Consider the following 144,179-nt stretch of genomic DNA (forward strand, 5'->3'; position numbering starts at 1 on the left):
CCACACCTCACGATGAGGCCACGCCCCTCTTTACCAGGGCACAGCGGCGCTCTCTACGCCCCTGTGCACACAAACTCCACACGATTTGGTGTCCAATCTTCTTACGATCTCTCCTGCATCCAGACTGTCACAATGCATCGCCTCCTAGATTGTCAGATCTGCCCTACTGCACGGCCGATCTGACGATGCGACCAGCGGGAACGCGCATTGCATCATGAGTGGGGACTCACGATTTACACGATCTGTCGTTCCAATGTGTCGGAATCGGCCAGATCGGGTAAAATATTGCTATGTGTGTGGCCAGCATTAGATGTGGGAGGGACGTGTCCTAACTCCAGGGTTGGAGGAAAAAAAAAAAAAACTTATTTTAAAAACCCTGTTTTTTTTTTTTTTTTATTAAACCAATTTTTTTGGCATTAATGTTTAAATGAAAAAAAAAAAAAAAAGACTCTTGCTATGTATTAGAAACCTTGATCAATCACGTTTTAATGCTTTCTAACATTAACGAACCAAAGTTATTAGGGTTTGATATGATTTATTTGACATCTTTCCATAAAACCAATTTTAGACTGAACATAGGGCCTGATTCAGACCTACTCGCGAGCGGCTGTCCGCTCGCAAGTGGGTCGATGTTCTGCACTGAGCATGCGCACGATGGAGGGAGCTCCGTCGTGCGCATGCGCCAGACGCGACGAACGAAGGAAAGTCCTTCGCTCGTTGTGTCTGATCAAAGGGGGCGTGCTGTCGATGTTGATTGACAGCACGCCCCCTTTGGTGGGCATGCCGGGGGGCGTGCCTCCCTGACGGGGGTGTTCCTAAGGGAACGCCTCCCGTCAGAAGCCGGCCCACTGACATCACTAGTGATGTCAGTGGGAGTGATTTTGGCTCTGATAGAGCCAAAATCACTCTGGGCCTTGCGGTTGAAAACCTCAACCGCATGCTCCGGCTCGCAGTTTCGATGGTCGCGATGGTCAAGACCATCGCGGCCATCAAACTGCACGCTCGTATAGCTGTGGGTGGTGACCCACAGCTATACGAGCGTCCAGGAGGACGCTCCATAGTTATGGAGGACGGCCCTCATTCAGAGTGTGCGGCTCTGAATGAGGGCCATAATTAGCTCTATTCAGAGAAACACACAAACACAATAAAAGGAGATCAGCATTAGGACTGAAAAAGTCACTGGCATTAGACATTTGGAATAAAAACACTCGTTTAGAGGCCTCTTCAGTTCCCCGTCTGTTTTCGAAGCTTCAAATGAACTAAACCGAAAGAAGAAAACATTCTCTCTACAGCAGCTGAAGACACTGAGCAGTCAGACGTTGTTTAATTATGGGAATTACATTGGGGGTTAACTTTGTTTTGCTCGTCCACCATTTATAAGATGATACTTGTGACACCACAGAGACTAAAGGCCCGTATTCAATTAGTGGCGAAAATTCGGCATCTGCCAAAAAGTATCGCGGATGACGTCATTTCGCCAGGCGGAAACTTTTTGCCCTATTCAATTTCAAAGACGTTTCGCGTACGCGGAAAGTCAATGCAATGTAATAAGCGAAAAAGTATCGCCTATGAATTGCGGTTTTTGGGGGCAAAGGTGCGGAAACCACTCTGCACCCTTGGGATAGCCCCTCAAAGGATAACTGCATCAAAAAATCCCTAAAAAAAATGAGGAACACCCCAAAAATATACTTTGAAAATGGGGGCGAAAAAGTACAAAGTACACACAAAAAGTAGCGAAATAGACTTTTGCGGGGTCTGCAAGTATGGGGGAGCTGTTTTTTGATTGCAGGTGCTTGCTGAAGGTGAGTTTTTGCCGTCACTTAAACTTCACTTTAGCTATTTCGAACTACGTGTTTCTCCGTGTATTGCCTGTTTTATGTGTTGGTGTTTACTCTTTAAGATTGAGAATGTTAGCTGTGGTTTTTTTTCCTGCCCTATGGGATTGATGGGGGAGAAGTCTTAGCTTGATGCAAGGCAGATTTAGCACCATTCTCATCCGTTTCATACTCCCTATATCTTTGTAGTGTGCGTGATTTACTGTATTGGTTCAGCTTACTCAGATAAAGACCACAAGCAACAAGAATGTGTAATAATACCAGTCATAGCGTAATAAAAAAAAATATATAATAATTTGCTTCAAACCGAGGTGGTTTAAACCAGCCAACCCTGCCTAACTCAGATGTAAATTGCACTGTAAAGGTGTACACATTAGACAATATTTTGCACGATTTGCCCGATTTCGACGCATCAGAACGACAAATCGCAAGTGTCCACTCACAATGCGCGTCCCCACGGATCGTACATCGCATCTTCAGATCTGCCAATCTCGTTAACAAGATTCGTTTGTCAGATCAAACAGTTTATGCAAGATATTGTTTGGGAGTGCAGGGGGAGTTCAAAGGGAAATCGTTGATGACATCACATCTTTTGCAAGTCGTCTAGTGTGCACGCACATTTAAGAGTAAAGCTGTCCAGCATATGTGGGCTACATGCAGAAGCAGCCGGTATTTTCCCTGCATGCACAATACTAAATGTAAAACAAAAAAAAGCCACTGGCACTGCAAAAAGCACCAAGTATATAAATGTATAAGCGCTCACATGAATTGGATATTATAACTGGTGTACCACGCTGCTGTTATGGTTGCTAACCATGTAAAAACAAGAGATATGGTAAGAACTTACCTTTGTTATCTCTGTTTCTACGAAGTCCATAGGGTCCACAGGGTTGACCTTGGGGTATAGGTTGGGAACCAAATCCGGGCACCACGCAGTTAAAGCTTTTAGCTCCCAGGATGCACTTGGGTCCACTCTCCCTATAACCCCGCCCCCCAGCCAGAGGCACCTCAGATTGTAAGTAGCCAAAGGCCGGAGGAGGAGAGAAAAAGAGAGAGAAAACTGGAACACTCTAGAACCATACTCACAGAAAAGGAGACGGGAAGCCGGTGACCAGTAACACAGCCCATATGAAGCCAGGTGCGTCAGGGCGGGCGCCCTGTGGACCCTATGGACTTCGTAGAAACAGAGATAACAAAGGTAAGTTCTTACCATATCTCTTGTTTTCTACTTCAGGGTCCATAGGGGGTCCACAGGGTTGACCTTGGGGATGTCCCAAAGCAGTTCAACCAAGGGTGGGGACGCTCCTGTGCTGAGAGGAGAATCCGTCGCCAAAAAGGAAGCATCCTGAGAGGCAAAGGAAACCAATGCCTAGAACCTTAAAAAGGTATGGACAGAAGACCACGTGGACACCTAGTAAGGCAAAACAGCCGAGGCGCCACGACGAGCCGCCCACAAGGGTTACACGGCCCGAGAAAAAAACAAGCCTCAACGACAGAAATGCCCACCCATGGGTAGGCCCCTGAGGAAGACATACGAGGCCATCCAGTCAACATTTCATTATAGGCCGGCCATCGTTTCCTGTTAAAACCAGAAACCGCAGACCACCAATAAGGAGTCCGCTTACCATAAGGAACTTGAACGGATCACATAAAGCCAAAGAGGCCGGACCACAGTCCATGAGGCCACAACAGCCGAGAGGACTGGGAACTGAATGGCCATACCATAAGTTCCAGAATAATATGGAACCTAAAAACCACTTTAAGAAGAAACACAGGGCGAGAGCAACTCACACCCTGACATGATGCCCTCCAGAAGAGGGAGCCACATGAGAACGCTCCCCATTCAGACACTCTCCTGGTTGATTTAAACACCCTGAGAGAGAGAGAGAGAGAGCTTAAACAATAGACCATGTAATGGCTATCACAACCAGCGGTTCCATGGACTGTCCCCGGAGGGAACAAAGAACCACTACTAACTCCCCAGGAGTCCCTAGGGAGGATAAGTGGAGACATAATCCAGAAAACACTCCAAAGGATGAACTGGATACCAGAGCGGAGCAATTCCATATCTTAACCATACCGACAGTGTAGAGATCCGCACTGTCAGGAAGGCCAGGCCAAGGGTGAAACCCAAGCCAGCTGGAAGGAATGCCAGAATATCTGGAAATCCTGGACACCGGAGGATCGTATCGACAGGTACGATACCATAAGAATTATGTATGCCACAGTCCGTGGCAGATCCCAGCAAAGTCTGGCCTATCTGCTCTAAACATCTCAATGAAGACAGAGCCAGGGAAGCCCGAGGACCACAGTAGGGGCGCAGTTAAAGACAAGCGATCCAGATCCAGGGAAAAACAAGGACCCTGAGACAACAGGTCCAGATAGTGAAGCAGTAGGAACGGAGCATCGAGGAGGAGACTCCGAAAATCTTAGTACCAGTGATGTCTGGGACGACCTGGAGCCCCCAGAAGGAAAGCCCCTCCGTCTCGAATTAAACTTCCGAAGACCTCGAGGAAGAAGGGAGACCGGAGGACACAGGTACACAAAGTGGAAGGACCACTTCACTGACAAAGAGTCACTGAAGGTAGCTTCAGTACTCCTAGAGCTGGACTGTAACACCGGTAATGTGTGATCGAGTCAGAAGGCCATGGGGATCAATCCCCTCAGGGAGGCCCCCTCTGCTCACCAGGAGTTGAAACCTCTCTTGGAGAAGAGACTAGTCCCCGGGATGCACGCCGTGACGGCTGAGGAAGCCCGCTTCCCAATGGAGAGCTCCGGGAATAAACACCGCAGAGTTGGCCAGGAGAAGACCCTTGGACTATGTCAGAATGGGTGACATTCCTAACATTGCCACCCAACTACCAGTGTTGCCTAGATGGAAGCCACTGTTGTGACACTGTCGGACTGAACCTATTCAGGTTAACCGTGACAAATGGGTTAGGCCAGAGTGAAAGTCCAAGACAGCTTAAAGTATCAACAAGGTAAGTGGCAGGGCAGAAGCGACAGACGTCCAACTGCCCCGAAATGAATGCGGACCAGACACTGTCTTTAGCAAAGAACACCCTGGACGAGATGGCCATAGCCACCCGGACAGAGACCAACTCGCCTCCGTAGAAAGTATCATCGTTCGAACAGTGATCCGATGGAAAAAACTCGATCCATCTGGAGGGGAGTCAATTATGGCAAGGCCTGGAATGGAACTGAGCACATTCCACCCTACCAAAAGGTAGACACTCTGGTAGACCGCGCATCACAAAGAGTAATGACATATGTCGACTGCGTAGATATCCGCACCCTCGAAGTTGAAGAGTGGAGATCTTGTCTTACGCCAGAAAAATTCTCAGATTCTGAGAATCCAGCAGTGCTCCCAGATGAAGAAAACCCTGTGAGGGATGCAGGGAGGACTTTTCTGTGACGAGAAGAAGCCCCGGTTATCCTGACCTGGCGGTAAAGTACCTTGGTGATCCTGCTAAAAGTAGGAACCGTCCAGAGAAAGGAGCATTCGGATACACTGAACAGGTGAACTGTCAGAAAATCCATAAAGCTGGTAAACCCCGGTGGAGTTGAGGACAGCCCCAAAAGGCAGAGCCCGAAACTTACAAGTGTTGCTGTGGCACAGCAAACCTGAACCCATGCTGATGAGAGGGCTCTGTATGTACCCGTAGGTACGTATCCTGAATACTCGGATATACCATAAAATCCCCAGGTTCCAAACATCGGATGATGGAGCATGGACGATTCCACCTGAGTCAAGGCACCGTTGGAATCTGATTCAGGGATTTGAGACAGAGTATAGGCAAAGGAGGACCAGTCGGTCACCGCCCCAAAAAGAAAGTAGAACAACCAGTCCCTCACTGAGATAGTGAGGTTGGCCGAAATAGCTCTGCTTACCACAAAGACTGTATAGCTTTCTGGGATTGTAAGGCCCTGATCAGTTCTGAAGAAGGGCCCGTGTACCAATGCCTGTGAGGAGGCTGCATGAGCAATGAGAGGCCGTTGAGAATCAGTACCTCACTCTGGAAATTCCCCAGATGTAGACCTGTCCCGTCAGGCTGAGGGTATATCCTCAGGTGTAGAAACAGGGTCGTCCGGAAGTCCAGGACTGCTCGGTACTGGATATGGTGGCCCCCGTGGAGGCCGACAGCCTAGGAAAAAACAGGCCTTTAGGCTGACCCTGAGGACAAAAAGACTTAACAGAGTTAGTCCGAATGTAGTGGGAGTAGCTAAAGACGGTATCTCCCCATTAGTGATACTGCCAATGATGCAACGATCTTGTCAAGGTCAGGACCAAACAAGAACTTCCCCCTGGAAGGAGTGTGCACCTCTGCTTTCCCATAACGCAGCCATAGGGTACTGCGGCGGATACAGATGCCGCCGAAACCCTGAAAGTTAGAAGACCGGCATCCCATGAGGTAATCCCACATATGACCACTGCATATTTTGTGAGCGGCAAAAAGATATTTGAACCTCAGACGTGTTGGAGGGGAAAAACGTCACAAAAGCATCACCATGCGATGGCCATGGTAGGACGGGCAACAGGCCCTGAAAACGAGTACATTGATTTCAGGCAAAGTTACCACCTACGGATCCGTAAAATCCGTCCAGGCCGGGATGGGAGGCGTATTAATGCCTGTAACCCGATGATTAACATACAAATCCATCCCAGAAGGGGATTTCCATTACTTGTGAGGACCCTCAGGGAATGGGAAACAGGAGGCCTTTGTGACTCCTCGTATCTGGGGACAGCCAGACTCCCGCTATGAGATCCACCCGCTGGGCAGAAAACGGGAGATGTATGATACAGGTGCAGGATCGACATTCTCTATATCCAGAATGAGCCTGGCTACCAGCCCCAAAGCAGGGATAATAATACTTGAGATCGGCTCCCCCCCATGTGAGAGGGAAAGAGCCGAATATACCATCCAGTTCACGGCAGAGCCACTGGTCAGTAACCACAGGGCGTATATCACGCCAATTAGTATTTCGTATAAAACGACATCCACCAGGGTGGCCGTTGTGGTAATCCCTGCAAGGGGAATGACAGACCGATGTGGTATCGGAGGTAATTCATGTACTGTGAAAAACCCCGGCAGGGAGCGATAGTCTGTGACACAGGGGTAAATTGCAAGAAATTGCGAGATACCCCGAGTTCAAAAGGGCAGTATGGTGAAGTAACTCCAAGCGAGTGACGACAATGGGGCCCGCCCGGCGATCCTCAAAGGAGAGGATCCTGAGAAACAACGCCCTTTAAGGGGGTCGTGCAAGGGGCCCGGCACCAGATGGTGCCGCATACGTAAACCTTTCTGAGTTAAAATCCTCCGCACTAATTCCTGCAGGCTATGACTTGCAGGATAGCAATAATGGGTGCAGTATCGTGTGCAATCTCCTGGTCAGATATATCTGACTATCTTGACGGAAATATTAAGCAGCGCCATACCGGTCCTGACTGACGCTAAGATTAGCTGCAGGAACCCATTATCAGCGTACGCAACTCACAGTTCCATCTAAAATATGGCAACGTGCAGCACGCAACAGTATGTGACAAACCTCACAGATATTAACAAATATATATATGTGAGGTCTCAGAACCACCCCAGGTACACCTGTATTAGGGCAGATAAAGAAAAGGGATAGATATACACTGACAGGTGAGAGAAAAAGCAGACAGTCAGCACTAGCATAAGTCACATACAATGCAGAAAAATATATATACATACATAAGCATGACATATAATATACTGCACAATGTCGCTACATTCAACTGCCCAGATTCAGTGTCTGGGAAGGCTATAGCGCTGTGTACACTCACCCAAAATGGCCAGGTACGCAGGGGGACTGGGCTCACTGACATCCTAAGAGTTCTGCAGCACCACAGAGAGAAAATGGCCGCTGGAGACCTCAGAAGAAGCGTGGCCCGCGGAGGAAGCAGCTCAGCGACGCCAGACTGTATTATTGAAAGGCGCGCTGAGCTGAGGGGAGGAGCCGCTAGACAGGGAAGGCTTCCTCCCCTGGCTAGCAATTAACCCCCCGGGATGCCGGCTCCCGCTGCCGCTATAATCCCTGGTGGGCTGTGGACACGCGGGGTATGCCTCCATGGAGGGGGAGCCCGCCGCCACCGCTAGCGCCTCCGGTCTGTCCCCAGAGACCGGAGGCATAAGGCTGCATGTACACGCGGGTCACCGCAAGCGGTGACCACGCGACTTACCTGTCCCCGTCGATCCGGCAGCAGCCCAGGGATTCCTCCAGAGCCCGGCTAGTACAGACTCTGGGGTCCCGCTGCGATCCCCAGATCTGTACTGGCGTCGCAGCGCCGGCGGGGTGTAGGAGCGGCAGCTCAGACGTCCATTGGACAGTCTGATGCTGCCGCTCTGAAGAGTAGTAAAAAAATAATAAAACAAAACTCTTTTAAGCTTAGAGGCTGCTAAGCAGCCCCCCTGCAGTAACGGTGACCCGACTCCGGCCGGGCACCAACTTAAACTGAGGTGCCTCTGGCTGGGGGGCGGGGTTATAGGGAGAGTGGACCCAAGTGCATCCTGGGAGCTAAAAGCTTTAACTGCGTGGTGCCCGGATTTGGTTCCCAACCTATACCCCAAGGTCAACCCTGTGGACCCCCTATGGACCCTGAAGTAGAAAGAGAGAATAATAACAGCCCTGTGGGACACCTGCAACTTGATAAATGCTGTGTAAAAAGTATATAGACTAAGGGCCTGATTCAGAGCCGGACGCTATTTGCGCTCGCTTGTTTAGAAAAAGGGGCTGGCTATTTAAATTGACCGTTCGCTCTTTGCAGTCTGTTGACGCCTCTATGTCTGAACGAGCGAACAAAACATGCGGACGTTATTTTGAAAAAAACGCCTCCTGGCCGCTCGCATCATACGTCATCTCCGCTATTTATTTGATTAATCGAGTACATCGAAAGGCGTATGAACTGCTCACTATTCTTGTGATTGCATTTTCCTACCACAATCATGCGAGCAGTTCTGGCTAAAAGACAACCAACTGACGTGGTCGATGACGCTGCTTTGTTAATCATGCACACCCTTAAAACGCCCATTTTGACCGTTTGGCACGCCTGCGTTCGGATCTCCACTCCCCGTTTTCAAGCACCTTCCCCTGTTACCACCCACAAACGCCTCATCCTGTCACTCAAATTAGCAGGCATTCGCTATTTTGCGAGCACACGAATTTTGGGCACACTGACTGGTTCGCGCATGCGTATTACAACCCGTACGCATGCGCAGATGTGCGAACATCGCTCGGAACGAACGAGCGGCTGCTTACGAGCGGCTCTGAATGAGGTCCTAAATCAGCTATGTCAGAAAATAATAATATATTTCAATTACTAGAAATAATAATATACCTTCCATAGACGACACACATCACTGGCCAATGCAACACACACAAAAATGTACAATGTACTAAAAATAACAGTCAATAATAACACTGTAGCAAAAAAAATCAGGAGTTGTTTAAAGCACCACAGGAACAATGTATCAGCTAACAATGACATACTGTTTATTTAGGACACTGGTAGTTGGCATCCCAGAATGATTGTTAGTGTTCTCCTGTAATATATAATGGATTAATCCAGACACAGAGGATTCCATAAGTAATGACGCGTTTTGTGTATTTCTGGACAAACTTGATAGTGTAAAATGTTCCTCCTATTGATCCTGATTTGTGCAAATAGCAATAATTTCCAATGATAAATAATCCATGGTATGGCAGCGACTTGCTATAAATTGCAGACAATATAAGTCCTTAGAATGAAAGTGTCCCATATACTGTTGATTTAAATCTGGCACCAGTAACCTCCAGGTTCCCACTGCCTTGCGGCAGGGGTCTCTCACTTGTACTCATTCCCGCCTCGTGACTCCCTGCAATATGCGGCTTAGGGACATGATTCAGAACCGCTCGCATCCAGCGTATGCAAATTTGTCCAAGTGACGGCATGGGAAGCGAACGCTCGCCAAGGCATAAGCACGCCCACTTTGGCTGTGCGAGCGATCGCTCTGTTATGCAGACACCCATTAGCGTATGTGGAGACGCCCACTAGCGCACGTCATCTCCAGGAAGAGTATTAAAACATTGGTACATCGAGCACCATCGGTAGTGATCACAGCGCTTGCGGTTACCTTACCCTGCCGCAAGCACAGCGAGGACTTCAGTGTAAAAAACAGGCATGTGACGTGTACTGTGACACTGTCTGTTAATTATGCACGCCTTAAAAACGGCGTTGAAACACCCGGGCACGCCTGCGTTCGCACCTCCACTCCCCCGTTAATAGTGCCCTGCCCCAGTTACCACCCACAAACGGCCTCATCTGTCACTCATTTCACTGGGCTGTCTTTGCTGGGCGAGCGAATGGCCTGCGATCGCACAGAGTAGTTCGCGCACGCTCAGAATGAAGCATGCACATGCGCGTTCGCAAACCATCGGTCAGGTCCTAGGTGTAATGGTCTGGGTAGTACCTGTAGTAACCTATGGCAGTAGCCAGCAGATTCCGGTCTCCGCTCGCTCTGTTGCAGCGGTCACTCTCCACGCTGCGGCTCGGTTTCTGCTTCCCGGCAGTGCACAGCCCGCGGTGCCGGATTATGCTGGTGGTGACTGGCAGTCACAAAACGAGTCATTGCTTATGGAATCCTCTGTGCCTGGATTAATCCATTATATATTACAGGAGAACACTAACTATGAACCTGGGATGCCAACTACCAGTGTCCTAAATAAACAGTATGTCATTGTTAGCTGATACATTGTTCCTGTGGTGTTTTAAACAACTCCTGATTTTTTTGCTACAGTGTTATTATTGACTGTTATTTTTAGTACATTGTACATTTGTGTGTGTTGCATTGGCCAGTGATGTGTGTTGTCTATGGAACAGGGGCAGAACTTTGGGAGACAATGGAGGCGCCTGCCGCCGGGCTCCAGCACTGAAAGGGCACCTCCTCCATTGCCCACAATATATTCATCCCACTTAGGACTGTAACTATGTACCCGGAGTGTACCGTCACGGCCGCCCAATACATGGCACCTCTTCCCGGCACCTGAGAAGCCACCATAACCATGTATTATGAAATAGATGGAAATAGATATGAGATAGATGGATAGATAGATAGATAGATAGATAGATAGATAGATAGATAGATAGATAGATATGAATCAGTTAGATATATATAAGATAGATATGCACCATTTTTTTTTTTTTTAAAGGGGGGGGCAACAAATTATAACTTGCCTCCGGGCATCTGGGATGAACTTACACCACTGCTATGGAATGTATATTATTTCTAGTAATTAAAATATATTATTATGTTCTGACATAGCTGATTTAGGCCCTCATTCAGAGCCGTACGCTCTGAGCAGAGCGCACGCTCTGAATGAGGGCCGGCCTCCATGAAAATGGAGCGTCCTTCTGGACGCTCGTATAGCTGTGGGTCACCACCCACAGGCTATACGAGCGTGCATTTTGATGGCCGCGATGGTCGAGACCATCGCGACCACCGAAATTGCGAGCCGGAGCCTGCGGTTGAGGTTTTCAACCGCAAGCTCCAGAGTGATTTTGGCTCTATCAGAGCCAAAATCACTCCCACTGACATCACTAGTGATGTCAGTGGGCCGGCTTTTGACGGGAGGCGTTCCCGTGGGAACGCCCCCGTCAGGGAGGCACGCCCCCGGCACGCCTACCAAAGGGGGCGTGCTGTCAATCAACATTGACAGCACGCACCCTTTGATCGGACACAACGAGCGAAGGACTTTCCTTCGCTCGTCGCATCTGGCGCATGCGCACGACGGAGCTCCCTCCGTCGTGCGCATGCTCAGTCCAGAACATCGACCCACTTGCGAGCGGGTCTGAATCAGGCCCTTAGTCTATATACATTTTACACAGCATTTATCAAGTTGCTGGTGTCCCACAGGGCTGTTATTATTCTCTCTTTTTTGTCTACAATACTAAATGTATTTGTCTCTCTTGTATTGAAACATGCTCCCAATTTATAATCCGCTATATATTCAGTCCTCATAGGTTTTACCTTTTTTTGGGGGGCAGTGGTGGTAATCTTAGCCGCGTGGCTCGTACCCCCGGCCAGGAGGAGGGGAGAGGGGTAAGTGCTGATTAGGTGCAGAGAATGGTGGTCCTGGGTGCAATCTCCCCCTAGTGGCCTGTGGTTACCCCAGTGTTATGCCAATGGCCATCCAGCCTCACAGGCTCTTCAGCAGCTACAAGAACAAGCATTCTCCAAATATGGCTCCAGAACCCTCCTCTTTGTTTTGTAAATGGACGATAACAATAGAAATGTAAATGAAGGAAATATAGCGCAAATAAAGAGGGAGGTGCTGCGAGGTAAATCTCAGGAGTATACACCCGAATATAATACTCAATTAGCATACATGAAACAAAAAGTGGTACATTAAAACCAAAAAGCGCTCCCCACTCAACATGTATAACAAATAGGACACCACTGAGTTTTCACACACAAAAAAAGGGAACAATAGTCACCAATATGAATGGTATTTAGTAATTCCAAGTTCTGGATATCCACTATTAAGCTTCTCTATTGAGGTGCTGGTCAATTTTCCCTTAAGGTAATTCCATATGCATGGAGGAATAAAAAAAGTGGAATAATAGTGCAGTATGTCTCAAACAACATAAGCTTTTAATGACAAATTTGCACTTACAATCACGAGATGTATAAAAAGCATATAACAAATCTAAGACTGCATCCAGCCCCCGTCCACGTGTCGACATCCACACCCAGATGTGTCATGGAAACAGTGGAACCGCTACTCTGGGTATAGAGATCCACTAAGGATGAAGTCCACAAGAGGAGGCTGTAAACAATGCAATCAGTTCAGAGGGTGAGACCCGCTTAACGCATTTCGGACATAAATTGGTCCTTCGTCAGAAGCTTGGCATGCTCACCCAGTTTCTTCCTTAAATACCCTACCTACAATAAACTCACATGATTCCAATTAGACGATCGCCGGCGGCTGTGTGTGGATCCGGAAGCGGGAAGTCACCAACCCAAGTTTTCAAGGGTTATCTTTGAAAAAGCCATCCGTGTTTGCTACACATGGTCCGGACATCTGACGTCATCGGCGGGTGACGCGGCGACTCAATCCCTGCTGACGGCGATCTACGGTGGACTGCATTCCTTAGAGCCTACAAAATTAAAGGGGCCTATCCATTAGCAGATGTATTTCTGAGCGATGGAAGACTAAAGATAACCCTTGAAAACTTGGGTTGGTGACTTCCCGCTTCCGGATCCACACACAGCCGCCGGCGATCGTCTAATTGGAATCATGTGAGTTTATTGTAGGTAGGGTATTTAAGGAAGAAACTGGGTGAGCATGCCAAGCTTCTGACGAAGGACCAATTTATGTCCGAAATGCGTTAAGCGGGTCTCACCCTCTGAACTGATTGCATTGTTTACAGCCTCCTCTTGTGGACTTCATCCTTAGTGGATCTCTATACCCAGAGTAGCGGTTCCACTGTTTCCATGACACATCTGGGTGTGGATGTCGACACGTGGACGGGGGCTGGATGCAGTCTTAGATTTGTTATATGCTTTTTATACATCTCGTGATTGTAAGTGCAAATTTGTCATTAAAAGCTTATGTTGTTTGAGACATACTGCACTATTATTCCACTTTTTTTATTCCTCCATGCATATGGAATTACCTTAAGGGAAAATTGACCAGCACCTCAATAGAGAAGCTTAATAGTGGATATCCAGAACTTGGAATTACTAAATACCATTCATATTGGTGACTATTGTTCCCTTTTTTGTGTGTGAAAACTCAGTGGTGTCCTATTTGTTATACATGTTGAGTGGGGAGCGCTTTTTGGTTTTAGTGTACCACTTTTTGTTTCATGTATCGTAAATGGACGATGGCATAGCGGCTTGTCTGCGGAATATGTGTGCGCTGTATAAATAACTGGTAATAAACCACTGGCTGGCAGCATGGCCTCAGAGAGAAATATACACAATAGAGGTTTTAGCCACATTCTATATAGGAGTGGATGTGGAGGTGCTTCTGTCACACCGTTTGGTACGACGCACGTGACGGATCTGAAGACGCCATGGCTCACGCGCTCATGTTAGGGCAGCGGTACAAAATAATCACCAAATATGGCGCACAGCGAAACCACTATAAGGCAACTTCATGCTTCTCGCTACCAGCTGCACCCTTGGGCTCGGGAGCCTCTGCGGCCCTGACCGGAGCATTTGAGAGAGGTGATCGGACGCCTTTAGCACATTCTGACTAGGCACGGACGACTGATTTTTAAAAACACGATCACTTTATACTGCAGGATCTAGGCATGTCTAGTACTAAGCTGCTGTGGAACTACACATTCCAGCATGCCCTAACGGCGAAACCGTGGCAGGGCATGCTGGGAAGTGCAGTCGCACAGCAGCTGGAGTGCCGTACGTTGCCTATCCCTGGTCTAGTGTGTGAATATAGATCTGAAATATATGAGAAGTTGACTATTTTGTGTAAATTCTTTAACAAAACAAAAAGAATAAATAAGTGCATAGATCAGAGGGGAAGCGATAGCAGAGGTTCCTCGTCTGACTGAAGAATAAAATACTGACCAAAAACTTCTAATAGAACCGAGCGAACCATAGAAAAAAATTCTCCTCTCAGGCGCGGAAACACACACGACAAATAATGCTTTATAATCAGTCATGTTTAATTGCAATGTACAATATGCAAATCACTACGAGCGCAGTCTGCATTATTTGGCGGTTTATTCAGTCTCTACATTGTTAGTCGGCAAAACAATAGGAGACCGGTACATCTACAGCAGATATACAAGAGCACTGTACAGTGTACGTCCCACAGTGGCCCCATCCTGTAACTCTGACCAGATGTAATAGTGAGAGGAAGCGGAGGCTGACACTGAGCAGATAAGACAGACAGGTTTATCTGGGGAGGAACGAGGATTCCCCGGGGATAACAGAACAAGTGGTACCTAGAGAACAACGCGGACAGAACCTCCCCGCGCAGCATAAGCTCACTGCCGCCAGTCTGTGGTCTAAACCGCTACCTCGCAGCTCTCCCCCCCCCCCCCCCATGCCTTAGTCCCGCAGCCATGATTGACAGCAGATGTGAATTATTATCAGTCGGTATCATTGTCTTAGGAAGATTTATATAGGAATATCGGCAGGATACACAAAGTCATTGACAGAATGAGCGAGGACGAGACAGGCGACCGGAGCAGCGTTAGCCCGGCCTTACCGCGAGGGTAGACGACTATATCCCGAACCTAGCAGACTACTGGTGGTCTCAGCTGCCGGAGAATCATACGTTTCTTTCACCCCACCACATACAGCCTCTCTTAAAGGGGTCTCAATTGAGATATGGAGCTAGGCTCGGCAGACCCCCCGCTGGCATTTAAAGGATTAGCGCTTGTGTCGGTATAGGACGAAAGCTGAATATCTAGGATAAGACGCTGTATCAAACGCTTTCTCTCCCGTGTACACGGCGACAACGCATAGTCACAGACACAGGGACAAAAGAGACTTCACTCCCTCTCCGATGCTGCGGGCAGGGCTCAGTCGCGTGGAAGACCCTGTGTAGAGACCCGGATGCCAGACCCCCATTCCTTTGCTTCAGGTAGCAGTCAGCAGGTAGACACGTCCAACCAAAAAAATGAGGGGTGTTGCTTTAAGAATAAAAGAAGAAAAGCCGTAAGCTTGTAAACACATAATGCATGGTTATATAATAATTATATCATAAGACTTCACGGATAATAATTCAACTATTACAAATGCAAAGATCATATTTCAATTTAAAGGGCCTGAAAGACAGCAGGAGAGTTGTGGATTTGTGGTAAAATCACCAGACTTGGGCCTGGCATGTATCCATCCTCCCACCAACCAATCAGACGCGTGCTTCCATTTTCTAACTTGCACTCTACCTATAAAAGCTAACTGCTGATTGGTTGCTGTGGATCCATGCATACTTTCAAACGCCGGGCGTGGAAAGTTTATAGGCTGATCTAGTTAGAGCAGGAGGAATGATAATGAGGAGATCAGATGAACAAGATTATTCCACCCCCCACCCCAGACCCCGGTACTTACAGGGTCATTTCTCTGCAGGTTCTGCTTTCACAGGCCTGTGCTGCTTGCCGGAGTTCGGAGCGGATTTGTTCAGCTCCTCCCCGCTGAGGAGCGCTCGGATCTCGGACGGGATTTTACCTTGATCCATGGCGGTGCACCACTGTTTGTACTGCGTGGAGGTAGATGAGACACATTACTACCAGACCAGAAACACCATTTCATATATACAGCTAAATATAATATTAATAGCTTCCTCCTACAGTTGCATGAACCATACTCTGTGCCTAGGTGGCGCTACTGCTACTAGATAGAAGTGAATGGTTAAGAGGGCAGCAAGTAAAAGTCCCTGTACCCTATAGGATTATTCCTATACTGAGCTCTGCCTGTGTCCTATCGAGCGCACGGACGTCACATGACATAAGACCGGCTCTTCCCACCATAGGGCAGGAAGCTCCTACGTTGTCCCCTGAGGGTGGGGAAGATAGTAGCTCTCTACTCTTATTACAAGACACAGCAGGTAGAAAATGGGCAGTACCATTTCCATCTCCTCCCTCAGCGCACAGATGGCTCGCTCCTGGCTGGACACCAGCTCCTCCAGGTACTGGTAACGCAGTTTCTTCCTCGCACGACACTCTCGTGCACTCTGCCGACTCCTCTCCAGCTTGGCCTTCAGGTCGATCTTGGCTGGCCTCCTCCCTCGCTTCTTCACCTTCCCTCCCGACACCTGCACAGAGACCCAGGAGGATAGTACATCAGCAACAGATGCCACAAAAACAAAAAGGAAACACAATAAGAACAATAATTTAACAGTATCACAACTTCTTGCACAGATATACCGACTACAACGTGAGGAATCTGTAGGGCGGAGACCACGAGCTGAATGGCACAGAGAATAGCCCCCACCCGTACTCCATAGTCTCATTTACCAATACCATTAGTATTTAGCATTCTGTATATAGGGTGGCACAGTGGTTAGTAGTTCCCTGTAGGTTCTATTCTGACCAGGACTCAATCTGTGTGGTATTTGTATGCTGTCCCCATGTTTGCATGTGTTGCCTAGTGCATCCTCCCATAGTCCACAATCATACTGACAAGTAAATGTCGGGGGAGTAGAGGAGAACGCAGACTGTATATTAGTGATTACACATCCTCTGTGCAGTGACTTGTTACATGCTGGTAAATAATAAAATGCAGAAATGTGATGGCCAATCCGATTCCAAAGACATCATCAGATTGAGGCAAGTGAGATACAAGTCTATGCCAGCCCCCTCCTCTGCAGCGAGCCGAACATGCCAGCCTCCTCCTTTATGGTGGGCCTAACACTCCAGCCCCCTCCTCCGCCCTGGTCCCAACATGCCAGCCTCCTCCTTTACGGTGGGCCTAACACTCCAGCCCCCTCCTCCGCGCTGGTCCCAACATGCCAGCCTCCTCCTTTACGGTGGGCCTAACGCTCCAGCCCCCTCCTCCGCCCTGGTCCCAACATGCCAGCCTCCTCCTTTACGGTGGGCCTAACGCTCCAGCCCCCTCCTCCGCGCTGGTCCCAACATGCCAGCCTCCTCCTTTATGGTGGGCCTAACACTCCAGCCCCCTCCTCCGCCCTGGTCCCAACATGCCAGCCTCCTCCTTTACGGTGGGCCTAACGCTCCAGCCCCCTCCTCCGCCCTGGTCCCAACATGCCAGCCTCCTCCTTTACGGTGGGCCTAACGCTCCAGCCCCCTCCTCCGCCCTGGTCCCAACATGCCAGCCTCCTCCTTTACGGTGGGCCTAACACTCAAGCCCCCTCCTCCGCGCTGGGCCCAACACACCAGCCCCCTCCTCTGTGGCGGGCCCAGAAACACCATTTCATATCTCAAAACATGATATACAGCCTCGTCCTTTTCGGTGTGCCTAACACTCCAACGCCCTCCTCTGCCGCAAGACCAACGCACCAGCCCCCTCTTCCGCGGCGGGTCCAGCGCTCCAGCCCTTCCTCTGCGGCGGACCCATGGCTCCCACCCCTTCCTCTGCGGCGGACCCATGGCCCTCTCCTCTGCGGCGGACCCATCGCCCCCAGCCCCCTCCTATGCGGCAGACCCATGACCCCCAGCCCCCTCCTCTGCGGCGGACCCATGGCTCCCAGCCCCCTCTTCTGCGGCAGGCCCAGCGCTCCAACCCCCTCCACTGCGGCAGACTAAAATCTACATCCCCCTCCACATTCTAGTACAGTCTATAAATCATGTTAGATTGTTATGGACACAGACTGTATGTAACAAGCACTCAGAGTGATGATCATGATCTTACCTTGTTGTCCTCCATCTTGCTGAGCCTGGATGAGGCAATAAATGACCTATGGCAGAAGCTGCAGCTGTAGGTAGAGGATATACACTAAGACACCCCGTGCAGGGCTCCCCCGCTCCTCCCGGGCCCCTGGCTGCTGCTGCTGCTGCTGAGCTCCTGGGAGCCCTCCGAGGAAGAGTTTGTTTACACTCGCTCAGCTGACTCCTGTAAAGGCTGCTGCTCTGTAAGCAGGAAGTGGCGCTGCGCATGATGGGAAATGCAGTTCTCGCAGCCACAGTTCTGCCGCGTAACGGCGACTCACGGACTCCAGCTCCCAGCGGCCCCCGCGAGGGCCCCTCCGTGCGTCATCACAGGTTAGCGCGAGGGCTGTTGGGTAAAGTAGTCTGGAAAGGACCCAATGGGCGGAGCGGGGGTGGCTCCCGGAAACGTGATACTACAAATCCCAGCATGAGTCAAAGATGGGGAACATTTTCATTTTGTCAGATATTTGTGTCTTCAGGTTAGAGGACGGCGCCGGCCATTTTGTCGTAGACCGCAATTCGCTGAAGCTAATGAGTTGTCTTCAACAAAATGGCGCCGAAATCTGTGGAGACTGGGAAAGTGTCTCTGTGGTGGGGATGGGACATCGAAATAAAACATTGAAAGTACCGATGTTTAACATCGAATACAAAATATTACTTAGATATAAACATTGATTCTCCGGAACCGATTTTTTACAATGTTTCTGATTTCTTTTTTTTTCTTTTTCTTAAGCATACCATACTCAGGGCCATATTCAATTAGGTGCGAAAAGCCGTTTTCTGCGATAAAGTTTCTCAGGTGACATAATTTCGCCATGCGAAAGGTCTCCTCTATTCAATTCCGGAGACTTTTCGGCGGTGCGGAAACTCACTGCAATGGAACCGACTAAAAAGTTTTGCCTTTGAATAAACCCTGCACCCTTGGGACAGTCCCCCAAAGGTAAACTGCGTCAAATAAAAGACTATAGATCACCCCATAAAATCATTTGGGGGGTGGGGAGTCCAAAGTTGGGGGACAAATTTTAAAACTAGCTAAATAGACTCATGGGGGGGTCCCTAAGTATGCCCCAGGTGTTTTTAAGTTTGCAGGTGATTGCGGCAGGTGGATTTTTTACGTTTTTTAAAACTTAACCTTAGCAACTTTTAAATATGCTAGCACCCACTTTTCATGTACCCCAAATTTGCTGGGACTACTTATTTTCTGCAAAAAATCCTGCTAAATGCTATTCACCACTTCTGCAAAGACGCTAATCAGCAGCTATTGAGAGCATTTAAGTTCCCCAGGGCGATTCGGGGGTATCTATAGTGATCCCCAATATCAGAGCATCTTTTGGGGGGTGTCAGGCTGATTTCCCCAAATCTGACAGCACTTTTCGACTGTTTGCATTTCGCCGGGTCCCGTTTTCGCCGGTTTCTAATTGAATACGGGGAAAAGCAGGGACGAGCGCAATACTTTTTCGCATGGAAAACCAGCGATGTCGGCGCAAAGTCCGGGACTTTTCGCTCCTAATTGAATATGACCCTTAAACATATAATAGACTAAAGATTAAAATGGACGCTATAAATGATAACGATATCGATCATATCGTTATTGTTCATATCGTGCATTTTTCGGTGCCCGACGACCTGCAATGCGCGTGTGTGTATATATATATATATATATATACACATATACAAATGATGCAAACACTATAAGGATGTATGCAGTTCTAGAAGTACAGTAAAACATATTTTGTGGTAAATCACACTTGTTACAGTCTCACTCTCGTCTCTTTCTCAGTATAATTTCTCATGTTGTCCAATCTTCCAGTGATCACTGAGAGCAGCACCAGTGACAGTGAGCCAGGGGCGGGACTATCCTATGTGCTGCGGCTGATTGGCTGTCCGGAGTGTCTTTTCACTATAATTCACAGTATAATGGTGCATACACACGGTCAGATTTTTCTTCAGATCTGAACGATAACAAATTAAAAAATCGTTCAATCGTTCATATCTGAAGGAAAATCTGACATATCTGACATATCTGACACGCCTGAATGATGCGCGTTCCCGATGGTCAGATAACGTTATCTGACATCTGATGTGTTTGCAGTCAGACTTGGACGATTCCATTCATTTTAATGCAGTCAAATATCGTTCAAATCGTTCATCTGACAGATCTGACAAATCTGACCGTGTGTATGCACCATAATACACAGTATAATACACAGTGATATGTGCAGTACAATATAATACACAGTGGTTAGGACAGAACAGTACAGTTTAATACACAGTGGTAAGAGAAGTACAGTATAGTATAATACACAGTGGTTAGGGCAGCACAGTATAGTATAATACAGAGTGGTTAGGGCAGCACAGTCTAGTATAATACACAGTGGTTAGGGCAGCACAGTATAGTATAATACAGAGTGGTTAGGGCAGCACAGTCTAGTATAATACACAGTGGTTAGGGCAGCGCAGTACAGTATAATACAGAGTGGTTAGGACAGTATAGTACAGTATAATACAGAGTGGTTAGGACAGTATAGTACAGTATAATACAGAGTGGTTAGGGCAGCACAGTATAGTATAATACAGAGTGGTTAGGGCAGCACAGTATAGTATAATACAGAGTGGTTAGGGCAGCACAGTCTAGTATAATACAGAGTGGTTAGGGCAGCACAGTATAGTATAATACACAGTGGTTAGGGCAGTGCAGTACAGTATAATACAGAGTGGTTAGGGCAGCGCAGTACAGTATAATACAGAGTGGTTAGGACAGTATAGTACAATATAATACAGAGTGGTTAGGGCAGCACAGTATAGTATAATACAGATTGGTTAGGGCAGTATAGTACAATATAATACAGAGTGGTTAGGGCAGCACAGTATAGTATAATACAGAGTGGTTAGGGGGCAGTATAGTACAATATAATACTGAGTGGTTAGGGCAGTACAGTATAGTATAATACAGAGTGGTTAGGGCAGCACAATATAGTATAATACAGAGTGGTTAGGGCAGTATAGTACAATATAATACAGAGTGGTTAGGGCAGCACAGTATAGCATATTACAGAGTGGTTAGGGCAGTATAGTACAATATTATACAGAGTGGTTAGGGCAGTATAGTACAATATAATACAGAGTGGTTAGGGCAGCACAGTATAGTATATTACAGAGTGGTTAGGGCAGTATAGTACAATATAATACAGAGTGGTTAGGGCAGTATAGTACAATATAATACAGAGTGGTTAGGGCAGCACAGTATAGTATATTACAGAGTGGATAGGGCAGTATAGTACAATATAATACAGAGTGGTTAGGGCAGCACAGTATAGTGTATTACAGAGTGGTTAGGGCAGTATAGTACAATATAATACAGAGTGGTTAGGACAGTACAGAAGAGTATCATAGACAGTGGATAGAGCAGTACAGTACAGTATAATACAGAGTGGTTAGGACAGCACAGTATAGTATATTACAGAGTGGTTAGGGCAGCACAGTATAGTATAATACAGAGTGGTTAGGGCAGTATAGTACAATATAATACAGAGTGGTTAGGGCAGCACAGTATAGTATATTACAGAGTGGTTAGGGCAGTATAGTACAATATAATACAGAGTGGTTAGGGCAGCACAGTATAGTGTATTACAGAGTGGTTAGGGCAGTATAGTACAATATAATACAGAGTGGTTAGGACAGCACAGTACAGTATAATACACAGTGATATGTGCAGTACAGTATAATACACAGTGTTTAGGACAGCACAGTATAGTATAATACAGAGTGTTTAGGGCAGCACAGTATAGTATAATACAGAGTGGTTAGGGCAGCACAGTATAGTATAATACAGATTGGTTAGGGCAGTATAGTAAAATATAATACAGAGTGGTTAGGGCAGCACAGTATAGTATAATACAGAGTGGTTAGGGCAGTATAGTACAATATAATACAGAGTGGTTAGGGCAGCACAGTATAGCATAATACAGAGTGGTTAGGGCAGCACAGTATAGTATAATACAGAGTGGTTAGGGCAGCACAGTACTGTACCGTATAATACAGAGTGGTTAGGGCAGCACAGTATAGTATATTACAGAGTGCTTAGGGCAGTATAGTACAATATAATACAGAGTGGTTAGGGCAGTACAGAAGAGTATCACAGACAGTGGATAGAGCAGTACAGTACAGTATAATACAGAGTGGTTAGGACAGCACAGTACAGTATAATACACAGTGGTAAGAGAAGTACTATACAGTATTGTACATAGTAGTCAATACAGTTAAAGGGGAGTTAGGGCAGCATATCCCGGAATTCAATTAAACGTGATCCTGAATAGCCCCAGGAGGGAGCTCCCTGAGCTATTCAATTCAGCATGTTGTTAAGTTGGAGAATACCGTCATTCTCCGACTAAAGTGCCGGCCGCGCAGCTATTATCGCAGCGCCAAGCCGGCAAACAGCCGCACGGTCGGCGCTTTTGTCAGATTTCTCCCCGCATCCCCAGGGGGGTGCAAGAAGAAATCCTTTAGCCCGGCCAAACATTGCGTTAAATTGAAATCCCCCCAATGCAATATAATACAGAATGATTAGGGCAGTACATTACAGGGTAGTACATATATAATATATAATATATAATACAGAATGATCAAGGCAGTACATTACAGGGTAGTTAGGTCAGTAAAAATAAAAAGCAGTATAATACACAGTGGTTAGGGAAGCATAGTACAGTATAATACAGTGGCTCTGAAAGTACATTACAGTATAATATACAGTGGTTAGCGAAGCATAGTACAGTATAATACAGTGGCTAGGGAAGTACAGTACAATACACAGTGGTTACTGAAGCATAGTACAGTATAATACAGTGGTTAGCGAAGCATAGTACAGTAGAATACAGTGGCTAGGAAAGTACAGTACAGTATAATACACAGTGGTTAGGGAAGCAAAGTACAGTATTATACAGTGGCTAGGAAAGAAAAGTACAGCATAATACACAGTGGTTAGGGAAGCATAGTACAGTATAATACAGTGATTAGGAAAGTACAGTACAGTATAATACAGATTGGTTAGGGAAGCATAGTACAGTATAATACGGTGGTTAGGGAAGCATAGTACAGTATAATACAGTGGCTAGGAAAGTACAGTACAGTATAATACACAGTGGTTAGGGAAGCAAAGTACAGTATAATACAGTGGCTAGGAAAGTAAAGAACAGTATAATACACAGTGGTTAGGGAAGCACAGTACAGTATAATACACAGTGTTTAGGGAAGAATAGTACAGTATAATACAGTGGTTAGGGAAGCATAGTACAGTATAATACAGTGGCTCTGAAAGTACAGTACAGTATAATATACAGTGGTTAGCGAAGCATAGTACAGTATAATACAGTGGCTAGGAAAGTACAGTACAGTATAATACACAGTGGTTAGGGAAGCATAGTACAGTATAATACAGTGGTTAGGAAAGTACAGTACAGTATACAGATTGGTTAGGGAAGCATAGTACAGTATAATACTGTGGTTAGGGAAGCATAGTATAGTATAATACAGTGGCTAGGGAAGTACAGTACAATACACAGTGGTTACTGAAGCATAGTACAGTATAATACAGTGGTTAGCGAAGCATAGTACAGTAGAATACAGTGGCTAGGAAAGTACAGTACAGTACAATAAACAGTGGTTAGGGAAGCAAAGTACAGTATTATACAGTGGCTAGGAAAGAAAAGTACAGTATAATACACAGTGGTTAGGGAAGCATAGTACAGAATAATACAGTGGTTAGGAAAGTACAGTACAGTATAATACAGATTGGTTAGGGAAGCATAGTACAGTATAATACGGTGGTTAGGGAAGCATAGTACAGTATAATACAGTGGCTAGGAAAGTACAGTACAGTATAATACACAGTGGTTAGGGAAGCATAGTACAGTATAAAACAGTGGCTAGGAAAGTACTGTACAGTATAATACACAGTAGTTAGGGAAGCATAGTACAGTATAATACAGTGGCTAGGAAAGTACAGTACAATACACAGTGGTTACTGAAGTATAGTACAGTATAATACAGTGGTTAGCGAAGCATAGTACAGTATAATACAGTGGATAGGAAAGCACAGTACAGTATAATACAGAGTGGTTAGGGAAGCATAGTACAGTATAATACAGTGGTTAGGGAAGCACAGTACAGTATAACACAGTGGTTAGGGAAGCATAGTACAGTATAATACAGTGGCTAGGAAAATACAGTACAGTATAATACACAGTGGTTAGGGAAGCATAGTACAGTATAATACAGTGGTTAGGGAAGCAGAGTACAGTATAATACAGTGGCTAGGAAAGTACAGTACAGTATAATACATAATTGATTAGGGAAGCATATTACAGTAAAATGCACAGTGGTTAGGGAAGCATAGTACAGTATAATACAGTGGTTAGGGAAGCATAGTACAGTATAAAACATAGTGGTTAGGGAAGCATAGTACAGTATAATATAGTGGTTAGGGAAGCATAGTACAGTATAATACAGTGGTTAGAGAAGCATAGTACAGTATAATACACAGTGGTTATGGAAGCATAGTACAGTATAAAACACAGTGGTTAGGGAAGCATAGTACAGTATAATACAGTGGTTAGGGAAGCATAGTACAGTATAATACAGTGGCTAGAAAAGTACAGTATAATACACAGTGGTTAGGCCAGCATAGTACAGTATAATACAGTGGCTAGGAAAGTACAGTACAGTATAATACAGAGTGGTTAGGGAAGCATAGTACAGTATAATACACAGTGGTTAGGGAAGCATAGTACAGTATAATACAGTGGTTAGGGAAACATAGTACAGTATAATACACATTGGTTAGGGAAGCTTAGTACAGTATAATACAGAGTGGTTAGAGAAGCTTAGTACAGTATAATACAGAGTGGTTAGGGAAGCACAGTACAGTATAATACAGTGGTTAGGGAAGCATAGTACAGTATAATACACAGTGGTTAGGGAAGCACAGTACAGTATAATACAGTGGTTAGGGAAGCATAGCACAGTATAATACACAGTGATTAGGGAAGTATAGTACAGTATAATACATAGTGATTAGGCCAGCATAGTACAGTATAACAGAGTAGTTAGGACAGCACAGTACAGTACAGTATAATACAAAGTAGTTAGAGAAGCACAGTACAGTATAATACACAGTGGTTAGGGAAGCACGGTACAGTATAATATAGTGGTTAGGGAAGCATAGTATAGTATAATACACAGTGATTAGGGAAGCATAGTACAGTATAATACAGAGTGGTTAGAGAAGCATAGCAAAGTATAATACATAGTGATTAGGCCAGCATAGTACAGTATAACAGAGTAGTTAGTACAGTACAGTACAGTATAATACAAAGTAGTTAGGGAAGCACAGTACAGTATAATACACAGTGGTTAGGGAAGCACAGTACAGTATAATACAGTGGTTATGGAAGCATAGTACAGTATAATACACAGTGATTAGGGAAGCATAGTACAGTATAATACAGAGTGGTTAGGAAAGCATAGTACAGTATAATACATAGTGATTAGGCCAGCATAGTACAGTATAACAGAGTAGTTAGGGCAGTACAGTATAATACACAGTGGTTAGGCCAGCATAGTACAGTATAATACAGTGGTTAGGGAAGCACAGTATAGTATAATACAGTGGTTAGGGATGCATAGTACAGTATAATACAGTGGTTAGGGAAGCATAGTACAGTATAATACACTGGTTAGGGAAGCATAGTACAGTATAATACACAGTGGTTAGGAAAGTATAGTACAGTATAATACATAGTGATTAGGCCAGCATAGTACAGTATAACAGAGTAGTTAGGACAGTACAGTACAGTATAATACAAAGTAGTTAGGGAAGCACAGTACAGTATAATACACAGTGGTTAGGGAAGCACAGTACAGTATAATACAGTGGTTATGGAAGCATAGTACAGTATAATACACAGTGATTAGGGAAGCATAGTACAGTATAATACAGAGTGGTTAGGAAAGCATAGTACAGTATAATACATAGTGATTAGGCCAGCATAGTACAGTATAACAGAGTAGTTAGGGCAGTACAGTACAGTATAATACACAGTGGTTAGGCCAGCATAGTACAGTATAATACAGTGGTTAGGGAAGCACAGTACAGTATAATACAGTGGTTAGGGAAGCATAGTACAGTATAATACACAGTGGTTAGGAAAGTATAGTACAGTATAATACATAGTGATTAGGCCAGCATAGTACAGTATAACAGAGTAGTTAGGACAGCACAGTACAGTACAGAATAATACAAAGTAGTTAGGGAAGCACAGTACAGTATAATACACAGTGGTTATGGTAGCAAAGTACGGGATACAGTAATACACAGTGGTTACGGCAGCACAGTATAGAATTACAGAGTGGTTAGGACAGCACAGTACAGTATGATACAGATAAGTTAGGCATACATCCCTACTCTCCTGAATGTTGCGGGAGGCACCGGATTTTCCAGGTAGCCCCCCGCATACCTGGAAGAGTAGGCAGATTTCCCGTATCACACCCACTTCCTAGAGATGTGGGCAGGATGGGGAGATTTGACAGGAATGTGCGGGTCCATAGGGAGGGGGTCCTACTCCTCACGGAACCGCAAATCGTGGCCTTTTCCCGTGAAGGGGCAGGGCCTAATGTCATCTACAGTCCGGCCCCGCACCACCGAAGCTGCCTGAAGCATCTTCTCTCCGGGCTGCTCCCAGTCGGTAAGTATGTGGTTAGGGCATGCCAAGGAAAGGATATTACAGAGTGGTTAGGGGAACATGGTACAGTATAATATAGAGTGGATAGGTTAGCACAGTACAGTATAGCACAGTGATTAGGGCAGCACATCACAGTATAATACAGAGTGGTTAGGACAACACATCATTACAGTATGATACAAAGTGATAAGGGCAGCACAGTACGGTATAATACACCATGGTTAGGGCAGCACAGTACAGTATAATACACCGTGGTTCGGGCAGCACAGTACAGTACAGTATAATACACTTTGGTTAGGGCAGCAAAGTAGAGTATAATACACAGTATTTAGGGCACCACAGTACAGTATAATACACTGTAGTTAGGGCAGCACAGTACAGTACAATACACAGTGGTTAGGACAGCACAGCACAGTACAATACACAGTGGTTAGGGCAGCACAGTACAGTATAATACACCATGGTTAGGGCAGCACAGTACAGTATAATACACCGTGGTTTGGGCAGCACAGTACGGGATAATACACCGTGGTTTGGGCAGCACAGTACGGGATAATACACTGTGGTTTGGGCAGCACAGTAAAGTATAATACACCATGGTTAGGGCTGCACAGTACAGTATAATACACCGTGGTTTGGGCAGCACAGTACAGTACAGTACAGTATAATACTCTTTGGTTAGGGCAGCAAAGTAGAGTATAATACACAGTGGTTAGGGCACCACAGTACAGTATAATACACGGTGGTTAGGGCACCACAGTACAGTATAATACACAGTGGTTAGGGCAGCACAGTAGAGTATAATACACAATAGTTAGGGTAGCACAGTACAGTATAATACACTGTAGTTAGGGCAGCACAGCACAGTACAATACACAGTGGTTAGGGCAGCACAGTACAGTATAATACACAGTGGTTAGGGCAGCACAGTAGAGTATAATACACAGTGGTTATGGCAGCACAGTAGAGTATAATACACAGTGGTTAAGGCAACACAGTACAGTATAATACACAGTGGTTAGGGCAGCACAGTACAGTATAATAAACAGTGGTTAAGGCAACACGATACAGTATAATACACAGTGGTTAGGGCAGCACAGTATAGTATAATAAACAGTGGTTAGGGCAACACAGTACAGTATAATACAGTGATTAGTGCAGCACAGTACAGTATAATAAATAGTGGTTAGGGCAGCACAGTAGAGCATAATACACAGTGGTTAGGGCAGCACAGTACAGTATAATACACAGTGGTTTGGGCAGCACAGTACAGTACAGTATAATACACTTTGGTTAGGGCAGCAAAGTAGAGTATAATACACAGTGGTTAGGGCACCACAGTACAGTATAATACACAGTGGTTAGGGCACCACAGTACAGTATAATACACAGTGGTTAGGGCAGCACAGTAGAGTATAATACACAATGGTTAGGATAGCACAGTACAGTATAATACACTGTAGTTAGGGCAGCACAGTACAGTATAATACACAGTGGTTAGGGCAGCACAGTACAGTATAATACACAGTGGTTAGGGCAGCACAGTAGAGTATAATACACAGTGGTTAGGGCAGCACAGTAGAGTATAATACACAGTGGTTAAGGCAACACAGTACAGTATAATACACTGTGGTTAGGGCAGCACAGTACAGTATAATAAACAGTGGTTAAGGCAACACAGTACAGTATAATACACAGTGGTTAGCGCAGCACAGTACAGTATAATAAACAGTGGTTAGGGCAACACAGTACAGTATAATACAGTGGTTAGTGCAGCACAGTACAGTATAATAAATAGTGGTTAGGGCAGCACAGTACAGTATAATACACAGTGGTTAGGGCAGCACAGTACAGTATAATAAACAGTGGTTAGGGCAGCACAGTACAGTTTAATACAGAGTGGTTAGGGCAGCACAGTACCGAATAATACAGAGTGGTTAGGGCAGCACAGCACAGTAGAGTATAGTACACAGTGGATAGGGCAGCACAGTACAGTATAATAAACAGTGGTTAGGGCAGCACACTACAGTATAATACACAGTGGTTTGGGCAGCACAGTACAGTATAATAAACAGTGGTTAGGGCAGCACAGTACAGTATAATACACAGTGGTTAGGGCAGGACAGTAGAGTATAATACATAGTGGTTAGCTGAGCACAGTACAGTATAATACACAGTGATATGTGCAGTACAGTATAATACACAGTGGTTAGGGCAGCACAGTACAGTATAATACACAGTGATATGTGCAGTACAATATAATACACAGTGGTTAGGGCAGCACAGTACAGTATAATACACAGTGGTTAGGGCAGCACAGTACAGTATAATACACAGTGATATGTGCAGTACAGTATAATACACAGTGGTTAGGGCAACACAGTGGTTAGAGTATAATACACAGTGGTTAGGGCAGCACAGTACAGTATAACACACAGTGATATGTGCAGTACAGTATAATACACAGTGGTTAGGGCAGCATAATACAGTATAATACACAGTGATATGTGCAGTACAGTACAGTATAATACAGAGTGGTTAGGGCAGCATAGTACAGTATAATACACAGTGATATGTGCAGTACAGTTTAATGCACAGTGGTTAGGGCAGCACAGTACAGTATAATACACTGTGGTTAGGGCAGTACAGTACAGTATAATACAGAGTGGTTAGGGTAGCACAGTACAGTATAATACAGAGTGGTTAGGGCAGCACAGTAGAGTATAATACAGAGTGGTTAGGGCAGCACAGTAGAGTATAATACAGAGTGGATAGGGCAGCACAGTACAGTATAATACACTGTGGTTAGGGCAGCACAGTACAGTATAATACACAGTGATATGTGCAGTACAGTATAATACACAGTGGTTTGGGCAGCACAGTACAGTATAATACACAGTGATATGTGCAGTACAGTATAATACACAGTGGTTAGGGCAGCACAGTACAGTATAATACACAGTGGTTAGGGCAGCATAGTACAGTATAATACACAGTGATATGTGCAGTACAGTACAGTATAATACAGAGTGGTTAGGGCAGCATAGTACAGTATAATACACAGTGATATGTGCAGTACAGTATAATACACAGTGGTTAGGACAGCATAGTACAGTATAATACACAGTGATATGTGCAGTACAGTATAATACACAGTGGATAGGGCAGCACAGTACAGTATAATAAACAGTGGATAGGGCAGCACAGTACAGTATAATACAGAGTTGTTAGGGCAGCACAGTAGAGTATAATACACAGTGGATAGGGCAGCACAGTAGAGTATAATACAGAGTGGTTAGGGCAGCACAGTACAGTATAATACAGAGTGGTTAGGGCAGCACAGTACAGTATAATACAGAGTGGTTAGGGCAGCACAGTACAGTATAATACAGAGTGGTTAGGGCAGCGCAGCACAGTACAGTATAATACAGAGTGGTTAGGGCAGCACAGTAGAGTATAATACACAGTGGTTAGGGCAGCACAGTACAGTATAATACAGAGTGGTTAGGGCAGCACAGTACAGTATAATACAGAGTGGTTAGGGCAGCACAGTACAGTATAATACAGAGTGGTTAGGGCAGCGCAGCACAGTACAGTATAATACAGAGTGGTTAGGGCAGCACAGTAGAGTATAATACACAGTGGTTAGGGCAGCACAGTAGAGTATAATACACAGTGGTTAGGGCAGCACAGTACAGTATAATACAGAGTGGTTAGGGCAGCACAGTACAGTATAATACACAGTGGTTAGGGCAGCATAGTACAGTATAATACACAGTGATATGTGCAGTACAGTACAGTATAATACAGAGTGGTTAGGGCAGCATAGTACAGTATAATACACAGTGATATGTGCAGTACAGTTTAATGCACAGTGGTTAGGGCAGCACAGTACAGTATAATACACTGTGGTTAGGGCAGTACAGTACAGTACAGTATAATACAGAGTGGTTAGGGTAGCACAGTACAGTATAATACAGAGTGGTTAGGGCAGCACAGTAGAGTATAATACAGAGTGGTTAGGGCAGCACAGTAGAGTATAATACAGAGTGGATAGGGCAGCACAGTACAGTATAATACACTGTGGTTAGGACAGCACAGTACAGTATAATACACAGTGATATGTGCAGTACAGTATAATACACAGTGGTTTGGGCAGCACAGTACAGTATAATACACAGTGATATGTGCAGTACAGTATAATACACAGTGGTTAGGGCAGCACAGTACAGTATAATACACAGTGGTTAGGGCAGCATAGTACAGTATAATACACAGTGATATGTGCAGTACAGTACAGTATAATACAGAGTGGTTAGGGCAGCATAGTACAGTATAATACACAGTGATATGTGCAGTATAGTATAATACACAGTGGTTAGGACAGCATAGTACAGTATAATACACAGTGATATGTGCAGTACAGTATAATACACAGTGGATAGGGCAGCACAGTACAGTATAATAAACAGTGGATAGGGCAGCACAGTACAGTATAATACAGAGTTGTTAGGGCAGCACAGTAGAGTATAATACACAGTGGATAGGGCAGCACAGTAGAGTATAATACAGAGTGGTTAGGGCAGCACAGTACAGTATAATACAGAGTGGTTAGGGCAGCACAGTACAGTATAATACAGAGTGGTTAGGGCAGCACAGTACAGTATAATACAGAGTGGTTAGGGCAGCGCAGCACAGTACAGTATAATACAGAGTGGTTAGGGCAGCACAGTAGAGTATAATACACAGTGGTTAGGGCAGCACAGTACAGTATAATACAGAGTGGTTAGGGCAGCACAGTACAGTATAATACAGAGTGGTTAGGGCAGCACAGTACAGTATAATACAGAGTGGTTAGGGCAGCGCAGCACAGTACAGTATAATACAGAGTGGTTAGGGCAGCACAGTAGAGTATAATACACAGTGGATAGGGCAGCACAGTACAGTATAATACAGAGTGGTTAGGGCAGCACAGTAGAGTATAATACACAGTGGATAGGGCAGCACAGTACAGTATAATACAGAGTGGTTAGGGCAGCACAGTACAGTATAATACAGAGTGGTTAGGGCAGCACAGTAGAGTATAATACACAGTGGATAGGGCAGCACAGTACAGTATAATACAGAGTGGTTAGGGCAGCACAGTACAGTATAATACAGAGTGGTTAGGGCAGCGCAGCACAGTACAGTACAGGGAGATGATCAGAGCTTCTGGGACTCCCTGTGCGTGACGCAATAGCTCCGCCCCTCAGAGTGACGTAATCTTGGTAAGGCCCCTGGTCACGCCTCCGTTTCGGATTGGCTACTGGTGACGTCATCTGGTTCTTCTTTTCGGTGACCTCATCGCAGCAGCTCTCACCCGCTCCGCCCGGAGCCCGGACACTGACCCGACAGCGAGGCCCGGACATCAGGCCTGGAGCGCGGGTGAGTAAACCGGGGCCCTTGGGGCCATATGACGTCAGTGACACCTGCCCCTCCCCCCTCATCTGTCAGATGCCCCAAGTCGGGGCAATACAGCCTATATGTGGCAACTGTCACCCCCATTCCTCTACCTGCCCCTCTTCTGCCTACACCGCCTGTTATGTACTTACCCTTATTGCCCCACTGGGGTGTCTTCTGCCCCCTCAATGTGGGGTTTCAGTTGTTAACCTGGTAAGTGCCTCTTATATTGGGGACCATGTCCACCTGACCAATACCTGTGCCCCAACATATGGCCCTGTGCCCCCCAGATAGCGCAGCTAGGGATGGTATGGCGCTGTGCCCTCCAGATAGCGCAGCTAGGGATGGTATGGCGCTGTGCCCTCCAGATAGCGCAGCTAGGGATGGTATGGCGCTGTACCTCCCAGATAGCGCAGCTAGGGATGGTATGGCGCTGTGCCTCCCAGATAGCGCAGCTAGGGATGGTATGGCGCTGTGCCCCCCAAATAGCGCAGCTAGGGATGGTATGGCGCTGTGCCCCTCAGATAGCGCAGCTAGGGATGGTATGGCGCTGTGCCCCTCTGATAGCGCAGCTAGGGATGGTATGGCGCTGTGCCCCTCTGATAGCGCAGCTAGGGATGGTATGGCGCTGTGTCCCTCTGATAGCGCAGCTAGGGATGGTATGGTGCTGTGCCCCTCTGATAGCGCAGCTAGGGATGGTATGGCGCTGTGTCCCTCTGATAGCGCAGCTAGGGATGGTATGGCGCTGTGCCCCCCAGATAGTGCAGCTAGGGATGGTATGGCGCTGTGCCCCCCAGATAGCGCAGCTAGGGATGGTATGGCGCTGTGCCTCCCAGATGTCATTGCTAGGGATGGTATGACGCTGTGCCCCCCTGATAATGCAGCTAGGGATGGTATGACCCTGTGCCCCCCAGATAGCTCAGCTAGGGATGGTATGGCGCTGTACCTCCCAGATAGCGCAGCTAGGGATGGTATGGCGCTGTACCTCCCAGATAGCGCAGCTAGGGATGGTATGGCGCTGTGCCCCCCAGATAGAGCAGCTAGGGATGGTATGGCGCTGTGCCCCTCAGATAGCGCAGCTAGGGATGGTATGGCGCTGTGCCCCTCTGATAGCGCAGCTAGGGATGGTATGGCGCTGTGCCCCTCTGATAGCGCAGCTAGGGATGGTATGGCGCTGTGCCCCCCAGATAGCGCAGCTAGGGATGGTATGGCGCTGTGTCCCTCTGATAGCGCAGCTAGGGATGGTATGGCGCTGTGCCCCCCAGATAGTGCAGCTAGGGATGGTATGGCGTTGTGCCCCCCAGATAGCGCAGCTAGGGATAGTATGGCGCTGTTCCCCATCAGATAGCGCAGATAGGGATGGTATGGCGCTGTGCACCCCAGATAGCGCAGCTAGGGATGGTATGGCGCTGTGCCTCCCAGATGTCATTGCTAGGGATGGTATGACGCTGTGCCCCCCTGATAATGCAGCTAGGGATGGTATGACCCTGTGCCCCCCTGATAATGCAGCTAAGGATGGTATGGCGCTGTGTCCCCCAGATAGCGCAGCTAGGGATGGTATGACCCTGTGCCCCCCTGATAATGCAGCTAAGGATGGTATGGCGCTGTGTCCCCCAGATAGCGCAGCTAGGGATGGTATGGCGCTGTTTCCTCCAGATAGCGCAGCTAGGGATGGTATGGCGCTGTGCCCTCCAGATAGCGCAGCTAGGGATGGTATGGCGCTGTGTCCCCCAGATAGCGCAGCTAGGGATGGTATGGCGCTGTGCCCCCCAGATAGCGCAGCTAGGGATGGTATGGCGCTGTGCCCCCCAGATAGCGCAGCTAGGGATGGTATGACCCTGTGCCTCTCTGATAATGCAGCTAGGGATGGTATGGCGCTGTGTCCCCGAGATGTCGCAGCTAGGGATGGTATGGCGCTGTGCCCCCCTGATGTCGCAGCTAGGGATGGTATGGCGCTGTGCCCCCCTGATGTCGCAGCTAGGGATGGTATGGCGCTGTGCCCCCCTGATAATGCAGCTAAGGATGGTATGGCGCTGTGTCCCCCAGATAGCGCAGCTAGGGTTGGTATGGCGCTGTGCCCTCCAGATAGCGCAGCTAGGGATGGTATGGCGCTGTGCCCCCCTGATAATGCAGCTAGGGATGGTATGTCGCTGTGCCCTCCAGATAGCGCAGCTAGGGATGGTATGGCGCTGTGTCCCCCAGATAGCGCAGCTAGGGATGGTATGGCGCTGTGCCCCCCAGATAGCGCAGCTAGGGATGGTATGGCGCTGTGCCCCCCAGATGTCGCAGCTAGGGATGGTATGGCCCTGTGCCTCTCTGATAATGCAGCTAGGGATGGTATGGCGCTGTGTCCCCGAGATGTCGCAGCTAGGGATGGTATGGCGCTGTGCCCCCCTGATGTCGCAGCTAGGGATGGTATGGCGCTGTGCCCCCCTGATGTCGCAGCTAGGGTTGGTATGGCGCTGTTCCCCCCAGATATCGCGGCTAGGGATGGTATGGCGCTGTGCCCCTCTGATAGCGCAGCTAGGGATGGTATGGCGCTGTGCCCCCCAGATAGCGCGGCTAGGGATGGTATGGTGCTGTGCCCCCAGATAGCGCGGCTAGGGATGGTATGGCGCTTTGCCCCCCTGATAGCGCGGCTAGGAATGGTATGGCGCTTTGCCCCCCTGATAATGCAGCTGGGGATGGTATGGCGCTGTGCCCCTCAGATAGCGCAGCTGGGGATGGTATGGCGCTGTGCCCCCCTGATGTCGCAGCTAGGGATGGTATGGCGCTGTGCCCCCCAGATAGCGCAGCTAGGGATGGTATGGCGCTGTGCCCCTCTGATAGCGCAGCTAGGGATGGTATGGCGCTGTGCCCCTCTGATAGCGCAGCTAGGGATGGTATGGCGCTGTGCCCCCCAGATAGTGCAGCTAGGGATGGTATGGCGCTGTGCCCCCCAGATAGCGCAGCTAGGGATGGTATGGCGCTGTGCCCCCCTGATAGCGCAGCTAGGGATGGTATTTCAATGTGCCCCCCTGTAACTGTGGAATGGTATGGTGCTGTGCCCTCCATGGAGATAGTATTGTGCTGTACCCTCCTGTTAACTGGGAGATGGTATAGTGCTGTGCCATCTTGGTATAGTGCTTTGCCGTCCTAGTAACTGGGGGATGGTATGGTGCTGTGCCGTCCTGGTAACTGAGAGATGGTATGGTGCTGTGCCCCCCTGGTATCTGGGGATGGTATGGTGCTGTGCCCCCCTGGTATCTGGGTATGGTATGGTGCTGTGCCCCTCTGATATCTGGGGATGGTATGGTGCTGTGCCCCCCTGGTATCTGGGTATGGTATGGTGCCCCTCTGATATCTGGGGATGGTATGGTGTTGTGCCCCTCTGATATCTGGGGATGGTATGGTGCTGTGCCCCCCTGGTATCTGGGGATGGTATGGTGCTGTGCCCCTCTGATATCTGGGGATGGTATGGTGCTGTGCCCCCCTGGTATCTGGGGATGGTATGGTGCTGTGCCCCCCTGGTATCTGGGGATGGTATGGTGCTGTGCCCCTCTGATATCTGGGGATGGTATGGTGCTGTGCCCCCCTGGTATCTGGGGATGGTATGGTGCTGTGCCCCTCTGATATCTGGGGATGGTATGGTGCTGTGCCCCCCTGGTATCTGGGGATGGTATGGTGCTGTGCCCCTCTGATATCTGGGGATGGTATGGTGCTGTGCCCCCCTGGTATCTGGGGATGGTATGGTGCTGTGCCCCCCCTGGTATCTGTGGATGGTATGGTGCTGTGCCCCTCTGATATCTGGGGATGGTATGGTGCTGTGCCCCCCTGGTATCTGGGGATGGTATGGTGCTGTGCCCCTCTGATATCTGGGGATGGTATGGTGCTGTGCCCCCCTGGTATCTGGGGATGGTATGGTGCTGTGCCCCCCTGGTATCTGTGGATGGTATGGTGCTGTGCCCCTCTGATATCTGGGGATGGTATACCTTTGTAGACAGCGATGTCCTTATGCTCCACTTGTGTGATATGTGTACATTATAGTCTATATAACTATATATATATATGTGTGTATAAAATACAGACTGTTGTACTTTATTTCCGCTGTGTCTGCGGCAGCTTAGACTTACTCAGAAGGCTGATGGCTGATGAAGTGAGTCATTGGCGTATTTTCTCAATTCAGAAACCGTGAGCGATCGCAGCTGCGATGGAATTTGCACCCATTTCTGAGATAGGCCCTTTGTGCGGTCGTGCGTACTCACTACGTGTAATCATACGGCGCATCGTCTTATCTGATGGGCAGCACATCAGACGATGCCATGACCGACGTGTGTAATTGATAGATTGAGTGAACACACTATGGGCAGTATCCAATTAGCAGCGCTAAAGTAGCGCTGCTAATTGATCAATTGATCGCGGCGGGGCTATCCTATTATCCCTGAAGTGCCGCCCGACGCCGGCACTTATCGTGGATATTTTTCGGGACCTGATGTGTTCAGAAAAAGAATCCACGATAAGTGCCGTTTTTTTTCACCCCTCAAAAAAGGCGAAAACACATAGGGTCAGCGATAAACTCGCAGACCTATGTGTTTTCGTGATGTATATCCTATTATTTCGTTCAAAATAATAGGATAGGGTAAAAAAAAAAAAACGGGGATAATCTACTAAAAATCCTCATATTTTTTTTTGCCGATCTCGGGGATCAAATAGCGCCCGAACAATGTCCAGGGCTAATTGGATACCGCCCTATACGATGGTCGTGCAGATTGATTTTATAAGATTATCAGAGTTGTTGATATTTGATATAAAATTGGGATTATGGGACAGATTGAAGGACTCTCCCCAGCCAGAAAATGTCTGATAACAGAGAACAAAAGCTTGAACTGTAATGTAAACGCAGTGTGTAATATCTCGTTCTGTGAAGGTCTTTAAACTTTTACCTGTATGTCCTTATATGCAATAAGTCACATCTGAGGCCACTAGTGTTTCAGGGACAGTGATCCTTTATGGGAGAACTTTTGTCATGGCAGCTTCCAATAGCAGAATATGTTTAGGTTTTGGAACTGATATAAGACAAGATAAAAATGCAAAATTAATTATTCACTTTCACACTTGGATATGTCGGGTTTACTTTCACTTTATAGTTTTATAGTTGGCGTCACAATACTTGTGCGTGCAAGTGCTTTTAACCCTTAAGCTGCATACACACACAACGATTTTATGAACGATTTTATGAGCGATTTTCTGTCAGATTATCTTTCCGATTTTTTTAAAGTGTAATGAACGATTTTTTTGAACTACAAACGATTTTTGCATATTCCCTTAATGAAAATCGTTCAGCTGGTCAGTCTGACTGAACTACAAACGTGAACGCACATGAACGATAATCGTTAATCGTTTTAACTCAGAAAGTGAACGATTTTTTTCAACGATAACCGATATCGATAATCGTTCAAAAAAATCGTTGTGTGTGTATGCACCTTTACTATTGCAGCTAATTGGCCTCCAAAGTAAATAGTGAATCTGGCAGTTTAGGTTAATTGAACCCAGCTGCATTCATTTGGTAAATGGATAAACGGCAATTTGCTAGGTATCGGCTGGCTGCCATTACGCTCCCTCCCCTAACGTGAGGGTTTAAATATTGGGAAGTGGAAGGAAATTCCCTTAACAAGAAAAAATCCCAGACAAATCCCTCTGTGTCTATGAATGACTTAATCTGGGGAAATGTCACCACAGCCTCGTGTTGTCCGAGAATACGTTATCTACATCCGTTTCACTATAACAGTAGTTGTGTCCGATGCTGTTGTGGAGAGACTAAGGTGCGTACACACTGGACGATTAAAGTGGACGACTGAACGATAACGATGTTGTCCACTTTATCGTCCATTTTTAACACCAAAACGATGAACGATAACGACGGCGCGCATTCCCACGGGTCGTTCGTCGAGTGAACACGCAGGCCAACCAGGTTGCTGCATGTTGGGGAATGGGGGAGAGAGCCCGGCGCTGAACGGTATCGTTAATGATATCGTTCAGCGGGTGTGCTCAAAGCCATGGACATATGCGTTGTATTCACTCTCTAACCAGCGCAAGCAGTGGTTGAGTGGTGAGACTGGTTCGGTTTAATTAAAAATTTTTGCATGGGGGCCGGATTTTCGGCCTATCGGATCTCCCTGTCCCTTTCAGCACAACGTCCCCGTTTTCTTCCCCATATTCTACCATGAAGCGTAAAGCGTTTTGTTTTCGTTTTTTTTTCTTTCGATAAACTGACACAATTAGTTTCATTGTCTGAATTTGACCCCTTATTACGTTTATTGTAATAGCCAAATACTTTAAATTCCTGAAATGATTCACTATTTGTTCCTGTCAGCTGGGCGCACCAGGCCCTGTTTTCACACGGGACTTTCTCGCCCTGTTTTTAGCCTCTTTGTGAGGTAAACCTGCCTCTGTTCCTGGCAGGTAAGGGGTTAAAGCCCCCGGGCTGAGGTGACATCATGCTTTCAGTGTGCTCACAGCTGCAGTTATTGGGAGGGGGGGGAGCGAGCCCCCTGACTGTGGCGGGCTGCAGAGCCGCTGATGTCATGGTATAGCTATGTTGTATGAAATGGAGGGAAATCTCCTTTTCCCATGCAGAGAGCGTGCGGGATAATAAATAATTGTAATTGTGCAAGACACAAAAACCTCCCCCCACACACTTGAGGGGGCAAGCAACCCCTCCATGGCACCTCCTCAGCCTGGCGCTACATTTGATTGCGTTGCACCGCGGGCATTCAGGGTTTAAGCCAACTTTCGGACGCCTGAGACATAGGCCGCCATTTCTTTGTTACCCCACAGCAATAACTGGAGTGTGAACCGGGGGTGAGGGTGAAACACCTACACAATGAGGGTATAACAGATTACCTATTATCGCTCATTCCCGGGGCCCTAAGATTGTAGGGAACGAGTGCCGGTCATTAAACCTACTTCTTTACTGAGAGAGCGGCATGGGATTTACTGACTGCAGCCATTTTGTTACTGACACATTGCTAAGTGACCGTAGCGTTAGGGCTGGAGAGGAAATGAGGGTCTCATGGATTGTGAGACCCTTATACCTCCACATTGGTCGGATGCTTTTGCGATATTGTTATCATTACGTAATTCTGGCTGTGAGCCTGCCTCCATTTTATTTCTTACGAACATGTAAAATGATTGTGACTGGCAGTCAGTAAATTTAATGACACTGATTTGCAGTTAAATGTTAAAGGGCCATTGAACATGAAATACAATTATCGTATGTGAGTCTTTTGTGTATTCTTTATTGCTCTCAGTCATCAGTCATTTTTACGTTCCACGCCCACAGGACCTCATTCAGAGTCGGTCGTAAGCGGCCGCTCGGTCGTACGGCTAACGACCGCAAACTGGAAAAGGAAGCGATCGCACGGCCGGTCGGTCGCAACCAAAGTGACGCCCATACGTGAACAAAGCACCTCCTCTAGCTAACGAGTGATAGCAGTTAGCGATCGAGTCAGTCGTCGTCAGTCGCTGTATGTTAATTTTCTTCTGGTGGTTGCGGCCGCTTGTGTTGTGTGCAAATTACTCCAAAAATTAACAAAAAACCGCATAGAATAAGCCATCCCCCTGAAAAGTATTTATTCTTATTATTAGCTAAAGCAAACGCAACTGAATCAATTACAGGCCAATTAGCAGTGTTATTAGCAACAACAAACGATTATTAGCTGCTTGCATTGTGTGGCTCAAAATAGAAACATCGAACATAACATCAGTAACATTCGATAGTATCGATTATACAGTGGGGCTTGCGAGAGCACGAATCCAACCTCAAGCTGTACGATCAGCCAGGCCTCTAACCTGCTCGCAAAGTGAGGTTTTACTACTTCCGGCCTTCTATGTCAGTCGTAGCAGGTAATTTATGTACGCCCTAAAAACGGTGAGGAACGCCTGCGTTATTAGACCACCCCCCCAGTCGTCACCCACAAACAGCCTTTCATGTCAATCAACTCCCGGAAGCCACTTCCTGCTCGTAAGCCGTACGATCGACGGCATTTTGGATCGCAAGGTCTCGTACGCACATGCGCACAACTAACCGCACGCATGCGTGGTTTGGAAACATCGTATGCGTACGACCGAGCGGCCGCTTACGGCCGACTCTGAATGAGGTCCGCAGTCTGGTGTGCCTAGGAGAAACATGCCCTCCGTCGATTCCTTACATCTGATCCTGTGTCATTTGTATCTGAGAACCTGCTGAAACTTTGAATATAAATGACATTTAATTAGTGATGATTTCAGCGGCTATTTTATGTAAATCACAATTGTACCCAAACCCCCCCCCACCCACCCCGCACTATCATACAAAGCCTAATCTACCTGTGTATATAGGATTGGGAAAGGTCAATGTACAGGATTTGGTTGCTGACATTTGTAGGCGTGATATTATATTAGGTGCTCCTATCAAGTCACTTCAGTATCTTTTTTGAACACAGGGCCTGATTCAGAGCCGCTCGTTCGCTCCAAGCGATGTTCGCACAACTTCGCATGCGTATGGGTCGTAATATGCATGCGCGAACCAGTCATTGCGGTCGGAAATCGTGTGCTCGCAAAATAGCGAATGCCAACTAATTTCAGTGACAGAATGAGGCGTTTGTGGGTGGTAACAGGGGAAGGTGCTTGAAAACGGGGAGTGGAGATCCGAACGCAGGCGTGCCAAACGGTCAAAACTGGCGTTTTAAGGGTGTGCATAATTAACAAAGCAGCGTCATCGGCCACGTCACTGGGTTGTCTTTTAGCCTGAACTGCTCGCATGATTGCGGTAGGAAAATGCTACCACAAGCACTGCGAGCAGTTCATACGCTGTTCGATGTACTCGATTAATCTAATAAATACCGGAGATAACGTAGGATGCGAGCGGCCAGGGGGCGTTTTAAAAAAAATAGCGAGTGCATGTTTAGTTCGCTCGTTCAGACATAGAGGCGTCAACAGACCGCAAAGAGCGAGCGCTCAATTTAAATATCCGGACCCTTTTTCTTAACGAGCGAGCGCAAATAGCGTCTGGCTCTGAATCAGGCCCTCAGTGCTTTATTACTTTTAATATTTAAATCTTTGTAAATAAGCTTTATCTGGGGACGTGGTGTACGGTGGGTAGAGGGATCTTTGATCACTACTTATTTATTATTATTGTTATATACATTTTTCATGCGGTCAGCCATGTTTGGTAACACTCATACGTGCCTGTCATTCTGCTCTAAGACGCCATCTTACCACTGTCCGTCTCGTATTAGCCACTCTTGTTTTATTACTGTTTAGTTCCCAATTTTACAGCGCAGCGTAATATACTGGCTCTATGTAAGTAACTATAAATAAATAATATAGAATCTACGGTGGCGGCTTGGTTTAATAACCGGGTAAATCCTGCCGGTTGGTCCTCGTTTAGGTCCTGGTAATTCATCGGCGCTATTATAGTGCGCCCCTTGCCCACGCCAGAGGCAGCCATTTTGAGGACTGATGCATTATTCTTGACAGGGTGGCATGAGGCACCAAGGGTTGTTGGCTTAAGGTCATGATTCGTAATGTTTAACGACTGGCTCTATATAGATTGCTAGCTCTTTGGGCTGGGTTCTTGCCCCTTTTCTGGCTATTGCCAGTGCGTATAGTTATGACATGATATTGTCAATTTATAAAGACTGTGCCGTAATAATGAATAATAATAAAATAATCCAGATCTTAGATTAGTAGATCGGGTCCTTTGTACGTTTTGCACCAATGTTGCCATTATCCGTGTTACGGACGCACTCGCTGTGAGGCTTTATATGATACATTACAGGTTTCCTCTATGTGTGTTGTATTCCCTGGGTGGTGACTATAGCTGCGGGTATTACACAATGCCGCCCATTTATTGTTCATATGAAAGACGGGAGAGACTCGCTGGTTGGTGCAGGCTCATCCGCCATGCTTCAGGTGCCCTTGAGTCAGAGGAAGCTGCGTTTCGTCATTAACCCTCTCCTGTCCTCAGGCCAGGATGTCACCGTGGACTGTCCAATGTCTCTATCCATTTCCGTTTCCTTGTCTCGTCGTTCTTTATGTAAAATATTTGCATGATGTCTCCTGTTCCCCTGTGTATGGTGCCTGGTTTTCAGCTCCTAGATCACCACTAAATTCCTAAATGTGAATGTCCAGATCTGAACCATGAAAGTGATATAGACTGGTCATTGTCCCCCTGGCATCCCATTGCCGCTCTGGTAGAGAGCAGAAAATTCCCCCGCCCTGCGCATCTATAGGACCCTGGGCCTGATTCAGAGCCGGACGCTATTTGCGGACAGTCGTTCCAAAAAAGGGGCCGGCTATTTAAATTGAGTGCTCGCTCTTTGCGGTTTGTTGACGCCTCTATGTCTGAGTGAGTGAATGAAAAATGCGCTGGCCCTGGCCGCTCGCATCATACGTCATCTCCGCTATTAGATTAATCGAGTACATCGCAAGGCGTATGAACTGCTCGCAGTGCTTGTGGTTGGATTTTCCTACCGCAATCATGCGAGCAGTTCAGGCTAAAAGACAACCAAGTGACGTGGTCGATGACGCTGCTTTGTTAATTATGCACACCCTTAAAACGCCCGTTATGACCGTTTGGCACGCCTGCGTTCGGATCACCACTCCCCGTTTTCAAGCACCTTCCCCTGTTACCACCCACAAATGCCTCATCCTGTCACTCAAATTAGCAGGCACTCGCTATTTTGCGAGCACACAATTTCCGACCGTAATGACTGGTTCGCGCATGCGCAGTTGTGCGAACATCGCTCGGAGTGAACGAGCAGCCGCTTACGAGCGGCTCTGAATCAGGCCCATAGCTCAGAGTGAACGAGCGGCTCTGAATCTGGCCCACTGTTCCATACGTTTCACATAGTGGAGCTTGCAGTAATTCGGGTTACACCTGGCTGTGGCCCTGATTCAGAGCCGCTCGTAAGCGGCCGCTCGTTCGTTCTGACCGATGTTCGCACATCTGCGCATGCGTACGGATTTTAATACGCATGCGCGAACCAGTCAGTGCGGCCGAAAATCGTTTGTTCGCTATATAGCGAATGCCTGCTATTTTGAGTGACAGAAGGAGGCGTATGTGGGTGGTAACAGGGGAAGGTGCTTGAAAACGGGGGTGTGGAATTCGAACGCAGGCGTGCTTAAAGGTCAATACGGGCGTTTTAAGGGAGTGCATAATTAATACAGCAGCGTCATTGACCACGTCACTTGTTTTTTTTTTTACTCGGAACTGCTCGCAAAATAGCGGTTGAAAAAACCAGCCACAAGAATAGCGAGCAGTTCATACGCTGTTCGATGTACTCGATTAATCTAATAAATAGCGGACATGACGTATGGTGCGAGCGGCAAGGGGGCGTATTTTTCAAAATTACAACCGCAAGTTTGGCTCGCTCGTTCAGACTTAGAGGCGTGAACAGGCCGCAATTAGCGAACGGTTAATTTGAATAGCCACCCCTTGTTTTAGAACGAACGACCGCAAATAGCGAGCGGCTCTGAATGAGGGCCTGTGTCCTTGTTTTATAAATCCGGAAAACCTAAATGTAATAGCACGTGCCTTTGAGCCCCCTATTGCAATGTATAAACCGTTATGCTATTAAAGTGTCTAGCGAAACTGTTGGGATGAGCGGACGATCATGTGATCATGCAGGACCAATAGAGTGACAGCTGGCAGCTTGATGATGTCACAGGCACACACTGAGCATGCTCCTGTCAGTACGGGGGCTGCTCATTCTCTTGATAATGCTAATAACAATTTTTATAGCTGCCCAGAAGATGGATCACATCGGGCTGCCATATAACTGTGATAACACAGCTGTAACACGCAGAACAGGTGTCACAAAACTCATTAATGCCCTCACCCCCTCATCTGTAGCCTGTGGGGGGGCTCCTGGGCGCCCCCATTACTGGGACCAGGCTGGTAATGAACGGCTCTTATTGCCAGCTTATTGCACTATGGGCCTGATTCAGAGCCGCTCGTAAGCGGCCGCTCGTTCGCTTAGAGCGATGTTCGCACAACTGCGCATGGGTCGGAATGCGCAAAACAGTCATTGCGGTCGGAAATCGTGCGCTCGTAAAACAGCGAGGGGCTGCTAATTTGAGTGACAGATTGTACCGTTTGTGGGTGGTAACAGGGGAAGGTGCTTGAAAACGGGGGAGTGGAGATCCGAACGCAGGCGTGCCAAACGGTCAAAACGGCGTTTAATGGGAGTGCATAATTAGTAAAGGAGCGTCATCGACCACGTCACTTGGTTGTCTTTTAGCCTGAACTGCTCGCAGTGATAGCGGGAAGTAAAACCTACCACAAGCACTGCGAGCAGTTCAGACGCCTTTCGATGTTCCCGATTAATCTAATAAATACCGGAGATGACGTGTGATGCGAACGGCAAAGGGGCGTCTTTACATAATAGCGAGCGCATTTTTCGAATGCTCGCTCAGACATAGAGGCGTCAACACACCGCAAAGAGCGAGCACTCAATTTAAATATCCGGCCCCTTTTTTAGAACGCCCGTCCGCAAATAGCGTCCACCTCTGAATCAGGCCCATAGTCTATAGCTCTTCTGTACATTCCTACTGCTAAGCTATGGGAGGAATGAGTATCCCTGCGCTGTGCGCCATTCTGTTTCAAGTAATGAGCGGGAAGATTTTCAGAGTAACCCCCTTCTTGGGTATATTGGTGCAATTGGGCAAAATGTCCTCTGCCCTTGCAGAGCAAATGATTAAATCACCTCTCGTGCATCCCGTTAGATGTACAGATCTTTTATAACCTTGATCTGTAGACTTTGCGTTGACTGTATATTAGTTTCTGGGGTTTTGGGGGAATTTTAGATCCATTATTATTTCTGGCAACAATTTAGTCCGGTTTCCCCATAGCGTGTTACATAGTAATAGTTCCAAGGAAATGGGGCGAGTATGTACCGTGCCAGGATCGCGGGGATTACCCATTCCCAGTGGGGAACCTTCCCGCTTACCAATTACATATCGCTTTACAAACATTTTTATTACATTAATGAAATGATTCTCGTGTTGCAGATTAGTTATGTTATAGAGCAGGAATAGATTCTGGGCCTGATTCAGACCTGCTCGCAAGCGCTGAACGCTCGCAACCGGGTCGATGGTGCCCTAATGCGCATGCGCACGACGGAGGGAGCTCTGTCGTGCGCATGCGCGAGACCCGCATATCGACAGCCAAGCTCTCGCTCCGGGTCTCGCACCAAAGGGGGCGTGCTGTCGATGGTGAGTGACAGCACGCCCCCTTTGGTGGGCGTGCCGGGGGAGTTGCTGCCCAGACGGAGGCGTTCGTTGCCGCAAGCCCAGGAGTGCTTTCGGCTCTAACACTTGTGATGCCAGTGGGGCCGGCCCCAGACGGTAGGCGTTCCCATGAGAACGCCTCCGTCTGGGCAGCCACGCCCCCAGCCCGCCCACCAAAGGGGGCGTGCTGTCACTCACCATCGACAGCACGCCCCCTTTGTAGCGAGACCCGTCGCTATCCGGGTATCGCGCATGCGCACGACGGAGCCGTCTCCGTCATGCGCACTGGGCTAACATCGACCCGCTTGCGAGCGCTCACGAGCGGGTCTGAATTGGGCCCTGTGTGCGACCGAGTCCCTGAATCCCGGCTTTTATTCCACCCCAAGTCTGATTGTGCTTCATTTACAGACTCAGTCGCGCACAGATATACAAGTGTCGCATTAATCAGCACAGTGTCCTGGTGCGTCCTAGTACATCGCACTGCGACCAAGATGCATTTTTGGGAGAAAGACGCCCAGCGCTTGTAGAGTCGCACAGGACCTGGGGCTCATTGGCGCCAGGCATCTCGTGCCACATGGCATAGTCAGGCTAGATGTATGAGGACACATATGCGAGTATTTCACCTAATTCCGGCAAATTAGCCGTTTTCTCCTGTTAATAAGTAGCCCCATATTCGGCAATCAGGCCCCACCCAATCGCATGTAAGCTGCCCTCGCCTGGGCGCCTGGATCTAAACCTTGTCTGAAGGCACTCCGCTGCGCTTGCTCCAGATCAGTGGACCGCACAGGGCGCCATTCACACAGTTGGATGTGGTGGTCTGAATGTACTTCCCTGCCGTCCCCGTCTATCCGTGGTCCGGATCGGCCGACGTCCTGTTCCCAAACCCACCAGGACAGAATTGTGACGGTTTTTTTTTTTTTGACTATTAAATTGCATTTGTTTGAGAGTGTTTGATTTTTGCACGTGTGTTGTTTGTACGTTCTCCCTTGGCTGTCTCTTTAAAGCGCTGTGTAATATGTAGGTGCTATATTAATATAATATGGTAATAAACTGACTCTGCTGTGCTATTATTATCCAGAGTCTTGGGAGGGACAGGTTTTCGGGAAGACCCGTCTCCCAGTATAAAGGTTCTGTGCTGCCTCCAGTTGTTGGATGGTAACTGGGAGTTGATGGGTGCTAGGAAGCAGTTAAATGACCCACATGTGTCTGGAACACTCACTTCTCCTGCACTTTGTATCAGGCCAGGAACACTCCTATGTGATAGGACAGCGCCTCCACACCCAGCTCCCAGTGTGAGCTCACCGCTCACCCTTATCTCTGCATAAACTGGATGAGGGCATTTTATTACAAGGCCAAAGATAGGATGACTTCATCTCTGCATGTGCACAGCACAGGTTACCAGAGGCCAGGCGCACTGCATACACTGCTTTTCTTCTCTGATAATTCTACTTATTGGTACATTGCAGGTAAGTTTTTCATACACTTTTTTTGTATAGAATGTTTGATGCATTTCCTGTAAAACATTTAAGCACATGCAGTGTTACAGGTTAATGCGGTAAATGTCTTGTGTACTTAATTATTATTGCCACTATTTGATAGGCTGCATTCTCAGTGATGTCACTAGCTCCTAGTGAGTGGATAGGCTGCATTCTCAGTGATGTCACTGGCTCCTAGTGACTGAATAGGCTGCACCCTCAGTGATGTCACTGGTTACTAGTGACTAAATAGGCTGCACTCTCAGTGATGTCACGGGTTACTAGTGACTGAATAGGCTGCACTCTCAGTGATGTCACTGGTTTCTAGTGACTAAATAGGCTGCACTCTCAGTGATGTCACGGGTTACTAGTGACTGAATAGGCTGCATTCTCAGTGATGTCACTGGCTCCTAGTGACTGAATAGGCTGCATTCTCAGTGATGTCACTAGCTCCTAGTGACTGGATAGGCTGCATTCTCAGTGATGTCACTAGCTCCTAGTGAGTGGATAGGCTGCATTCTCAGTGATGTCACTGGCTCCTAGTGACTGAATAGGCTGCATCCTCAGTGATGTCACTGGTTACTAGTGACTGAATAGGCTGCATTCTCAGTGATGTCACTGGCTCCTAGTGACTGAATAGGCTGCATCCTCAGTGATGTCACTGGTTACTAGTGACTGAATAGGCTGCATTCTTAGTGATGTCACTGGCTCCTAGTGACTGAATAGGCTGCATTCTCAGTGATGTCACTAGCTCCTAGTGACTGGATAGGCTACATTCTCAGTGATGTTACTAGCTCCTAGTGAGTGGATAGGCTGCATTCTCAGTGATATCACTGGCTCCTAGTGACTGGATAGGCTGCATTCTCAGTGATGTCACTGACTCCTAGTGACTGAATAGGCTGCATTCTCATTCTCAGTGATGTCACTGGCTCCTAGTGACTGGATAGGCTGCATTCTCAGTGATGTCACTGGTTACTAGTGACTGAATAGGCTGCATTCTCAGTGATGTCACTGGCTCCTAGTGACTGAATAGGCTGCATCCTCAGTGATGTCACTGGTTACTAGTGACTGAATAGGCTGCATTCTCAGTGATGTCACTGGCTCCTAGTGACTGAATAGGCTGCATCCTCAGTGATGTCACTGGTTACTAGTGACTGAATAGGCTGCATTCTTAGTGATGTCACTGGCTCCTAGTGACTGAATAGGCTGCATTCTCAGTGATGTCACTAGCTCCTAGTGACTGGATAGGCTACATTCTCAGTGATGTTACTAGCTCCTAGTGAGTGGATAGGCTGCATTCTCAGTGATATCACTGGCTCCTAGTGACTGGATAGGCTGCATTCTCAGTGATGTCACTGACTCCTAGTGACTGAATAGGCTGCATTCTCATTCTCAGTGATGTCACTGGCTCCTAGTGACTGGATAGGCTGCATTCTCATTCTCAGTGATGTCACTGGCTCCTAGTGACTGGATAGGCTGTATTCTCAGTGATGTCACTGGCTCCTAGTGACTGGATAGGCTGCATTCTCATTCTCAGTGATGTCACTGGCTCCTAATGACTGGATAGGCTGCATTCTCAGTGATGTTACTAGTGACTGAATAGGCTGCATTCTCAGTGATGTCACTGACTCCTAGTGACTGAATAGGCTGCACTCTCAGTGATGTCACTGACTCCTAGAGACTGGATAAGGCTGCATTCTCAGTGATGTCACTGGCTCCTAGTGACTGGATAGGCTGCATTCTCAGTGATGTCACTGGTTACTAGTGACTGAATAGGCTGTATTCTCAGTGATGTCACCTGCTCCTAGTGACAGGATAGGCTGCATTCTCAGTGATGTCACTGGTTACTAGTGACTGAATAGGCTGCATTCTCAGTGATGTCACTGGTGCCCAGTGACTGGATAGGCTGCACTCTCAGTGATGTCACTGATTCCTAGTGAATGGATAGGCTGCACTCTCAGTGATGTCACTGGTTACTAGTGACTGAATAGGCTGCATTCTCAGTGATGTCACTGGTGCCCAGTGACTGGATAGGCTGCACTCTCAGTGATGTCACTGATTCCTAGTGAATGGATAGGCTGCACTCTCAGTGATGTCACTGGTTCCTAGTGAATGGATAGGCTGCACTCTCAGTGATGTCACTGGTTACTAGTGACTGGATAGGCTGCATTCTCAGTGATGTCACTGGTTCCTCCTTGAATGGCAGGTGGTCCATGCTCTTCGTATCCGCCATTGGCACGCCACACCCCAGTACCAGTCACTTATCTTATCTGACACGAGGAACAGGCCGGCCATAGGCTCTGGTGTCTGTAGGTACTGAAGACTAATTGGAGAGTAGTTGCGCTGTACAGTTCTTATTATGATATGTGAATAAAGGTTTAGTCGCGGTATACGGCTCCAACAGCGAGACTCGGGGACACAATGGTGATCTTTACGGAGCTGAGCGATTATTTTTGTACTACGTATGCCTCGGAGTCGCACTGTGAATGCATTCCGATAGATTATCAGTGGCGGTCGTAGTGAGGATTTTGACACCAAGTGATTGACTGTCAGGGGAGAATTCAACTGTTTACAAGCGCGCAGCTCCCATCTAAAGTGACAGGCAGTATTCAGTTGTTTGTGCCGCAGACGCCCATTATTTCTGCTTGCACCGTCTTGAGCAGAAGTCCAGCCAAAGTCGGGCTCTTTAAGGCCCGTTAAGGCAGCGCGCTAATCCTGGTGCATTTGGGCGCGACATGCACCCAACGGCACAAACCATTGAACATTGCCCATCACCATAGATAGGCGCTACAAGTGCGAGAAAACAATTGAAATCCCCCCTCAGTCAGCGTTTGTGGGAGATAACTGTGGTGAGGAGTCAAACACAGGCATGTCGGCAAGGTTTCGGGGGCGCCTGTGTACGCAGTTACTGTGGCTACGGTGGCTGATGTCCGGCAGACAATTTGAGCAACCATCCGAGACGCCGCTGATGGGCGGATCTGTACAAATCCTGGTGACTGCGGAATTGACAGATTTTTGATGAACCGCTGTGTACGGAGTCGCAGTCGTGACAGAATTTGCGTTCACCACAGAATCAGTGGCCCTCCGTGAGGAATCAGAGCTCCATTAAGCCATACTTCAGAGATTTTCCAACTCCGCCATTACAGGCCAGGTTTTACGGATATCCATGCTTGAGTCCAGATGGTTAAATTAAATTGACTGAGGTGCTAATTAGGTCACCTGTGCTCAGGCATGGATAGCCTTAAAACCTGGACTGTAATGATGAAGTTTGGGAAACTCTGCCTTCGTTTATCTGTAATAGCTAAATATTACACAGGACAAGTGAAAAGGCCCCTGGTCAAGTGAGCTCGCTATCTAATAGGGAACGAACATTACATGAAAGTTTAGGATGAAGGTGTACATATGGAAGGGGGGGGAGGCCTTTATATATTTTAGGAAACATTGGTCCTGATTCAGCAAGGAACACAGCTGCGATTGCAATAACGATTACGCACGCAGTTCAACTGCGATAGTATGCTAATCCATTCGCAGCACTACATAAGGACGCCCACTTTACTTAGCACACATCCGTGATGTTTAGCAAGACTGCGAAACCATCGGTACAATCGAGCACCATCGCAGCCTCACGCGCACTTGCACAAGCCCTGACCCTACTCAGATATTACCAACTTCAGCGCACGCTATCAGGCCTCAGGCTGTGTAGGGCATCATAGTGGATAATTTATGCACGACCCCTGCAACGGCGCTGAAACGCACTGGCACGCCTACATTCGGCCGACCCCCCCACGTCACTACCTGTCAATCACTCACTGTTTCTATACATTGAAGTGTTGTTTTCTGGTAACAGCCTCATCGCGTTGCGGCATATCTCCGCCCCTGGACCATCACCAGTAGAAGGATTTGCATAACCAGTGTGTGATCCGGGGCTGGACTTACCTGTAATACTGTTTGTGCCAGTGCCAAGCTCCCTAGGTTGCTTGATATAAAATCAATACTGCTCTTACTGTAAAAATCCCTTTCCTGAATCTTCCTGAGAGAACTGCCTGTCCTACAGCTAAGAGGAATCGCTCTTGTAATCCGTATTGAATAATATCTGTGTAACGCTGCATAAAATGCACCGGGGAACGGCGGATGTAAACGTCACTTTGGTAACATCAACTTTTATACGTTTCCTCATAACTGAGATTCTTGTAATAATCTATAAACGATATGCCCAGGATTACGGGAGTTCTATATCCTCAGGGCTTCACGGCGCAGTTCCCGCCTGTGTCGCCCTCTAGACGTGGGTACCTTTAGCGGGTGGCGGCTGCTGCCGCATCAGTCGTTAGACCCAGTAAGCGTGGCGTTTCAGAATAATTGCAGTTGGCAGTGATGGGTGTGGAATAGAGGCCTGCAGACTATAAAGGGAATAGAGGCCTGCAGACTATAACTGGAATAGAGGCCTGCAGGCTATAACTGGAATAGAGGCCTGCAGGCTATAACTGGAATAGAGGCCTGCAGACTGTAAAGGGAATAGAGGCCTGCAGACTGTAAAGGGAATAGAGGCCTGCAGACTGTAAAGGGAATAGAGGCCTGCAGACTGTAAAGGGAATAGAGGCCTGCAGACTGTAAAGGGAATAGAGGCCTGCAGACTATAATAGATGACATTCGCAGCAACCTTTCTTTACTATCCTGAGAGTAAATTCAGCCCTATGTAGCAGAGGCCCAGATTTATTAACAAGTGATATTCTGTTATCACTCATTAAATGATGCTCCTGTCACTTTTCAAGCACATGACAGTTAGGAGCTGATTGGTTGGAGCATCATTTATGATGAGTAACGGGTGATAACAAGAATATCGCTCGTTGATAAATCTGGGCCTTATTTTAAGGGATTAAAGGACTCGCTGGAAGTTACCGGCTAGAAAATGTCTCAACATTGTCAACAGTCTCTGGTTTAATCTTTCACCTAATTGCCGGAGCTTTATCAGTGACCCCGGTGATCTCAGGCGGTTAATATTAAATCCACTCTTTCATGCTACCTGCTGTTGCAATCTGTACTCTTTAGCTGAATCACGGAGAGTGCTAATTATTCCCCTGCGGAAGACAAGGAGGCCAGTGACGTTCTCTGACAAAATCCTCTGCCGGGAACCAGGGTCTGCGTTTTCTGTGCCACTTATATAGTCATCCGCTGCTCTGCCCATCCTGTATGGGGTACAACCATATAGTGACCAGCGGTGTGTTGTGTGTAGATGGTACAGAAACACTGCTGAAAAGCACAGAAAACACAAAAAGGTTAAGCAATATATTTAGTACAAGTTGCAGGATGAGTGACCACAGCTGGATGAAGGCGGAAAACGCTGTAATGTAATATAAATTCATTCTGTGTGATCTGATTTGTAGCTCAGCTCTGTAACTGCCCGCACTGTGCCCCGTATCCCAGCAGCACTGTAACTGCCCGCACTGTGCCCCGTACCCCAGCAGCTCTGTAACTGCCCGCACTGTGCCCCGTACCCCAGCAGCTCTGTAACTGCCCGCACTGTGCCCCGTACCCCAGCAGCTCTGTAACTGCCCGCACTGTGCCCCGTACCCCAGCAGCTCTGTAACTGCCCGCACTGTGCCCCGTACCCCAGCAGCTCTGTAACTGCCCGCACTGTGCCCCGTATCCCAGCAGCTCTGTAACTGCCCGCACTGTGCCCCGTATCCCAGCAGCTCTGTAACTGCCCGCACTGTGCCCCGTATCCCAGCAGCTGTGTAACTGCCCGCACTGTGCCCCGTATCCCAGCAGCTGTGTAACTGCCCGCACTGTGCCCCGTATCCCAGCAGCTCTGTAACTGCCCGCACTGTGCCCGTATCCCATACAGCTCTGTAACTGCCCGCACTGTGCCCCGTATCCCATACAGCTCTGTAACTGCCCGCACTGTGCCCCGTACCCCAGCAGCTCTGTAACTGCCCGCACTGTGCCCCTTATCCCAGCATCTCTGTAACTGCCCGCACTGTGCCCCTTATCCCAGCATCTCTGTAACTGCCCGCACTGTGCCCCGTATCCCAGCAGCTCTGTAACTGCCCGCACTGTGCCCCGTATCCCCCTGTGCAGTGTAAGGAGATCATCAGTCACTGTACAGGTGTTCTCCTTCCACCACATTATCTTCTCATAAAAACACGTAAAGTGGACTTATATACTGTATAATAATAATAATATGTTATATATGATAAATAAAACTGGAACCCTGGAGAACACGCTCAGCTCTTATCTGTTTCATGTAGTTTCCCTGCAATATATCAGAGAAATCTATTATTTGGCAGTTTGGGCCCCGGCCTCCCCCTGTCCGCTCTGTACCAGCACAGCTGGCGTTCTGCACATATCTTACCCGCGTGTTATGGCTACTGAGTATATTGCAGAGTTTTCTACATGTTGTTGTCCTGCAGGGTGAGCTCATATATTTGCACAAGAAACCTGTGTGCTGGCGTTGAGCTCAGCAGTTGAACAGGTTGCGGAACGCTCTGCGGTCACCCTGCTGGAAGTGCCACTGATCAGATTAGCATTTGTGTTATATGTCACCTGTGAAAGCAGGATGCAGAACCCTGACAGGGACCCCCGTAGACCTCATGGAGGGGGCCACAGGTGACTGATGGGTATATGCTGAGCGTTGTGGAAGCTAGCTTGGTGGTAATTAGTTGCATGGAACGTGCTGGGCGATTTGGGGCCCCCGTTACTCTCCCTCCCACTACCAGCTCTGTTACTTCATAACTGAGGTCGTGGGAGGACAAAATGGCCGCCGAGTCCGGCTCTGTGAGAGGAATCTAGATGTCCTTTTCCCCCTCTCCCTGTGTGGAGCAGACGGGGTTAAATAGCCTTGCTCTGCTCGCAGTCATCTGTTGCTCTGGATTTCCTCCTTGTGACTGAACATAATACTGATGACCTCACTCTGCTCCTTTCTGTGTCCCTGAATGAATTTACTGCATGTTTTATTCACCCTTATCCCGTCTTTCCCCCCCAGAATCTCCCTCTCTTCTCCTGACGTCCCCCCAATAACGTCTGCCAGGGGCTGAGAGGGGGTGACGGAGTGATGTCAGACTTACACATCGTAGAAACATCTCTGCTCCGAAGTTATTAAACTCCACGTCCAGGAGCAGAGAGCGGAGCTTTCCCGGACACCAGAGGAGCTGCCCCGTTGCCTCTCTCTCCGTTCCCGTGCAGAATGCCCTGACCAAGCGCGCTGCGCCATGCACCAGACACGTTCGTGAGATCCCCTGCCACACCACCCCTATCCCCCCGTGACTCCGGGTGCTGTCATGGCTGCCGAGGGCCCCCGGTGCCAGCTGCTGACTGTGGACAAGCTGGTGCTCTGGATGGAAGGGGGGACGGAGAAGGTGCTTCTGATAGACAGCCGCCCCTTTGTGGAGTATAACGCGGCTCACATTCTGGACGCCATCAACATTAACTGCTCCAAACTGATGAAGAGGCGGCTACAGCAAGACAAGGTGCAGGTGGCGGAACTGATCCAGCACTCCGCCAAGCAGAAGGTGAGCGCTGGCACTGACCAGGGGGGTAGCAACGGAGCGGAGAAACAGGGCGCTTAATGGCGATTATTACAGATCCCTGAGAGCCGCCAGTGTGATGGGGAAGCCGCATTAGGTGCAGCCAGCGGCTGTCATTACATAGTAATCAGACTTCAGATACTCAGACTTACACGCAGTACATAGACGTAGCTCAGTGCCGTTATACACATACAGAATAAGGGAGGATACTGACTTACACACAGTACATAGACGTAGCTCAGTGCCGTTATACACATACAGAATAAGGGAGGATACTGACTTACACACAGTACATAGACGTAGCTCAGTGCCGTTATATATACATACAGAATAAGGGAGGATACAGAATTACACGCAGTACATAGACGTAGCTCAGTGCCGTTATACACATACAGAATAAGGGAGGATACAGAATTACACGCAGTACATAGACGTAGCTCAGTGCCGTTATACACATACAGAATAAGGGAGGATACAGAATTACACGCAGTACATAGACGTAGCTCAGTGCCGTTATACACATACAGAATAAGGGAGGATACGGACTTACACGCAGTACATAGACGTAGCTCAGTGCCGTTATACACATACAGAATAAGGGAGGATACTGACTTACACGCAGTACATAGACGTAGCTCAGTGCCGTTATATATATACAGAATAAGGGAGGATACTGACTTACACGCAGTACATAGACGTAGCACAGTGCCGTTATACACATACAGAATAAGGGAGGATACAGAATTACACGCAGTACATAGACGTAGCTCAGTGCCGTTATACACATACAGAATAAGGGAGGATAGTTAATTACACGCAGTACATAGACGTAGCTCAGTGCCATTATATACATACAGAATAAGGGAGGATACAGAATTACACGCAGTACATAGACGTAGCTCAGTGCCGTTATATACATACAGAATAAGGGAGGATACAGAATTACACACAGTACATAGACGTAGCTCAGTGCCGTTATATACATACAGAATAAGGGAGGATAGTGACTTACACGCAGTACATAGACGTAGCTCAGTGCCGTTATACACATACAGAATAAGGGAGGATACTGACTTACACGCAGTACATAGACGTAGCTCAGTGCCGTTATATACATACAGAATAAGGGAGGATACTGACTTACACGCAGTACATAGACGTAGCTCAGTGCCGTTATATATATACAGAATAAGGGAGGATACTGACTTACACGCAGTACATAGACGTAGCACAGTGCCGTTATACACATACAGAATAAGGGAGGATACAGAATTACACGCAGTACATAGACGTAGCTCAGTGCCGTTATACACATACAGAATAAGGGAGGATAGTTAATTACACGCAGTACATAGACGTAGCTCAGTGCCATTATATACATACAGAATAAGGGAGGATACAGAATTACACGCAGTACATAGACGTAGCTCAGTGCCGTTATATACATACAGAATAAGGGAGGATACAGAATTACACACAGTACATAGACGTAGCTCAGTGCCGTTATATACATACAGAATAAGGGAGGATAGTGACTTACACGCAGTACATAGACGTAGCTCAGTGCCGTTATACACATACAGAATAAGGGAGGATACTGACTTACACGCAGTACATAGACGTAGCTCAGTGCCGTTATATACATACAGAATAAGGGAGGATACTGACTTACACGCAGTACATAGACGTAGCTCAGTGCCGTTATACACATACAGAATAAGGGAGGATACTGACTTACACACAGTACATAGACGTAGCTCAGTGCCGTTATATACATACAGAATAAGGGAGGATACAGAATTACACGCAGTACATAGACGTAGCTCAGTGCCGTTATACATATACAGAATAAGGGAGGATACTGACTTACACACAGTACATAGACGTAGCTCAGTGCCGTTATACACATACAGAATAAGGGAGGATACTGACTTACACGCAGTACATAGACGTAGCTCAGTGCCGTTATACACATACAGAATAAGGGAGGATACAGAATTACACGCAGTACATAGACGTAGCTCAGTGCCGTTATACACATACAGAATAAGGGAGGATACTGACTTACACGCAGTACATAGACGTAGCTCAGTGCCGTTATACACATACAGAATAAGGGAGGATACAGAATTACACGCAGTACATAGACGTAGCTCAGTGCCGTTATACACATACAGAATAAGGGAGGATACAGAATTACACGCAGTACATAGACGTAGCCCAGTGCCGTTATATACATACAGAATAAGGGAGGATACAGAATTACACGCAGTACATAGACGTAGCTCAGTGCTGTTATACACATACAGAATAAGGGAGGATACAGAATTACACGCAGTACATAGACGTAGCTCAGTGCCGTTATATACATACAGAATAAGGGAGGATACAGAATTACACGCAGTACATAGACGTAGCTCAGTGCCGTTATATACATACAGAATAAGGGAGGATACTGACTTACACGCAGTACATAGACGTAGCTCAGTGCCGTTATATACATACAGAATAAGGGAGGATACTGACTTACACGCAGTACATAGACGTAGCTCAGTGCCGTTATACACATACAGAATAAGGGAGGATACTGACTTACACACAGTACATAGACGTAGCTCAGTGCCGTTATATACATACAGAATAAGGGAGGATACTGACTTACACGCAGTACATAGACGTAGCTCAGTGCCGTTATACACATACAGAATAAGGGAGGATACAGAATTACACGCAGTACATAGACGTAGCTCAGTGCCGTTATACACATACAGAATAAGGGAGGATACTGAATTACACGCAGTACATAGACGTAGCTCAGTGCCGTTATATACATACAGAATAAGGGAGGATACAGAATTACACGCAGTACATAGACGTAGCTCAGTGCCGTTATACACATACAGAATAAGGGAGGATACAGAATTACACGCAGTACATAGACGTAGCTCAGTGCCGTTATATATATACAGAATAAGGGAGGATACTGACTTACACACAGTACATAGACGTAGCTCAGTGCCGTTATATATACATACAGAATAAGGGAGGATACAGAATTACACGCAGTACATAGACGTAGCTCAGTGCCGTTATATACATACAGAATAAGGGAGGATACAGAATTACACGCAGTACATAGACGTAGCTCAGTGCTGTTATATACATACAGAATAAGGGAGGATACTGACTTACACGCAGTACATAGACGTAGCTCAGTGCTGTTATATACATACAGAATAAGGGAGGATACTGACTTACACGCAGTACATAGACGTAGCTCAGTGCCGTTATATACATACAGAATAAGGGAGGATACTGACTTACACGCAGTACATAGACGTAGCTCAGTGCCGTTATATACATACAGAATAAGGGAGGATACAGAATTACACGCAGTACATAGACGTAGCTCAGTGCCGTTATACACATACAGAATAAGGGAGGATACAGAATTACACGCAGTACATAGACGTAGCTCAGTGCCGTTATATACATACAGAATAAGGGAGGATACAGAATTACACACAGTACATAGACGTAGCTCAGTGCCGTTATACACATACAGAATAAGGGAGGATACTGACTTACACGCAGTACATAGACGTAGCTCAGTGCCGTTATACACATACAGAATAAGGGAGGATACAGAATTACACGCAGTACATAGACGTAGCTCAGTGCCGTTATATACATACAGAATAAGGGAGGATACTGACTTACACGCAGTACATAGACGTAGCTCAGTGCCGTTATATACATACAGAATAAGGGAGGATACAGAATTACACGCAGTACATAGACGTAGCTCAGTGCCGTTATACACATACAGAATAAGGGAGGATACAGAATTACACGCAGTACATAGACGTAGCTCAGTGCCGTTATACACATACAGAATAAGGGAGGATACTGAATTACACGCAGTACATAGACGTAGCTCAGTGCCGTTATACACATACAGAATAAGGGAGGATACAGAATTACACGCAGTACATAGACGTAGCTCAGTGCCGTTATATACATACAGAATAAGGAAGGATAGTGACTTACACACAGTACATAGACGTAGCTCAGTGCCGTTATATACATACAGAATAAGGGAGGATACTGACTTACACGCAGTACATAGACGTAGCTCAGTGCCGTTATATACATACAGAATAAGGAAGGATAGTGACTTACACGCAGTACATAGACGTAGCTCAGTGCCGTTATATACATACAGAATAAGGGAGGATACTGACTTACACGCAGTACATAGACGTAGCTCAGTGCCGTTATATACATACAGAATAAGGGAGGATACAGAATTACACGCAGTACATAGACGTAGCTCAGTGCCGTTATATACATACAGAATAAGGAAGGATAGTGACTTACACACAGTACATAGACGTAGCTCAGTGCCGTTATATATACATACAGAATAAGGGAGGATACAGAATTACACGCAGTACATAGACGTAGCTCAGTGCCGTTATATACATACAGAATAAGGGAGGATACAGAATTACACGCAGTACATAGACGTAGCTCAGTGCCGTTATATACATACAGAATAAGGAAGGATAGTGACTTACACGCAGTACATAGACGTAGCTCAGTGCCGTTATATACATACAGAATAAGGAAGGATAGTGACTTACACGCAGTACATAGACGTAGCTCAGTGCCGTTATATACATACAGAATAAGGGAGGATACTGACTTACATGCAGTACATAGACGTAGCTCAGTGCCGTTATACACATACAGAATAAGGGAGGATACAGAATTACACGCAGTACATAGACGTAGCTCAGTGCTGTTATACACATACAGAATAAGGGAGGATACAGAATTACACGCAGTACATAGACGTAGCTCAGTGCCGTTATACACATACAGAATAAGGGAGGATACAGAATTACACGCAGTACATAGACGTAGCTCAGTGCCGTTATATACATACAGAATAAGGAAGGATACTGACTTACACGCAGTACATAGACGTAGCTCAGTGCCGTTATATACATACAGAATAAGGGAGGATACTGACTTACACGCAGTACATAGACGTAGCTCAGTGCCGTTATATACATGGAGACGGTAGAGGTACCAGCGACACAGGGATGAGTTTGTAGAACATTTCTGGCGTTCCTCTGCCCCTATTCACGTTGCGCTATGTTATTGCAGGTGGAGCTGGAGTACCCTGTGCAGCAGGTGGTTGTGTACGATCAGAGCACGGCGGATCTGTCCTCGCTGCCCTCTGACTGTTTCCTGTCCGTGCTGCTCGGGAAGCTGGAGCTGTTCAGCAACGTGCACCTGTTGGCAGGTAACCGCAGTGTAATATCGCCGCCCTCGCCAGGGTCACCGGGGACAGACCTGGAGGGAGCGGATCTGTTCTTAGCACAATTTTTGTCGGACCCAGTGAGCAGCTTTATATAGATTTCAGAAAGTCTTTTTGATGCAAAACAAAAACAAACAAAAAAAAAAAGGTCAGAGGTTCCCAAACTCTGCCATTACAGTCCAGGTTTTAAGGGTATGCCTGCTTTAGCACAGGTGACCATTAGCTCAGTCAATTTGATCTAACCATCTGCACTGTAATGACGCAGTTTGAAAACCCTCCCGTAAGTCTTTATATTTCCTGCTGTGCTGATGTGACGCCGAGTTAGTCAGTGAAAGGTGTAAAGAAGCCATTTTGTGTGCGCGTGGTGTTACAGTGTTCACGGTTTACTCCGCACAAGCGGAAAAGGTGGCGGAAAAACTGCAGCGACACTATGTTGTAGAATATGGAGGACGAGGAGAAAATTTCCATTAAGGCAACATTTCCATTCTTCCATTTCCCCAATCGCCTCCGTTTCCGTGGGCGCACCCTCTCTGTTTACACTTATTTTGTGGTTATTCGGGATGGAAATAGAAAGGCTGAGTAATGGCGGTCTCTGTCCCGGGGGCCATGGAATAAACGGAGTGACTTTGTGATCGCTGTAAGATGCGTAATCCAGCGTTACCATAGCGGATGTAGTACTCTGAGGGGTATGCAGTCGTGATGCTGACGGTCTAAATGCCGACCATCAGCATCCTGACTGTCTAAACCCGGAAAGGGTCTAATGACTGGCGCCGAAATCCCAACGCCTGTTATTTTACCTATGCCGGGAGCCCGACGCCCAGCATCCTGATCGAAGGTAAGCCGGGTGCGGACAACCGCGGGGGGGGGGGGTTAGGTTAGGGGCTCCCAGAGGGGGAGTTAGGGTTAGGCACCTCCCCCCGGGAGGGTTAGGCTAGGGGAAGGGGTGGTTAGGGTTAGGCACCCCTAAGGGAGGGTTATGGGGGGTGGTTAGGTTAGTGAATATGAAAATATTTACCAGTCGGGATTAGAACCGCGTCCGGTGGTATTTCATACCGATCCCCTCTGAGGCACGCGGAACGGTTAGCAGCTGACACCAGAGATCCTGGCGTTACCAGAGCCCCCCACAGCTTCTCAACTTTGTGATCATTCTCTCAGATGAGAATAAGTGTTTCCCCACACAAATTATCCTCAGTTATTGGCAGAAGAGTTTACTACAGTTCAGTCAGCGCATGCTATAGTTTATGGTGGTACCCTCTACCGCAGTGGTTTAGCCCGTGCCGGACTCACCGGCCGCCTTCAGATGATATTTCCCAGCATGCAGTGCAGGTAGGGGCTTTCCTCCTCACCCTGAGACGTAGAAGAGTGTTGTCTGTCAGGGCGCCCGGCCTGGGTTATCCCGGGGACTAATCTCCAGGCCTTAATCACTGAGAGTTCTACCTGACACACGTTATATTTGTTTATAAAGTGTATATGTTGTTTATATGACTTATTACGGTATAAGGACGCCAGCGCGTGCTGCGGGCATGGAGTGTCGCCATGAACTCCTCACCCCCCCTTCTCTCCATGTTACAGGTGGCTTCTTTGAGTTCGCCTCCTGCTTCCCAGGGTTGTGTGAAGGAAAAGCCTCCATCGTGCCCACCTGCATCTCTCAGCCGTGCCTCCCCGTCTCCAGCGCAGGCCCCACCCGTATCCTCCCTCATCTCTACCTGGGCTGCCAGCGGGACGTACTCAACAAGGTAAGGCCTGACGCGGCGGTCTGCGCAGAGACGGGCCTGCACGTGGGGCAGCGGATTGTCCCTAATTCTATCACCTTATTACATTACGTGCACCTGTAAGGATAATAATTATAATTCATAATTACATATAGAGTATAGGTGCCGCCCTTCCTCTTCATGTGCCACCCGTTCCCACCAGGGCGTGAGGCGAACTTGTGCTCCATGGTATGTAGTCAGGAAGTCGGCAGTCGAAATGCCAGCCGCTTGCTTCAAGACTGTGAAATCCCGGCATGGGACTAATGATAGGCGTTTAAATACTGATGCCTATCATCAGTCCCACGCCAAAATCTCCGCGCCCGGCATACCGAACGTAGGTGAGCCGGCCGTCGGGACCTGTTAGCCGCAGGGGTGGGTTAGGCACCTCCCAGAGAGGGTTAGGATTAGGCATGGGGAAGGGGAGGTTAGTATCAGGCACCCCTGGGGAGAGGTTAGACACTAGGGGAGGAGGTTAGGCACTAGGGGAGGAGGTTAGGCACTAGGGGAGGAGGTTAGGCACTAGGGGGGGGGGGGTTAGACACTAGGCGGGGGGAGGTTAGACACTAGGGGGGGAGGTTAGACACTAGGGGGGGAGGATAGACACTAGGGGAGGAGGTTAGACGCTAGGGGGGTGTTTAGACACTAGGGGGGTGTTTAGACACTAGGGGGGGAGGTTAGACACTAGGGGGGGAGGATAGACACTAGGGGGGAGAGGTTAGACACTAGGGGGGAGAGGTTAGACACTAGGGGGGAGAGGTTAGACACTAGGGGGGAGAGGTTAGACACTAGGGGGGAGAGGTTAGACACTAGGGGGAGAGGTTAGACACTAGGGGGAGAGGTTAGACACTAGGGGGGAGGTTAGCATACTTACCAGGTGCGGTCAGGATCTTCATCCTGCGGACTTCCGGCGTCTGTATTTCATCCGCTGGGCTAAGGTCGGTATGTCATACTGATTATGTGCTCCACGCTGTGTTGTTACAGGCAGGGAGTCTGGTGCCCATAGAATAAATTCTGCCTCTTCATAAACGTACTTTAGCTCTGTGATCTTTAGTCCTGTGATTATCATCTCACATTATTACTGTAATATTACACAGAGCTGCACCTTGAGGGGATCATGATACAGCCAGTTAGAGTTACCCAAAACAGAAGATGAGCTTACAATCTAAGAGGTGTAGGGAACATGATGCGTAACAATTCTAGCTGGTGACGGGGAAGGTGAACGAGGCTGTAAGGTAGCAGAGAGCGACCAGTCGCCAAGAACGACGCAGCCATTGTCAGCCGGCATGTTGGTGCTGCTTGCGGTGGCAGGGTACCATTGGAATTAGGGGAGAACAAATAAACCAGCCACAGTTTGGCATCAGACTCCCTGCTGGGCACAGGCACCTGCGTTGTTGGCAGACGTTGTGGCTGCAGCTGCTGAGACCATGGAGGCCAGAGGGGTCAGCAGAGGAGGAACCTGTACACAACCTGCATCATCCTATGAACAGGGGCAGCGGCCTTAATGTTGGGATGCCGCAGATGTCCGCTCCGCTGTCCTCCCATCCTTCCGTCTCACTGTCTCCCTGTCATGTTCTCCCCAGGAGCTGATGCAGCAGAATGAGATCGGCTTCGTACTAAACGCCAGCAACACCTGCCCCAAACCCGACTTCATCTGCGACTCCCACTTCCTGCGGGTTCCGGTCAACGACAGTTTCTGCGAGAAGATCCTGCCGTGGTTGGACAAGTCTGTGGACTTCATCGGTGAGGATAGGAGGGATATGCAGAAGTGGCGAGTTTTATTCCTTTATATGCAGACTTTCGCTCCTCTACAACAGGCTGCTACGTCAGGAAGGCGGGTCTTAGATAACCGCGCAGGCACAGAGGGACTGACACATTTGCAGACTTGCTTTGTAGGAATGTGCAGTGTAGATTAATGGAGCCCTACACATGGGTATCACAGGGAGCTGAACAGTGTACGTCACCACCATGGCTCAGCTCTGTTAGGAACCAGATGACTATAGATCAGGACTCGCCCTTGAGGCATAAACTTTAAGCCAATCTCATTGTAAACAGACTTCTTGGGTTTATACAGATGTTACGAGCTTAGTGAATTGTGGGCCTGATTCAGAGCCGCTCGTTCGCTCCGAGCGATGTTCGCACATCTGCGCATGCGTATGGGTCGTAATGCGCATGCGCCAACCAGTCAGTGCGGTCGGAGATCGTGTGTTCGCAAAATAGCGAGTGCCTGCTAATTTGAGTGACAGAATGAGGCGTTTGTGGGTGGTAACAGGGGAAGATGCTTGAAAAAGGGGAGTGGAGATCAGAACGCAGGCGTGCCAAACGGTCAAAACGGGCGTTTTAAGGGTGTGCATAATTAACAAAGCAGCGTCATCGGCCACGTCACTTGGTTGTCTCTTAGCCTGAACTGCTCGCATGATTGCGGTAGGAAAATCCAACCACAAGCACTGCGAGCAGTTCAGACGCCTTTCGATGTACTCGATTAATCTAATAAATAGCGGAGATGACGTAGGATGCGAGCGGCCAGGGGGCGTGTTTCCAAAATAGCGAGCGCATGTTTCGTTATCTCGCTCAGACATAGAGGCGTCAACAGACCGCAAAGAGCGAGCGCTCAATTTAAATAGCCGGCCCCTTTTTCTGAACGAGCGAGCGCAAATAGCGTCCGGCTCTGAATCAGGCCCTGTGTTCATAGTTTCTATAGCATTCGTGTCTCTATTCTGACCCTTGTCTGCTCTTGTTCCCACGCAGAAAAGGCCAAGGCCTCAAATGGGCGCGTACTGGTCCATTGCCTGGCGGGCATTTCTCGCTCTGCGACCATCGCCATCGCCTATATCATGAAGAGGATGGATATGAACTTAGACGAAGCTTACAGGTAACGCTCCGGCTAGTGACCTGCTCTGGCTACACGCATAGCAGCCCCTGCAGGCCGCCCCAGGTACTGCAGTTAGAAATTATTGCAATCTGTCCACTCTAGAATGAAATGCTCTGCAAAGTTGTGTTCCGTAATCGGAGCTGTCATTAGTATAGGCACTTACACCCACCCTGTGCTGGGTACAATAGGTCCATCTGAAACAGGCGCCTCATCTCCGCCGACCTACACGCCCACCGGACTGATCTCTCTCGTCCGCTTACGCAGTTGCCGCCCATTTCACATAGAGAGCCGTCTAAAGACGCATCAATACGCCTGCGCCTTCAGTCTCCTTCTGCGTACGTTCATATGGTGCAGGTGGGATGTAGTTACTATCCTGGCTGCCCGCGCCGGAATCCCGACCTAACACGGTACAGAGCATGGATAGTCTGCAATTACTTTGTATGGCGCTTGCGCAGTTTGCATATAGCCACGTGTTCGTCGCCATACTGACTTTCCGTTTCGGAATACGGCTCTATATGCCATGTTAACGCTCTTAGGGCCTGATTCAGAGGCGCTCGCTATTTGCGAGCGCTCTCTCTGAATCTGGGCAGATTTTTTATTTATTTTTTAAATCCGCCTCCAGGCCGCTCGCATAGCTGTGGGAGACCACCCCCAGCTTTTGCAAGCGGCCTGTCGATGGTCACGATTATCGCGACCATGGGGCTTGCGACGAGACCCTTGTGGTAGAGTCTTGGTTCCCGCAAGCCAGAGTGAACTTCCTGCTCTAATAGAGCAGGAAGCTCACTACTCACACGACGATTGATGTCAGTGGGGCCGTCCACAAATAGCAGGCGTTCCTTCGGCAATGCCTCCGTTTGTTCAGCCACCCCGCCTACAAAACGGGGCGAGCTGTCGATCAACATCGACAGCCGCCCCGTTTTGTAGCGAGCCCTGGAGCGAGTGAAGTTCTCACTCACTCCGGGGCTTGCGCGTGCGCCCTGGCCGACCATCGACCCACTTGCGAGCAGGTCTGAATCAGGCCCTTAATCCCAACCATTGTATGGAGACTTTTACATACTTGTTACGGATATTTTTGTATTTTAGGTTCCACCTTAAATTTTATATTTAGGATCTTTTTAATTTTATTCTTTAAGCCTGTAAATTGTCTACATCCACATCCTCTGTATGTATAGTAATTCTCTGTCACTTTTTATTGTTCCTGGTCCCCAGATTTGTCAAGGAGAAAAGGCCGACCATCTCTCCCAACTTCAACTTCCTGGGCCAGCTTCTGGACTTTGAGAAAAAGATCAAAGCTCAAACCGGCCAGACGGCTCCTGTCTGCAAATTGAAGCTGCAGCTGGAGCTGGGCAGCTCGGAACACGGAGCCGTTCCAACCTCAGCGGAGGTCCCTCCACCCAAGAGTCCGCTGCACCTTCACCCTACCTCATCAGAACCGCAGAGAACACAGGCCTCGTGCCCCGAGGAGGTTCCGCTTCTGCAAGGCCTCAATGGACTGCACGTATCTCACAGGGAGATGGTGGAGGACAGCAAGAAGATTAAGCGTTCCTTCTCTCTCAACATCAAATCGGTGTCTTATTGCAGCCTGTCCAGCACGGCACCTCTAGCCTCCGCTTCAGAGGACAATACGGAGTTCTACAAAACCACCACATCCCTGGAGGGCGGCAGCAAGATGTGCCAGTTCTCGCCAGTTGAGGAGGTTTCGGAGCAGACCCCAGAATCCAGTCCTGACAGGGAGGAAGCTACCAGGGAGAAACCCGCTGGGTGTTGGCAAGTGGAAAACAAACTCAGACAACAGCAACAGACGACGGCACGGAGCAGCGTCCTGTCCCAGAGGTCCCTGGCGGCTCCCCTTCTCCGTAGCGGCAGCATGGAGGACAACCGCAAAAGCAACTTTCTGTTTGGACTGTCCAGCAGCCAACAGCACTTGGCCAAGCCAGCGCTGGGCCTAAAAGACTGGCATTCAGACATTTTGGCAACTCAGGCGTCATCACTGACGGGCAGCTGGTACTTTACCTCCGATGCACCATCTCACTTCTACTCCGCTTCAGCATTGTACGGAGGGGGGACCTTCACCGCCTTTAGCAGCGGTCAGCTGCCCACGGATCCCTCTTACGCAGTGCGCAGGAGGCAGAAGCCAAGCACCCGCGGGGACTCCAGGCGCAGTTGGCACGAGGAAAGTCCCTTCGAGAAGCAATTCAAACGTCGCAGCTGCCAAATGGAGTTCGGAGATGGACTAGTGGATAGCCGGTCCCGGGAAGAACTGGGCAAAGTGGGTAACCAGACTAACTTCTCCGGCAGTATGGAAATCATTGAGGTCTCCTGAGACAGCGTTCGGGTGGAGCCAGCAAGCTGAGCTTTCTTGGTTATATAATTATTATTATTTTTTTTGCTCTTCATTTTGTTCCCTGTAAATCTGAATCAGGAATTTGCAGAATAATGTGTTGGGTTAAGCTCTCTGGGCAGGTAGCTGGAGCGCCGGGTACGTGGTCATGTTTTGTGCAGCTCTGCAGGGACAGCCCGGTGTCGCCCCCTGGTGTAGACACAGAGCATTGAAACTCTGCGCTTAGCAATTTCTGAGAATAAACACAATCATTTTAGTTTTGATCAGATTATATTACGTAAGTAATTATCCATTTACTAATCACAGTGATATATGTCGAAATGGACAACCAAATAATTTATTGGTGGTAGAATTTGCAATACTTTTATATTGGGTTGGGGGGAGGGGTGATTCCACACATTCAGATATTGGATTTTGATTGTTAAAAATCTAAATATGCAACTTAATATATTTTTTGGGGAAAACTGATGTAGAGACTTTTACACCTGAAATCGGAGGCCGTCCCGTTACTGGTCAGCTGAAACTTCAGCCCCATCATCGTCATCGAAACAGCTACAAAAATCTGGGGATGAAAATCCTAAACGTAATGGAGCCGTAGACGATCGTGGTGCAGAAATTTGGGTTCTGTTCATTTTTTTAAGTGAATAGAAGGGAGACAATAATAATATACAAGCAGATGCCCCCGGCGTGGATGGTGGGCTTCTACCAAGAGCAAAAGACTGATAATCATTACAGGATGGAGGATAGGGGTCCAGGGGACACCATTATAGCAGGAACTTTATACCTGTTATTTTGTCCCGTCCATTGTTTTGGGGTGTCAGTATGTAGTTTCTATCATTGGCTCCTCGGATTTCCCAGTGCCTTACTTGCAACTCTCTTGGGAACTATTCTGAAGTCCAAAAATTGATTCTTGGTGTTACAATCCCTCTGTGCAGTCCCCATTCATTCCTTGTGTTCTGGCGGCACTGTTGTCCCATTCAGTCGCGTATAAGGCGTTATGTAGCAAAAGCGCATTCACGCACTGCGGAGGCAGCCATTTTGTGGGCTGAGCTAATGTGCATAGAAACTAGTGATGTCATCGGTTCTAAGTATCTTGGCGCAGTTGCCTCGGTGGTGTGTAACGCGATGAAATAGAACATATATGGATGGACTGTTAGTTGATGAGTACCACCATCTCTCTCTGCTGGCTCTAAGGAATGTACGCACACTCCCGACCCCTCTGCTATCCTGGCTGATGAATACCATCACCTGAGGCCGACGTTTGGACGTTCTCTTTCTGAGTCTTGCTGGATGTAAGGTTGTTACCTGTATTATCCCCGCGAGCTGCTGGTGGCAGCGGCTGTCCTAAGCTTAGCACGAGGATGAGATCACCGCTCTAGGGCCATATTCAATTAGCGGCGAAAAAGGCCTTTTTTTCTCGCCATCAGCGAAGACGTCTGTATTTCCGACAAAAAAAACTGCGATATTTTCGCCAAAAACTGGAGATAAGTTTTCTCCATCCCAGACCAGGGGGAAAAAAAAAAAAATGCAAAATCCCTATTTTTGGCTAAAAATATGGGGATTTCTTTCAGAACCCATTGGACACCCCTCCTAATAATAAATTATCCCAAAATAAATTCGTAAGTTGCGCACTTTAGCAAAAAAACAACTGCGCAATTTTGGGGAAAAAATAAAATAAAAACCATTGAAAATGATAAAGCAATTTTTTTTTTTCCAGGAAATTACTGTTCCACGTAAATTGAGGGTACATTAAAATGGGTGCAAGTATATTTTCGTGTCGTAAAAACGCATTTTTAAAAACCGCGTGCTGCAACCGCGTGCCATGTTTAAAACACTTCACACATCCATTCCGCCCAGCGCAAAATCAGAACCGATACATTAAAACCATTTTCAACATTTTTTTATTACCAAAAATTGCACGGCCGTTTTTCGCCAAAGTGCGCAATTTACGAATTTTTTTGGGGATAATTTATTATTAGGGGGGGTGTCCAAAAGGTTGTCAAAGAAATCACCACATTTTTAGCCAAAAATAGGGATTTAGCATTTTTTTTCCGCCTGGTCTGGGATGGAGAAAACTTATCTCCAGTTTTTGCCGAAAATATCGCCGTTTTTTGTCGAAAAACGGGCGTTTTCGCCAATGGTGAAAAAAACTTCAGTTTTTGCCGCTAATTGAATACGGCCCCTAGTCTGTAAGGAAAAAGCTGCCCAAGGTTAAAGTATCCTTTATAATATTCTGCGGATACACGCGAGACCTTTCATCATTAGCGCTCCCAGAGACGATGGGCTTTTTGGGAAGCGGACGTCTATGTGCTCAGTAAGTATGCAGAGCAGCGGCGTGTATCGCGTCCTCAACAGCGGCCAGAGTATGCAGGCGCTCTCCGGATGTGCTAAAGGAAAATAGACATAACTCTGTCTTTAAATGAGCCCCCACATAAAATAATTTATGTTACACTTTATGTATTCTTACGTTAATAACGCCACATCAGTTATCAGGGCTGCAGCACAAGTCTTAGCGATGGGTGACCTCTGTTACCCCATCCCAGCGTCTATTGTACCTGATATCACCGAGGTGAAATACCACCTAAGAATATACATTTTCGTTTGACGTTGTCAAAGGTCTCATTATTATTATTATGTGGTCAGTAAGAGGTGCCAGCATGTGGTCCAGGCGTAGCAGCATAGACAGACCAGGATGGAGGGTGCTAAATGTACGGACCCTCTAAAGCTGAGCATATGGAGGAGACATTTATCTGTGGCGGGCGCAGGTTTAGCCATGAGCCCACATTCTAGGGTATGAATCGAAGCTTTAGGCTGAGCAACAAGTGTCCTATAAGGGTACCTTATGCAATAGGTGCGTAACCCTTCTCCTGACCTGACAGAGAGACGGCCCCAGAGACAGACGCTCTGACTGCGTGTGTGGGGATCTGTAACTACAAGCTCTGTCTACTACAAGTGGGTCTAACACCTACACACAGTGATGGCAACAATTAGGGGGGGGGATATAATTTGAGTAACAAGCAAGATCACTCATAATGCAATCTATCCACTCCCTAGTAACCAGTGAGTATGCGGCCTATCCATTCACTTGGAACCGGTGACATCACTGAGTGCAACCTATCCATTCACTAGAGGCCAGTGACATCACTGAGAATGCAGCCTATCCATTCACTAGAGGCCAGTGACATCACTGAGAATGCAGCCTATCCATTCACTAGGAACCGGTGACATCACTGATTAAATGCGGAATTTAAGGTCCGATTCCTTGTGCTGCATTGCCATGAGTATTTGTTCAAGGCCCTTTCAAAAAACTAACCCAATGCATGAAGTTCCCCTTGTAAATTATAGCTGAACAGACCCAAGCACCTAAACGTTTTGTGTTAATTAGTACAAGGATCAGATTAGCTGGCAGCGACACGATGGATCTTTATATTACATGGTTTTCTAGGTGTATGAATAAGTGCCACGAGCACTAGTAAGTACCTATGGGTGGGACGTCTCAGTGTACTGACCAGGATTACACGCCATTCCCTGCAGCTGCCCTAGATTTTCATACAGAACCACTGTCACCATCGTCACGTTTATACCGCGACAGCAACGATACATAACCAGTACATGTAGCAAATGTAGTGCGATTCCGGGAGCGCGTGTGACGCTTGTATGGAGGTCTATCTGCATGTTCTCACAGGGGAATCCATGTTCCCTTCAGGGACTTAAATGTGAGATGTCTTGTCCACGTTAAATCCGTTTTCTTGTTCAGCCCATAAAACTGCAAACGTGAGAAACGAATGCGTCGTTTGTCGCTGGTCCCCGGAGAAATACGTCTGTATATTCTGTGTCTTTGTCAGATCATTTCGCGAGTCGGGATTTTGAGCCTTAATTTGGAAAATATCTTGAACCAAACATTAAAAAAAAAGTTTCATGATACGAGTCCTGTGGTTATTTATTATAATGCGGTGCGTGACGGAACAAAACCTGGAGCGTTGTGTACGGAGGAGGTTTATACCCAGCTACCGGTCTCTCGCTTCCTCAATCTTCACACAACAGGGGGTCAACATGCAGAGCTGCGCCAGCCTTTAGCTGGTGGGGCATGATGGAACTTGTAGTTCCACAGAAGCTGGAGAGCCGCAGGTCCCATGCCTAAATTACGTGCAGACTTTAAGCTGATAAATATTAGTTACTTCTAGTCCTGTATATTCCAAGCAAACATTATCCACCTGTGCTGGAACTGTGCAATTTTCTGTCATTACCAATTTCCCTGGCCTAAAACATTGCTGCCGAAACCATGTGGGGTCCTGTGCCAGTCTTCTGGTATCCTGGAGGGTTCCCTGTGCCAGTCTTCTGGTATCCTGGAGGGTTCCCTGTGCCAGTCTTCTGGTATCCTGGAGGGTTCCCTGTGCCAGTCTTCTGGTATCCTGGAGGGTTCCCTGTGCCAGTCTTCTGGTATCCTGGAGGGTTCCCTGTGTCAGTCTTCTGGTATCCTGGAGGGTTCCCTGTGCCAGTCTTCTGGTATCCTGGAGGGTTCCCTGTGCCAGTCTTCTGGTATCCTGGAGGGTTCCCTGTGTCAGTCTTCTGGTATCCTGGAGGGTTCCCTGTGTCAGTCTTCTGGGATGGTTTCATATCCTGGAGTGTCCCGGAGGGTTTCACTGCCAGTGTTCTAGTATCCTGTAGTGTCCTTGTGCCAGTGTACTAGTATCCTGTAGTGTCCTTGTGCCAGTGTACTAGTATCCTGTAGTGTCCTTGTGCCAGTGTTCTAGTATTCTGTAGTGTCCTTGTGCTAGTGTACTAGTATCCTGTAGTGTCCTTGTGCCAGTGTACTAGTATCCTGTAGTGTCCTTGTGCCAGTGTTCAAGTATCCTGTAGGGGCCTCGTGCCAGTGTTCAAGTATCCTGTAGTGTCCTCGTGCCAGTGTTCTAGTATCCTGTAGTGTCCTCGTGCCAGTGTTCTAGTATCCTGTAGTGTCCTCGTGCCAGTGTTCTAGTATCCTGTAGTGTCCTCATGCCATTATCCTAGTATCCTGTAGTGTCCTCGTGCCATTATCCTAGTATCCTGTAGGGTCCTCGTGCCATTATCCTAGTATCCTGTAGGGTCCTCGTGCCAGTGTTCCGGGATCTAGGAGGGTCTTGGATCATGGAGATTCCAAGTGCTGGCATCCTGGATGGTTCCGGTGAAGGAGACACTGTCCTGTGCAGGGTCCCGGTGCCAATGTCCTGGGAACCTGTAGCAGGCAGTTCTCAATAAAATGCTTGTGTCACTTGGGGACAGTGCCCGGGGCTTATGCATATGAAATGTTTCACCTGCTTCCAACAGTAATAGATTATTGGTATTAGTATAAGGACTGTAGTCTAGGCTCAGCAAGTTATGTTCCCGGAGAACCGCCATCCGTCCCTACAATGTACCGTCCGCACCCCTCACACGGCACCATACACTTCGCCCACTGGTAAAATACAGTACAGAGCCGGCTGTGACAATAAACGTCAGAGACTCGTAGGAGAACTTTGACACCGATATTTTAATAGCTGGACACAAGTTATGTAAGAACGAGCTTTGTTATTGTACACATGTAACATTCCGCAGCAGCGCCAGACTCGCCCGTCTCAGTCTATATACAAACTAGACCTTATACCATACAAAGACCTGGCCGGTATATGGCGCCCGGTGCAGCTGGGTCACCGCGGCGGCCTCAGTACTGTGCTTTGTGCAGCCAGTTAGGAAAAAATGTCCAATGTATTTATCATCTATAAAATATTGATCTATCACAGATTGTCGTGTTACTGCGTTACCCTTGGGTTGAACAATCAGTATCTTCCAGTGTGAGGATGGGGGGAATTGTAGATAGAACAGACGCAGAGTCGCTGCAGGTGATAGGTGTCCCATCTCTATTCGCACGTGTTACGCCAGGAACTGGTGCAGTCTGTCTGTGCCCATTCACACTACTGCGCTGTAACAATGGCTTTATAGTAATCGCAGTATGAGGAGGAGGAGCACTGGCTTCCAGGCTGCTGAGTCCTAGCACGCGCACCTAGAAAGATTTTGGTTTTAGGGGTGTTGGGATCCCTGAAGGGGATGAAATGAGGTTTTCGGAGGCCCGGGCCGTTACCGCTCCCGATCACATGCTCCGCACCCCCTCTCTCTGGGGGAAAAGCAGCGCCCTCTAGTGTCTGTGCTCCCTGTCTGGGCTCATGCAAAACGGCTCCAGCCTCTCCCCCTCGGGCAGCATGGCGTTCAGCTTTTCCATCAGGGGTACCGTTTGATCGATGCCCATCTGAATACGCCTTAAGATGGCGGACATCTCATTCACCTTCTGTATCTGCTCTGCGTACTTGGCAAAGCGCTTCTGACGCTCCTGCATATAGCTGTACAGAGTATCGACGGAGGTGTCCATCTGCGGGGAGGGAAAAAAGAAATCACACATCAGTCAGCTGTATATGTACAGATTCCGTCATCCCAACGCATTATGGGGCCGGTCCTGATTTGGGAGCAAAGAAAATAGAGAAACTTTGCACCTGGACAAATCACGCTGAACTGCCATCGGGCAAATACATGTATTATGTGTGCATGAGGGGTAAATACCGGCTGCTTCTGCATGTAGCCCACACATGCTGGGCAGCTTTATCCTTACACTGTAATGTAGCTCTGAGCTAGGACACGTCCCTCCCACATCTAACTCTCTGCACATTGTACATCTGCCCCCTGCAGTGCAGCATGGTGTTGCCCAGGGGCACAGTTACTGGCACTATCAGAGTCAGGGTATCACACATGCTGGGCAGCTTTATCCTTACACTGTAATGTAGCTCTGAGCTAGGACACGTCCTTCCCACATCTAACTCTCTGCACATTGTACATCTGCCCCCTGCAGTGCAGCATGGTGTTACCCAGGGGCACAGTTACTGGCACTATCAGAGTCAGGGTATCACACATGCTGGGCAGCTTTATCCTTACACTGTAATGTAGCTCTGAGCTAGGACACGTCCCTCCCACATCTAACTCTCTGCACATTGTACATCTGCCCCCTGCAGTGCAGCATGGTGTTGCCCAGGGGCACAGTTACTGGCACTATCAGAGTCAGGGTATCACACATGCTGGGCAGCTTTATCCTTACACTGTAATGTAGCTCTGAGCTAGGACACGTCCTTCCCACATCTAACTCTCTGCACATTGTACATCTGCCCCCTGCAGTGCAGCATGGTGTTACCCAGGGGCACAGTTACTGGCACTATCAGAGTCAGGGTATCACACATGCTGGGCAGCTTTATCCTTACACTGTAATGTAGCTCTGAGCTAGGACACGTCCCTCCCACATCTAACTCTCTGCACATTGTACATCTGCCCCCTGCAGTGCAGCACAGTGTTACCCAGGGGCAGTTACTGGCTGTTATTGATTTGCTCCCAGCTCATAATCTGCCCCCATGTGTTACGTCCGGGCAATGGCCTGATTCTGAGTAGGAAGCACCTGCAGATGCTTTTCCATCCGGCCGACGTTACGCTAATGCGAGTATCTGACCATCTATTGTTCGTTAGTCTTCATGCGGATGGCGCGATACTCATCGTCTTTCCGTCCGCAGTCATTATAAGTATTGGGACTTGCGCCCATTCTGTCCCATCTACGTCCTCCTGTCCCGAACAAGTGCAGAAATCTGCCGATACTCAAAAGACGCGTCAGTTCCGTGCACCCGCGTTGTTGCTGCCTGGACACTCCCATTTCACGGATCAATGTTCCCGTGCGAGCAGGCATAGTACGGCGTGTGCGCAGTCTGCCATCGCTTTCTACGCCGTTTGTGCCATTCGCGTCCGCGAGATCCGTCTGACTCAGAACCAGGCCCGGTGTTCCGCCGTGAGACACTCTGCCATGCACACACAGGCGCCGCCCACCTCTCTTATCCGTTTCACCAGCGCGTTCTGGTCGAAGGAGACGGCCTCAGCGCATTGGTGCAGGTGATCTTGGTAGCGGACGCACAGCTGCAGCACCTGGGGGGAGTCCAGCCTCTCTAGACGGACGTTGGTTGGGGAGGTCTGACCGCTCAGGAGGCCTGAGACAGAGAATATATATAAGTACAGATGGTAACACACCCTGCCCAGCGAGATACAATCCCCGACCATTACCGACCGCACTCTGGTGCAAGTCAGGGTCTTACGGCGATTCCTGCTCCATGTGCTAAACCCCATTAATGTCTAAAAACCAAAATACTCTATTCCTGATACATATATTTGATTTAGGTCACAAATGTGCATATAGTATTAACATTATCCAGGAATATGGATGATTAATAGGACCACCTGGATATTAAGTGTAGCCCCTATCCTCATATTAATGATAGAAAAGGCTGCGCTACTACAGCTGGAGCTCTGTGGAGGTCACAGGACCTGCGGGAAGACGCGGTTGCAGGTTACAGCCGTCCTCCGTCTCGGTTACCGTCACCAGGTAAGTCTGTGTGGTGTTATTATGGTATCATTAATTTTACTATGAGTGTTTCCACTTCCACGTGGCGCCACACAGCCAGCAAGCGGAGTATTATGGGTTTGAAAAGGCCGCCCACAGATACCCCTATGGCGTTCCTGTGTCAGTACCGTGGCAGCGTCCCAGCAGGACGTTACATACAGTATACTGCTATAAATGTTTTTGTAAAAACCGGGGTACTCCCATCTACGGGGTAATTTGCTGTGGGCTCACTAATAGTCCCTAGAGGCTGGATAGGACGCTCCAGTCACAGAAATGAGGGTCTAATTGCTTGCCGGAGGGGATCCTGCCATACAGAAGCCCCTCTCCCCTTGCCCACCACTACTATGAGGTGTCGGGGAGAAGCAGGGCAATAAAATAATGTGGTAGGGGGGAGGCATCATTACTTATTATGTACAAATCTGTTGCACCCCCAACTGCTGTGAACTTCAAGGGGCTGACATAGCCTGCTGGGACGTGTGGTTCAGCAGGAGCTGCGATATAGAGGATCATGGCATTAAAACGTCTTGCTATGAGCACGTGGGTAAGAGGTTGGACATGAGAGGTGCCCTTGCGGTGGGGATGTGACCAGCTGCGCTCTCAGAGATTAGCTCTGCTCCCGGGAGGGGGCCTGCGAGTCTCTGACATTAAAGCTGGGAGATAGAACAGGAGGAACATTAATTAGGGGCAGGGAGAGGACATCAGAACATCTCCGGCTCTGTAATGTAGCGCTGCGTCCGCACTTTCATGACGTTTCCATCTACTAGTGTTAAACATTTGGCAAAAGTAATTGCATATAAAATAAAATAAAAAAAAAGAAAAATGGTACAAATTTCATTTAAAGGTCAAAAGGAAAATAAATCCCTTTATTCTGAACTCTGAATAATACGTAATAAAAAATACATAAATAGCAATTAAACAGCTGCCCTGTGGGAAAGGACTGTATTTAATATGGGATAATATGGGAATTTACCATATCAATCATTAAAAAGGGTGAAAAAAACAAATTACTGTGTAACATCGCCCTAGCGATAATCATTTTTTCTGCACTTTCATTTGCTCTGAAATAGATTTAGACCCCACAAATGCAGTATACCGGGTGTAATGTCATATATTCAGGTGACCCGCTCTGCGGGAAGAGCCATCTAGGTCAGCAATCGGAGGAAGACTTCCCCAGCCCCCCTCATTGTGCGAGGAAGGACCAGCCGGGAACCATAGCCGATACCATCAGTCTTTATAAACGCTGCACCGTACAATCTGCTGGAGGATCACAGACATTAGTGGGCCTTGACCATGAGCTTACAATCTAACAGGAAAATGTCAGCAGCGAGGCCTAGATAAGAGGCGTAGTGACCAGCTGATACAGAATGAGAGTGACAGCAGAAGGGTTTGATCAGTGACTGGATGGAGGGTCAGAAAGGCGACAGCCGAGATTAGGAGCCACGGACATCGGTGGGGCGACAGATACGCCCTAGATGACTTGCAAACGATGTGAGGTCGTCAACGATTTCCCTTGAACTCCCGGACAAACTATTTAGAGCATACGCGCTGCGCAATCTAACAATGGACCAAACGATATATCGCGCATCGTTTGGTGGTCAGATCGTTAACTATATAATGTGACCATATCGCCGGTAGTGCGTACGCACTGCATTATCTGCGGGGAATCGTTAACGAGATTGTCAGATTGAGCTACATGTAGAGAAGATCTTAAAATACGACGGACGACGCCACGGGAGCGCGCATAGGCCCTGGTTCAGAGCCGGACGCTCTTTCAGAGCGCTCGCTCTGGATCAGGGCGTTTATTTTTTTTTTTGGAGCCGGCCTCCTGGCCGCTCGCATAGCTGTGGATGACCACCCACAGCTTTTGCGAGCGTCCAGGTGATGGTCGCGATCATCGGGCTTGCGACGAGACCCTTGTGGTAGGGTCTCGTTCCCGCAAGCCGCAGTGAGCGTCCTGCTCTAATAGAGCCGGAAGCTCACTAATGACATCACGAATTATGTCAGTAAGGCCGCCCACAAACGCCAGGCGTTCCTTCGGGAACGCCTCCGTTTGGCCAGCCAAGGCGAGCTGTCAATCAACATCGACAGCCGCCCCGTTTTGTTGCGAGCCCCGGAGCGAGTGATTTCTGGCTCGCTCCGGGTACGTGCGCACTGCTCGGCCATCGACCCGCTTGCCAGCGGGTCTGAATCAGGCCCATAGTGCGTACACACTTGACCATTTGTCGTTCTAATGCTTCGTAATCGGCCAAAATATCGTCTCGTGTGTAAAACCTTTACATTGTTCTGTGCGGTTATAGAGATTCGGGCAGTAAATGTATAAGGAGAAGGAGGAGAAGTGTGACCAGCTCTGTTCTGCATCATTCTAGTGTCAGGTGGGAGACCGGAGTAGATGGTGAGGAGGGGGCCAGATGAAGGGGGGAATTAACAGCGGAGAGGACGAAGGGTAGTAACATAACGGGTCCATAACAGAGCCCCTAAATAAAGTGCAATAGGGCAAAGGGTTATGTAATGTAAGTCACTCAATGTGACTAGAACAGCTTTACAAAGCGGAGGCTTATTATAATACAACGTCCGCCCAGCACTTTAATGAAGAGTCACGGAACGACCGTGCTGGTACAAAATCTCATTTTATCATTATTTCCAATCTACCAATACAAATAATCCATCAGACTTCTTTCTCCATAAATGAGACTGATAAATGATTGCAAGCTCTGCGGGAGAGACCTATCTGGAGGCCTCATATCTGAACATTGCGGAGCTTAGAGTGGAGACACTATCGGAGCTGTACTGCCCTCTCCTGGTCACTCTCTGAATTTGCTAAGTGTACTGCAGTACAGCAGGAAGATAGGAGAGATTACGCCTATAGATATACAGTGTGTGTGAGGACTCCCCAGGGATATACATAACACCCAGACAGGGCCCTGCACTGGGGTCTGAGAAATGCATGCAGCAAGATATACAATCAGGAAACCGGCTGCCTTAATACCGACAGCCAGCTTCCCGGCTGTCATATCCCGGTGAGGGTGAAATGCCGGGCGTCTAGATGTAGACGCCTGTCATTTCCCCAACGCCGGGAGACAGGCGCCCGGAATCCCGATCAAAAGGATGCTGGGCAACGTGAGCGGACAGCCGCGGGGGGGGAGGGTTAGGTTTAGGAACCCCCGGGTGACTTAGGTTTAGGCAGCGGGGAAGGGGGTGGTTAGGGTTAGGCACTTGGGGGAGGGGGGGGCGGGTGGTGGGGGTGGTTAGGGTTAGGCACTTGGGGGGGGGGGTTAGGCACCCCTAAAGAGGGTTAGGGTTAGGGGGTTAGGTTAGTGATTACTTACCTTAGCGACGATCGGGATTTCCAGCTCTGTCGGGCTTCTGCTGCCGGGAACTCTGCTTTTGTCGGCCAGGCGCTGCCGGGAATCGAACCGTCGGCCATGCGGTCGGTGGTATTCCCTACAGATTCCTGCAGCAATGCTGAGTGGCAGCTTAAGTACATACCATCGTACACAGGGCCTGATTCAGACTCACTCGCTAGATGTGTGCGCTCGTTCTCAGCGTATGCAAATTCGGAACACACCCAGCAAGGCAGGCGATCGCACGGCAAGGCATAAACACGCCCACTATGTCTTGGCGTGCATTCACTTTGTGTATACAGATGCCCACCAGCCTGTCTTAAGACGCCCACTTGCGCACGTCATCTCCAGGAGGTGTATGTAACCATCGGTACATCAGGTATCATTGGAAGCGAACGCAGCACTTGAGGTGGACTTTACCCTACCGCAAGCACTGCGAGCGCTTCAGTGTAAAAACCATCTTTCGCAGTGGTCCGTGCACGGCGATGCATACGCAAGCGCGCAATGCGAACCATCGGCAGCTACGAGCGAACGCCTCTTAGCGTCCGGGTCTGAATCAGGCCCACAGACCGTATTAGAGAAATATAAATTGGCTTCATATTAATATATTAACAAACAATATCCTCCACCCCCCGACGCTCTCCTCTCTGCCCATCTGACATAAAAAAGTAAAATAAAATATTCTCATGTTAATGCTAAAAAAAAAAAAAAAAAACACAATGAGGGAGTTGTCACTTACAGTAACACTAAACAGGACGTCATTTCCTCCCCTCCACACATAAATGGTCTACCTCTACCGCAGCATTGCTGATAATGTCACCTACCTCTACCGCAGCATTGCTGATAATGTCACCTACCTCTACCCCAGCATTGCTGATGATGTCACCTACCTCTGCCCCAGCATTGCTGATGATGTCACCTACCTCTACTCCAGCATTGCTGATGATGTCACCTACCTCTGCCCCAGCATTGCTGATGATGTCACCTACCTCTGCCCCAGCATTGCTAATAATGTCACCTACCTCTACCCCAGCATTGCTGATGATGTCACCTACCTCTGCCCCAGCATTGCTGATGATGTCACCTACCTCTACTCCAGCATTGCTGATGATGTCACCTACCTCTACTCCAGAATTGCTGATGATGTCACCTACCTCTACTCCAGCATTGCTGATGATGTCACCTGCCTCTACCCCAGCATTGCTGATAATGTCACCTACCTCTACCCCAGCATTGCTGATGATGTCACCTACCTCTACCCCAGGATTGCTGATGATGTCACCTACCTCTACCCCAGGATTGCTGATGATGTCACCTACCTCTGCCCCAGCATTGCTGATGATGTCACCTACCTCTGCCCCAGCATTGCTGATGATGTCACCTACCTCTGCCCCAGCATTGCTGATGATGTCACCTACCTCTGCCCCAGCATTGCTGATGATGTCACCTACCTCTACCCCAGGATTGCTGATAATGTCACCTGCCTCTGCCCCAGCATTGCTGATGATGTCACCTACCTCTGCCCCAGCATTGCTGATGATGTCACCTGCCTCCTCCCCAGGATTGCTGATGATGTCACCTGTCTCTGCCCCAGGATTGCTGATGTCACCTGCCTCCTCCCCAGGATTGCTGATGATGTCACCTGCCTCTACCCCAGGATTGCTGATAATGTCACCTACCTACCCCAGGATTGCTGATGATGTCACCTACCTCTGCCCCAGGATTGCTGATGATGTCACCTACCTCTGCCCCAGCATTGCTGATGATGTCACCTGCCTCTACCCCAGGATTGCTGATGATGTCACCTACCTCTGCCCCAGCATTGCTGATGATGTCACCTACCTTTGCCCCAGAATTGCTGATGATGTCACCTATCTCTGCCCCAGCATTGCTGATGATCACCTACCTGCCCCAGTATTGCTGATGATGTCACCTACCTCTACTCCAGCATTGCTGATGATGTCACCTATCTCTGCCCCAGTATTGCTGATGATGTCACCTGCCTCTACCCCAGTATTGCTCATGATGTCACCTACCTCTGCCCCAGGATTGCTGATGATGTCACCTACCTCTGCCCCAGGATTGCTGATGATGTCACCTACCTCTGCCCCAGCATTGCTGATGATGTCACCTGCCTCTACCCCAGGATTGCTGATGATGTCACCTACCTCTGCCCCAGCATTGCTGATGATGTCACCTACCTTTGCCCCAGAATTGCTGATGATGTCACCTATCTCTGCCCCAGCATTGCTGATGATCACCTACCTGCCCCAGTATTGCTGATGATGTCACCTACCTCTACTCCAGCATTGCTGATGATGTCACCTATCTCTGCCCCAGTATTGCTGATGATGTCACCTGCCTCTACCCCAGTATTGCTCATGATGTCACCTACCTCTGCCCCAGCATTGCTGATGATGTCACCTACCTCTACCCCAGGATTGCTGATGATGTCACCTACCTATACCCCAGGATTGCTGATGATGTCACCTGCCTCTACCCCAGGATTGCTGATGATGTCACCTACCTCTGCCCCAGGATTGCTGATGATGTCACCTACCTTTGCCCCAGGATTGTTGATTATGTCACCTACCTCTGCCCCAGGAATGCTGATGATGTCACCTACCTCTACCCCAGCATTGCTGATGATGTCGCCTACCTCTACCCCAGCATTGCTGATGATGTCACCTACCTCTACCCCAGCATTGCTGATAATGTCACCTGCCTCTGCCCCAGGATTGCTGATGATGTCACCTGCCTCTGCCCCAGGATTGCTGATGTCACCTACCTCTGCCCCAGGATTGCTGATGTCACCTGCCTCCTCCCCAGGATTGCTGATGATGTCACCTACCTCTACCCCAGGACTGCTGATGATGTCACCTACCTCTGCCCCAGGATTGCTGATGATGTCACCTACCTCTGCCCCAGGATTGCTGATGATGTCACCTACCTCTGCCCCAGGATTGCTGATAATGTCACCTGCCTCTACCCCAGTATTGCTCATGATGTCACCTACCTCTGCCCCAGCATTGCTGATGATGTCACCTACCTCTACCCCAGGATTGCTGATGATGTCACCTACCTATACCCCAGGATTGCTGATGATGTCACCTGCCTCTACCCCAGGATTGCTGATGATGTCACCTACCTTTGCCCCAGGATTGCTGATGATGTCACCTATCTCTGCCCCAGCATTGCTGATGATGTCACCTACCTCTGCCCGAGCATTGCTGATGTCACCTACCTGCCCCAGTATTGCTGATGATGTCACCTACCTCTGCCCCAGCATTGCTGATGATGTCACCTACCTCTGCCCCAGTATTGCTGATGATGTCACCTTCCTCTGCCCCAGTATTGCTTATGATGTCACCTACCTCTGCCCCAACATTGCTGATGATGTCACCTACCTCTGCCCCAGCATTGCTGATGATGTCACCGTAGTAAGGAGAAGCCCGTATGTGATCATCACCTGTCCTGCCTGCCGCCCCCATTCTGTTATATAATCTGGAATAGGAAGAGGAATTTCCTCCTAGCGATCGCCTGACGCCCCCTCATACTAGTCGCAGTTCCAGCTTCTCGCCGAGTCCGTTCCCATAATGGTCGCAGGATGGAGGGGCGGAATACGGAAACAATCACATTTTCAGTTTCGTAGACATTTAACGGAAGAAAGAAAAAAACTGCTAATTTATCCACGGGGGCCAGGTACCTAATCAGGTCAAAGCAGCCCCCCCCACATATCTGCCTGGGTCTGGGCCAGTTTAGCCTCCCACAAGAGGCATATAGTCAGCATACCCCCACCCCTCTAACTGTACACCACTCGCTGGGACACACAGATAGCCTACTGACCTTTCAGGAGGGGCTGGAAGGTGGGGATCTCCTGTAGCTTGATCACCTCTGGGTCTTTCGTGACGTTACGGAGGGATTGCGTCCCAGGGGCCACCACTACAATGTCATCCATCTTTGCCCTCTGTTTGGCAGGGGAGGGATGCGCTGCGGACAGAAAAAGGTCACGTGATCATGGAAGATAGGGATTAGGATGAGGTGCGAGGCTTTAATGAAGAGATGATTTTTTTTTTTAGGTCACAAGCACCTTGTCCTCATGCCTTAGTTGGAACAGCAAATATGGACGGGGGGAGGGGGGGGGGGGTGTTATTTATACCGGGCAAAACAAATTCAGAAGACAAGGAAGAAAACAACCTCAACAAACCCCTGGCAGGAAACGGCACCGTCTGGTCCGGCATGTGAGTTACGTAACTTACCGGAGGCGCTGATGTCGCCATGGCGGAGATCAGCCTCGGAGCTCTGCTCGGCGCCCATCCTGTTCGATGTTGCCGGCTGCTGGATCGATAGAATGTAAAACAGTGTTAGGACAATATTAGGCTTCACCCGGCCCAGTGCAGAGACAGTGTCATGTGACTATTATCCATAGCAATGCTGGGGCAGAGGTAGGTGACATCATCAGCAATGACCTCCAGATAACCGGCATTTGTTAGGTCAGTGGTTGTAGAGCGTTTTACTCGCTTGTTCTGCAGAATTAAGGTATAAACTCCACCCAAAAATGAAAAAGTATTAAGAGAAACTAATTCAGTGTGTCCCCTGAGGCCTAAGGTGTAACCAGGAGAAAAGCCAGCCTCCCCTGATCTCCGCGGCATCACCAGGAGTAAGGACAGCCTCCCCTGACCTCCGCGGCAGCACCAGGAGTAAGGACAGCCTCCCCTGACCTCCGCGGCAGCACCAGGAGTAAGGATAGCCTCCCCTGACTTCCGCAGACATCATAAGGAGTAAAGCCAGCCTCCCCTGACTTCCGCAGACATGAGGAGTAAAGCCAGCCTCCCCTGACCTTGGCAGACATCATAAGGAGTAAAGCCAGTCTCCCTCGACCTCCACAGATATCGCCATGAGAAAAGCAAGCCTCCCCTGACTTCCGCAGACATCACCAGGAGTAAAGCCAGCCTCCCCTGACCTCCACAGACATCACCAGGAGTAAAGCCAGCCTCCCCTGACTTCCGCAGACATGAGGAGTAAAGCCAGCCTCCCCTGACCTCCGCAGACATCATAAGGAGTAAAGCCAGTCTCCCTCGACCTCCACAGATATCGCCATGAGAAAAGCGAGCCTCCCCTGACTTCCGCAGACATCACCAGGAGTAAAGCCAGCCTCCCCTGACCTCCACAGACATCACCAGGAGTAAAGCCAGCCTCCCCTGACCTCCACAGACATCACCAGGAGTAAAGCCAGCCTCCCCTGACCTCTGCACATGTCACCAGGAATAAAGACAGCCTCCCCTGACCTCTGCACATGTCACCAGGAATAAAGACAGCCTCCCCTGACCTCTGCACATGTCACCAGGAATAAAGACAGCCTCCCCTGACCTCTGCACATGTCACTAGGAATAAAGACAGCCTCCCTTGACCTCCTCACATGTCACCAGGAATAAAGACAGCCTCCCCTGACCTCTGCACATGTCACCAGGAATAAAGACAGCCTCCCCTGACCTCTGTGGATGTCACCAGGAATAAAGACAGCCTCCCCTGACCTCTGTGGATGTCACCAGGAATAAAGACAGCCTCCCCTGACCTCTGTGGATGTCACCAGGAATAAAGACAGCCTCCCCTGACCTCTGCTCATGTTACCAGGAATAAAGACAGCCTCCCCTGACCTCTGCACATGTCACCAGGAATAAAGACAGCCTCCCCTGACCTCTGCACATGTCACCAGGAATAAAGACAGCCTCCCCTGACCACTGCACATGTCACCAGGAATAAAGACAGCCTCCCCTGACCTCTGCACATGTCACCAGGAATAAAGACAGCCTCCCCTGACCTCTGCACATGTCACCAGGAATAAAGACAGCCTCCCCTGACCTCTGCACATGTCACCAGGAAAAAAAACAGCCTCCCCTGACCTCTGCACATGTCACCAGGAATAAGGACAGCCTCCCCTGACCTCCGCACATGTCACCAGGAATAAAGACAGCCTAATAATGATCACACATACATACATAGAGCACCCCTGTAATAATGATCACACATACAGTACATAGATAGAGCACCCCTGTAATAATGATCACACACACATAGATAGAGCACCCCTGTAATAATGATCACACATACATAGTGTACCCCTGTAATAATGATCACACATACATAGATAGAGCACCCTGTAATAATGATCACACATACATAGATAGAGTACACCTGTAATAATGATCACACATAGAGCACCCCTGTAATAATGATCACACATACATAGATAGAGCACCCCTGTAATAATGATCACACATACAGTACATAGATAGAGCACCCCTGTAATAATGACCACACATACATAGAGCACACCTGTAATAATGATCACACATACATAGTGTACCCCTGTAATAATGATCACACATACATAGATAGAGCAGACCTGTAATAATGATCACACATACAGTACATAGATAGAGCACCCCTGTAATAATGATCACACATACATAGTGTACCCCTGTAATAATGATCACACATACATAGATAGAGCACCCCTGTAATGATGATCACACATACATAGATAGAGCACACCTGTAATAATGATCACACATACAGTACATAGATAGAGCACCCCTGTAATAATGATCACACATACAGTACATAGATAGAGCACCCCTGTAATAATGATCACACATACATAGATAGAGCACCCCTGTAATAATGATCACACACACATAGATAGAGCACCCCTGTAATAATGATCACACATACAGTACATAGGTAGAGCACCCCTGTAATAATGATCACACATACATAGATAGAGCACCCCTGTAATAATGATCACACATACATAGAGCACCCCTGTAATAATGATCACACATATATAGATAGAGCACACCTGTAATAATGATCACACATACAGTACATAGATAGAGCACCCCTGTAATAATGATCACACACACATAGATAGAGCACCCCTGTAATAATGATCACACATACATAGTGTACCCATGTAATAATGATCACACATACATAGTGTACCCCTGTAATAATGATCACACATACATAGAGCACCCTCTAATAATGATCACACATACATAGATAGAGCACACCTGTAATAATGATCACACATACATAGATAGAGCACCCCTGTAATAATGATCACACATACATAGATAGAGCACACCTGTAATAATGATCACACATACAGTACATAGATAGAGCACACCTGTAATAATGATCACACATACATAGAGCACCCCTGTAATAATGATCACACATACATAGATAGAGCAGCCCTGTAATAATTATCACACATACATAGATAGAGCACCCCTGTAATAATGATCACACATACAGTACATAGATAGAGCACACCTGTAATAATGATCACACATACATAGAGCACCCCTGTAATAATGATCACACATACAGTACATAGATAGAGCACACCTGTAATAATGATCACACATACATAGAGCACCCCTGTAATAATGATCACACATACAGTACATAGATAGAGCACACCTGTAATAATGATCACACATACAGTACATAGATAGAGCACACCTGTAATAATGATCACACATACAGTACATAGAGCACACCTGTAATAATGATCACACATACATAGATAGATCAGCCCTGTAATAACGATCACACATACATAGATAGAGCAGCCCTGTAATAACGATCACACATACATAGATAGAGCACACCTGTAAAAATGATCACACATACATAGATAGAGCACCACTGTAATAATGATCACACATACATAGAGCACCCCTGTAATAATGATCACACATACATAGATAGAGCACACCTGTAATAATGATCACACATACATAGATAGAGCAGCCCTGTAATAATTATCACACATACATAGATAGAGCACCCCTGTAATAATGATCACACATACAGTACATAGATAGAGCACCCCTGTAATAATGATCACCATACATAGATAGAGCACACCTGTAATAATGATCACACATACAGTACATAGATAGAGCACACCTGTAATAATGATCACACATACATAGATAGATCAGCCCTGTAATAACGATCACACATACATAGATAGAGCAGCCCTGTAATAACGATCACACATACATAGATAGAGCACACCTGTAATAATGATCACACATACAGTACATAGAGCACACCTGTAATAATGATCCCACATACATAGATAGAGCAGCCCTGTAATAACGATCACACATACATAGATAGAGCAGCCCTGTAATAACGATCACACATACATAGATAGAGCAGCCCTGTAATAACGATCACACATACATAGATAGAGCACCCTTGTAATAATGATCACACATACATAGTGTACCCCTGTAATAATGATCACACATACATAGATAGAGCACACCTGTAATAATTATCACACATACATAGATAGAGCACCCCTGTAATAATGATCACACATACATAGAGCAGCTCTGTAATAATTATCACACACACATACATAGATAGAGCACCCCTGTAATAACGATCACACATACATAGAGCACCCCTGTAATAACGATCACACACACATACATAGATAAAGCAGCCCTGTAATAATGATCACACACACATACATAGATAGATAGAGCAGCCCTGTAATAACGATCACACATACATAGATAGAGCACCCCTGTAATAATGATCACACATACATAGATAGAGCAGCCCTGAAATAATGATCACACACAGATACATAGATAGAGCACCCCTGTAATAATGATTACACATACATAGATTGAGCACCCCTGTAATAACGATCACACACACATACATAGATAGAGCACCCCTGTAATAATGATCACACACACATACATAGATAGAGCAGCCCTGTAATAACGATCACACATACATAGAGCAGCCCTGAAATAACGATCACACATACATAGATAGAGCAGCCCTGTAATAACGATCACACACACATACATAGATAGAGCACCCCTGTAATAATGATCACACATACATAGATAGAGCAGCCCTGTAATAATGATCACACATACATAGATAGAGCACCCCTGTAATAATGATCCCACATACATAGATAGAGCAGCCCTGTAATAACGATCACACATACATAGATAGAGCAGCCCTGTAATAACGATCACACATACATAGATAGAGCAGCCCTGTAATAACGATCACACATACATAGATAGAGCAGCCCTGTAATAACGATCACACATACATAGATAGAGCACCCCTGTAATAACGATCACACATACATAGATAGAGCACCCCTGTAATAATGATCACACATACATAGTGCACCCCTGTAATAATGATCACACATACATAGAGCACCCCTGTAATAATGATCACACATACAGTACATAGATAGAGCACCCCTGTAATAATGATCACACATACAGTACATAGATAGAGCACACCACATAGGTAGAGCACACCTGTAATAATTATCACACATACATAGATAGAGCACACCTGTAATAACGATCACACATACATAGATAGAGCACTCCTGTAAAAACGATCACACACACATACATAGATAGAGCAGCCCTGTAATAATGATCACACACACATACATAGATAGAGCACCCCTGTAACAACGATCACACATACATAGATAGAGCAGCCCTGTAATAACGATCACACATACATAGATAGAGCACCCCTGTAATAATGATCACACATACATAGATAGAGCACCCATGTAATAATGATTACACACACATACAAAGATAGAGCAGCCCTGTAATAATGATCACTCATACATAGATACAGCAGCCCTGTAATAATGATCACACACAGATACATAGATAGAGCACCCCTGTAATAACGATTACACATACATACATACATAGATGGAGCAGCCCTGTAATAATGATCACACATACATACATAGATAGAGCACCCATGTAATAATGATCACACATACAGTACATAGATAGAGCAGCCCTGTAATAACGATCACACATACATAGAGCAGCCCTGTAATAACGATCACACATACATAGATAGAGCAGCCCTGTAATAACGATCACACATACATAGATAGAGCAGCCCTGTAATAATGATCACACACACATACATAGATAGAGCACCCCTGTAATAATGATCACACATACATAGATAGAGCACCCCTGTAATAATGATCACACATACAGTACATAGATAGAGCAGCCCTGTAATAATGATCACACATACATAGATAGAGCAGCCCTGTAATAATGATCACACACACATACATAGATAGAGCACCCCAGTAATAATGATCCCACATACATAGATAGAGCAGCCCTGTAATAATTATCACACACACATACATAGAGCACCCCTGTAATAATGATCACACATACATAGATGGAGCACCCCTGTAATAATGATCACACACAGATACATAGATAGAGCACCCCTGTAATAATGATCACACATACAGTACATAGATAGAGCAGCCCTGTAATAACCATCACACATACATAGAGCAGCCCTGTAATAACGATCACACATATATAGATAGAGCAGCCCTGTAATAACGATTACACATACATAGATTGAGCACCCATGTAATAATGATTATACACACATACATAGATGGAGCAGCCCTGTAATAATGATCACACATACATAGATAGAGCACCCCTGTAATAATGATCACACATACAGAACATAGATAGAGCACCCCTGTAATAACGATCACACATACATAGATAGAGCAGCCCTGTAATAACGATCACACATACATAGATAGAGCAGCCCTGAAATAACGATCACACATATATAGATAGAGCACCCCTGTAATAACGATCACACACACATACATAGATAGAGCAGCCCTGTAATAAGGATCACACATACATAGATAGAGCACCCCTGTAATAATGATCACACATACAGTACATAGATAGAGCACCCCTGTAATAACGATCACACATACATAGATAGAGCAGCCCTGTAATAATTATCACACATACAGTACATAGAGCACCCCTGTAATAACGATCACACACACATACATAGATAGAGCACACCTGTAATAACGATCACACATACATAGATAGAGCAGCCCTGTAATAACGATCACACATACATAGATAGAGAAACCCTGTAATATTGATCACACATACAGTACATAGATAGAGCACCCCTTTAATAACGATCACACATACATAGAGCAGCCCTGTAATAATGATCACACACACATACATAGATAGAGCACCCCTGTAATAATGATCACACATACAGTACATAGATAGAGCAGCCCTGTAATAACGATCACACATACATAGAGCAGCCCTGTAATAACGATCACACATACATAGATAGAGCAGCCCTGTAATAATGATCACACATACATAGATAGAGCAGCCCTGTAATAATGATCACACACACATACATAGATAGAGCACCCCTGTAATAACAATCACACATACATAGATAGAGCACCCATGTAATAATGATTACACACACATACATAGATGGAGCAGCCCTGTAATAATGATCACACATACATAGATAGAGCAGCCCTGTAATAATGATCACACACACACACATACATAGAGCACCCCTGTAATAATGATCACACATACAGTACATAGATAGAGCAGCCCTGTAATAATGATCACACACACATACATAGAGCACCCCTGTAATAATGATCACACATACAGTACATAGATAGAGCAGCCCTGTAATAACGATCACACATACATAGATAGAGCACCCCTGTAATAACGATCACACACACATACATAGATAGATAGAGCACCCCTGTAATAACGATCACACATACATAGAGCACCCATGTAATAATGATTACACACACATACAAAGATGGAACAGCCCTGTAATAATGATCACACATACATAGATAGAGCAGCCCTGTAATAATGATCACACACAGATACATAGATAGAGCACCCCTGTAATAACGATTACACATAGATAGAGCAGCCCTGTAATAACGATCACACATACATAGATAGAGCAGCCCTGTAATAATGATCACACACACATACATAGATAGAGCACCCCTGTAATAATGATCACACATACAGTACATAGATAGAGCAGCCCTGTAATAATGATCACACATACATAGATAGAGCAGCCCTGTAATAATGATCACACACACATACATAGATAGAGCACCCCTGTAATAATGATCCCACATACATAGATAGAGCAGCCCTGTAATAATTATCACACACACATACATAGAGCACCCCTGTAATAATGATCACACATACATAGATGGAGCACCCCTGTAATAATGATCACACACAGATACATAGATAGAGCACCCCTGTAATAATGATCCCACATACATAGATTGAGCACCCATGTAATAATGATTACACACACATACATAGATAGAGCAGCCCTGTAATAATGATCACACACACATACATAGATAGAGCACCCCTGTAATAATGATCCCACATACATAGATAGAGCAGCCCTGTAATAATTATCACACACACATACATAGAGCACCCCTGTAATAATGATCACACATACATAGATGGAGCACCCCTGTAATAATGATCACACACAGATACATAGATAGAGCACCCCTGTAATAACGATTACACATACATAGATTGAGCACCCATGTAATAATGATTACACACACATACATAGATGGAGCAGCCCTGTAATAATGATCAGATCACACATACATAGATAGAGCACCCCTGTAATAATGATCACACATACAGAACATAGATAGAGCACCCCTGTAATAACGATCACACATACATAGATAGAGCAGCCCTGTAATAACGATCACACATACATAGATAGAGCAGCCCTGTAATAACGATCACACATACATAGATAGAGCACCCCTGTAATAACGATCACACACACATACATAGATAGAGCAGCCCTGTAATAAGGATCACACATACATAGATAGAGCACCCCTGTAATAATGATCACACATACAGTACATAGATAGAGCACCCCTGTAATAACGATCACACATACATAGATAGAGCAGCCCTGTAATAATTATCACACATACAGTACATAGATAGAGCACCCCTGTAATAACGATCACACACACATACATAGAGCACCCCTGTAATAACGATCACACATACATAGATAGAGCAGCCCTGTAATAACGATCACACACACACACACATACATTGAGCACCCCTGTAATAATGATCACACATACAGTACATAGATAGAGCACCCCTTTAATAACGATCACACATACATAGATAGAGCAGCCCTGTAATAATTATCACACATACAGTACATAGATAGAGCACCCATGTAATAATGATTACACACACATACATAGATGGAGCAGCCCTGTAATAATGATCACACATACATAGATAGAGCAGCCCTGTAATAATGATCACACACACACACATACATTGAGCACCCCTGTAATAATGATCACACATGCAGTACATAGATAGAGCAGCCCTGTAATAATGATCACACACACATACATAGAGCACCCCTGTAATAATGATCACACATACAGTACATAGATAGAGCACCCCTGTAATAATGATCACACATACATAGATAGAGCAGCCCTGTAGTAATGATCACACACACATACATAGATAGAGCACCCCTGTAATAATGATCCCACATACATAGATAGAGCAGCCCTGTAATAATGATCACAAATACAGTACATAGATAGAGCAGCCCTGTAGTAATGATCACACACATATACATAGATGGAGCAGCCCTGTAATAATGATCACACATACATAGATAGAGCACCCCTGTAATAATGATCACAAATACAGTACATAGATAGAGCACCCCTGTAATAACGATCACACATACATAGATAGAGCAGCCCTGTAATAACGATCACACATACATAGATAGAGCAGCCCTGTAATAACGATCACACACACATACATAGATAGAGCAGCCCTGTAATAATGATCACACACACATACATAGATAGAGCACCCCTGTAATAATGATCACACACACATACATAGATAGAGCACCCCTGTCATAATGATCACACATACAGTACATAGATAGAGCACCCCTGTAGTAACGATCACACATACATAGATAGAGCAGCCCTGTAATAACGATCACACATACATAGATAGAGCACCCCTGTAATAACGATCACACACACATACATAGATAGAGCAGCCCTGTAATAATGATCACACACACATACATAGAGCACCCCTGTAATAATGATCACACATACAGTACATAGATAGAGCACCCCTGTAATAACGATCACACATACATAGAGCAGCCCTGTAATAATTATCACACATACAGTACATAGATAGAGCACCCCTGTAATAACGATCACACACACATACATAGATAGAGCAGCCCTGTAATAATGATCACACACACATACATAGATAGATAGATAGAGCACCCCTGTAATAATGATCACACACACATACATAGATAGAGCACCCCTGTAATAATGATCACACACACACATACATAGATAGAGCACCCCTGTAATAGCGATCACACATACATAGATAGAGCAGCCCTGTAATAACGATCACACATACATAGATAGAGCAGCCCTGTAATAATGATCACACATACATAGATAGAGCAGCCATGTAATAACGATCACACATACATAGATAGAGCACACCTGTAATAATGATCACACATACATAGATAGAGCACCCCTGTAATAATGATCACACACAGATACATAGAGCACCCCTGTAATAATGATCACACACAGATACATAGATAGAGCACCCCTGTAATAACGATCACACATACATAGATAGAGCACCCATGTAATAATGATTACACACACATACATAGATGGAGCAGCCCTGTAATAATGATCACACATACATAGATAGAGCACCCCTGTAATAATGATTACACACAGATACATAGATAGAGCACCCCTGTAATAACGATTACACATACATACATAGATGGAGCAGCCCTGTAATAATGATCACACATACATAGATAGAGCACCCCTGTAATAACGATCACACATACAGTACATTGATAGAGCACACCTGTAATAATTATCACACACACATACATAGAGCACCCCTGTAATAATGATCACACACTGATACATAGATAGAGCACCCCTGTAATAACGATTACACATACATAGATTGAGCACCCATGTAATAATGATTACACACACATACATAGATGGAGCAGCCCTGTAATAATGATCATACATGTGTAGATTCCTCTAGCCAAATGAGCGAGTAACTATTACACTGGAGTTCAAAGAGAACCATCATATACAAGATGTCAGACAAGTCTGTCAGTGATAGAGGCATGGGTAAAGCTGGTTACACACTGACAGAAATATTGGTCGATCATCTGATCGGCCAAGATATCTGCTGCCCGTCGGCCAGTCTGTACAAACAATATGTCTGTGATAGACGTCATTCACCGAAATATCACGTCGGCTGTGCTACACAGCTGATGGACAGCTATATATCTGCAGACAAATCCGTCAATCGGAAAGTGTGTACGGGTGATCAGCCGATCGCCTGTACACATGCAGCAGCAGCCGCAGGGAGGGGAGTACTGTGCGACCCCCGGCCAGCGGGACCCGCGGCTGCCTGGAAGATGATGGTCGTTCAGTTATACGAACAACCATCATCTACAGATATAGCTTTGCAGTGTGTACCCACCCTAACTATAATGGTCTCCAACGCCACAGCGCCAGGAACAGCTGTCTGTTTATACTAACACTAGCTGATGTACCTTACGGGACCTGACCTTGCCAGTGACGATGTGTACCCAGCACGTTCTCGTGAGCGACCGGACCTGGCTGGGGTGCTGGTATTGGTAAGTGCATACACACTTGCCAATGCCGGCAGCGATGGCGGGGGGTAGCGGGGACCATGCTGCATTTGGCATCGCTAGAAACATCCTCAGATCTTTCTGCATGTAAAAAAGATCTGAGGATGCGAGGAACGACCTGGAGCACGTGTCGGCATCGTGTATTCACACTGTACGATATGAACGATTTGTCATTCCAATGCGTCGGAATCTGTCAAATCGTTCAAGATATCGTCTAGTGGCCTTTATAGTAGTGCATACACGGGAGAAGTACTGATATCATTACTCCTCCCGTGTATGTAGTGTTATATCATTACTCCTCCCGTGTATGTAGTGTTATATCAGTACTCCTCCCGTGTATGTAGTGTTATATCAGTACTCCTCCCGTGTATGTAGTGTTATATCATTACTCCTCCGTATGTAGTGTTATATCATTACTCCTCCCGTGTATGTAGTGTTATATCATTACTCCTCCCGTGTATGTAGTGTTATCATTACTCCTCCCGTGTATGTAGTGTAATAATTACTTCCCCCCGTGTATGTAGTGTTATATCATTACTCCTCCCGTGTATGTACTGATATCATTACTCCTCCCGTGTATGTAGTGTTATCATTACTCCTCCCGTGTATGTAGTGTTATCATTACTCCTCCCGTGTATGTAGTGTTATATCATTACTCCTCCCGTGTATGTAGTGTTATATCATTACTCCTCCCGTGTATGTAGTGTTATCATTACTCCTCCCGTGTATGTAGTGTTATCATTACTCCTCCCGTGTATGTAGTGTTACATCATTACTCCTCCCGTGTATGTAGTGTTACATCATTACTCCTCCCGTGTATGTAGTGTTACATCATTACACCTCCCGTGTATGTAGTGTTACATCATTACTCCTCCCGTGTATGTAGTGTTATATCATTACTCCTCCCGTGTATGTAGTGTTACATCATTACTCCTCCGTATGTAGTGTTATATCATTACTCCTCCCGTGTATGTAGTGTTATCATTACTCCTCCCGTGTATGTAGTGTTACATCATTACTCCTCCCGTGTATGTAGTGTTACATCATTACACCTCCCGTGTATGTAGTGTTACATCATTACTCCTCCCGTGTATGTAGTGTTACATCATTACTCCTCCCGTGTATGTAGTGTTATATCATTGCCTCCCGTGTATGTAGTGTTATATCATTACTCCTCCCGTGTATGTAGTGTTATATCATTACTCCTCCCGTGTATGTAGTGTTATATCATTACGCCTCCCGTGTATGTAGTGTTATCATTACGCCTCCCGTGTATGTAGTGTTATCATTACTCCTCCCGTGTATGTAGTGTTATCATTACTCCTCCCGTGTACGTAGTGTTACATCATTACTCCTCCCGTGTATGTAGTGTTATATCATTACGCCTCCCGTGTATGTAGTGTTATATCATTACTCCTCCCGTGTATGTAGTGTTATATCATTACTCCTCCCGTGTATGTAGTGTTATATCATTACTCCTCTCGTGTATGTAGTGTTATATCATTACTCCTCCCGTGTATGTAGTGTTATATCATTACTCCTCCCGTGTATGTAGTGTTATCATTAGTGAGAGGAGTAATAATACTACATACACGGGGGTGGGGGGGGCAGAGTAATACAACTTCATAAATGGTCGGTAATGATAACACTACATACACGGGGGGGGGGGGGGGGAGTAGTGATAACACTGCATACACGGGGGGGAGTAATGATAACTCTGCATACACGGGGGGGAGTGATTATGACACTACATACACGGGGGGAGTCATTATGACACTACATACACGGGGGGAGTCATTGTGTAACATACACGGGGGGAGTCATTATAACACTGCATATACGGGGGAGTCATTATGACACTGCATACACGGGGGAGTCATTATGTCACTACATACACGGGGGGAGTCATTTTGACACTACATACACGGGGGGAGTCATTATGACACTGCATACACGGGGGAGTCATTATGTCACTACATACACGGGGGGAGTCATTTTGACACTACATACACGGGGGGAGTCATTTTGACACTACATACACGGGGGGAGTCATTATAACACTACATACACGGGGGAGTCATTATAACACTACATACACGGGGGGAGTCATTATAACACTACATACACGGGGGGAGTCATTATAACACTACATACACGGGGGGAGTCATTATAACACTACATACACGGGGGGAGTAATTATAACACTACATACACGGGGGAAGTAATTATAACACTACATACACGGGGGGAAGTAATTATAACACTACATACACGGGGGGAGTCATTATGACACTACATACACGGGGGGAGTAATTATAACATTAAATACACGGGGGGAGTCATTGTGACACTACATACACGGGGGGAGTCATTATGACATTACATACACGGGGGGAGTCATTATGACACTACATACACGGGGGGAGTCATTATGACACTACATACACGGGGGAGTCATTATGACACTACATACACGGGGGGAGTCATTGTGACACTACATACACAGGGGGAATCATTATGACACTACATGCACAGGGGGAATCATTATGACACTACATACACGGGGGGAATCATTATGACACTACATACACGGGGGGAGTACTTATGACATTACATACACGGGGGGAGTCATTGTGACACTACATACACGGGGGGAGTCATTGTGACACTACATGCACGGGGGGAGTCATTATGACATTACATACACGAAGGGAGTCATTATAACACTACATACACGGGGGGAGTCATTGTGACACTACATACACGGGGGGAGTCATTATGACACTACATACACGGGGGGAGTCATTATGACACTACATACACGGGGGGAGTCATTATAACATTACATACACGGGGGGAGTAATTATAACACTACATACACGGGGGGAGTAATTATAACACTACATACACGGGGGGTGTCATTATGACATTACATACACGGGGGGTGTCATTATGACATTACATACACGGGGGTGTCATTATGACATTACATACACGGGGGTGTCATTATAACACTACATACACAGGGGGAGTCATAACACTACATACACGGGGGGAGTCATAACACTACATACACGGGGGGAGTAATTATAACACTACATACACGGGGGGAGTCATTGTGACACTACATACACGGGGGGAGTCATTATGACACTACATACACGGGGGGAGTAATTATGACACTACATACACGGGGTGAGTCATTATGACACTATATACACGGGGGGAGTCATTGTGACACTACATACACGGGGGGAGTCATTGTGACACTACATACACGGGGGGAGTCATTGTGACACTACATACACGGGGGGAGTCATTGTGACACTACATACACAGGGGGAGTAATTATAACAATACATACACGGGGGGAGTAATTATAACACTACATACACGGGGGGAGTCATTATGACACTACATACACGGGGGGAGTAATTATAACATTACATACACGGGGGGAGTAATTATAACACTACATACACGGGGGGAGTCATTATGACACTACATACACGGGGGGAGTCATTATGACATTACATACACGGGGGGAGTAATTATAACATTACATACACGGGGGGAGTAATTATAACATTACATACACGGGGGGAGTCATTATGACACTACATACACGGGGGGAGTCATTATAACACTACATACACGGGGGGAGTAATTATAACATTAAATACACGGGGGGAGTCATTGTGACATTACATACACGGGGGGAGTAATTATAACACTACATACACGGGGGGAGTCATTGTGACACTACATACACGGGGGGAGTAATTATGACACTACATACACGGGGGGAGTAATTATGACACTACATACACGGGGGGAGTAATTATAACATTAAATACACGGGGGGAGTCATTGTGACATTACATACACGGGGGGAGTAATTATAACACTACATACACGGGGGGAGTCATTGTGACACTACATACACGGGGGGAGTAATTATGACACTACATACACGGGGGGAGTAATTATGACATTACATACACGGGGGGAGTCATTATGACACTATATACACGGGGGGAGTCATTGTGACACTACATACACGGGGGGAGTCATTGTGACACTACATACACGGGGGGAGTCATTGTGACACTACATACACGGGGGGAGTCATTGTGACACTACATACACAGGGGGAGTAATTATAACAATACATACACGGGGGGAGTAATTATAACACTACATACACGGGGGGAGTCATTGTGACACTACATACACGGGGGGAGTCATTGTGACACTACATACACGGGGGGAGTCATTGTGACACTACATACACGGGGGGAGTCATTATGACATTACATACACGGGGGGAGTCATTATGACATTACATACACGGGGGGAGTCATTATGACACTACATACACGGGGGGAGTAATTATAACACTACATACACGGGGGGAGTCATTATGACACTACATACACGGGGGGAGTCATTGTGACACTACATACACGGGGGGAGTCATTGTGACACTACATACACGGGGGGAGTCATTGTGACACTACATACACGGGGGGAGTCATTATGACATTACATACACGGGGGGAGTCATTATAACACTACATACACGGGGGAGTCATTATAACACTACATACACGGGGGGAGTAATTATAACACTACATACACGGGGGGAGTCATTATGACATTACATACACGGGGGGAGTCATTATGACACTACATACACGGGGGGAGTCATTATGACATTACATACACGGGGGGAGTCATTATGACACTACATACACGGGGGGAGTAATTATAACACTACATACACGGGGGGAGTCATTATGACACTACATACACGGGGGGAGTCATTATGACATTACATACACGGGGGGAGTCATTTTGACATTACATACACGGGGGGAGTCATTATGACACTACATACACGGGGGGAGTCATTATAACACTACATACACGGGGGGAGTCATTATAACACTACATACACGGGGGGAGTCATTATAACACTACATACACGGGGGGAGTCATTGTGACACTACATACACGGGGGGAGTCATTGTGACACTACATACACGGGGGAAGTCATTATAACACTACATACACGGGGGGAATCATTATGACACTACATACACGGGGGGAGTCATTATGACACTACATACACGGGGGGAGTCATTATGACACTACATACACGGGGGGAGTCATTATGACACTACATACACGGGGGGAGTCATTATAACGCTATATATACGGGGGGTAATTATAACTTTACATGCATGGGGAGGGGGAGTAAAATCACTACTTACACACGGGGGGGGTGAGTAATAATACTACATACACGGGGTAGTAATAATACTACATACAGGGAGTATATTACCACTAATCGGGGCCGGTGCTGAGTAGACGCCGCTCTCAGAGTATTATGTGGACGATGCACTAATCTGCATTTCCTGTACCCCCAAATGAACCCGACACCCCGTTGTCGGTTCTGGTTGCCCTGGTTACATCCGGACACTTCCGGCTTCCGCCGCTTACAGCACTACGAGTTTCACTTCCGAGGTCAGGCCCCGCCCATCATTGACCTCAGACAGCAGCTGACATCTTGTAGTAACCACTTCACTGCTGTATCCAAGGCCTCTGTGCTGCCACCATCACCTTCCCCGTGTAATACCATCACCTTCCCCGTGTGTAACACCTTCCCCGTGTAATACCATCACCTTCCCCGTATGTAACACCATCACCTTCCCCGTGTAACACCATCACCTTCCCCTTATGTAACACCATCACCTTCCCCGTGTGTAACACCTTCCCCGTGTAATACCATCACCTTCCCCTTGTGTAACACCATCACCTTCCCCGTGTAACACCATCACCTTCCCCGTGTGTAACACCTTCCCCGTGTAATACCATCACCTTCCCCGTGTGTAACACCTTCCCCGTGTAATACCATCACCTTCCCCGTATGTAACACCATCACCTTCCCCTTCTGTAACACCATCACCTTCCCCGTGTAACACCATCACCTTCCCCTTATGTAACACCATCACCTTCCCCGTGTAATACCATCACCTTCCCCTTGTGTAACACCATCACCTTCCCCGTGTAATACCATCACCTTCCCCGTGTGTAACACCATCACCTTACCCTTATGTAACACCATCACCTTCCCCGTGTAATACCATCACCTTCCCCGTGTGTAACACCATCACCTTCCCCGTGTGTAATACCAGCACCTTCCCCGTGTGTAACATTATCACCTTCCCCGTGTGTAATACCCTCACCTTCCCCATGTATAACACCCTCACCTTCCCCGTGTGTAATACCATCACCTTCCCCGTGTGTAACATTATCACATTCCCCGTGTGTAACACCATCACCTTCCCCATATGTAATACCATCACCTTCCCCGTGTATAACACCATCACCTTCCCCGTGTGTAACACCATCACCGTCCCCGTGTGTAACACCGTCACCTTCCCCGTGTGTAACACTGTCACCTTCCCCGTGTAACATCGTCACCTTCCCCGTGTGTAACACCGTCATCTTCCCCGTGTAATACCGCCACCTTCCCAGTGTGTAACACAATCACCTTCCCCGTGTAATACCATCACCTTCCCCGTGTGTAACACCATCACCTTCCCCGTGTAACACCATCACCTTCCCGTGTGTAACACCATCACCTTCCCCGTGTAATACCATCACCTTCCCCTTGTGTAACACCATCACCTTCCCCGTGTAATACCATCACCTTCCCCGTGTGTAACACCATCACCTTACCCTTATGTAACACCATCACCTTCCCCGTGTAATACCATCACCTTCCCCGTGTGTAACACCATCACCTTCCCCGTGTGTAATACCAGCACCTTCCCCGTGTGTAACATTATCACCTTCCCCGTGTGTAATACCCTCACCTTCCCCATGTATAACACCCTCACCTTCCCCGTGTGTAATACCATCACCTTCCCCGTGTGTAACACCATCACCTTCCCCATATGTAATACCATCACCTTCCCCGTGTATAACACCATCACCTTCCCCGTGTATAACACCATCACCTTCCCCGTGTGTAACACCATCACCGTCCCCGTGTGTAACACCGTCACCTTCCCCGTGTGTAACACCGTCACCTTCCCCGTGTGTAACACCGTCATCTTCCCCGTGTAATACCGCCACCTTCCCAGTGTGTAACACAATCACCTTCCCCGTGTAATACCATCACCTTCCCCGTGTGTAACACCATCACCTTCCCCGTGTAACACCATCACCTTCCCCGTGTAATACCATCACCTTCCCCGTGTGTAACACCATCACCTTCCCCGTGTAACACCATCACCTTCCCGTGTGTAACACCATCACCTTCCCTGTGTATAACACCATCACCTTCCCCGTGTGTAACACCATCACCGTCCCCGTGTGTAACACCGTCACCTTCCCCGTGTGTAACACCGTCACCTTCCCCGTGTAACATCGTCACCTTCCCCGTGTAATACCGTCACCGTCCCCGTGTAATACCGTCACCTTCCCCGTGTGTAATACCGTCACCTTCCCCGTGTAATACCGTCACCGTCCCTGTCTAACACCATCACCGTCCCCGTGTGTAACACCAACACCATCCCTGTGTAATACCATCACCGTCCCCGTATGTAACACCATCACCTTCCCCGTGTGTAACACCATCACCTTCCCCGTGTGTAACCCCATCACCTTCCCCGTGTAACACCATCACCTTCCCCGTGTGTAACACAATCACCTTCCCCGTGTAACACCATCACCGTCCCCCTGTGTAACACCGTCACCTTCCTCGTGTGTAACACCATCACCTTCCCCGTGTGTAACACCATCACCTTCCCCGTGTAATACCATCACCTTCCCCATGCGTAACACCATCACCTTCCCCGTGTGTAACACCATCACCTTCCCTGTGTGTAACACCATCACCTTCCCCGTGTGTAACACCGTCACCGTCCCCCTGTGTAACACCGTCACCTTCCCCGTGTGTAACACCGTCACCTTCCCCGTGTGTAATACCGTCACCGTCCCCGTGTAATACCGTCACCTTCCACGTGTAATACCGTCACCGTCCCTGTGTAACACCATCACCGTCCCCATGTGTAACACCAACACCATCACCTTCCACCTGTGTAACACCATCACCTTCCCCTTGTGTAACACCATCACCTTCCCCGTGTAATACCATCACCTTCCCCATGCGTAACACCATCACCTTCCCCGTGTGTAACACCATCACCTTCCCCGTGTGTAACACCATCACCTTCCCCGTGTGTAACACCGTCACCGTCCCCCTGTGTAACACCGTCACCTTCCCCGTGTGTAACACCGTCACCTTCCCCGTGTGTAACACCGTCACCTTCCCCGTGTGTAATACCGTCACCGTCCCCATGTAATACCGTCGCCTTCCCCGTGTAATACCGTCCCTGTGTAACACCATCACCGTCCCCGTGTGTAACACCAACACCATCACCTTCCACCTGTGTAACACCATCACCTTCCACTTGTGTAACACCATCACCTTCCCCCTGTGTAACACAATCACCTTCCCCGTGTGTAATACCATCACCTTCCCCATGTAATACCATCACCTTCCCCGTGTGTAACACCATCACCTTCCCCGTGTGTAATACCATCACCTTCCCCGTGTAACACCATCACCTTCCCCGTGTGTAATACCATCACCGTCCCTGTGTAATACCATCACCGTCCCTGTGTAATACCATCACCGTCCCCTTGTGTAACACCATCACCTTCCCCGTGTGTAACACCATCACCTTCCCCGTGTGTAATACCATCCCGTCCCTGTGTAACACCATCACCGTCCCCCTGTGTAATACCATCAACTTCCACGTGTAATACCATCACCGTCCCCGTATGTTAAACCATCACCGTCCCCGTGTGTAACACCATCACCTTCCCCGTGTGTAACACCATCACCGTCCCTGTGTGTAACACTATCACCGTCTCCCTGTGTAATACCATCACCTTCCCCGTGTGTAACACCATCACCTTCCCCGTGTGTAATACCTTCACCGTCCCTGTGTAACACCATCACCGTCCCCTTGTGTAATACCATCACCTTCCCCGTGTGTAACACAATCACCTTCCCCGTGTGTAATACCATCACCTTCCCCATGTAATACCATCACCTTCCCCGTGTGTAACACCATCACCTTCCCCTTGTGTAACACCATCACCTTCCCCTTGTGTAACACCATCACCTTCCCCCTGTGTAACACAATCACCTTCCCCGTGTGTAACACCATCACCTTCCCCGTGTGTAATACCTTCACCGTCCCTGTGTAACACCATCACCGTCCCCTTGTGTAATACCATCACCTTCCCCGTGTGTAACACAATCACCTTCCCCGTGTGTAATACCATCACCTTCCCCATGTAATACCATCACCTTCCCCGTGTGTAACACCATCACCTTCCCCTTGTGTAACACCATCACCTTCCCCTTGTGTAACACCATCACCTTCCCCCTGTGTAACACAATCACCTTCCCCGTGTGTAATACCATCACCTTCCCCATGTAATACCATCACCTTCCCCGTGTGTAACACCATCACCTTCCCCGTGTGTAATACCATCACCTTCCCCGTGTAACACCATCACCTTCCCCGTGTGTAATACCATCACCGTCCCTGTGTAATACCATCACCGTCCCTGTGTAATACCATCACCGTCCCCTTGTGTAACACCATCACCTTCCCCGTGTGTAACACCATCACCTTCCCCATGTGTAATACCATCCCGTCCCTGTGTAACACCATCACCGTCCCCCTGTGTAATACCATCAACTTCCACGTGTAATACCATCACCGTCCCCGTATGTTAAACCATCACCGTCTCCGTGTGTAACACCATCACCTTCCCCGTGTGTAACACCATCACCGTCCCTGTGTGTAACACCATCACCGTCTCCCTGTGTAATACCATCACCTTCCCCGTGTGTAATACCGTCACCGTCCACGTGTGTAATGCCATCACCTTCCCGTGTAATAACATCCCCGTCCCCGTGTAATACCATGTCCTTCCCCCTGTGTAATTACATCACCAGCCCCGTGTAATACCATGACCGGCCCCGTGTAATACCATCACCATCCACCTTTGTAATTACATCACCCTCCTCGTACGAAGGTATTACACAGGGAGGTCCAGCCTCGTGCACCCTATAATAATACAATAATACTGTGTTTCCTATATTATAATATTGTGTTTCTGATAATAATATTATAATATTGTGCTCGTCATACTAATACTATAATACTGCGGATCCTATAATAATATTGGAATACTGTGCTCCTTTTAATTATACTATAATACTGTGCTTTCGATAATATTATAATATTGTGCTCTTTATACTAATACTATAATACTGTGCATCCTATAATAATACAAGAATACTGTGCTTCCGATTATTATAATATAATTTTGTTCTCTTCGTACTAATACTATAATACTATAATACTGCTCATCCTATAATAATACTAGAATACTGTGCGCCCTGTAATAATACTAGAATACTGTGTTTCCGATAATAATAATAATAATAATAATAATATAATATTGTGCTCTTCATATTAATACTATAATACTGCGCATCCTATAATAATACTAGAATACTGGGCACCCTGTAATAATACTATAAACCTGCGCGCCCTGTCATAATACTATAATACTGTGCTTCCTATAATAATACAGTGAGAACGCTGGCGCACTGTGGCGAATCTCTGCGTGTATGATGACTCGCCTTTGCAGCCCTACTGAACAGTCCTTTGCGTCATTATTTGGGTAAATGTTTATGGGCAGGATTGCATCTGCAATGCTGTACCTTTTGCCACTTATAGGGTACATACCAGCAATAATATCACCGGTATGTACATAGAAATGTGTTTAAAATCGCAAAGGACACCTCTTACAGTAAGCGATAGAGGGACTTCCTGGTTTATGACCCAGAAGTCTTTCTGCGCATGTGCTGGGGGGTCCTGGAAAGGATCCGATGGGATTCCTCTCAGGGGGAAGTGCGGTAAGAAGCCCATAGACTTCTATTGGGTAACACTATCTAAAGATGGCGTTACCCACCAGGCCCAAGCTCTGGAATATATCGCATTCCAGGGCTTGGTAGGTATGGAAATGTGGACAAAATTTTGAGAACGGTGGTTTTCTGACAGCAATATAGGCTTCAGTACATCCCGCCCCATACCTTACAACACAAAAAGTTAAAAAAGTTGCCAATTAGAATAAAATATGTTATCTATAAATAAAATGCTGTCCTTCACATGTGCAAATGTTTGTATTTGTTTTAAATATGGGCTAAGGTGAAATAGCAAGACAAAAGTTTAAGGTTAAGTTGCTGACCTACATTTTTACTGGCGTTTTCTGACGTAGCTGACCAATAAAATGCATTTTATTTTTTGTGTCTCCAAACTTGCTAGACAGGAATTAGTGAGTGGGTTGGTGCTGGCTCTGGCTTCCCATCTGCTTTTGAGAGCGGAGTCTGTGTTGGGAAGGGTCAGGACCGCCCTAAAGAAACAACTGTGCTCCCTATAACACTGTAAATAATACTATATGAGAGTGCTTCCTATAATACTGTAAATAATATTATAATAGAGTGCTTCCTATATTACTGTATATAATATTATAATAGAGTGCTTCCTATAATACTGTATATAATACTATATGAGAGTGCTTCCTATAATACTGTAAATAATACTATATGAGAGTGCTTCCTATAATACTGTAAATAATACTATAGGAGAGTGCTTCCTATAATACTGTAAATAATACTATAATAGAGTGCTTCCTATAATACTGTATATAATACTATATGAGATACTGTATATAATACTATATGAGAGTGCTCCCTATAACACTGTAAATAATACTATATGAGAGTGCTTCCTATAATACTGTAAATAATACTATATGAGAGTGCTTCCTATAATACTGTAAATAATACTATAGGAGAGTGCTTCCTATAATACTGTAAATAATACTATAGGAGAGTGCTTCCTATAATACTGTAAATAATACTATAGGAGAGTGCTTCCTATAATACTGTAAATGATACTATAGGAGAGTGCTTCCTATAATACTGTAAATAATACTATAGGAGAGTGCTTCCTATAATACTGTAAATAATACTATAGGAGAGTGCTTCCTATAATACTGTAAATAATACTATAATAGCGTGCTTCCTATAATACTGTAAATAATATTATAATAGAGTGCTTCCTATAATACTGTATATAATACTATATGAGAGTGCTCCCTATAACACTGTAAATAATACTATATGAGAGTGCTTCCTATAATACTGTAAATAATATTATAATAGAGTGCTTCCTATAATACTGTATATAATACTATATGAGAGTGCTTCCTATAATACTGTAAATAATACTATATGAGAGTGCTTCCTATAATACTGTAAATAATACTATAGGAGAGTGCTTCCTATAATACTGTAAATAATACTATAATAGAGTGCTTCCTATAATACTGTATATAATACTATATGAGATACTGTATATAATACTATATGAGAGTGCTCCCTATAACACTGTAAATAATACTATATGAGAGTGCTTCCTATAATACTGTAAATAATACTATATGAGAGTGCTTCCTATAATACTGTAAATAATACTATAGGAGAGTGCTTCCTATAATACTGTAAATAATACTATAGGAGAGTGCTTCCTATAATACTGTAAATAATACTATAGGAGAGTGCTTCCTATAATACTGTAAATAATACTATAGGAGAGTGCTTCCTATAATACTGTAAATAATACTATAGGAGAGTGCTTCCTATAATACTGTAAATAATACTATAATAGCATGCTTCCTATAATACTGTATATAATACTATATGAGAGTGCTCCCTATAACACTGTAAATAATACTATATGAGAGTGCTTCCTATAATATTGTAAATAATATTATAATAGAGTGCTTCCTATAATACTGTATATAATACTATATGAGAGTGCTTCCTATAATACTATAAATAATACTATATGAGAGTGCTTCCTATAATCCTGTAAATAATACTATAATAGAGTGCTTCCTATAATACTGTAAATAATACTATAATAGAGTGCTTCCTATACTAGTGTATATAATACTATATGAGAGTGCTTCCTATAATCCTGTAAATAATACTATAATAGAGTGCTTCCTATAATACTGTAAATAATATTATAATAGAGTGCTTCCTATAATACTGTATATAATACTATATGAGAGTGCTTCCTATAATACTGTAAATAATACTATATGAGAGTGCTTCCTATAATCCTGTAAATAATACTATAATAGAGTGCTTCCTATAATACTGTAAATAATACTATCATACTCTGTTCCTTATAATACTGTAAATAATACTATATGAGAGTGCTTCCTATAATACTGTAAATAATACTATAATAGAGTGCTTCCTATAATACTGTAAATAATATAATAGAGTGCTTCCTATAATACTGTAAATAATATAATAGAGTGCTCCCTATAATACTGTAAATAATACTATATGAGAGTGCTTCCTATAATACTGTAAATAATATTATAATAGAGTGCTTCCTATAATACTGTAAATAATATAATAGAGTGCTCCCTATAATACTGTAAATAATACTATAATACACTGCTCCTATTAATACTGCAAATAATACTATAATAGAGTGCTTCCTATAATACTGTAAATAATACTATAATACACTGCTCCTTATAATACTGTAAATAATACTATAATAGAGTGCTCCCTATAATACTGTAAATAATACTATAATAGAGTGCTTTCTACAATACTGAAAATAATACTATAATAGAGTGCTTCCTAAAATACTGTAAATAATAGTATAATAGAGTACTTCCTATAATACGGTAAATAATATTATAATACAGTGCTATAATAATGTAAATAATACTATAATCATACCATCGTCATAGCCTGCTCCCTATAATACTGTGATCACTATAATAATACCATCATCATACCCTGCTCCGCATATTATACTGTAATCACTATAATAATACCATCGTCATACTCTGCTCCCTATAATACTGTGATCACTATAATAATACCATCGTCATACCCTGCTTCCGATAATACTGTGATCACTATAATAATACCATCGTCGTACCCTGCTCCCGATAATACTGTGATCACTATAATAATACCATCGTCGTACCCTGCTCCCGATAATACTGTGATCACTATAATAATACCATCGTCATATCCTGCTCCGCATATTATACTGTAATCACTATAATAATACCATCGTCGTACCCTGCTCCCGATAATACTGTGATCACTATAATAATACCATCGTTGTATCCTGCTCCCGATAATACTGTGCCCACTATAATACTGTCACCATTACAATAATTCCATAGACAAAAAACCTTACGGTTTCACGTGTCCCATTAAGGCTTCTTAGACATAATCTGAAATTTCACAAAACATATTGAACTTCTGGCACTCAAACTTAAAAAGGCAATGAAATCACGATCATTAAGGCTGATGCCTTAATGTATGTGTTCCTTGCGCAATACAGATATGGTATGCCATCACACCCTGTGGTTAACTGCAGATTCGGCACTCTCACAGAGTGAGATTGCTGTCACTCGCAAAATGAGTGACAGCAATGTGCTAATTGAAATACACACATGCAGTCTATGCAACTGAGGTCTGAGCCGTTATGTGGCACACTCATCCCACTCAGTGCCCACAATCTTCCCATTCCGTCACCACAACAATCCCACTGGGTTCCAACATCCTTCACACTCCAAACATCCAGCTCATTCAGAGTACACATTCAGCTCCCTAATTGCTAAAACTTTCATACTCTGTCTATGCATGTACACTAGTGGAATTAATTCTGGACAATTTTAGTAAGTTTTGAAAATTGTGTGTTTAGTCATTATTTTTACATTATAATCACTTATAATTTATATTCCACTCAAAGTATACGTGAGTATAATCATTACTATCTTCGCTTCCATGCTGTTCTATCTTCCCCAATCCCTACAGCTGTGTGGTCTCTGTCTTTCTGCATCCATGCCATTCTGTTTCCTTCCTTCTGCACCACTCTGTCCCCCCCAACCGTGCCACTGTGTCTTCCCCTCATCTGTGCCACTCTTTCTTCCTCCATCTGCAACACTCTGTCTCCCCAGCCATATCACTCTGTCTTTCCCCCCACCTGCACCAATCTGTCTTCCCCAATCCCTACTGATGTGTTCTCCCATTGTGCTAGTCTGTATTCCCTCATCCTACCAATCTGTCTTTACCAATCTGTGCTGCTCTGTCTTCCCCCGTCCATGCCACTCAGTACCCCCATCCAAGTCATTTTGTTCTCCCAAACCGTGCCACTCTATCTCCCTCCGCATCCGCACCAGTTTTACACCACTGTATTCCACCCATCTGCATCACTTTGGCTCCCCCCCATCTGTGCTGCTTAATCTCCCCCCCTCTCCACGCCTTTCTGTCTCCCCATCCAGACCACTCTGTCTCTTCCACCATCCAGCCCACTCTTATCCCATCTGCACAGCTCTATCTTCTGTTCAGACCTCAGTTGCATAGACTGCATGTGTGTATTCCAATGAGCACACAATTCGGTGAATTAGCAGCTCCACCATTTTGTGTGTGACAGCAATCTCACTCTGTGAGAGTGCTGAATCTACAGTTAACCACAGGGTGTGATGGCATATCATATCTGTATTGCTCAAGGAACACATCCATTAAGGTGTCAGCCTCAATGATCGGAATTTCATTGCTTTTTTGAGTGTTAGTGGCAGAAATTCAGGAGGTTTTGCGATATTTCAGATCATGTCTACGAAGCCTTAATGGGACACGTGAAACCATAAGGTTTTTTGTCTATGCAATTTCATAGGTTTTTCATCATTTATTAACCATCAGGGTTTGGAGGAGCAAACATGCCACCTGCACGGGAGAAGGGCAACAAAATGATGTGCCCCCCACCCCCACGAAAGCACAACCAGCCCCCGGCTTTTCACTGCCATTCCTGGTTGTTGAAATACAGGGGACAATAAGCATAGGGGTGTTTAACACAACCAGCACCGGGCTTTTCAGATCCAGTCCTGGTTTTGGAAATACAGGGGACAAAATACATAGGGGTCCCCTGTATTATTCATAACCAGCACCAAGCTCTTTCTAGTGGGGGAGTCATGTGTTACAGTCAGGGGAACCCTTTCTCCGGGTCCCCCAATACCATTACCCCTGACCACTAGTCAGCCCAGGCAGGGGATCCCTGGGGAGTTGGGGACCCCCCCCAATAAAGGGGTCCCCCTCTCCGGGGCACCCCAAGCCTGGGCTGATAGCCCGGGGCTATTCCCGGCACTCCTGGCCGGTGCTTGCCGGGTTGATGGTTTAGTGTGGTTCAATTGATAGTAGTAAATATATTGGGGGTCATTTAGATCTGGTCGTTAGCGCCGATGCGCTCGGACCGGGTCAATGGTCCCCCACAGAGCATGCGCATGACGGCGCCGTTGTGCGCATGCGTGAGACCCGCTACGACCGACAGCGCCGGTCGTAGCGGGTCTCGATCCAAAGGGGGCGAGCTGTCGATGTTGATTGACAGCTCGCCCCGTTTGGAAGGCGGGCCGGGGGGGGTGGCAGCCAGAAGCTCTCCGGGGCTTACGACAAGGGAGACCCTACCCTAGGGTCTTGTCGTAAGCCCCGATGGTCGCGATGGTCTCTGACCATCGCGACCATCACCGGAGCGGTCGTTAGAGCTGTGGGTGTTAACCCACAGCCTAACGACCGCAACAGAGGCGGGCGGTCAGGATGCAAGTGGCAGTTTCTTAGCGACCGCTTGCATCCTCCGACCGCCTCTGAATGAGGCCCATTGTCTTTTCGCACACAGATGCAGGCATCACATATCTCCCTGATCTGAGCCTACATCTGTCTGCTATCGCACATGATCTAATGAATATGCAAATCATTAGATCGCGCACAATAGATCTTGTATGAATTTCAAAAACGCCTTCCCAAAAATCCCCCATAGACTACAGCAGAAAAGTGCTCCTGATTGAGAGTGGCCAAAAAAAACTGACAGTTGGAACTTTCGATTGTTACCAAATCCTCATTTAATCTTTTTTGCCCTGAAATTTGGCAAGTAGCACCAAGCGACAGGTCTTGCCCCCGCCCCCAGGAGTTCTCTATGGGAGAATTCCGTTTTTCTCTTTTTCGGTTCAGCCATAATATAAGGGCATGACTGTGCCCATCTAATACCATCATCATCTTCCCTCTCCATTAGAGTCTCATTATGCCTCCCCCTTCTCACCCACTTGCACTTTATCCCCTCTCATGCTGACCCTTCTCCACAAACCGCCAACCCCACTAACCTCATCCACATCTTCCTGCTCCTCTTCCTCTGTTATGCCAGATCTGTCTAGAATACATTACACCCATCCACCACCATTTAATACCTAAACCTTTAAGCTCCTTGCTCTCACTGATTTCTGCAGCTCTCCATTCCCGCTTTCTATCCAGCACCTTCTCTCCTTCACCTTCTCCTCACCTCCTGCTCCATGCCCTGCTCTATCCAACAGCTTCTCTCCTTCACCTTCTCCTCACCTCCTGCTCCATGCCCTGCTCTATCCAACAGCTTCTCTCCTTCACCTTCTCCTCACCTCCTGCTCCATGCCCTGCTCTATCCAACAGCTTCTCTCCTTCACCTTCTCCTCACCTCCTGCTCCATGCCCTGCTCTATCCAACAGCTTCTCTCCTTCACCTTCTCCTCACCTCCTGCTCCATGCCCTGCTCTATCCAACAGCTTCTCTCCTTCACCTTCTCCTCACCTCCTGCTCCATGCCCTGCTCTATCCAACAGCTTCTCTCCTTCACCTTCTCCTCACCTCCTGCTCCATGCCCTGCTCTATCCAACAGCTTCTCTCCTTCACCTTCTCCTCACCTCCTGCTCCATGCCCTGCTCTATCCTCAAGCTCAACTTATACAACTCTCTCCTATTACTGACCTGTCCATCCTGGACAAACAATCTCTTGATTCCACCCTCGTCTCACTCACCCCTGCAACCTCTGTCAGCTTTTGGCGGACCGAACCCCAACCGCGGCACTTCCCCACTGCCGAACATCGGTGGTGGAAGTCACGCTCTCTTGCTGTCTTCCTTTATTCTCTCATTCTATAGTTCTGCCCTCCTACTTGCCAAACAGTACTTCTTAAAGGTCCTCATCTCCCCCAATTCTCCAATCCCCGGCAGCTATTCTCCATCTTTAACACCCTTCTCTGACCCATTCTCTCTCCTCTTCCCTTCTCTGCCTTAACCTGCAAAACAGAATCTATCAGGCTAGAAATCCCCCATTGCCAGGACCCTCCCTCTGCATCTTGTGCTTTGATGAACTATGATCGACAGGCCTGGCTGAAATTGTGCTCCCACTGTGCAACATTGGGTTCCTTCCACTGTACTGTGGGCCTGATTCAGACCCGCTCGCAAGCGCTTGAGCGCTCGCGAGGGGGTCGATGGTGTGCTCTGCGCATGTGCAGCGGCCGCACTGCGCGTGCACAAGCATCGGAGTGAGAGAGAAAATCTCTTGCTCCGTGGCTCACTGCAAAAGGGGTGGCTGTCGATGTTGATCGACAGCTCGCCCCGTTTTGAAGGCGTGGCCGGGGGGTTCCCAAACGAATGCCTGACGTTTGTGGGCGGCCCCACTGACATCACCAGTGATGTCAGTGGGAGAGCTTCCAGCTCTATTAGAGTCAGAAGCTCTCTGGGGCTTGCGGCCACGAGACCCTACCACAAGGGTCTCATCGCAAGCCCCGATGGTTGCGATGGTCTAGACCATTGCGACCATCATCCTGGCCACTCACAATAGCTGTGGGTGGTCACCCACAGCTATGCGAGCAGCCTGGAGGCCGCACAAAAAAAAAAAACGCCCTGATTCAGAGCAAGCGCTCTTTCAGAGTGTCCGTCTCTGAATCAGGGCCTGTGTGCTGTGTACTGACGCGTTTCATCTGGTTCACCAGACTTCACCTGTGAAGTCATCATATATGTATTGTGCAGCAGGATGGTGAGGAGGTAAATACTAGAAATGGGTGCAGAGTGTGCACCCATTATAAATGGTAGAGCTCATTTCCCCTTCGGGATAGGGACCGGGGTGACGTGAGTGAGGGCGGAAGTGCGGTTCTATGCCCATAAAGGCCATCTAAAGAAGAAAGTTGTCCCCTCACAGGCTCGCTTCAATCGCCACGCTTCGGGTTATATTCCCCCTCTATGCCCACATGCATGGTAGGGAATGACATTGGACAGTAGCTGATGACGTCAGGGTCCTCTCCGCGAAGGGAATCTAGACACTACTAAATGCACTACTATTAGTTGTCCATAGTCAGAGCACCACAGAATAACTGATAATGAATCCAGGAACAAAAGAGTCCAGAGTGCTGAAAAGCCCAATGTAAATATGTACCAAGTAAATTAGCTGTTACAGCATTTCTCTTTATTACTTTTTGGGCGTGAGTCGGTAAATAGATCTATAAAATGCTGGAGGCTCTCAGTCCAAAGCTCCTGTGTTATTATCCTAACTGGATGCTGCAGCCAGACCGGCAATCTGGGACAGGAAAACCCAAATAAAGGAGGTCCAGGCCTGATGTAAACACTCCACGTAGTATTATCTCTTATTTATAAGGCGCCACAAGGGAGCTCACCACCCGATAGTCTGACAGGGCACAATTAGCAATCTAGCATGTCCCCTGGGAAGCAGAACATAGGAGCGCTAGTTGGCAGCTGTGCAGTCGCCAAAATGACTTACCAAACAAAAGTCTGCTAGCACTGACTAGGCATGCCGTGCACCCCATGTGTCCCACCAGACACTCACTATAGGTGTCCTGATTGCAGATATTGGGTACCATGTGGAGGATTTGAAACCCTTCATGCTCTTTCGAGACAATGGAATCAACTATATTGAGTGAAAATATTTCCAACCAACACATTTTATATTGAAAGCTGGGGGTCGGTGCGTTCGTGGCCTAGTCAGGGAAAACCTCAAACACCAAGACACCCAAACACATAAAGGTGCGGTCGAACCTCAGTCCCTACTCAAAAGAGAAAACGCCCCTCTATTCCAGACCCCCGGAGCCTCCATTTGCTGCAAGGCTAGGGGTCAGGGACTGACTGGACCACAGTAGTACAGAGGAAATCCCCGAAGGGACCCATGACATACTAGGGGGTTGAGGTCCCGGTTGGATCTCCTGTTGGTGTACACTGGGCAGAACTTTGACCCGGGGATGCTGGTCAGAACTTTGACCCGGGGATGCTGGCCAGAACTTTGCGCCGGGGAGCCTGTTCTGGGCTTTACACTGGATGGATTTGGATGAAAACTTCACAGAGGTGTAAAAAATTAGGGTGCTAATGGAGTGGTTGGGGTCTCGGTCAGACCTCATGGCAGAGTGCGCTGGGCAGAACTTTGACCCAGGGAGCCTGTTCTTGGCATTACACTGGATGGATTTGGACATCACATAAAATAAAACTTAATAATTTGAAGATTTAAACCCGGGCAACGCCGGGTACTTCAGCTAGCTTACTATATATTTTTAGAAAGGTGCCAGGTAAATGCCAGGGCCGTAACTCTGTTTTTGGCATCGTTTCTGCCCCATGGCCCTTGCTTCAGGCTAGAACCCTGCAGCCAGTATTGCTGTGGCAGTGCCACCCGTAGCATCCTTTGAACAGCCACCTGGACAGGGCCGGCTCCAGGGGGAGCCGCGCACTGTGCAGGACGGTAATTCGTTGGGCCGTACCCGGAAATGGGGGCGTGGCCTAATTACAACAGGCCACACCCCTAAATGATGTTATTTGGGGTCATGCCCGTATGGAACACCTCACGTTACCGTCAGGCTGGGGGCGAGCCCAGTACTACGTCAGCCCTCTTCCTGCACTGAATGGATGCCGCACGCATGTGCGCAGTATCCATTCCTCCTCTCCGAGACCAGCAGCTGCACAATCTCCCATGGGACACAATTCGGCCAGCGGGTGGTGCCCGAAAAAAGTGACTGCCCCGCTGATATCGGGAATGGTTGGGAGGGGTGCACCCTTTATGGGGCCTCTATACCGCACTGGTTGAACAAGCCTCGAGCCAACCCTGCACCTGGACCGCACTGCTGCACTTCCGGATACTGGCGGCCCCAACCCCTATGCGTGTTGTCATTACTTCATGCCCATAAGGGGATGATCCCAGCACATTAATACTTTATCGCAGATGACGTCATTTTCGCCAGTTTCAACTTATCCCGTATTCAATTGCATAAGCGATAACTTTTCACCTATGAATAGGTGTCGAAAAAAAGTGCACAATTGGGGTTATGGGGTACAAACTTCCAAAAACCACCATGCACCCCTTGGAAAGTCCCCCAAAGGTATTCTGTGTAAAAAAATGTTTTTAAAGTACCTTAGGACACCCCAAAAAACTACTTTCATTTTAGGGGCAAATAAATAAATAAAAAAAACAAAGTTGGGGACAAACTTCTAAACTAGCAAAATAGACTCAGGCGGGGTCCCCAAATATGCGCCAGGTGTTTTTTTTAGTTCGCAGGTGGTTCACACTACCCACTTTTAAATATGCTTGCACCCATTTTCAGGCATTTGATGGGACACCTTATTTTTCCAAAAACAACTTGCTAAATGCTATTCTTCACCACTTTTCCATAGATGCTAAACAGCAGCTATTCAGACCATTTAAACATCCGAAATACCTGCAGCAGGGCTATTCGGGGGTACCCATAGAGAACCCCCATGTCAGAGCCTCTTTTGGGGGGTGTCAGCCTGATTTCCCCCAAAAATAACAGCACTTTTCGCTCATTTCATTTTCGACAGGTCCCGTTTTCGCGGATTTGGAATACGGGGACGAGCGCGATACTTTACCGCTCAGAAAACCTGTGATGATGGTGAAAAGTCCGGCAACTGACTTTTCACTCCTAATTGAATATGCCCCTATATCTTCTCTCACTGCTGGCATAGCCTCTGTGGTGACTGGCCACACCTCTTAAGCATGGGCCCTAACCACTGCATTCCCTCACCCATGAGCCTGTGTCACTGAGAAGTGCCTGAGACCTGTGTGTCACTGTGATGCCCTCTGCATCCTCCATTTACATTACTGGCAGAGTGACTGCATACATCAGTGTTGGCTAACCTTGACACTCCAGCTGTTATGGAACTACATAACCCAGCATGCACTGCTACAGTTTTGCTATTAGGGCATGCTAAAACTGTGGCAGGGCATGCTGGGATATATAGTTCCACAACAGCTGGAGTGTCAAGGTTAGCCAACACTGGCATACATGGTGCCAGGTTGAGAGAGGGCATGTCATGTGACCATAAAGGGGCGTGAGCAGCTCTGTGAGCGAGCGGTGGGTGTGATATTTGATGGAGGCGTGGCTAACAGAAGAATAAGCGGCCGGTAGGTGTGGCCGGCGAGAGGGCGTGGCTAGGAATAGCGCTGCAATTGAGCGGCGGGGCGTGGCCAGGATCGAGTGGTGGGCGTGGTAAGTGTGGGCGGTACCCGGGATTGTCGGGATCCGGGCGGCTGTGGGAGAGAGAGTCGGTGTTGGGGAGCGATGCACGGAGTCGGGACAGCTGGAGGACGGTGAGAAAGGCTCAGCTGCTGGCCATGGACTGTATGCATCTATGTAAGTATGTAAATATGTGGGTGTGTCTGCATCTATGTATGTGAGTGGGGAGGGTACTGGAATGGGTGCATATAAAATGTATGTTTATGTGGTGCAACCGTGCAAATATGCATTGGAGGATTGCTTACATGCCTATACTGGAAGCACAATTGCACCACTGTGTGTGTATACGTATGTGTGTGTATATATGTATATATATATATATATATATATATATATATATATATATATATATATATATATATTTTAGCTGCCAGTCTATGACTGTGCATTGCACCTGGGGGTCTGCGTTCTGTGGGCCTGATTCAGAGATGGAGGCAATGGCGATTATGTACGCAGATCGAGTGATTGTTTGCCATCGTGCATGCGTATAAGCCGTGTTGCGATCACGTTGCGATTACGGACGCACAGAGGAATTTATCGCTAAGAGAGTGACGGTTTGTCAGTGATTAGGGGTGAAACATGAGGGCCCTCTGCGTGTCAGGAGAGCTGCCGAGTCTGCGGCTGGTCAGACCTGTCGCAAGGACAATATGGCCTGCATGATGTGCGCCAATGTTACCGATATGGTAGACAACGTCGTACGCACAGGAGAAGGCAGCGGTGGGCGTCCTCATGCTCGGGTAAGCTTTGTAACCTTTAGCATATTTTCTCAGCTGCGTTGCGTACGAAATTGCAGCTGCGATCGCGTTAGCGTCCGTCTCTGCATCAGGCCCTGTGTGCATGGGGACAGTATGGGCTGGGGCTCATTACCTGTGGAAGGTCAGCAGTCTCACCTATGGACATGTCACATTGTATATACAGATGGGATATAGAATGTGCGCTGTGCAGTAAAGGCTGCACTTACCCTGACCCGTGTGCTGATTCTGGTGTACAATGTACCATGCATCTGGTAAGGGGTCACACCGGGCCCTCCCCCGCCGGCAATAGTCGCCCTGTGTGTACAGCATTTGCTAATGGACCTATATGTGATTTGCATTCCCCTTCATAGTGTAAAACACAGCAGAGCGCATTCAGAGACGTATCGCATAGTGGCTGGCGTAGGACGGGCATCCTACAGCCGCCAGTGGCTACAGGATAAAGCATGGCCCCTGTCTGTGTAAAAGAACTAAACTCTAAAGTGGAGGTAATATATGTGCACATCGCCTGCACGCAGCAGAGTGCGCAATTCTGTATCCCTCAGCACGCAGTCTATACATGAAGGTTACTGGGTCTTCGAGAACTAAGTGGGCCTGATTAGGACTGAAATGTATCTCGCGGATGCCTACAAACTGCACATGTGCCATAGAAAGCAATCACTGACTGCGCATTGCGCCAGACCCAGCATTCACACGTGGACCGAGGCTGCGAGTGCGGACAGATTTGTTTAGTCCGTTGACAGTCCAAATGGACATTTTTGGGTGATAACTGGATGGTGACCATGCAATGGCACGGAACTGACCCTTGTCGCGGGGGCATGACGGCCCCCTTCTGCGTTTGTACGCAGCCTGCGCACGGAGATGGATCAGCGGAATGCGCAAGCCTCAGAATGAGGCCTCATAAAGAGACAGATTGTATATAGGGGCTGTGTAGGAGACAGACCCCACTCAGTCTGGATATAGATCGAAGGTCTCCGGCTGTCCTCTAGGTCAGTGGGGCTTAGGACACGATTCAGACCCGGATGCTAAGCCGCGGATGCACGCTATGGGCGATTGTCGCCCGTCTGTGCATGCATCGCAATGTGCGAACCAGTCATTGCGAGCAGAAATCGTGCTCTCTTAACACAAAGACTGAGCGCTACTTTAAGTGACAGCGCCGTTTGTTGGTGGTAACAGGATGTTACTTGTGAACGGGGGAATGGTGCTGCGAACGCAGGCGCGTCTGGGCGTCAAAACGGAGTTTTATGGGTGTGCATAATTAGCGTGAAGGCGCCATTGTAGACGTCACTTGGTTATATTTCAGCCTGCAGTGATCGCAGTGCTTGCAGTGGGGTAGGGTCTACCTCAAGCGCTGCGTGCAGCTCCGATGGTTCTCGATTGTTCTGATTAATCATACACTACCTGGAGATGACGAGCGCTATGTAAGAAAAGTGGGCGTCTTTATACCGGCGTGCGTTCGCTCTGATGTCGCTCTCTAAGACATAGAGGGCGTCCTTACACCAGACAGTGCGATGGCAGAATTTGCATAGCCCGGCCCCTTTTGGCAGCCAGAGAGCGCAGCTTAGCGCCTGTCTGAATCGACCCCTTAGCTCTTAATGTTTGGGGCCCCATATGCAAGTATTCTAGGTTCCCAATAGTATGTAGGGTATAACGGACAATGAGGACGCTCCCTGTAAATGACCCTGACCGGCAGGCTGCAGACTTCAATATATGTCCCAGTAACACTGTTACTATTGGAATATCCCTTGTTCCTATTCCTTGGAATATCTGCTGTGCAATTCCACATTCATGTCATAGACTGCAATGCCCTCCTTTTAGTAGAGGGGTAGTTTAGGGCCCTCTACATAACTCTTATTGAATTCCCCTTCAAATTCTGTTCCCTACTGTCCGTACATGACAGATCACGTGGCGGCGGCCGCGCAGAAATCGCCGTATTGTTCTGTACATCACACCGGGCTGTTCTCCTGCCAAATCTCCTGTGTTGGGGCTGTTCTCCTGCCAAATCTCCTGTGTTCTGTGATGTGCGGATTATTTACCTCCCTCTCCAAATATTTGACAATCAAAATCTCCATGTCACTGGGGAGGGGGATTAATCCCATTAAGCGCCACGTCGATGTGCCACTAGTTAGTTGCAATGAATTGAGATTATTATGTAACTGGGGGAACTGTCTGCTTCTCTTGTGGCGCAGATAGAAAGATATTTGGAGAATTTCCAGCTTTGCAGAATGCAGGGTACGGTTACACTGAGATTTTAAACTTGGGAAAAAGTTCTGGACTTTGGAAATGTGTCTCTCGTTATATTATATTATGGGGCTCCTGCCTTACAGTACTGCTTCTTATTCCCCCTTTTCTCATCATATAGGGACATTCACAGAATGCTAGATAGTAGCCGCCTCAGGGTCCCCAATTTATTACACTGCCCAACACCAGGATCTCCAGAAAGGGTCACAGTGCTATAGCTGTCTGTGTTTACTGTGTGATGGGGAGGGGGGTCTAATCCCTTCCCAATAGAAGCATCTCCCCCCCCCCCCTGCATTAATTAGCTCAGTGTCTGGTTGCCATGGGGTCCTTGGCTGGGGGCTGCAGGATACTCCTCCTTGGGCCCCCATTATGAGTCACTGTGCATGCTGGCAGTGCAGTTTACATATGTGACGTAACAAAGCTCTGCCTCCAGATTAGTTGGGATCTGAGCCTTTGCAGTGTGCCCTGAGATATTTGGTAATGTTACCCCTAACCCCTGACCTTACACCGGTGTCAGGTGAGGAGACACACCCAGCATTCCGGTCTTTCCGGCTTGGCACATATCCCTACGCTAAGCTGTCATCCGCCCGCGTATGTGAGACGTGAACCATGTCACTCCCTGGTTTGCTGATTGCACGCGTTGCTGCCTGAAGCCAGGGCTTGCAGGCTGAGGTGTTTTCGGAACAGCCTGACGTCACCTTGTGGCATTTAGCTGTATAGGGACATTTAGTTGTCTTTTTTCACAGGAAACTCTGCATTTACAGTGTTCCAGGCAGTGTCGGGCGTGGGGGAGATTCCTGAGTAGTATCAGTGGTTCGGAAGAAACATTGTCCCAACTGTAAAGCGCGGTGGAATCTGCTGGCGCTTTACAAATAAATAGCAATAATTATAAACATTGTATACGTTATTACTATTAGTTTTTTTTTTCCTCCCTCTATTAGTGGGAATGTGATTTAATGTTATCCTAGAGCAGTGGTCAGGGAACAGGGGTAAATTACCCCACATGGGGTAAAAATGAAATTCCTGGGGGTAATGGACGGACAGCCGGGCATGCATATGCATCATTCTATAATATAATATAATATAGAATGATTCCTATGCATGCCCGGCTGTGCCGCAGGGAGGCTCTAATCTGGATGCCCGCTGAGATGTTATTACCAGCGGGCGCCTGGGTCCTTCCCTGCAGCGCAGCGTTAGCCGGAGGCTGGAGTTCTCTTCTGAACTCCAGCTTCTGGCTCTCTCCATGCGCACTATGGGGGAGATGTCATTACGTCTCTGCCATATCTCCGAGGAGCAGCCGGGCGGACAGGACGGCGGCGGATGCAGGAGCGGGGATTAAGGTAAGTGGGTTTTTTTGTACAAGCGGCATTATATGGGGGCAGTACTACAGGGGCAAAATATGGGGCAGTACTACAGGGGCACTATATGGGGGCACTACTACAGGGGCTTTATATGGGGGCATAACAATGGGGGCACTACTACAGGGGCTTTATATGGGGGCACTACTACAGGGGCATAACTATGGGGGCACTACTATAGTGGCTTTATATGGGGGCACTACTACAGGGGCTTTATATGGGGGCAGTACTATAGGGGCAAAATATGGGGCACTACTACAGGGGCACTATATGGGGGCACTACTACAGGGGCTTTATATGGGGGCAATACTACAGGGGCATAACTATGGGGGCACTACTATAGGAGCTTTATATGGGGGCACTACTACAGGGGCTTTATATGGGGGCACTACTACAGGGGCATAACTATGGGGGCACTACTACAGGGGCTTTATATGGTGGCACTACTACAGGGGCATAACTATGGGGGCCCTACTACAGGGGCATTATATGGGGGCCCTACTACAGGGGCATTATATGGGGGCCCTACTACAGGGGCATTATATGGGGGCCCTACTACAGGGGCATAACTATGGGGGCCCTACTACAGGGGCATAACTATGGGGGCCCTACTACAGGGGCATAACTATGGGGGCACCACTACAGAGGCATTATATGGGGGCACCACTACAGGGGCATTATATGGGGGCACCACTACAGGGGCATTATAGAACGTCGGCGCATCTAAATATATTTTGGGGTAAAAAAGTTCCCTGACCCCTGTCCTAGAGAAGCTCTGTGTCATCTTGTCACCTGTCACTGTTTATTTGAGGTCCACTCTCTGGAGTAAATTCTTGGTGTGTTTTAAGCCTGAAATGTAAAATGGATTAAAAGCAGAACACACTTAGTAAATCTCCTCTGCCCGTGTCCGTGACCTGTCCTCTGGCGAGTTTTAATTTTCTAATCTGTACATGGTGATCTACAGCAGCGAACATCCGCTGGTGAAACGCGCCAGTCTAGGGTGCAGGGAGCGCTTTTGTTGGTGGGAGATGTTTTCATCCCCTTCCTCCGTGTGTTCCTTATTAATTCGCAACCCAGTAGGTAAATTTTTCCGCGCAGCATTAGAAAATGCGTAAAAAAAAGACGAGACCCAACAAAACTAGGACAGCGTTCCCGCATACGGGCCCCACGACCGCGCTCGCTGCAGTAGCCCTAATAGGCCGGTAAATGGTTTCACGTGTCCATCAATTATTACAGGGCCTAGGAGAGGTGTCCCAAACATTGCACTACACATTACAGGCATCTACTGTATTATGGTCTACAGTAATGGCATGCTGGCACCTGTAGTCCCACAGCAGCTTGGCAGTCGTCCGTCACCTTATCTTGACCTTGTGACTGGACTGACTGGTCTTTATAGCTGTCGTCTAGTTAGACTTGGGCTTATTAAGGATAAAATAAGGGCAGGTTTTGCAGGGACCTGTGATTTCTCCAGCACCTACGGTGATTTGTTTTCACTGCAGGAGCCCAAACGCTGCAGTACAATTATAATGCTTAGCAACCCAGTCTCCGGTGGTCTCTGCCTGTTGTTTGGGGGGCAGTGTATTCATCTGCAGAACAAGCTCATTTACATCCGAATCACAGAGGACAATTCTCCTGGATGCAGAATGTTACAGAGAATAATCTGTATATAATTACAGGGCGCGCTCGGTAACCAAGTATAGGTTCTGTATGGTCAGTTTCATGGTGTATAAATGAATAACCTCCCTACACACTGTACTGTAATCTCCGTTGTAATGGGAATAGCGCAAGATTCCTCATAAATTCACCTTTAACGGATTTGTAACCGTCGACGCCTTTTATTCTTAATGTGTTGGTTTGTTAGAAGCCCCTGCAGTCTATATGGAAATACTCTGTTATTGTACGTAAACCGACATCTTGACAACCAAATACATTGCCTTAAACTCCCACAGACCCAATACAAGCAGAGTACAGGCATCACAGTAGATCTATATGCAATAATTGATGGGGAATAAACCCTTTTTTTATAGCCTCGATGTCTGCAATTTAATACATTAATTTCACTAAATATATTGCTTTATCTTTGTCTTATATCTGTGCTTTTCAGAGTAGTCTTTATAATCCTGAAGATACAGCTCTGCCATGTGTACTACATGCACAGCTGGAGCGACAGAGCAGTTTGTGTCATATCCAAGGGAAGCAGAGTCTAAAATGTAGGTGCTAAATGGAGCAAAACTGCATTTGTGAGGTAAAAATTGTGTATTAAAATGGTTCAAAGGTGTAAATCGTATTTATTTAACATTTTAGCTTAACCCTAAATAGTAATGTAAACCAATAACTCTTTGCACACTGGACACACTGTAGCTTGAAGACGCTCACAGTGGATACAGCTATATTGATGGCTGGACACTGTGCCTCAAGCCTCCATGATGTCACTAGTTCCTGAAGATTGGTTCAGCTCTTAAAATGCCCGGCAACAGCAGGCGGACATTTATTAACGCTTTTGCGTTAGTTATCGGGGGCGAGACATTTTGCACAGGGCAGGTGACCCGTTTATAACTGAGTTCCTCATTTGCACCATTTTGCAAATCTTGTTCCTGAAAGGAGCAGTTGCCTGGAGTTGACTTTGCTGCGCCGCATATGTAAGAATAGCGCACAATCTCAGAGTCCCGGAATAGGCACCAGTACCTGCCTGGCCTGAGGCAGACGCAGGGAAAAGTGTAAAATGCCATGTAGAAAAAGGGGCTTATTTTCTGAGGAAAGAGGGTTTTTCATCGGTTTCACTAAATGTCTCCCAATGTGCGCAGACTGCAAAGTCGCAGTATACCGCTGGCAATGTACATATTATTTAGCTGTTCCCCTCCACCCACCGACACAGGAAATGCTGTAACATTCTATGTTTTCCTGTTTAACATATAGCCGGAGGGATGTTGTGTGCCCCAGTGGGGGAAGACGATGTTACGGGGGACACTATTACATTGGTGAATGTGCAGAGTCTGCTGCTCGAGCACCTTGGCATTCAGAGGCTGGCACCAGTGTCATGAGTAATAGGTGTGCAGCCTTACCCAGGACACAGGGCTGGCGCTCACTATTGATGGGACAGTGCCAGGTGACTAAAAGCAAATACAGCTCCTTCAACTTCAGACGTTTCTAATCGGCAATATCTGCGCTGCCCATTCTGAGAATGAAGCTAATCTGAAGACCGGGCAGTTAAACATTAGCCCCGCTGCATCCTACACTGTACTCTCGGGTATATGCTGGGCGTAGCTTGTAGCGCTGCCTGTGTTACGTGTCCCTGCGATTGTTTGAGGATCTCGCTGTCCTGGTATTGGTTTCAAACACTAAAGGGACTTAGGGGTCTATTTACTAAGCCTTGGTTGGAGATAAAGGGCTTCATTCAGAGGCGGCCGTACGGTCTACGACCGCACGGCCGCCTCGATGTTTGTCCAGTGCGCATGCGCACGAGGGAGCCGACTCCTTCGTGCGCATGCATGAGACCCGCTACGACCGGCACTGTCTCTTTCCAAAGGGGGCGAGCTGTCGATGTTGATTGACAGCTCGCCTCGTTTGGAAGGCCGTTTGGGGGAGGCCCCACTGACATCACTAGTGATGTCAGTGGAGAGCTTCCGGCTCTGACAGAGCCAGAAGCTCTCCGGGCTTACGACAAGTGAGACCCTACCCTAGGGTCTCGTTGTAAGCCCCGATGATCGCGATGGTCTATGACCATCGCGACCATCACCCTAGCGGTCGTTAGAGCTGTGGGTGTAAACCCACAGCCTAACGACCGAAACAGAGGCCGGCGGTCAGGACGCAAGCGGCCGCCCAGTTTCTGAGCGACCACTTGCATCCTCCGACCGCCTCTGAATGAGGGTCAAAGTATCAGCCAATCAGCTCTTAACTGCCATGTCACAGGCTGTGTTTGAAAAATTAGTTAGGAGCTGGTTGGTTGGTACCTTATCTCCTTTCAATTTATCTCCATCCAAGGCTTAGTACATAGACCCCTTAAGTTGCAGCCTGTCGTGCCTGACAGTACGGTTCTCATAATGATCCGCTGAATACGCTCTGTTCATTGTTCTATTTCTGCTCCCGTTTGTTTCAGGTACCCCAGGGCTCGCTGCCAGGTGACACGGTCCCATCTGAACTGCCATGAATCCTCCTGACGTTCTGCCCCCCATGGGTGTCTGCATACCCGTCCTGCTCGCTGCCCTGCTATGGGCAACGCCCTGTGCGGCTCAGAAATGTGACCTCCAGATTATGGCGAATATGGTGATAGATATCTCTGCGGCAGTAGCGAGAGGAGCGCGTTTTACCGACCCCATTAACGTTGCCAGGTCCGAGGAGTGCGTTTCCGCCTGCTGCACGCAGCTGATCAGGGCAGGTAATAAACGTGGCCGCCATAGGTTGTATTACGAGTCAGGTTTACATGGATTTCCTGTTTCTATAACACCATGGGGTTGTTTACTAAAGCTCCTGAAACAGAGGTGGGGGGTGTTACCCATAGCAACGAATCAGATTCTGTGTATCATTTTCTAGGACGCAATAGAGATTGGTTGCTATGGGCAACATCGCCACTTTTCACTTTTAGAAGGTGTAGTAAATCTACTCCCTAGTCTCCAGCAAGCTCCTGCCTGGGAGCGATGGGTTATAAGGTTGCAGAACAGCTGCTGCCAGGTTTTGCTGCAGTTGCACAAAATATTAGGCCGGAAGTGACCGCTTAGCGCAAGCGGCCCAGGACTGCTCCCTAGCGCAATATGTCAGCGTGGTACATGGCTGATTGTGGGTGTCGGACAGTTTGGGCCCTCTGCAGTGTGATGAGCCTAGAAATGTAACCACATATGTACTTAGTAATCGTTATCAGCGCAGTGGTCGCCATCCTTAATTGAGGTGTGAGCTACTTTAGTAAAATTATAACCGAACAATTTAAGGTAATTTAATGGGAAAAAAAAAAAAAAAAAGTAGTTTTGTAAATAAAATTTAAGCACAGACACATTTCACTGTTAATTACCGGCTCCGAGGAGGTACGTGCCGTAGAGGAGCGATAGATATAGGCAGGGCTGCTGTGCGATTTTCAGGTAGCGCTGGAGTAACTCTCTGCCGTAGCGTAGACGCCGTGGGTGGAACCACAGGGAAGCACGTCAGGTGATTGTTGTAGAGTCTGCGGCCATTCGCCTGACGTGCTTCCCTGTGGCTCCACCCATGGCGTTGTCACCACGGGGGAGCACGCGCCAGAGGTCACTTCCTCCTAGTTTACTCGGCAGTGCCGCAGCTACCAAAATTAAGAGCGGGAGATACCGGTAGCCTGTGAGCTACAGGTTGGAGACCGCTGTATTAGAGAATATGACCTCTATATATGGAAATGACGGGCTCGCTGCTCCTTATGTAGTCTGCCAGTATTTATGGGAAATCAGATTCCTGAATATGTGAACAGCATAATAAGAATAATATAAAGTGCTCATGTAAAGAGTTGGATGTTCCCACCACAATATAATATAATTTAGTTTATGTAGAGTAAGATGAAGATTTCTGCGCTGATGAGGCGTAAAACACAGAGACTGTGGGCCTTATTCGGAGTCGCTCGCCATTTTTCGCTCTGTGCACGCTCACGGAGCTGATCCACATGGACATAAGTATCTCGGCGGACCTGCAGGGGCTATTCACAATAGCGCAGAAGTCACCCGTCTAGCCACTTGCAGCCAACCAGTTGTAACTGTGCGACAACAGGACGTGCAGACGGAATTGCGGCCTATTCAGAGCTGAGTGTGCGCACAGGTCACGTGATTCCAAATGAACCTCTTGCCCCCAGAATAGGACGCAAGTCCTAATCCATTTCCGAGCGACTGTGAATTAGACCCTACATTGTCTGACCAGGTCTGATATGTATCTGAGAGTTTGGCTAGTGGTAGTTCCAATATGACAACGCAGCGTAGTGATGATCGCGCTGGAAGATTGTGGGGGTCAAACGCACTTTGTATAAGGCTACTTACACCCGGCTCGTACATTATTTCCAGGTGATCGCCCCTGCAATCTCGCCGTTTATGACGCCCGCAAAAACCATAGCCAGCAGAACTGTTACCTCTTCCACTGCCCCAGGCTGGATTCCTGCCCTATGGCTGCCAGGCCGGGGGTCCTGAGTTACAGCCTCTGGACAGGTCAGTACATTTACAGTCTACTTAATGCTTGTGTAAGATCTCGGTGAATAAAGTATCTGTGCTCAACGCAACTTGTAAAAGAAGGCGGAGCTTCAGGAATAGCTGGATCAGCGGTAACGTACACCAGGTGCTACCAGATCAGAATCGCTGAGGTTGAGGACAACATCTGTCAGCCCGGAAGATGCCTTCAAATAAACCTGTGGAATATTAGCTGTCCCCCCACCCCTTTCATTTTATGCCCCTTAATATCTTTTTCCTGGAAGCCCCTGAGCCCCTTCTTGCCTGCGTTCCGAGTAAAAAGGAAGATGTAAAACTATTTAGGGAGAGAGTGTGTTCATTTTTTTTTATAAATTTATTTTATTCAACAGAGCAATAATATATAACATAAATACAGCAAAAAAATTATGGTAAATAATAAATAGAACAAAGGCCCATTAAGGGCAATAATATACAAATAGTACAGAATAAACACATACAAATTTTTTCTTCACAAAGCAGAACCAAAATAAGACATTTATTAATTAAAGTAGCCTAGTCACGGATGGGACACCCCTCAAAAAAACAAACAAAAAAAAACAAAAAACTATCCAATAAAAATAAACCAGGAAATAGAGATCCAAATAGAAACCGGTTCCATCTTAACCTGTGAGAGTGTGTTAATTAACCCATTCATTGGTAGAAACCTAAATCACTACCAGTCCCTATGCTACTTGGGAGATCTGTACACTTTATATTGTGATTGTTTATTACAGAGGGCTTGATTCAGACCCGGACGCTATTTGCGGACGCTCGTTCTTAAAAAGGGGCCGGATATTTAAATTGAGCGCTCGCTCTTTGCGGTCTGTTGGCGCCTCTATGTCTGAGCGAGCGTCCGAAAAATGCGCTCGCTATTTTCTAAAGACGCCCCTTTGCATCATACATCATCTCCGCTATTTATCAGATTAATTGGGAACATCGAAAGGCGTCTGAACTGCTCGCAGTGCTTGTGGTAGGATTTACTTCCCTCAATCACTGCGAGTAGTTCAGGCTAAAAGACAACCAAGTGACGTGGTCGATGACGCTGCTTTGTTAATTATGCACTGCCATAAAATGGCGTTTTGACCGTTTGGCACGCCTGCGTTCGGATCTCCACTCCCCCGTTTTCAAGCATCTTCCCCTGTTACCACCCACAAACGCCTCATTCTGTCAATCAAATTAGCAGCCCCTCGCTGTATTACGAGCGCACGATTTCCGACCGCAATGACTGGTTGGTGCATGCGCATTACGACCCATACGCATGCGCAGTTGTGCGAACATCGTTCGGAGCGAACGAGCGGCCGCTTACAAGCGAATCTGAATCATGCCCAGAAAGCCTTGGATTTATCATGGCTCCAAAATGTCCATCCATGGAAGTCTGCGAACCTCCTTATTTAAAAAATGGAAATCCGTTCTTAAGGTTACATTAGCGTAAGAGTTACCCGGATATCCTATATATAATTCCATGGATAATAAGGCCACGCCTACTCTCCCATGGCCGGTAAAGCCACGCAATTAACCATTAGGCCTGTTACGGCGACTTGGATCTGTGCTTTAATCATTATTTTCCACTCAAACAGGCGGAATGTAAAAAAAAAAAAAAAAAAAAAAAAGTTTAATATTTTAAAACTTGATTTGCGCAAAAGGAAACAAATAATTTAAAAAACACTTTTGTACTCAGTTAATTGTCTTTGATTATTGTGTTATTGCAAATGTCTCTCATTTATTACTGCTCTTTTGTTACCCACAAGCCAAAAGGAAAGAGAATGACTTTTGTGTATCGTTTCCCATGGCTGCCTTTGTATTCCTGTGCGCGGCGTATAATAATATATTGTAGTGTCATAATATCAATTCCTACCGCAGGAAAATCTACTAAATATAAATGTAATGGAGCAGACCGTCAATATCTCTTATAGTAATGGATTCCTCAGTACCTAGAATATAAAATATATGATATAAGCCAGGGGAAATGTATGTGATGGGACCGTGCTATGGGAGATTTACATGCGGCAGTCTCCTGTACCCAGATTTAGGGGGTCATTCTGAGTCGGTCGCAAGCGCTGAGCGCTCACAACCGACTCGATGTTGCCCCACTGGGCATGCGCGAGACCCAGCTAGCGACGGACGATCCGTCGCTAGGGGTCTCGCAGCAGATGGGGCGAGCTGTCGATGGTGAGTGACAGCTTGCCCCGTTTGTGAGGGGGGCAGGGGGCATGCCTGCCCAAACGGAGGCGTTCCCGTTTGGGGGCGGCCCCACTGACGACATTGCTGATGTCAGTGGGGAGCTTCCTGCTCGATCAGAGCAGGAAGCTCCCTGGGCCTTACGAGTGCCCAGACCCAACCTTAGGGTCTGGTCGTAAGCCCAGATTGTCGCGATGGTCTTGACCATCGCGACCATTACCCATGTCGGTCGCTAGAGCTGTGGGTGTTAACCCACAGCTTAGCAATCGACACGGAGGTGGTCGTTCAGGATGCAAGCGGCCGTTCTGATTCAGTGCGACCGCTTGCAACTAACGACCGCCTCTGAATGAGGGCCATTGTCCCTCTGGTGATCTGGATTTTTATGCCAGATATTGTTACCATGATAGTCCAGACTGCTGTATCCGGGGGTTAGGAGCACAGACGTCTGCTGGATACAAAGGTGCAGGAATATAAATCTATATCCATATGGCTAAAATGGGGAGATAAGGCACCAACCAATCAGCTCCTGCCATGTTCCAGCTGATTGGTTGGTGCCTTCTCCACTTTAGCTCTCTCCAAGGCTCGGTGCATCTCCCCCTATATGCTGGAAAGGACGTTTCCCTGTACACACAAGCTGTGATGCTATTTCATTAACCTTGAACTGTACAGCAAGCCACGCTCTGTTTAATTCCAACACATTAACAAATACAAAGTGCAGGATGTACGTGTTTGGCTGTTGTGATTGCCAAATAGCGGTTATGAAATACATTTTAGACGGCATTTCTGTGATCTATAGTCAGGTGCATAAATATTGGGACATTGACAGAATTTTCATATTTTGGCCTCTATTCACCACCACAATGGCTTTGAAATGAAACAAACAAGATGTGCTTTACCTGCAGACTTTCAGATTTAATTTCAGGGTAATTACATCCAAATCAGGTGAACGGTGTAGGAATTACAACTGTTTCTATATGTGCCTCCCACTTTTTAAGGGGCCAAAAGTAATGGGACAAACTAAACAATCCTAAATCTAACTTTCACTTTTTAATACTTTGTTGCAAATCCTTTGCAGGCAATTACAGCCTGAAGTCTGGAACGCATAGACATCACCAGACGCTGGGTTTCATCCCTGGTGATGCTCTGCCAGGCCTCTACTGCAAATGTCTTCAGTTACTGCTTGTTCTTGGGGCATTTTCCCTTTTTTGTCTTCATCAAGTGAAATGCATGCTCAATCGGATTCAGGTCAGGGGATTGACTTGGCCATTGCATAACATTCCACTTTTTAGCCTTAAAAAACTCTTTGGTTGCTTTTGCAGTATGCTTCGGGTCATTGTCCATCTGCACTGTGAAGCGCCTTCCAATGAGTTCTGAAGCATTTGACTGAATATGAGCATATAATATTGCCCGAAACACTTCAGAATTCATTCTGCTGCTTTTGTCAGCAGTCACATCATCAATAAATACAAGGGAACCAGTTCCATTGGCAGCCATACATGTCCACGCCATGACACTACCACCACCATGCTTCACTGATGAGGTGGTATGTTTTGGATCATGAGCAGTTCCTTTCCTTCTCCATACTCTTCTCTTCCCATCACTCTGGTACAAGTTGATCTTTGTCTCATCTGTCCATAGGATGTTGTTCCAGAACTGTAATGGCTTTTTTAGATGTTGTTTGGCAAACTCTAATCTGGTCTTCCTGTTTTTGTGGCTCACCAATGATTTACATCTTGTGGTGAACCCTCTATATTCACTCTTGTGAAGTCCTCTCTTGATTGTTGACTTTGACACATATACACCTACCTCCTGGAGAGTGTTCTTGATTTGGCCAACTGTTGTGAAGGGGTTTTTCTTCACCAGGGAAATAATTCTTCTGTCATCCATCACAGTTGTTTTCCGTGGTCTTCCGGGTCTTTTGGTGTTGCTGAGCTCTCCGGTGCGTTCTATCTTTTTAAGAATGTTCCAAACAGTTGATTTGGCCACACCTAATGTTTTTGCTATCTCTCTGATGGGTTTGTTTTGATATTTCAGCCTAATGATGGCTTGCTTCACTGATAGTGACAGCTCTTTGGATCTCATATTGAGAGTCGACAGCAACTGATTCCAAATGCAAATGTCACACCTAGAATCAACTCCAGACCTTTTACCTGCTTAATTGATAATGAAATAACGAGGGAATAGCCAACACCTGTCCATGAAATAGCTTTTGAGTTGATAGTCCCATTACTTTTGGCCCCTTAAAAAGTGGGAGTCACATATAGAAACCGTTGTAATTCCTACACCGTTCACCTGATTTGGATGTAATTACCCTCAAATTAAATCTGAAAGTCTGCAGGTAAAGCACATCTTGTTTGTTTCATTTCAAAGCCATTGTGGTGGTGAATAGAGGCCAAAATACGAAAATTCTGTCAATGTCCCAATATTTATGCACCTGACTGTATTTCTAAATGGTTCCAACCAACTTTGGTTGTAACACTTCACCAGTGGTATTTGCTGTTCTTTCCAACGAATACTACTTCACTGTGCATTTAAAAAACTGTACGTGGTTCCTTATATACCTCTTTTCCACCAAAAACCCTGGTCAGACCCATTTACACTGCACCTTTGATCTGGGTTACTCCCAGGTCAGCCCTGTTCACACTGAACTCAGGTCTCCCCTGCTAAACCTGTGAGGTCATAAAAAGTGGGAGGTGACTGCTCCACAACCACCAATCCGCTCATTTTAGGCATGACCCAGGTCAGATAACCCGGGTTGCACCGTTTACACTGCACCATTACCTGGGTCCATCCTGGGTCCAACCCTGGTAGCTACCTGGGTTGGATTGCAGGGTCACTTGACCCAGGTTATTTTTCAGGGGCCCTTTTACACTGAGCTGCGACCCGGGTAGACCCAGCAAAAACCCAGGTTTTTGCTCTGGTGTAAAAGGGGTATTACTTTCTTAGGTAATTATAGACCCAGTACGCCCAGGTTTCACGCCAGTAACTTTACCGCTCAGTCATCTGCATACATTTTAGGCTCTCCTATTGGCTAGTGCTGGGTGTTAATCTTATACGCTGAGTAGACGGCCTTTTTTTTTAATTAGCGATTCCTGCCTGCTCTGTATACGATTATATGCTCATTGCTGCGGTTTGCCAATAGAAGGGAGGACACGTCTTGTCCAGCCCTTTGACAGGAGTCTTTATCCCTTTTATAAAGCTTTTGGCGAAACACTTGTCAATCAGACTAGGAATGTGTAATAATAACGATACACGAGCACTCAGCAATTAGGGGCTCAATATGAAACGCAAAGTTCACTTTTACCTAATCCAGGGTACAATCCAGTGTACAATTCGGCTGATCCATATTCCAGATATTAGCACAGTAGACAGTCCTGCTTATTAACAGGAAAATACCAATAATAGATGTATTCGTTAATGAGCGACGAGCAGCATTGATTGACGGGGCTCAGTATCCTTTCCATCCAGGAGAAATGTATCTGAGCGATCCTTCAGTTATATCATAATTTATATTCTAGGTGCCGAGGACTCTATGGGCGGTATTCAATTATTTAAGCGCGCCCGATCTCCCGTCTAAAGTGACGGGAGATCGCGGGGCGCTATTCAATTGTCGCGCCCAAAGTGGTCGGGTTTAGCCGAGTAAAGCAGCTACCCCCGACCAAAGTTCTGGGTGCGACCGCAAATATTAACGGCTGGGGCTGCGAGCTGAAATGGTGCGCCGGCAGCTGATCGCGCTCGACAGGAGGAATAATTGAATAGCTCCTGTGGGCGCGTACAGAGGCGCAACAATTGAATACCGCCCTATTACTATAAGAGCAAATTAAGGACAAATCACCTCCTGTCTTTATTCTATTTATATTTTTATTGGTATTTATTAAAAAACAAAACAAAAAAAACCCCCCATTACAATACTATAGTGTATTACTACAGTGTCCCGTCCCAGGTTAAAAAGAGAAGTAATGTAAACCATTGGCAAATACCCTGCTGCTGGAGATGCATAGAGGAGACTGACCCAAGCAATAAAACGGGTTTCCCAGAGATCTCCATTCAGCAGAGTCTAAGAGGGGTATTCAATATGAAACATTAACCTCGTTGGTGATGTTTTCGCCGCACATCGGAGCTTTTGCCGGCGAAAAAGTATCGCGCTCGCTCCCGATATATACACGTATTCAATATGAACTGGTCGAAAACGGCACCTGGCGAATGTGAAATCAGCAAAAACTTCGCTGATTTTTGGGAAAATCACCCTAACACCCCCAAAAAGATGCTCTGACATGGGGGATCACTCTGGATACCCCCGATTTGCCCTGCTGAAGGTTTTTGGGGTCTTTAAACGGGCTCGATAGCTGCTATTTTGGGGATTTAGGAAGGTGGTGAAGAATAGTATTTAGAAGTTTTTTTTTGCACAAAATAAGTCGTCCCAGCAAATTTGGGGTACTTGAAAATGGGGGTGAGCATATTTAAAAGTTGTTAAAGTGAAGTTTAAAAAAACGTGAAAAATCCACCTGCCGCAAACACCTGCAATTAAAAAAACACCTGGGGCATACTTGGGGACCCCCCTAGATGGTAGTTCGCTAGTTTTGAACTTTGTACCCCCCCATTTTTTTTTTTTCACCCCCAAAATGAAAGTGCTTTTTTTGGGGTCTTCTGAGGTATTTTTTTTTAATTTTTGACACAGTTTACCTTTGGGGGGCTGTCTGAAGGTTGCAGGGTGGTTTCCGTAATGTTGCACCCCAAAACTGCAATTCTGCACTTTTTTTCGCCACCCATTCCTTGGTGATACTTTTTCGCAGGGTCGAACGCAATATACTTTTTCGCATCGGCGAAAAGTCTCCAAATTGAATACGGTGTAAAAGTAAAAGCGGCGAAAATGACGTCATCCGAGCGAAAACCTCGCAGAAACTGAGTTTTCGCTCCATATTGAATACCCCTATAAGGCTTTTGTCAGTGCAGTGAGAGACCACCACTGCCCCAGCACATCCATATGATACATCTGCCTACGATAGAAGAGTCGCCGAAGACTTTGGGTAGTGGACTTTCCTGGCGTAAAGCCAGTTTGATCGGGATGTACAATAGTATCGATCCTGGAATTAAGGCGGATAGCCAACATGTTTGCCAAAATCTTTATATCTGTCGTAAGTAGGGAAATTGGTAAAGGGTGTTCGTATTACTTCAATATAGATGGGGGGAAGGGAACCAGCATCCAGGAGAGCTCTATAAGTCACAAAGAGACGAGGGATAAGGAAATGTTTAATTTTTGATGCACCTACACAGGAACCTAAAGCCGGGTACACACTAAGCGATATGTCGTCCCATCCGGCGGATCGGAGTGACCTATCTGGCACATCGGCCAGTGTGTACGCGCTATGTCGCTGACTATGCGTGCGTCATCGGCGACATCGCCCGTCAGACCTGCATGCAGGGGTCCCTTCGCTAACGTGGTTGGTACACACTAGACCTCATCTAGTGCAGGTCTGGCCAACCTGTGGCTCTCCAGCTGTTTGTGAAACTGCAAGTCCCAGCATGCCTTGCCAGAGTTTTAGCATTCCCTAATAGCAAAACTGTGGCAAGGCATGCTGGGACTTGTAGTTTCACAACAGCTGGAGAGCCACAGGTTGGCCGGGCCTGATCTAGTGTATACCGGCCTTTAGAATGTGGAAAGGAGAAGATGGCAATATCTAGTTATTCCTTTGTAAAGAGGAGGGGGGGATGGTATATAAGGAAGATTAATACCTATTCTATTTATATTTAGTAGACTTTCCTGCTGTAGAAATGGATGATACAACACTACAATATATTATACACCGCTCGCGGGAATACAAAGCTGTCCATTTTGAAACGCATACATTGTCATTTTCTTGCTATTTATTGGCGGTGTATATGAAACTTGCTGTACTGAATACATTTGCAACACTGATTATCAAAGACACTTATTTATGGTTCTTATCTCTTATTTTATTTTCAATTCTATCACAGGAAATAGCGACTCGGAGCCAACCGAGGGGAACCTACGCCAGGCGCTGAAGTCCAATCATCGGAACAAAACGCTGAGCTCCGCGAGTAAGAAATCGAGCTCTGCTTCGCATCCGCCAGGATCCGCCGGCGGCGACTTGGATGCTGCTCCAAGTCCACACGACCTTAGCGGAAAGAAATTGAGCTCTGCGCACTCACGGGGAGCGGCGGGTGAGGTCAAACACCATGCCAAAGTGGAAGTGCCCGACACCCCTGAGAGAATTGCCTCACAGCTGCTGCACCTGGCTGAGGATATAGACAAACACTTGGAGAAGATTGAATCCAAATCACAAGCCGGCAAAGTCTCCGACCATTCCCACCAGGCTCTATACCTATCCCCTACTGCCGCTGAGCCCGCCATAGAGAAGGCTATAATCTCCGGGCATGAAGAGCCTATGAGGCTCCCGCCTGACGCTGAGAGGACAGAAGACCCAGTTAAGGAGGAAGAAGCAATGACCGCCGAGATTCATTATCCTGCACAAGCCCCCAAGACACTGGGTGTGGTGCCTGACGGAACCTCGCACAGGCCTGTGACTGTTGCCCCAAAGCCTGCACCCCGCACCAAAGCCAATCTCATTGCCAGTTTTCAGGACACTAGAGGAGCCAATAAAGTGCCAAGCTCTGATGTTAAGAGCAAGGTTCTTTCTGTCAGCCACGGCACCAATTTTTCTAATGCTGCAGTTAGAACCACTACGGAATATGTGAATGTTGGGCATCCAAAGACCCAAAAAGAGACTCCTACTCCCAATATTGTACATGCAAACACCCACAGAATGACCCCCGTCCCCGATATTGTCCGTCCAAAGATACTCATTCCTGATGATGTCCATCCAAAGACCCAACCAGAGATTCCCATCCCTCGTATTGTCCATCCAAAGACCCAACCAGAGATTCCCACCCCTGATAATGTCCATCCAAAGACCCAACCAGAGATTCCCACCCCTCGTATTGTCCATCCAAAGACCCAACCAGAGATTCCCACCCCTGATAATGTCCATTCAAAAACCCAACCAGAGATTCCCACCCCTCGTATTGTCCATCCAAAGACCCAACCAGAGATTCCCACCCCTGATAATGTCCATCCAAAGACCCAACCAGAGATTCCCACCCCTCGTATTGTCCATCCAAAGGCCCAACCAGAGATTCCCACACTTGGTATTGTTCATCCAAAGGCCCAACCAGAGATTCCCACCCCTGGTATTATCCATCCAAAGGCCCAACCAGAGATTCCCACCCCTGGTATTGTCTTTCAAACCAGAACACCCCTGTTGGTGACTCGTCCTGTTACCGTAAGGACTCCTCCCCCCAAAGCCACACAAGGCCACCCATCTACTAATGGCAAAAATGAGACACCTGAGAAAATCCTCCCTGAACCCAATTCCTCAGCACAGCAGGACTTCTCCCCACCTGCTGTGTATCTGGAGGCACCCAGAAAACCTGACAGCATGGGAGCTCTGCCTAGTGGCAAGTCCTCATCCGATGACCGAAGCGGTTTGGTGGCTGCTCTGATTTTCGGAGTGTTCTTTCTCATTATTGTGATCGGCCTGGTCAGCCGGAAGGTGTCCGAAGCCCGCCACCGGCATCGGTACACCAAACTGGATTATCTCATCAATGGCATGTATGTGGACACCTGAGGAGTAGATGCTGGTACAGTGTGTAGGAGAGCATGTGGTCATCTGATCCCCATGATGATGGGTCTCTAGGAGAATTTCCAAATTCCTCTCCTTGGCTGGACAGTAAAGGTTTCCCCGATCTCACACCAGCAACATCCATAGCACCCACACGTAAACCTTAACGAGGTGGACCCTAAATCGCCAGGGGGACTGGAGCCTATTCGACACTGGATTTGCATTTTTTGTTGCGATAGTTTGGAGATATGGGGGCAAGGAGGATCTGGCATTGGTAAAATGATTTTGTGACAATCGCCAATAAATGTGCGGTAATGTGTTCATACGTTGGTTGGACAGAAGATACCCGCAATATGAATTATGTGACTGATCACAGCGGCAGATCTATCTCTGTTACAGACTATGCAGAGTTCTGTCCTTTTCACAGAATGTACGACCTATTTAATGACTGGACATATTTTATTATTCCTCTAGTATAATACAGGACGGTCAACGAGCAACCTGCGATCCACCGACACGGACAATCACACACGAACTCCTGATTGTAAAATGAGACTATAACTACTCAGTACAGAGGACTTAAGGGGTTAAGTTAATTATGAAATCCCCCTTTACAAACAGCCTGAGGATAATAATTTGTTTTTCTGCATGATTCTGTCTGTCTATGAAGCAGTTGAATTAGTGAGAGCAGAACACAAAAAAAATAATTGAACCAAACAAAAGTATTTGTGATTTATTAAAGATCATACTTTATTTAAATGACTGTATGGAAAGGATGGAGCGCGTGTTCCAATTTAACTTCTTCCGTCCCTCTCCAAAAGTTGGTGTATGGAGCCGCCTTTCTGTTTATGACCTTAGAACGCTGCTGAATCCGTCTCCTCTGTCTCATTTACATAAAGTGCCACTGACACTAGGGAGGTGCTGATGGTAAAGGAGGGTACGGGCGCCGTTCTGGAGTGAGTGGATGGCGCTGATTGGATGGCGGTCTCAGTGACGGGTCTTTAAAGGAAGAGTCAACACTAGAAATGTGTTGTGAAATCTGCTGCGAAAATGTTCTGTTGGCTAAACCTCAGTATATGATAATGAAGCATCATTTCACTATAAAGAGGTTATATCTGGTGCTGGCGGAGGCTTTGTGGAACACTGGGCCTGTTTCAGAGGTAGACGCCTCTTAATGATTTTGTGCAAGGGCCCAATGTTTTAAATCTGGGCCTGCATCCAATATGCACTGTGCTTGCCTCCGGGTGGTTACCGCTGGGGGGCGCAGATTGGAATTGTATGGAAATTTCTTGCAACTCAGATATGCGTTCCTGGGTGCTGACTGCGGGGTGGCTTTTGTAGTGGGCGTGCCGGTGTCTGGGACTGCGTCGGAAGACGCAATTCCACTTGCACCGTCGGCGATGTACCATCGGATATTCTGCAACCATAGGGTTACTCTATTGTCCGACGGTACGGCCGATCTCCGCTCGATAGTGCAACTATTTGTGCACCACAGCTGGTGGGCGTCTCGGTAGACAGCCCATCGATTGCGTCATTAGCTTAAATTCGCAGTAGCGGCTGCATTAGTGTCCACTTCTGTATCAGTGCCAGTGTTTTATGTGCCCCATAAACATTGGTGCCCCAGGCAGCTGCCTCCTAATGTTAGCGCCATCCAGTCCTGGATACATGAAAGCGACATGAGGCACAAAGTTCCCAGTGCTTTGATCAGTTGCATCCTTGTGAGTTTTGCTTCTGTCCGCAAAATGGCTCTGCCGTGTGTAGGAGGACAGGTTGTCATAAGGTAGTACCCGTGAGATATCCAGCATATTATCCAGCTGATGCAAAGTGTATGTGCTAGCAAGTAGCATTTTATACTGTATTGGGGCTCTGGTCAGCTGGTCTCCCGGCTCCTGCGCTGTGACCCTGGTCAGGTAAGCGTTTGTATTTTTGCAGTGATCAGCGTGTGGTCTATTTAGATCCCATAGCTGATCACTGGGGCCGACTCCCGACTCTGCAGTGCCTGTTAGAGCAGAGCAGGAGTCGGGTAACCGTGGGAAAGCCCTGGATAACGCCATCTCCAGGTGGCGTTATTATCACAAGGCTTCCCCCGGTATTAGTTCACATTTTATTTTTAGTAACTCTGGCCAGGTCACATTTCCCATTACAGTTATGGGAAATGCGATCTGATTACTAAAAATAAGTGATACTTAGGGATTGGAGTCGAATTTTACGAATTCTACTTCAATTGCCCTTTAGTAAATTTATGTGGTACTAAAATGGTGTGAAAACACAAAACAGCCTTTTTCACTCTATTTTAGTAAAAATAATGTTACTAAATAGAGCCCTTATAACTGGTTCTTCTGCAGCCAGAGAGCCACTTACTGCAGAGACCTGGATCTTCGGGTGGGCGAGAGCCAAACCTTCATTCAGGATCTTTCAACTATAATTGTGTCGCAGAATTTTTTTTGCCAATAAGCCAAATCTGAACTTTGCAAACCTTTTTTTAAATTTTTTTTATTTCTCAAATGGACTTTACTTACTGCAATCTGCATTTAAAATGCGGTTGTAATCTAATATTTTTGCCTAAATGCGCATGGTGAATTTAGGAAATATCACAGTGATTTATAAAAAAAATCCTTTGCAGGGACAGAGTTTGCGATAAAGCTCTGTCCCTGCGAATCCCCTCCGCAGTCCCGACGCGACTGCCCCTCGCTTACACTAGCCTTTGTAATCGGTGCTTCGGTGATGTCCTCTGGGGCTCCGGTCAGCTGGTCTCCCATCTCCTGCACTGTGACCCCGGACTGCTGTCCTAGGCAGCAGCTGACCAGGGTCACAGTGCAGGAGCCGGAAGACCAGCTGACCGGAGCCCCAGAGGACATCACCGGAGCTAAGCTCTTCCCCTGGCTTTAGGTAAGTGTTTGTTGTGGTTTTTGTTGTTTTTTAAACTTTTGTTTTTTAGACCACGCTGCTGATCACTGGGGCCCGGCTCTGCTGCGCCTGTTAGAGCAGGACTCGGGGAACTGAGGGGAAAGCCGGGATAATGCCATCTCCTGGTGGCGTTGTTATCACAGGGCTTCGCCTGGTATTTTTTCACATTTTATTTTTTAGTACATCTCAGGCAGATCACATTTCCCATTACAATTATGGGACATGCGCTCTGCTTACTAAAAATGTGATACGTAGGGTTTGGAGTAGAATTTTACGAATTCTACTCCAATTGCCATTTAGCAAATTGATGTGATACTAAAATAATGGTATGAACACACAAAACAGCCTTTTTCACTTTATTTTAGTAAAAATAATGTTAATAAATAGATCCCAACGTCTATGATTATAAGCTTATTACACCACATAATGTGTCAAATTCACAAAAGTTGTTACATTTCTGGCTGTTCAATGTGACAAACTTTCCGTTGTTGTATTTTAGTGTGAATCTGGTGGCTGTAACTCCCAAATGTAACACACATATAAAACTTTACATTATTGTCTTTGATTTGCACCTTCCTAGTACTGACCACTATTGGCAAATCTGGTGCTAACGTTCGCCACGCTCCGTTTTCCCGAAGGAACGCTTGCCGTTTGAGGGCGGCCCCACTGACATCAGCAGTGATGTCAGTGGAGAGCTTCCTGCTTGATCAGAGCAGGAAGCTCCCTGGGGCTTGTGGTTGACGAGACCCAACCTTAGGGTCTCGTCGCAAGCCCCGATGGTCGACCATCGCGACCATCACCCTGGTCGATCACAAGAGCTGTGGGTGGTAACCCACAGCCTAGCGATCGACCAGGAGGCGGCACTTAAAAAGTAAGCGGCCACCCTCATTCAGAGCGATCGCTTGCAGCAAGCAATCGACTCTGAATGAGGTCCTGAATCCCTCACCCAGACTGGGCTGCCCCTTCTCACCCCCTGATTTTCATACTCTGAGAGTCTTTAGTTACCTCGATGTATGAACGGCTACATGGAAGCTTGAGGCACCTGGTTGAGGCGAGGAGGAAATAACGGATAGAATAGACAGATGCCTCCTTGCTGGGCCGGCAGGTATCCTGGGCGGCTCGTCCATCACCCACTCCAAATGGTTAGAGAAGGCGCAGACCTGTTTTATGTCGTTTGCCAATATAAAGTACCGGAAATGTCCAGCAGGGTCGTATAAACCGAACGGAAAAGAGTGAGTGAAGGAATCATTAATAAACCATCTTGGAAGGAAAAAAATAGGGCACAAATATCAGGCGTGCATTGGTGTATGCTGTACGGTATTAGAAGATGTCATCCATCACAGCTGCAAAGCTTCACACATCGCAAACGAACGCAGACTAAGGGCCTGATTCAGAGCCGCTCCTAAGCGGCCGCTCGTTCGCTCCGAGCGATGTTTGCCCAACTGCGCATTCATACGGATCGTAATACGCATGCGCGAACCAGTCAGTGCGGCCGAAAATCGTGTGCTCGCAAAATAGCGAATGCCTGCTATTTTGAGTGACAGAATGAGGCGTATGTGGGTGGTAACGGGAAGGTGCTTGAAAACGGGGAGTCGAGATCCGAACGCAGGCGTGCTTAAAGGTCAAAACGGGCGTTTTAAGGGTGTGCATAATTAATACAGCAGCGTCATTGACCACGTCACTTGGTTATTTTATAGCCAGAACTGCTCGCAAGATTGTGGTAGCAAAAACCAACCACAAGAATAGCGAGCAGTTCATACCCTGGTCGATGTACTCGATTAATCTAATAAATAGCGGACATGACGTAGGATGCGAGCGGCCAGGGGGTGTATTTTTTCAAAAAGCGACCGCAAGTTTTGTTCGCTCGTGCAGACATAGAGGCGTGAACAGACCGCAAAGAGCGAACGGTTGATTTGAATAGCCACCCCTATTTTCTGGACGAGCGAGCGCTAATTGCGTCCGGCTCTGAATCAGGCCCTAAATTCCAACGAAAAAAATTAAAGTTTACTTGGTGCCAGCAGCAGCTCCTACCCTCGTGCCGCTACTGGTCTTGTTGGCTGGGTCCCGGTGCCTGCACATGAATGCGTGACTGGCAGGTGTCCAATGTAGCCAGTACGGTCACGGAATGCAACCCCCCCCCCCCCCCCCCCCCCCCCCACTGGCTGGTGCTAAACCTAGAGAATACTGTGTGTTACACTTCAGTATTGTGATAGGGGCCTATTTATCATTGGGGGGCATGAAAGCAGAGGCGGATTTAGACCTCATGGGGCCCCTTCCTCAACTGCGTGTAATTTCACACACACACACACACACACACACACACACACACACACACACACACACACACACACACACACACACACACACACACACACACACACACACACACACACACACACACACACACACACACACACACACACACACACACACACACACACACACACACACACAGCCCCCATATCCACATACATACATGCATTGCCCCTATACAGTAGCTGCACGCACACACCTTACTGATACGGATACCCCTTACTGACACTGATCCAGACACACTGACACAGACACCACTCACTGACAGACAGTGCTTACAGACACCTCTTACTGACACATACACCTCTTACTGACACAGATACAACTTACTGACATACATACACCTCTTACTGACACAGATACAACTTACTGACATACATACACCTTACAGACACAAATACACTCACTGACACAGAAACCCCTTACTGATACAGACACCACTTCCTGACTGATAACCCTTACTGACACACAGACTTACAGATACCTCTTACTGACATGCACTTACATGACACTGACATAATTTATTATACATTCACACAGCACAGGAAGATAGTCTTCATTTGCTTGCAGCAAACAAACCAAACCCCCTGTCCCCGCGGAACCCCCTCCTCCCCGTACACTATACCAGGAGCAGGTGGGTAATGAAAACATCAAACACCCCCTCTCCCTTGCGCAAGAAATGTCAATAACAGTCTGAGCCTGGTTTTACTATACTTAGGCAGGGTTATACTATACAATGTATAATCATATATTGGCACAAATGTCAAATTGCTAATAAATATACCCAGGGCCAGATTAACAATGGGGCGGATGGAGCTCCAGCTCCAGGCCTCCACATAAAAATAGGCCCATGACAACATGATTTTGACTGGCAATCTGCTCTCCACACGGTCAGCCATAAATCATAAGTAGTAAAATTGTATTTCTATTTACCTCACAAAATTAAGCATTTTTTTTTTTTTTTACATATTTGGGGAAACATTGGGTATAGGGGTGTACACGCCCACATGGCACAGGCCACACCCACACAGCACTGGTCACGCCTCCTCTGCTTCTCATAATAGGCCCTTGGTCATTTTCATCTCCAAGCCCATGTGGCCCTCAATCCGGCCCTGAATATACCTCTATGTCACTACGATGCAGACACTTCCCATCTCCCCAGTCCCCTCCAGACAACCCCTCACCCACCTTCCCCTTTTTTCTGGAGACACCTTTAGCACTAAAACTAACCTCGGTTCCTGTGCGCTCATCAGCTCCTGACTCTTCTGCTCCTCTCTGCTCCCCAGTATATCATATCAATGTCCCTGTTCTGGTATAAGGACAGCGCTGCGGCGATACCGACGTTTAGAGGTGCGGGAAGCATTGCATCTCATAACTGTAATTGCAGGGGCTGTAATTACTCCGGTCCTCACTTCACTGCTGGGGCTGGGCTGAACCTGGGCTTGTGCACTGAGAGTGCAGAAGAGTGGGCGGGGCCACGTTACGTCAGGACGTCGCGCGGTGCTCCTCGGATATGTTTTCCAGAGGCACAGTAACGGAGCCTCTGCAAAACATTACAAAATTAAAAAGAGAAGCCTGCATTTGTGAAAGTCAGGGCTGAATTTCAGGCCCCAGACACGGGCCCCTT

The 144,179-nt window shown here is 47.0% G+C and overlaps 4 protein-coding genes across 10 annotated transcripts; 2 read left to right on the forward strand and 2 right to left on the reverse strand.

Annotated features, from left to right (window-relative positions):
• Positions 1-14,505: 14,505 nt before the first annotated feature.
• Positions 14,506-18,476, reverse strand: CREBL2 (cAMP responsive element binding protein like 2). Its single transcript, XM_088470610.1, has 4 exons — positions 18,179-18,476; positions 16,434-16,622; positions 15,920-16,067; positions 14,506-15,501 (listed from the first exon to the last, which is right to left on the reverse strand). The coding sequence occupies exons 1-3, from the start codon at positions 18,191-18,193 to the stop codon at positions 15,924-15,926; spliced, it is 348 nt and encodes a 115-aa protein (XP_088326736.1). The 5' UTR covers positions 18,194-18,476; the 3' UTR covers positions 14,506-15,501; positions 15,920-15,923.
• Positions 18,477-32,243: 13,767 nt separating this feature from the next.
• On the forward strand, positions 32,244-68,373 carry DUSP16 (dual specificity phosphatase 16). Its single transcript, XM_088470611.1, has 7 exons — positions 32,244-32,354; positions 54,075-54,600; positions 59,791-59,929; positions 61,517-61,680; positions 63,276-63,435; positions 64,441-64,564; positions 65,774-68,373. The coding sequence occupies exons 2-7, from the start codon at positions 54,370-54,372 to the stop codon at positions 66,885-66,887; spliced, it is 1,932 nt and encodes a 643-aa protein (XP_088326737.1). The 5' UTR covers positions 32,244-32,354; positions 54,075-54,369; the 3' UTR covers positions 66,888-68,373.
• A 4,022-nt stretch (positions 68,374-72,395) lies between these two features.
• Positions 72,396-99,989, reverse strand: BORCS5 (BLOC-1 related complex subunit 5). Of its 6 annotated transcripts, none has more exons than XM_088470589.1 (5): positions 99,811-99,989; positions 82,943-83,018; positions 82,530-82,673; positions 74,775-74,932; positions 72,396-73,287 (listed from the first exon to the last, which is right to left on the reverse strand). In XM_088470589.1, exons 2-5 carry the CDS (start codon positions 82,998-83,000, stop codon positions 73,057-73,059), a joined length of 591 nt encoding a protein of 196 aa, XP_088326715.1. In that variant the 5' UTR covers positions 83,001-83,018; positions 99,811-99,989; the 3' UTR covers positions 72,396-73,056. The 6 variants fall into 6 exon arrangements, with proteins under 6 accessions (XP_088326715.1, XP_088326714.1, XP_088326717.1 ...); XM_088470588.1 differs by having other exon boundaries at positions 82,943-83,021; XM_088470591.1 differs by having other exon boundaries at positions 99,797-99,989.
• Positions 99,990-116,968: 16,979 nt separating this feature from the next.
• MANSC1 (MANSC domain containing 1) lies at positions 116,969-138,241 on the forward strand. 2 transcript variants are annotated; one of them, XM_088470594.1, is made up of 4 exons: positions 116,969-117,116; positions 125,447-125,725; positions 127,356-127,496; positions 135,669-138,241. In XM_088470594.1, the coding sequence occupies exons 2-4, from the start codon at positions 125,494-125,496 to the stop codon at positions 137,336-137,338; spliced, it is 2,043 nt and encodes a 680-aa protein (XP_088326720.1). In that variant the 5' UTR covers positions 116,969-117,116; positions 125,447-125,493; the 3' UTR covers positions 137,339-138,241. The 2 variants fall into 2 exon arrangements, with proteins under 2 accessions (XP_088326720.1, XP_088326722.1); XM_088470596.1 differs by lacking the exon at positions 116,969-117,116 and adding an exon at positions 123,504-123,560.
• The last annotated feature ends 5,938 nt before the right edge of the window (positions 138,242-144,179 follow it).

This window comes from Taudactylus pleione, unplaced genomic scaffold, assembly GCF_031769625.1.
Source record: "Taudactylus pleione unplaced genomic scaffold, aTauple2 ptg000101l, whole genome shotgun sequence".
NCBI lineage: Eukaryota > Metazoa > Chordata > Amphibia > Anura > Myobatrachidae > Taudactylus > Taudactylus pleione.

Coding starts and splice junctions, on each gene's coding strand:
- BORCS5 (XM_088470589.1), bottom strand. CDS start 83,000: ATGGGCGCCGAGCAGAGCTCCGAGGCTGATCTCCGCCATGGCGACATC. Junction 74,933..82,529: donor CTTCCAGCCCCTCCTGAAAG/GTCAGTAGGCTA, acceptor TCTCTGTCTCAG/GCCTCCTGAGCGGTCAGACC. Junction 73,288..74,774: donor TGGTGAAACGGATAAGAGAG/GTGGGCGGCGCC, acceptor CCCTCCCCGCAG/ATGGACACCTCCGTCGATAC.
- MANSC1 (XM_088470594.1), top strand. CDS start 125,494: ATGAATCCTCCTGACGTTCTGCCCCCCATGGGTGTCTGCATACCCGTC. Junction 125,726..127,355: donor CACGCAGCTGATCAGGGCAG/GTAATAAACGTG, acceptor CATTATTTCCAG/GTGATCGCCCCTGCAATCTC. Junction 127,497..135,668: donor GAGTTACAGCCTCTGGACAG/GTCAGTACATTT, acceptor ATTCTATCACAG/GAAATAGCGACTCGGAGCCA.
- CREBL2 (XM_088470610.1), bottom strand. Junction 16,068..16,433: donor TGAGGGAGGAGATGGAAATG/GTACTGCCCATT, acceptor ACCTCCACGCAG/TACAAACAGTGGTGCACCGC.
- DUSP16 (XM_088470611.1), top strand. CDS start 54,370: ATGGCTGCCGAGGGCCCCCGGTGCCAGCTGCTGACTGTGGACAAGCTG. Junction 54,601..59,790: donor AGCACTCCGCCAAGCAGAAG/GTGAGCGCTGGC, acceptor ATGTTATTGCAG/GTGGAGCTGGAGTACCCTGT. Junction 63,436..64,440: donor CAAGTCTGTGGACTTCATCG/GTGAGGATAGGA, acceptor GTTCCCACGCAG/AAAAGGCCAAGGCCTCAAAT.